The sequence below is a fragment of the Chlorocebus sabaeus genome, chromosome 10 (genome assembly GCF_047675955.1).
Source record: "Chlorocebus sabaeus isolate Y175 chromosome 10, mChlSab1.0.hap1, whole genome shotgun sequence".
Taxonomy (NCBI): domain Eukaryota; kingdom Metazoa; phylum Chordata; class Mammalia; order Primates; family Cercopithecidae; genus Chlorocebus; species Chlorocebus sabaeus.
The window spans coordinates 73,907,770-74,018,791 of NC_132913.1; the positions used below are offsets into that span (position 1 = coordinate 73,907,770).

The 111,022-nt window shown below is 36.2% G+C and overlaps 1 protein-coding gene across 2 annotated transcripts; it reads left to right on the forward strand.

Moving 5' to 3' along the window:
- Positions 1-10,166: 10,166 nt before the first annotated feature.
- Positions 10,167-101,256, forward strand: ITGAV (integrin subunit alpha V). 2 transcript variants are annotated; one of them, XM_007965573.3, is made up of 30 exons: positions 10,167-10,689; positions 22,325-22,455; positions 42,279-42,370; positions 45,490-45,604; positions 50,810-50,871; positions 53,310-53,355; positions 56,390-56,515; positions 57,375-57,419; positions 58,876-58,919; positions 59,009-59,065; positions 61,476-61,528; positions 62,269-62,471; positions 67,241-67,432; positions 70,188-70,233; positions 72,366-72,473; positions 75,372-75,430; positions 76,959-77,113; positions 79,764-79,901; positions 84,485-84,552; positions 85,202-85,349; positions 85,824-85,916; positions 87,388-87,467; positions 87,841-87,921; positions 88,362-88,467; positions 89,437-89,595; positions 90,358-90,471; positions 95,941-96,054; positions 96,157-96,264; positions 97,174-97,296; positions 97,567-101,256. In XM_007965573.3, exons 1-30 carry the CDS (start codon positions 10,505-10,507, stop codon positions 97,660-97,662), a joined length of 3,147 nt encoding a protein of 1,048 aa, XP_007963764.1. In that variant the 5' UTR covers positions 10,167-10,504; the 3' UTR covers positions 97,663-101,256. The 2 variants fall into 2 exon arrangements, with proteins under 2 accessions (XP_007963764.1, XP_007963765.1); XM_007965574.3 differs by having other exon boundaries at positions 10,403-10,689; positions 50,813-50,871.
- The last annotated feature ends 9,766 nt before the right edge of the window (positions 101,257-111,022 follow it).

Consider the following 111,022-nt stretch of genomic DNA (forward strand, 5'->3'; position numbering starts at 1 on the left):
TACTTCATTTCATTCCTTTTTTTTTTTTTTTTTTTTTTTTTTAAAGAGAGAGGGTCTCACTCTGTTGCCCAGGCTGGAGTGCAGTGACATGATCATAGCTCACTGCATCTTCAAACTCTTGGGCTCCTGCTTAAGTCTCCTGAGTAGCTAGGACTACAGGCATGGGGTACCACTCCTGACTAACATTTTCTTATTTTTTGTAGATACTGAGTCTCGTTGTGTTGCTTCAGCTCCTGGCCTCTAGCAGTCCACCTGCCTCAGCCTCTTCATTCTTGAAAGTGCTGTAGGATGTACCACAATATGCTATAGCATCTTGTATGTAGCACTGAGTCAGTAAAGGTTTTATAATTCAATAAGCATTGGTAAATCTATCTTCTGGCATCCTCAAAAGGTATTGTTTGTGATCATGGCATAATTTTGTCAAAATAATTATCATTATCTACTTGCTTCTCTAACTCAATTCCAAGAGGAAAAAATTTTCTCTCTCTTTTTTTTTTTTTTGGTTAAAAGTTCCGTTTCCTATATGTAATACTAGATTTTCAAAGTATTGGCTGAATTCTTAACTAATGTGCCCATGTGAAATACCATTTAAAAATACATATATACATCAAGCTATGTTCAATCACTTTTTTACCTATGCATTTTTCATTTTTATATGATTTATTTTTCAAATGTTTGTTATGCCATTTTTGGTAGTCAAGAAAGATTTCCTATTGGATATAATATGTAAGTAATTATAAGATTCTCAGACATGTTTATAAAATCTTATTTAACTCATATTGTTTATGGTGATAATACAATAGAAAGATAAATTCCTTTCAAGAGACCTGTATTCTAGTCCCAGTAACACCTTTTATTGCTTTTATGACAATGGCCAAGTCCTCTCTGAGGCATCTTTTTCTCGTAACAATATATACTTATATAGCATATATAGTCATATGAGAAAGAAAATTGTATTTCAAACTCGGGAACGAGATCCTTTTTAGAGTAAGAAAATTTTAAATTTAATTTTTCATTCTAAATTTTGAGACTTGCAATGTATATCCCAAACATGGTCTGAAAAAAATAGGGCAAAACAAAGAGAAGTCTTAGTTGCTCAGTATGAAATCTGAGAAAGATTGAGACATGACCTTGGCCCAGAAGGAAGACACAGGGGCCTAGGAATGAGGACAAGGGAAAAAAAAGAAGATCTGGTGGCAAGGAGTGCACACAACACAATGGCAGGCCAGGAGGCTGAGAAGGAGACACAGTCAACGCGATGTTCCCATGGTAGGAATGGCTGAGGGCTGTAAATATATCTACTATTCAACCGTAAGTGATTAGCTGGTCTCCACTGCATTACTCTCAAATACTACCCTCCACCATCACTGTCAGACTTTCTACAGAATTCTGCTACATGCAACCACCATGCATTCAGATTCCTTTGTGGAATAAATGTAAAAGGGGCGATATTCCATTTTTCAGTTTGGATGAAGTATGTGCAAGGTTGAGTAAATAAACCAGATGCAGAAGGTGAGGTACCAGTGAGATTGGGAACTTAATGTTGGCTTAAGCCCCTTTGAGAATTCTTGGAACACTGGCAAGAATCCTGGCAACAGTGGGAATTATGTACAGCCCACATGCAATCTCACATGTGCAAGTAACATCACATTATTTACATTAAAATCAATCTGATCTGACTCAGTGTCCTTATTATTCCTGCATGACCCCATATATTTTTGTGGGTTTGCTCCTTCCAAGCAGAGAAATAGCTGCTGAATCTGGAAGTCCCTGCATTTAGGGTTTGGTGTCCATAGCCTGGTACCTTGCTATCACATTTGACAATGAGACATGTGTCCCAAAGGAGAAGAGATATTGAAGGCAGTGAAAGGGAAAAGCAAGGTCAAAAATGTTGATGCCAGAGCAGCTTTTTTTTTTTTTCCACTGCACTTGGCACACTAATTCTATGATGATTAAATTAATGAATACATGAATTCCTAATATTAAAGACAGAAAAATTTGGTTCAGAGCAGAGCAGTAATGGAGAAAAAGTTTTACCATTTATTTTTGCAGCTATGGCAGTATAAAGTTAGAAGAGACTTTAGAATCTACGAAATCTGATTCTTTAACCTCTGCATCAATACCATCTGTAACTATGCTATCCAGTTTGGGAGCCATTAGATACATGTGGCAATGAAAATGTTTTTTAAGTTGAAATTTAATTTTTCCATCATACTAGTCAATTTTAAGAGCTCAAGAGCCATATATGGGTAATGCAAGTATTCAGACAATATAGATATGGAATATTTTCATCATTTAAGAAAGTTATAGTAGACAACACATATTTATTACATCCTTATCAAATGATCATCTAGCCTTAGTTTTCATATGTCTTAACAAGTGTTCTTTATTATTGCATTTCAGGCCAGTCATATTGTTAGGTTGTCCTTGAAGTTTCTTCCATATATTTATCCTAGATATTTTAGACGTATGAACAAGATTTATTCTGTATAGAGAGTACTTCACTAAAGTACGGTTTAGAAATTTTGTTAACAATAAAGGTAGTCTAAACTGAGATAGAACAACTAGACAGAATAAGAAACTTTCTTAAGGACTCTCTTATAACTAAAGAATAGAATTAATTCATGTAACCATCTCCATACTAGTAATTTAGTCAAAACTTAGAAGAAAAGAAATCCAATTGTAGAACCCTTTATGCTTCACAAAATGCTGAAATGCATAAAACCTTTAATTTTTTTTGTTTCTATGTGCTAAATCTAATGCTATTATGCAATTAAGAGTTCTGTATCTAACATCTTAGTGAATATCTTCGTTTTCTATTAAATCCAAATATATCCATAAAGACTGACAGGTGAAAATCTTTCACTAGTTTTCAAGTTTTAGAGGAAGTAAGGGTGGAGATTTTAGAAAACTTCCCAGAAGGAACAAAATTAGTGATGGCACCAGACCATCTGAAAATTAGAGTATTGCTCATAATGACTTAATTCATACTTGTTTTATTAATGTCAACAATTAGAAGAGCTTCCATGGGGCATATAAACTTTTAAAGACCCTAAACAGTGAGCTGACACATCTTTCTGTACATAATAATAACCTTGTATCATCAAAAAAAACTACCTGACAATGTTTCTCTTTTAGCTACTCTTCTCTTTTAGAGTGGTCAGTATATTTAGAATAATTTTTGTCCAAATAGCTTAAGAATAAAGATTTTTGGCACTCAAAATTTAAATCTCTGTTTGAGGAATTAAGGTGAGTATATCAGTTAAGATTAGGTTAGTCAAGGTATAACTGAAAATCCAAGTCATAACAGCTTAACAAAGATAAAGGTATATTTTTCCATTGCATAATACAGGTTTACAGTTCGAAACCAGTATGATGGGTCCATGGTTACCAGAAACACAAACTTTCTGTTCCATAATTCTTAGGTCATGACCTATATTACCAAGTAGGGCTTCATGTTCACAATGTGGCTGCTGCAGCTCCGACTATCACATCCATGTCTTAGGCAGCACCTACACAGAAATTGAAGCACAAAAAAGGTTCCTTGTGATAGTTAAGATAGCCCCCCTAAAAGAAATTTCCTATAAGCTCCACCTGACAACTTCTACTGGCATATCTTGTTCATCTGTAGGAAGCTGGAAATGGTTTCTTTTTTTCTAGCTAGACCACTGTTGCACACAGTATAGTGATTTTATTACCAAACAAGAAGCAGACAATGAGTATTGGATAGCTAGCTAGCAGTCTCTATCTGAATAAGTGAATTATCCTTTCTTTGTGCTAAACTTACATTGTTGCACAGGCCATACTGTATATACTTACTTACATTGAAAACAGAATTGTGTAGCAATAGAGAGCATAGGAGGTAATTAGGATGATCCTATGTTCCAGTTTGCCCTGGAGAGTTCCAGTGTATAGCTGTTGTATCAATATAATTATTATTAGTGTTTCTATTAGTTTCTAAAGCGCCTCAGTTCAACAATAAATTGCATGGTCACCTTAGCTATTATAAACTGGCTAGATCATCTCTAATATTTCCTGGCTCTGTGACCTTAGCAAATTGCTTTTATAAACTCACTGTATTAGTTATCTATTGCTGAATAACAAATTGTACACCCCAATTATATTGGCTCAGAACAACAAACATTATCTCAGTTTCCATGGCTCAGTAATTAAAGAGCTACTTAGATGGATGGTCCTGGCTCAGGGTCTCACTTGAGATTTATAGGCTGGCAGGAGTTGCTATCATCTAAGGGCCTAATTGGGAAGCAGGATCCAGTCTGAAAATTATTTGTTCACATTGCGGTTGGGAGGAGGCCTCAGGTCCTCACCACGTGGGTTTCTCCATAAGGCAGCTTGTGTGTCCTCACAACATGGCAGCTGGCTTCCCTCCAAGAGAGAACCAAAGGAAGCTTCAGTGCCTTTTATGCCCTAGTCAACAAACTCCCACAGTCACTTTCTCTTTATTCTCTTCACTAAAAGCAGTTCACTAAGTCCAGCTCACACTCCAGGGGGGACTACAGGCACATGGCAACATGTCTGGGTAATTTTTTTTTTTTTGGAGAGATGGGGATTTGTCATATTGACCAGGCCGGTCTCAAACTCCTTGGCTCAAGCGATCTGCACACCTTGGCCTCCCAAAGGGCTGGATTACAGGTGTGAGCCAACACACCTGGTCATGATTTCTATTTTGGTGCTTTGAATCTGTTTTATATATCTTCTATCATAGATTGTACCAACTCTGAAAGATAAGTATGAAAAAGGAGGCTTATGGAAATAGGACCACAAGGAAGCTGCTCAATAAATGTATAACTCCAGGAGGAAATATGACTTGGTATTTACAATGTAAGTTTGACTCTAGTAGAAACAATAAGTTCTAATATATATTTATGACATATATATGTATATGTATACATATATGTATAGAGGGATAGCAAGAGACAGACAGAGTATTGCTCTATTGCCCAGACTAGAGTGCAGTGGTGTGATCACAGTTCACTACAACCTCAAGCTTCTGGGCTCAAGTGATCCTCCTGCCTCAGCCTCCCAAGTTTGTAGAAATCGGGTCTCATTATGTTGCCCTGGTTGGTCTCAAACATCTGACCTCATGCCATCCTCTTGCCATGGCTTCCTAGAGTATTGTGATTACAGGCATGATCTTCCTTGCTTGGCCAATGTATGTTTTCTTAAGCTACTCATTAACTTTCTCTTCATACTTGAGTTTATATAGTAATGTCATTGAGTTCTTGCTATGCTGCCCAGGCTGGTCTCAATCTCCTGGGCTCAGGTGATCCTCCCACTTCAACCTTGCAAAGAACTGGAAATATGTTAGTTATTATTAAGTCTCTGGACAATGGAATTAATTCCTAAGGTCCTGTAAGCTCTGAGAATACAAAGACAATAAGGTGTGGTTCCCAATGAGTCTTCCTAGGAGACATGGGTTCTGATATGCTGCCTAGGTTGGTCCCAATCTCCTGGGCTCAGGTGATTCTCCCACTTCAGCCTTGCAAAACAGTGGGGATATGTTAGTTATTAAGTTCCTGGACAACGGAATTAATTCCTAAGGTCTGTAAGCTCCAAGGATACAAAGACAATCGGGTGTGGTTCCTAAGAGAAGTCTTTCTAGGGGACAGGATGATGCCTAATACAAGCAATGAAAGAAGAGTAAGAAACAGCCACTTTGAGGACATTGTGTATGTTTGTATATAACAGAAGGATGGGAGCTTGTGGAAAATGTTTGCAGGGAGAACTAATGTTGCCCAGGAAGATGGAGCCCTTTGAGCAAAGATGCCACTCTGGAGAAATGTTAAGTAATTTAATATGGCTAAGGCTCCTTTGTGAGGTGGGAGGCGGTAAGAAGTGAGAGTTGAGAGCATGACAATGCATAAGATCACCCTGAGGAGAAATGTAGTGACTCAAGAACTGAGACTTGGGGAATCCTAGCATTGAAGGGGTAGTTTAGGAAACATGGCCCAGAAAGGTGACACGTTTACTCCCTGCCTTCTCTTCTTTCCCATTCACCCAAAGAGCAGAAGTGCTGGCCAGAATCTTTTCTGTTAGAGATCAGATAGGAAAGGGCAGCACTGGGAGTGGAGGTGGTTATGGGGGCGAAAAGAGAACAAGTCAATCTCCCTAATAAACAGCCAAGAAAGGAGAGACAGGAGTGAGTTAGACAAAAACAGCAACAAAAATTCTAGGGCAGGGTTTAGTGGGTTAAAGCCTCCAGGAAATGGAGACTAGAAGAAGCAGATTTCTGAAGTTCCCATGGGTTATGATCTGAATCTCCTTTGAGGTTCTTTGAGAGACATAAAATTTGAAATTCCTCTTAAATTATGGACTAAGTTCCTTTGTTTGCAGAGACAGAGCTGCGTGAAGCCCTGATTTGATTAAGGTTATTGAAGGACCTGTTGGATAGGCACTAGGGGAACTAAGAGAGTGAATTAATAGTCATAAAAATTTACAGCAGGAGAATTGCTTGAACCCAAGAGGCCGAGGTTGCAGTGAGCTGAGATGGCATCACTGCACTCCAGTCTGATGACAGAGTGAGACTCTGCCTCAAAAAAAAAAAAAAAAATTTGCTATTGCTACCATGGTAAACTATTAGTCGTAAAAGTATTAATGGCAACAATAACTTTTGTTGTTGAGATAGACATAGTATTATTTCCCTTTCCCTTTCACAGATAAGAAAACCGAGGCACAGACTGGTTGGATTGATTTGCCCAGGGTCACACAACTGGTAGTTGGCAAAGCCAGGAATGGAACCCAGGCGCTTTATTTTACAGAAACCACTGGAATCAATATTTTTACTAAAGTATAGGGTAGTAGAGGATAAAATTCAAAGTACAAATTCTTTTTACTATCTAATATTTTATTTTCTAAGAAAAGGATTATATTCAATGAATACTTAATGTATACACAGAAGTTCTCCTTTTAAGTTGGAAAACTGTTATAATGTAGTTTAAAGAGTAGTGTCATGGGGTGGGGGAGGGGCATCACCATTCTTTCATAGACGAAAACATTCTTTTCTCTCTCCCATGCACATAGCACCAGGTGGAATGTGGATTTTGAATCAGCATTAGCTGAATTGACATGTTCTACAATACAATTTGCAAGGCACTGTGTGAGTGGCTGCTCAAGTATGGTCACACAAAGACATGCCTGCAATTATAACCCCAAGTTTCTAAAGCCACTGGGTTAGTCTGCTTCATAGTTTCCTAATTGAAATGTATGTTTCCTTTTTTTTGTTGTTAGACAAAGTCTCGCTCTGTCACCCAGGCTGGAGTGCAGTGGCCCACAATACCACAATATCTTAGCTCACTGCAGCCTCCACCTCCTAGGTTCAAGCGATTCTCCTGCCTCAGTCTCCTGAGTAGCTGAGATTACAGGCACACACCAGCATACCTGGCTTTTTTTTTTTTTTTTCCCTGAGACAGAGTCTCATTCTGTCATCCAGGCTAAAGTGCAGTGGCACGATCTTGGCTTACTGCAACCTCCACTCCCCAGGTTCAAGTGACTCTCCTGCCTCAGCCTCCTGAGTAGCTGCGATTACAGGTGTCTGTCACTGCACCCAGCTAATTTTTGTATTTTTAGTAGAGCCAGGGTTTCACCATCTTGGCTAGGCTGGTCTTGAATCCCTGACCTCGTGATTCACCCACTTCGGCCTCCCAAAGTGCTGGGATTACAGGTGTGAGTGAGCCATGGCGCCTGGCTAATTTTTGTATTTTTAGTAGAGATGGGGTTTCACTGTGTTGGCCAGGCTGGTCTTGAACTCCTGACCTCAGGTGATCCACCTACCTTGGCCTCCCAAAATGCTGGGATTACAGGCATGAGCTATAGTCCATGGCCTGTTTGCGTTTTTAAAAAAAACAAATTCCTTGATTTTCAAGACTGCTCATTCAAAATAAAGTCATAAAGAATGGCTCAAGAATAAGTGCTTTCCGTAATTTGTAGACCTATTTGGGGGTGTGTTGTTCACTCAAGTTTTGGTGGGTTTACGTGTGTTGTCATTTCGTTGGCTTCTTCCTTTCCCTGGTCCTCTCACATTTCTTCACTCCACCCTGGTCTGTTGGACCCCTGTCCTGGAATCAGAAGTTGAGGAGTGGGAGACTTACTGGATCTAGCCAGAGTTTAAACTCTTCCGTCTTCCTCACCTGGATGGATTTCCAGGTAGATTGGTTCTCATGTTTTTAAGACATAAAAGACCCTTTGGGTTTATGCATACATATCTGTAGCCTCTTTGGTATATTAGGAAAGAAGGTGAGAAATAAGCTCGCCTTACACATATTTGCATTTATGTGTAAGGATTAGTGTCAGATTTCCTCTCTCAATCAGTAATTTAGGCAGATGCTAGACCATGCCTTGTAAAACATGGCAAAGGTTTTGCTGCGTATCTTTTAGTCAAATTAAAAAATGGAAATATTTAATACTTTTTTTTTTTTTTTTGAGATAGAATCTCACTCTGTGGCCTGGGCTGGAGTGCAGTGGCACCATCTCAGCTCACTGCAGCCTCCCCCTCCTGGGTTCAAGCAATTCTCCTGCCTCAGTCTCCTGAGTAGCTGGGACTGCAGGCACATGCTGCCACCCTTGGCTAATTTTTTGTATTTTAGTAGAGATAGGGTTTCACCGTGTTGCTCAGGCTGGTCTTGAACTCCTGAGCTCAGGCAATTCCTCTGCCTCAGCCTCCCAAAGTGCTAGGACTACAGGCATGAGCCACCACGCCTGGCTTTTTTTTTTTTTTTTTTTTAAACACAGGGTCTTGTTCTGTCACTCAGGCTGGAGTGCAGTGGCAGGCTCATGACTCATTGTAACCCGGAACTCCTGGGCCTAAGCGTTCTATCTACCTGCCTTACCCCCCCCCCCCTCCCCCCCCCCGTCATAGCTAGGACTACAGGCATGCACCACACTCCCAGCTAATTTTTAAATTTTTGTAGAAATGAGGTCTCCCTATGTTCCCCTGGAACTCCTGGTCTCAAACAATCCTCCTGCCTCAGTCTCCCAAAGTGCTGAGATTACCAGCATGAGCACCTGGACCTGGTCCAATAAATATTATAAATTCAAATTAGGCATTTCACTTCCATTTATATTCATATCCTTTTACAGGATTATTTGATAGTTATTAATGTATATTGTGATTGAGTTTTAATAGTTACTTTGGGAAAACAGAAACTACTGTTCCAGTACTTACTTGTAAGTTGTTAAAGTCCACACAATGCACTTAAACTTTATCTTGTTCAACAGATTCTGTAGCACATGAAACACTTGAAATATGTAAGAGTCACTTCTCTGGGCACTTTGCTGATTTCGTCTGCTATTTATTCACTGATTCGACATTTTATTGATCCATTACTATCTGCTTGGCAAGGTGCTGGAAAATAGGAATACTAAGAAAAAGGTTAAGGCTCCTGTCCTCAAGGCCCTCTCTCAGTCCAGTTTGGTCAAGGCTTGATGGAACACAGCAGTGGCAAACAAGCACGAGGGGCCTTATTTCACCGGTGTGCAGTCCTTTTCCAGCTCTGAAATTATGTCTATCCAAACATCCTAAATCAACAAATCAGTTTTTCTAAATCATACAAGGGCAGCTAACAAACTGGGAATAAGGCTTCGATTATTCTGACTTGATTCAAAACGATCACTGCCAATTCTTTGCCCTGCCAATCCTTTCTTTGATTACTAAGTTAAGCTTTACACACCTCACTTGCAAGAGGCTATGCTGGCTTTCTGGAAATCTGTAATTAAGTTCAGTGTTTGTGGGATGGAGTGTAATTAACGACCATTAATTACAAAGTTGCGTTCGTGAGAGCCTGCCAGACTAAGTAGCAGAAACACGAGAAGCTGATAAAAAGCTTTCCTCATTTTTAAACAAAAGTCGCACGGGACAAGGGAACGTGGACTGCCCTTGCTTCTCCCGTGGACGCGGGTGGATTGGGACGCTGGACCGTGTCTCCCCGCCCCCGCCCCCACGCCTCCTCCAGTGCTCAGCCTGAGGCCTTCGTCCAGGAGCGCTGCCGCTGACCCAGGCTCAGGAGCTGAGGACCCCGGCACAGACTCCCGGGTCTCGGGACAGGCGGCGACTGCACTCACGGAAGTGCGCTGAGCTCTCCCTTGTGGAAGGGCGCCTCTCCTCCCCCACTTCCTCCTCCAGCTCCGCGGCACAGCCTCCCGGGCCGGCTCCTCCTCCTCCCAGGTCTCCTCCCAGTGCCGCCGCGGCTCTCAGGCCCGAGGTGCGGCGCTCACCCCGGCAGTCCCCAGCCTCAGAAGCGGCGGAGCCGGAGGGAAGCCAGGGGCCGTCTGCGCTGCTGTCCCCGCCCCGCGCGCTCTGCGCCCCTTGTCCCTGGCGGTCGCTCCGAAGCTCAGCTCTCCTGCCTGCCCCGGAGCTGTCCCGGGCTAGCCGAGAGCGGCCGGCAAGTTTGGGCGCGCGCAGGCGGCGGGCCGCTGGCACTGGGCGCCTCGGTGGGGCGGGGGGAGGTGGCCACCGCTCCCGGCTCGGCGTCCCGCGCGCTCTTCCACGATGGCTTCTCCGCCGCGGCGACGGCTGCGCCTCGGTCCCCGCGGCCTCCCGCTTCTTCTCTCGGGACTCCTGCTACCTCTGTGCCGCGCCTTCAACCTAGACGTGGACAGTCCTGCCGAGTACTCTGGCCCCGAGGGAAGTTACTTCGGCTTCGCCGTGGATTTCTTCGTGCCCAGCGCGTCTTCGTAAGTGGCCGCACTTGGAACCGGAGCCAGCCCCCTCCCCCACCGCGCGCACCCACCCAGCCCGTTTCTCCACTGGGATTGATTTCCGAGAGATCCCGGCGTCTGTCTGTCTCGCCCATCCTACCCCTCAGAGTGGTTTATGTCCTGGGTGGAGGAAATATTTGGGGAAATGAACTGCCCTTGGTACCCATCACCCAGTTACATCCCGCTCCTCACCTCTTAAAATTGGTTAGGGGCAGCGGGAGAGTTTTAAAGCAGACCTGTGCTTAAAAATCGGGGAAAGTGGGAAATCAACAAAGGCTGGTCTTGCCGGACTGCCCACCTCCTGTGCCAACGTCGAGGATTTGGTCAATATCATCCCCGAACTTCTTTTTCTCCTGTACCAGTTAGGCTTCTTGGTAGCCTTTTTCTGCTTTACAGGCTTAACGCCCGTCCTTTTCAGTCTCCCTAAACAAGCCCTCCCCCACTCTTTCCGCCTCTGTCTGATTCTGTTTCTCTTCACTCCTTTTGCAGACATTCTGATGACTTAAAATGACCATACTATCCTATTGAATTCATTGTGTCTTATCTCTGGGACTGTCAGACATTTGCACATTTGAGGTTGAACAGATGAATTGAATGTGTCATCTGTTCTTTTTATAGTGATTCACTATTTAGGTCATTGTTCAGAAGGAACAAGGGTGTTTGCTGAGTTTTCACTCACTGCAGGTCATTTGAATATTGCAGTATTTCATAATTCAGTTATGTTTTCAAGTTGCCAACGTTCCGCGTTGCAAGGGCCGTCAGGATTTGTAACAGTTATTGTCATTATTGTGTTAGAAATTGTCTCCGACTTTACTGAATGCTGACATCATTCTCACCACCCCACCCCCATGGTAGCGTTAGGAGTACTGTTTTAATGAGTGTTGACTGTTTTTTTTTTTTTTTTTTTTTTTTTAATGATGTTTAAATATTGTTTTCAAGAGAGAAACTGCTCTTAGGGTGCCTTCTAAACGCTTAGACAATGTAACAACATATTTTTGTTAGCATATTTTCTGTATAAGATGTCCCTTTGGGGTGAAGTGGAGGATAATTTTGACGGTTAGTACGTGGATAGGACCATCTTCCACTACATACATGCCTAATTTGAGGGTGGTCTTAACGTTTTTCTATGACTGGTTCAGAACATTCAGCAGAATTTAGTCTTAGTGTTTTTCGAATGTTACTGAGTATCATTCATTTTGGTAACAACCTTCGCAGCAATACAGATTGGATGCAGTTAGTGGAAACTTTGTTAGTGGAGACATTATTTTATGTAGCAAGCTTAGTTTTATTTGTTGTTAGCAGTTACAGTGCTTTCTGTGAGACCTGGTGCACAGATTTTCCAACATGATAAAAATAATCATTATTTAGGCAACATTTACCAATTTCACATTCCATTTAGTCATTTTAGTCAGCGTTATCTTTTTGGTTATTATTTTTAACCACAGGGGTGTATACCAAACGTTATCTTTAAACATTTTTGTTTTCAGATACTTTCAAGTGTATGCCTTTATGAGACAGAACATTTTAGTTGCTCCCAAGGGTTCAATTTTAGATTTAATTTGTACAGAAATTCTAATGATTTTGAAAATATATGTCTTCGGTCAAAAATTAGCATTTAAATACTTAATACAAAAATTAACCAGACGTGGTGGTGCACACCTGGAATCCCAGCTCTGCGGGAGGCTGAGATGAGAGGATTGCTTGGAAAGTGGAGGTTACAGTGAATGGAGATTGTACCACTACACTCCGGCCTGGGCGGCAGAAAGAGACTGTCTGAGAAACAAAAACAAACAAAATCAAAAACGAAAACAAAACACAAAACAACAACAAAAAACTTTAAAGTTAATGGCAGTGTTTTACAAATGTACTGTTAATTCTTCAGCAATGCTCTAAGTTTAGTGTAAGATAAATGAGAGGCTGATAAACTTCAAGTGTTGTTGTTTTTTTTTTTTTTTTTTTTTTTTTTTCCCTTTGGAAAATGCAGTAATGTTGAAATATTCATGATATTTGCTACTGCTGATTACAAGCCAGGGTGACTAATCTTTGGCCACTCATTATAATCAGTGACTATGTTATGACCTCACAGGTTTACATGACTTCACTCATAGACCTTTAATGATAAGGAGAAATTGAACTTGGGTTTGGTTTCATATAATATTTTGAAATATTCATCAGCAACTTTGTTACTGATAGACTAGAGAGGCTCTAGGTATAGGTAACTTAAAAAGTGGAAACCAACCTTGAGTTTTTTTTTTTTCTTTTTTTTTTAAACAAAATATGTATGAACGGAGGTTTTTACTCACTGAGCTTTTCAGATTTAACAAAAATTTATGTAAAATTATGCTGAATTTTCTAAAAGGACATTTTAAATTTAACAAGCGTTGGAATCCAAGGTACATGGGATGCCATTTCCAATATTACCAGTTGCATTTACTGTTATTTGGTATTACCATCAACTTTTAAAAGAAGAAAAGCCACATAATGAAAAAGTATTTGTCAATTAAAGAGCGCCTTTCTTCTGAGGGGAGAAGGATTCATGAGGAGCAGTGGTTATGACGTCCACTCCGGTTGCTTTTTCCAGTTTTGGTGTCCACATACCTTGGGGAAGCTGTAGAATTATTTTCTGCCTAATTTTTCTCTTGATAGAAAATTATTATTGAATTATCTACATAGTTTTGTTGTGAAAATTAATGAGTATTTATTAAAGGGAAGGACAAATAAAGTACTAAGCAAAATGTTAAGGCGGCCCCTCAAAAAATCACTCCAGAAATGAGTCGTGTTTGAAGTAAAAATTCCCAAAAATAGTGATTTTCAAAATTATGAAAAATAAAGCATTTGCATTCTGTTTTTTTTTTTTTCCCCTGTAAGCATTTATGCTATGTTTGTAAAACTAAAATTTAAAGACTGTATGCAGGCCAATAATTAAAGTCATACTTTTCTTGTGGAGACTAATTGGAAAAATTAAAAATTACATCCTAGGTTTAATTATAATGATGACATCTTATTTTGGTAAACATGTTTTATAATTTGCTAAGCACTTGTATCTCATTTCATTCTATAGCCCACACCACCAGCGGGGAAGTAAGGGGAAGCAGATATACTCATTCTTACAGATCAGGAGGAAACGGAGGCAGAAGAGTTTGCAGTCTAGTTATTTGAGTAGGTTGGTGTGAGTAGAGGGTAAGAAAGGGAGGGATCCGAAGACGGTGTAAAATTCAAATCTCACTGTTTAAAATTCAGATATTGAATTTTTAAAGAAAATAACTGAACAATTTAAAAATTCTTCAAATATATGTCATACAGTTCTCATTTTATGTATTTCTTTATTTTAAAATAATGCTATGATGAATAACACTGGATTCTTGCCTTTTCCCCCATTAAACACTAATGGAGCCTTATCTTACAGTTGACAATGTGTAGATGTGTGTGTCTTACAAGCAGAAGGTCCTTCAATGGTTCTCAGTCCTAACTTCATGTTTGCAATATCTGAAAGCCTTTTAAGTAAAACTCCTGCCCTGGCTGTATCTTAAATCTAAAAGTAGATCTCTGACTTGATATTCCAGTGGCCTGGCCTGTAAATCATTTTTCATTGACTAGCCTGTCTTAACTCAATTTAACTAAGAAGGAACTCTTCACCAAGAGATGTCAGTTGCACCTCTGTTTCTATTAATGGTGGCATCATTTCCTCTGTAACCTTGGAAATAATTTCATATTCCTCCCTCTCATGTTCTATTTTTCTGTGTCTCTCCTACTTCACTACCTTAGTATCAGTCAGTGATTAGTCAGCAGGCAGAAGCTCCTAGAAATTCTTCCTTTTAAAGGTTTTCTTGATTCCATCTCTGCTTTCTACTCCTTATTTCAGTATAGTTATGACAAGTGTAGTCCATGGCACTCAGGTCCTCCCCAATCCCTCTGCCCATTTGTTTTATCTTTCTGTAACATCCTTTTTCATCCTGATATTCTGTTGCAAAAATTTTCATAATAAAGCTTCCGTTGCCAGCAAGAAAGTCCAAACTGCTTAACGTGGATTAAGGTCACTTGCAATCTGTCCCAACCTGTGTGTATTTTTAAAACTTCATGTACCATATCTACTCTTACCATTTTAACTGTTTTCACAACACTTTACAAAATGATGCCAGCTCATTTTTTATAAACTTCAGAGTAGCTCTGACTATATTGGTTGATTTTTCTCGTCATAAATAATATAAATGTATATTAGGGGACATAAAATTAGACTATAATTTTATTATTTAGAAAGCAATTCCTATATTGATCACTTCTGATTAAGGACATAACAATGTTTTATAGAGCATTATGAAAGACAAGGGAAAATATATGGAAATTGTAGTTACTGCTTCTGTTTTACATCATGTAGTTGTTAACTGGCATTTTTGTTTTTCTTTTGATTCAAAAAAGCATTTTTTAAAAAATGAAAAGTAAATCTGAAACTGGAATTGTGGCTTTGAAATAACATTCAGTACTATTTCATACACATTTATTTCTGTATACATGTATGATAGTTTTTCAGCAGTTCCTTTTGGTGAAGGCTCATTGATCAACTCAGAGTCAGCTAAATATATTAAACATGCTTTATCTTAGAAAGGTCAGTGCTGAAAGCAGACAAACAAGTTAGTTTATTTGGAGGGTTTGAAAAATGAACTTGTCATTGTTTGGCAGGTTGCCCTTTCTTGGTTGTCAAGGTCACATTCCCTGAATCAACTGCCTTTCAAGTACACTTTGGATAGGGAGTACATCCAAAGGCCATCCTCCTGATTGGTTCCTCTGAGCCTCATGTCTGTCTCCCGCTCACTTCCTCCTCTGATACCTCTCCCTCCCTATCTCTCTTTTCTCTTTTTCTATCTCTTGTCCTTCTTTTCTTTTTCTTTTCCTCTATCTCTTTTCCTCCTTTCCATCCATCTTTCTGTCCCCCTCCCAAACTCAATCCTTTATATTTTAGCACTTCTTGGTGTGGATGTAAACCTTAATTTTGAAGTCCCAGAGAGTTATTTAATGGCAATGTTACCAGTCATTAAAAAAAATGTAGAGGATGGGGATGCTGATGGTGTTCTTGGACACACTTTTTGGAGGGAAATGGAGTCTATCAGGAGAGAGTTGCAGGCATAAGAAATTAAGTCACTCAGCTTCAGATTTACACTGCTCATCAGTGAAAACTCTTGTCAACCTTGCCTCACCCTGTGTATTCTCCCCACCTCTCCACTATTGATAAGAAATGTTTAAGCCAATTTTTCTACCCTTCTTTCTCCTTTTCTCCTTCCTTTGAGTTAATCACTTGACCATTAATGGCCCTTTGAAAAAACTGAGAAAAGAAAAGCCCTTTTAAAGACAGAATTTAAGTTTTACATTTTCTACTCTTTTAGGGAATAACTTATTAATGACATCAATTGTTTTCAGGACCAAGATGATAATTAAATACCATCCTCTTGTATTTTCCTGGTATTTCAGATTTTCTAAGTTTGCATTTATTTATTATCACCTTCAGAAAATTTGTTTTTAAAGTAATTATAGTGTTGTCTCTATTCAATAGAAAAGGGAACAGAGATTCAAAGTTACTCCTTCAGTTGATTTGCAGTGTCTATAAATTTTAATTCCAAACTGTTTCCATTAGATAGTGCTGCTTAGATCACAAACTTTTTTTTTTTCTGGTCTGTCAGTTTTCTTACCCTAATTAAGCTGTTGTACACATTCATTAGTCATTCTTAGATGAAATTCAAGTAACAATTATTTTTATAGAGTATTTTATTAACTTTGTTTTTTGTAGTGTGTGTTCCTTTTTTTTTTGAGGTGTTTTGAGGTGGAGTCTCACTCTGTTGCCCAGGCTGGAGTGCAGTGGCACAATCTTGGCTTGCTGCAACCTCTGCCTCCTGGATTCAAGCAATTTCTGGCTAATTTTTGCATTTTTGTTAGAGATGGAGTTTCACCATGTTGGCCAGGCTGGTTTTGAACTCCTGACCTCAAGTGATCCGCCTGACTGGGCCTCCCAAAGTACTAGGATTACAGGTGTGAGCTACCATGCTTGGCCTGTGTTGCTTTTTATTCCTTAGTTTTTTTATATAGCATCTTTTATCACCTTGTATCCAGTTTTCTATGCAAATATTTGTTTTTCACTATGCAACTTCCTCGTAAGACTTTAACATATGTCTAAGATAATTTTGCTTTCTCCATCTCTTCATTGTTCTCTTTAAAAAACTTAAATATCTTAATGATAAGTTTCATATCGAGATGGCATTTTGGATGAAAAACTTCATTCCTTTGCTTTTTTCCCTCACAAATTTAGCATGTAAATATTGACACATTCCTTTTATATTATTCTGCCATTTCTGTGGCATTTCACCAGTGTGCAAGTCTGCACATGAAGGTATGCTTAGGAAAACTTAATGAACATCCATATTTGTACACCTGAGTACCATCATTTCGTGCCTAAAATGTGCAAATAGCCTGATGAAAAGCAACAGGCTTGTTCCTGGTCTTATCCAAGGAACTCAAGCTATGTGCTGCCAGTAGAGTGCTGTTTTCATTCAGAGAACTCTCCTACCGGGCTCTTTTTCTCTGTCTTTGTTGAAGGCCTTCTAATAACTTTCCAGCTCTCTCTGTCTTATAGTGCCAAGTAAAGAAAGTATCTGAAACCCCAAATTAAGTAGAGATGTTACATAAGGAAATTGTTTTAAGGGTAATTTAAATAATTGGATGTTTAATAGAAGATGCTTTCTGCATTTTTGAGGGGTTCAGACATAGTGGAAATGACTTATTTATATATGGCTACTTTAAGATTGAGACATAGCTATTGAATTGACTTTGCTACACCACTGTCCATTTAAACTTTTCTTGAGTTCTTATGTGGCAGGCCCAGAAGATGAATTAGAGTACCCTGCATTCAAAGAGGCAATTTATCATAAGATAGGCAGAATAGTTTTGACCAAAAAATTATAAAAGATATTGTAAGACAGGGATCCCCAGCCCTCGGGCCATGGACGAGTACCGGCCCACAGCCTGTTAGGGACCATGCTGCACAGCAGGAAGCGAGCAGCAGGAAAGTGAGCATTACCACCTGAGCTCTGCCTCCTGTCAGATCAGCGGTGGCATTAGATTCTCATAGGAGCAAACACTATTGTGTGAACCCTGTTGTGAAGTGTGCATGCAAGGGATCTAGGTTACATGCTTCTTATGAGAATCTAATGCCTGATGATCTGAGTTGGACAGTTTTATCCTGAAAGCATCCCCCTCTATGTCTGGGGAAGAAAAAGTTGGGAACCACTGCTGTAAGGTACTATTTGAAGACAATCCAGAAGTGATTTTTGCTTGTAGGTTTCCAGGCAAAGCCTGAGAACCAGTTTTCCTATCCTGACCTAGAACCTGGTATTATCCACAACACTTAAGAACGTGTACATACCTGTGCTTATATTACTCTCCTTAGGACTACTGTGGCAATGACCCAAGCAAGCACTATTCAAGATATTGACCCTGAAAAGCAAACTTATCTGAACTGTTCTTTTGCTCTAGTATGCACTCAAAAATCATTTAATTCTGATGAAAAGGGGTAGTTGTGTGATTTTCGGGTCAAATTTTAAACCTGTTAAAAAATTGTGTATGTAATAAATTTACATATTATAGTTTACACACACACACACACACACACACACACACAAAGTTTCACTGTGTTAACCAGCTCTGCTCTAGATAAAGAACCAATGGGGTTTTGATGACGAGCTGCTTTCTTAGTTATGGGAGGTAGGGACTCTCTTACTTGTAGCCTTTTTTTTTTTTTTGAGACAGAGTTTTCCTCTGTTGCCCAGGCTGCTGGACTGCAGTGGTGCCATCTTGGCTTACTGCAACCTTCACCTCCTGGGTTCAAGCGATTCTCCTGCCTCAGCCTCCTTAGTAGCTGGGATTACAGGCTCATGCCACCATGTCTGGCTAATTTTTCAAAATTTTTAGTAGAGATGGGGTTTTGCCATGTTGGTCTCGAACTCCTGACCTCAAGTGATCCGCCTGCCTCAGCCGCCCAAAGTGTTGGGATTACAGGCGTGAGCCACTGTTCCCAACCTCTTTTTTTCTTATAAAAGATTTTTGCTGAATGAAAACTAAGTTCATTTTCTACCCAGAATCATTTTGCTGTGATAGGAGAGAGCCAACATTGGTCTTTTACTGATGCCAAATATGACTGCATGAAGCTCTATTAAACAGGGCGTGGTTTGGTTGGGAGTTACATCTTTATTTTGAATTTGTGGATTTTTAAGATAAGTGTCAGAAAACGAGATTCTTTGTAACCCTGCAATTCGTACAGCCAGCTTTTGTCTAGTGTAGATGAGATTTGGCAGCTACTACCCAGAATAAGAAATGATTTTAAGAGTTCAAATGAATGCATTCCATATTTAAGATGTACATTCGTTCTAATTTCACAAAAAGGTGAAAAGCAATTGTAAATGTTTCCTTTGCCAGGATAATTTAAGTGACTTAGTATTTAATGAAATAAAATTGTTATGGTGATAGCATTTTAGGATTGTTTTTGTCTACCTGTATCCTGTTTTACCTGGCTGAATTCCCCCATCTGTGTTCTGATACAGCATACTGTCTCTCAGACAGGGTTTCAGACTACTATTGGATAACTCACAGATATCTCAAACAAACATATTGATAATAGAATTCATGGTTTTTCTGTAAATATTTATTTTATTTTATTTCTTGAGACAGGGACTCGCTGTTTCACCGAAGCTGTTTGCTTACTTTCTAGCACTTGTAATCACAGCTCACTTCAGCTTCAATGTCGGGGACTCAAGCCGTCCTCCTGTCTCAGGACCCCAGCTCCACCCCCAAAGTTGGGACCACAGGTGCATGCCACCACACCCAGTGAATTATTTTATTCTTTGTAGAGATGGGGGTCTTACTATGTTGCCTAGGCTAGTCTTGACCTCCTGTAAGTACTTAATCTGCCTTCTGCTTCTCTGCTCTCTAGGCTTTTCTCCCATCAATGCACGCAAGAAGGAAACCTAGGTGGCATTCTTAAATGTCTTTTCTCTCATATTCAGGCCTCCAGCTATTGCTGTTCTACTCCAGATGTTTTTTTCCATCTGTCATCTATCTCTCCACCCACCCTCCTACTGCAGATCATGCTCACCTGCTCCCTGGGTTGTGGTCAGCCCTTTGCTTTCCTTGTTCCATTTTTTTCTCCCTCTCCTTTAACGCTTTCCCCATAAGGCATAAAATTTAGTTTTCTTTAGTAGATGATTTCATTCTTCTCCTTAAAACACTCGGTGTCTTCAAATGAACCTTGGGATAAAACAAAGTTTAACCATGGCCAAAAGGCCCTGTTTGACTTAGCTATTGCCAGGTTCCTTGACCTTATCTTGTGCCACTCCTGGCTTGCCCTCTCCTTCAGCCATACGTTTCTTCGTAGCTCCTGAAGGTTCTTTCTTGCCCGGGTCTTTCTACTTCTGCCTGGGTCTTTCTACTTCTGCCTGGGTCTTTCTACTTCTGCCTGGCGTATTCCCTCCATCTTTTCATTCCACTTCCCTCATCCCCACTCCCCACTCCCCTCCATCCTCAATACACAAATGCTCCTAGGCACCCTCCTTCTGATCCTGTGCATCTTAATGTTGTGGTGAGTTCCTTAGAAATAACTTCTCAGTCTACTTTATCTAAAAGAGGACTTTCTTCCCTATTCTTTAAAGACGATTTCCTTAGAGAGACTTCCCTTTACCTAGAGGAAATCTTTCCCCTCTCATCCTTGGAGATAACTGCTCTGTCTAAAGAAGATCCCCCCTCCCTATTCCCAAAAATCTCTCTCAGCTAATTTTTTGCTTACGTGGTAGGACTTGTAATAGTAATTTGTTTGTTGGCAGTTTCTTGCCGTTGCCTCTAAGAGAATTTAAGATAATTCCTCCATTAAGAGCAGGAACCAGCTGAGCACAGTGGCTCATGCCTGTAATCCCAGCACTTTGGGAGGCCAAGGCAGGCGGAGGTCAGGAGTTCGAGACCAACCTGACCACAATATGGTGAAACCCTGTCTCTACTAAAAATATAAAAATTAGGCAGGCGTGGTGGTGGGTGCCTGTAATTCCAGCTACTCAGGAGACTGAGGCAGGAGAATCACTTGAACCAGGGAGGCGGAGGATACAGTGAGCCAAGATCATGCCATTGCATTCTAGCGTGGGTGACAAGAGCAAGACTGTCTCAAAAAAACAAACAAATGAAAAAAAAATTTAAAAAACAAAACCAGGAACCAAGGTTGTTTTATTCATCTGGTATCTCTAGTGCTCGGGACCTTGCTTTATGTAGAAGAAACACTCAATTCATGTCTTTTATGAAGGAATAGAAAACAACAAAAGAAAAGATCTCTTTAGAATTAAATATTTTACTCCTGATTATTGTGTCTTTGGTTTATTTTACCTTAATGACAAAGAAATTGAATAGTGGTCCTAATCTTTGACCAAGAATTGATTTGATTAATCTTGCGATAAGAAATTTTTTAATTAAATAGTTAGCTATTAAAAAAATTAAGCCTAGGCAATGTAGTGAGACCCCACCCCTACAAAAAATGTTTTAAAAAAATAGCTGAGCATGGTGGCATATGCCTGTAGTTCTACCTACTCAGGAGGCTGAGGAAGGAGGATTGCTTGAACCAGGAGTTGGAGGTTGGAGTTGAGCTGAGTTGTGATTGTGCCATTGCACTCCAGCCTAGGTGACAGAGCAAGACCTTGTCTCTTAAAAAAAAAAAAAGTAGAATAAAATAAAAATTACAGCAATATTTTTAATGCAAGATAATTTTTTCTAAATGGAAAAATAATATTTATAATTATACTTTGGAATAATTTATTTAGAATATATTTATATTTTTTGCTCAACATTCAGGATATAGAAAATGCATAGCAATTCTCACATGCTCACGCGCACACACACACACACGCACACACCAGAACACCAAAACAAAACTTTCCTGCCTGTAGGGAGCATACATTTTTAACAGCTTTACTGAGATATTTGACATACAATAAACTGTACACATTTAAAGTGTATGATTGACCTGCATAAATTCCTAAATGAATGTAACCCTGAACTTGCCTTATAAAGTTATCAGGAAAATAAACGATATCAAATTATGTATGCATGCAAGAGAATACCAAATGAATAATGGAGATTATGCTCTCCGTGAATAGCAAATGGTTTTTTTTTGTTTTTTTGTTTTTTTTTTTTTTTTTGAGACAGAGTCTGGCTCTGTCGCCCAGGCTGGAGTGCAGTGGCGGGATCTCAGCTCACTGCAAGCTCCGCCTCCCGGGTTCACGCCATTCTCCTGCCTCAGCCTCCCGTGTAGCTGGGACTACAGGCGCCGGCCACCTCACCCGGCTAGTTTTTTGTATTTTTTAGTAGAGACGGGGTTTCACCGTGTTAGCCAGGATGGTCTCGATCTCCTGACCTCGTGATCTGCCTGTCTCGGCCTCCCAAAGTGCTGAGATTACAGGCTTGAGCCACCGCGCCCGGCCAGCAAATGGTTTTAAAAAAGATTTGTTAGTAAGAGAATGGTTGCTCCTCATAAATCAGAAGATACTGCTCACGCTTTATTTCATTTAAACTTTTGTCTACCCCTTTTGTATTTTAGCCGGATGTTTCTTCTTGTGGGAGCTCCCAAAGCAAACACGACCCAGCCTGGGATTGTGGAAGGAGGGCAAGTCCTCAAATGTGACTGGTCTTCTACCCGCCGGTGCCAGCCAATTGAATTTGATGCAACAGGTAAATATTGATGCACAATTTTCTTTTCATTGATTTCATTTGATTTTTTTTTAGCAATTGGTTTAAATGTAGCCATTTAATACAATAATATCTATACGCACCTCAGACCCACAGGGAAAATTATGTAAAGACAAACGATTTATTACATGATTTTTTCCTACAATTTTTTTCGTAGATCAAAGTATTAAAATTACATTGTATTTCCTTTGGTTCATATGTCTTCTACCATAAACTGATAGTATCAACCCACAGAAATTTGGGATGAATCTATTAAGATTTTTTTTACTTTTTCTGAGAATCGGGAGCTCATAGGCACAGAAAGACTTTTTTGCTGCTTCTCTGTCTACCAAAGTGAAGCATGATTCACTGATTATTATAGAAGACCAAATCTCAGATCATGAATATATCCAAGCCTTGGGCTGTGCTATAAAAAGCAGTTGAGGAGGCCAGGCGTGGTGGCTCACGCCTGTAATCCCAGCACTTCAGGAGGCTGAGGCGGGGGGATCACAAGGTCAGGAGTTCCAGACCAGCCTCAGCAACATGTTGAGACCCTGTCTCTACTAAAAATACAAAAATTAGCTGGGTGTGGTGCACGTCTGTAATCCCAGCTACTCAGGAGGCTGAGGTAAGAGAATCCCTTGAACCTGGGAGGTGGAAGTTACAGTGAGCTGAGATCACACCACTGTACTCCAGCCTGGACGACAGAGGGAGACTCCATCTCAAGAAAAAAAAAAAAAAGCAATTGAGGAATCTTTTGCATTCAAGTAGACTTAGATGCCGTAAACAACACTTATCAAGGCTTTGTTGGGAAAATTATATGTTATGGTTCTGATAACAGGAGAATTTTATCTTAGGGACAAATTTCAGTGTCAGGATTGTGGGAGCAAGGAGAAAAATAGCATGCAGAAGATGAGAAATAAGTTTTACATTTTTACCAGTGAAATAAAATATGCAGAATTCTGTACACATTTATATTGGTATATTTATTTATATTTGTGAAATCTTAGATAATCATTAAGGAAATAGTGTGACATTCTTCTAGTATAATAGTCTTACAAAATTTTTTATTGATTCTGATTTGCTGGCTTTGACAGAGTGCTTTAAGATAAACCTACACAAAATTAATCCTTTTTTCCATATTGTTATTTCCTGCCAGTACTAAAATATATTGATTCTGGGAAATATGTCAGTGAAACAGGAATCATGATGTGGACTGTTCCATTTGACATTGTGATCAGTGCCAAAATGATTGTTAGTCATTAAGCCAGCTGTTAATGGGAACCAGATCACATGCACATGCTTTTGGGTTTTTTTTTTTTCCATTTAAAATTATCTACATTAAACTCTGTTGTATTTTTCCATATATGGCTAATACTTGGAAAACTCCAAGAGTTTGTAAAAAGGCTCAATTTTACCATAAATGGAGAAATACCTGTGACTCAGAATATGATGGTTTTAGGGCATTTATTGTCTAACAAAATATGAGAACTAGTAAAACGAAACCACAGTTTAGATTTTGATAGGTCGAACTGTTCAAATGTTTCTATACTTAACACCATAGGTTTTTGTGTATTGCAGGATAATTTATTGCTTCAGGTAATTTTTTGTTTATTGAAAATAATATGTGCACATGGTAAAACAAATTTTAAACAGTCTCAAAGCATGTACAATGAAACATTCACTCACATCAGTCTTCTCAGAGACAATCACTTTTTTTTTTTTTTTTTTTTTTTTGAGATAGGGTCTCGCTCTGTCACTTGGGCTGGAGTGCAGTGGTGTGATCATGGCTCATTGCAGCCTCCGCCTCCCAGGCTCAAGTGATCTTCCCACCTCAGCCCCACAAGGAGTTGGGACTACAGAGGTGTGCCACCAGCCTGGCTAGTTTTTATGTATTTTTTTTTAAAAGAGATGGGGTTTTGCCATATTGCCCAGGCTGGTCTCAAAACATCTGGGCTCAAGCAGTCTGCCCCCCTCAGCCTCCCGAAGTGCTGAGACTACAGGTGTGGCCTACTGTGCTCAGCCTGAGGCAATTACTCTTAACAATTTCATTTATCCTTCTAGAATTTTCTTATGTCTATATATGTATGCATCCTTGAAGGAAAGGCAACTCAAAAATCTGATGCCTCCCCGCACTGTTCTAACAGTAGAAATCTCTTGTAGATCTTTCCTTATTGGTATATGAATTTACCTCATATTTTGTAAATCACTGATACTATTCTATTGTATATATGTACCTTATTTGCTTAAATTATATGTTCTACTAGAGGATACTTCGATTATTTCCAGTCTTTTATTGTGAACACTGCTGTAGTGAAAATGTTATACACAAGTATTTGTACAAATATGTGAATATATCTGTACGATAAAGGAGATCTTTGGATATGTATATTTAAAGTTTTGTTAGGTATTATAAACTTTCCCTCACAGAAGTTTACACCCCTCCAGTTATGTTTTGAAACCCATGGCAACCTCATTTATTACCATATTTTTAAATCTTTGTCAGTTTTGTAGGAGGAAATAGTATCTGTTATGGTAATTTGCATTTCTTTAATTACTAGTAAGACTGAGTGTCTTCATATTTGTTGGTAAGCCTTTAGTATCCCTTTTCCTGTGAGCTACTTTTAGTATATTTGTACATATTTTCTATTAATTTGTGATTTCAATAAATGAATCTCAGTTTATGGCACTCCATCCTTTCAGTGTTTAGTCCAGAATCTGGAGCCATGTTTGACATTGCATCTTTCAGTAGGTCAAAATGTAACTGTTTCTCATCAGTCCACTGCTAATATCCTGGTCCAAGCTCCATTGTCTCCCATCTGGACTATTGTCCTAGATTTTTTAATTAAGGCACTGCCAGCAACGAGATGGCACATTTAAATTGGGGTAATTTGACTATTTACAGAGGACTGTGCAGGTACCTGGGGATTGACTATATATCAGCACTAGTTAAAATGTGGCCTCTAGGCCTGAAGGCAGTGGTTACCAGAATCTGAAAACAGAATACTAGGTATAGAGAGCCACGTGACAGGAGCTATGGCTTTTTTCAGAGGGCAAGAGCCAGCCCCAAATGACCAGGGGATTAAAACAATGAGCTCACTCTGCTTCCTCCCTTTGATTCTCTGTGCTGTTCTGTGCCTCATAAACAGTAGACACTTTCCCACCTCACCCTTACCTGGGCTGTGTTTCCTGCCGGGACATTCTTTCCCTAAATGTTCACTGAGTATCTGCTTCACCATCATTTTGAGAATGGCTCAAATATGATCTTCTCAGTGATGCCCTGACCATCTTACTTAAAATTGCAACTCCCCCTTCTCACCTTGTACTTCCATCCTCTTCTCTATGTTTCCCAGTAGTGCTTACATTGTTATACGTTATTTATTTATTTTTAGTGACTGTCTCTTTCCCTCAATTAGAATGTAAGTTCCATGAGGACAGTTTTTTATCTTTGTTCATTGCTGAAACTCCAGGGCCTAGAACATTGTCCAGTGCCCGGCACAAGTTAGTGCCCAATAAATTGAAGAGATGAATGTATGATAAGAAGTTTTTGTATAGTAAGGAAATAAATAAAGTCCTTTAGTTGTCATAGATGTACATACATATATAAAATATATTTATATGTATAATACATATATTCTTATGTATATGTATATCTTTTGTCCCTGTTTATGATATTTCTGTAATCCTTTTGTATAACTTCTGAGACCTCCCCAGTGGAAAAGAAATTAAGACTTAATTTTTTTACGTTAGTATTTTTATTCAAATGGTGTTTATTTGAATGTAAGAGGACAACATAGATTTAAATAACCCAGTCAAGAAAATGTATATCTAAAACAGCCGCATTAAACCATGTTGTATTGAGTTTCAAGGAAGAAGTGCTTATAGCTTATAGCATCCTGCTAAACTTTATGTCTCTCTCCCAAGGAACTCTTCATCCCATCCTAGACCAAACATATAAGCATCTCTACAATACAAATGTCTTTTCTCTTTATTATCTCAAGGGAGACAGAGGCTGAGCAGATATGTGGGGTTTCTGAAGGCAACCTCCCTGGGGCTCAAACTCTGGTTCTGCCAGTTACCAGCTGTTGATGTTATACAGGTTACTATTAGGTTACCCTCTTCTCCCTAGTAGAGTATTCTCATCAACCTGCTCCATAGGTGTGGATTACACCAAATGAGTTAATTACGTATAAGTGAAGACTTTTAAAGTGCTTAGGACAGGGATTGGCATACTGAAATGGCTCAGTAAACATGAGCTGTTTCAAGTTGCTATTCCTCCCTTTTGCCTTCTTAGAGACCCTCCCTATTCCTTCATTTGCTTCTGTATCCCTGCTGCATTCTCCCTTTTCCTTTCTCCCCCAATTTTGAAGTATGTTTAAAGTGTTTTTACCTGAAAAACTAATCAAAAACTGTTTTCCCTTGAAGATGTATCTTTTCTTAGTCATATCTTTCTCTTTTCTTTCGTTTACATCCATGATTTTTGAATACATATTGTGTCTTCATCACTTTCCATGCTTCAACCCAATAGAATCACTGTTGGGTTGTGGCAAGGACCCAACCCAGCAGTGATTCTAGCCGCGATTGTTAGCAGCAGCCTATTTGCTGGCTTCAGTGGATGGTTATGGTCCCTCATCTCTTTGGACTGCTCTTTTACAATCACCCCATTGGTGATTAAACCCTCCTTAAAGTTTCTGCTCTTTGTCTGCTTGACGTGATCACATCCTTTTATCCCTCCTAAACTTCTTGATACTATTGTGGGCTTTCCTCTTTGACTCTTTTTCATCTCTCCATTATTTGTTATACCTCATGGTGTCATGAAAAGGAATAGGCCTTGTAGTTAAACAGACATGGGCTCAAATCTAGCCTCTGTCATTTTTTTCTAACATTACCTTGGGAAAATTACCTGCCATTCTCTGCTGTATAATACATTCCAGGGGTGATCATGAAGAGTATAAATTGGTTAGTTTATTTACTTTCTTGTGTTTCTGAGCCCAGAACAGATTTTAATGCTTAAAAGTGCCCTGTCCTCATGTTTTTAATATTTGGGAAATAATTTACTTTATGAAATAGTCTCAAGAAAATTAGCTGTAATTGTATGATGTGGGAGACATTACAACACTTTGTCGTTATTCACATTTTTTTAAACTTCTGGGAAGAACTTTGGTATGCCCATGTGACTTTTTCTGGCCCATAAAACATGCGCAGAATTGTGTCATTTCTGGGTGGCAGAGTTTAAGAGCTGGGGCATTATTCTGCTGCTTCCCAGATGGCATAGTGAGTAGTGATAGTTTAAATGGTAGAACTTCTGTCAACCTGAGGCCTGTAGTAAGGAAGACACAAAGATTAGACTCTTACTCGTATGTGCGTGTACAAAAAAAAACTATTGTTATTTTTAACTACTTGAGATTTGGGGGATGCTTGTTACCATAACATCATGGAAACTAAACTGAATAACACATATAGGGATATTAAAATGGAATATTATCAATAATCAGCTGCTGGAAAATGGTTATTAAAACCACTTTCTATTCTGCATGCCAGTTTGGTCTTCCTTTAAGTTTCTAGTCTGACTTACTGAGTATCTGAGTGACTAAATGACTAGGTATCATTGCTTATGCTAAAAATGGCCCCAGATGTTGAGTTGCATTTGGATTGGGAGAAAGTATAAATAGACTAAGTACCTGATAGGGGTATCATAGCTTTGGGGTTCCTTGAGTATAGTGATTTAAAACTGGCATGTGTTTTGTGGCGACTCTGGAAGCTATTGCTATAGAGTTGTTGCAAAAGATGTCATTTCTGTGGGGACAGGAGGATTTGAAGCCCAAATGACTCCTGTGTCTACCAGGTTTTGTTTCTTCAAATGTGAGCCGTCACCTGGCAGGGCAAAGAGAAGTACTCTGGACAACTGGGTGGACAGCTGTATAGGAAAGGTCATGTAAGGATTCTCACCAAAGAGGTATGTCTGGTTCTGTCCTGCCGGAAAGCTGTGGTTCTGTCTTATATCCTTGTAAATAGACTGGTGCTGCATATGGCCTTTGGTAGTTTTCTGAGTCTGAAAGTTTAATTGAGACTTAAGAAGCCCCAGATGATTGTTACATCAACATTTGAAGTTTGTAACTATATGAAATATTCTAGGCTAGTTGCTGTATAGTCTGTTTCTCCTTTGAAAAAACAGAATAGTAACTATATTCTTTCCTACAAAAAAGAACAAACCTCAGCTAGCTCTAGAATCACAATAAACAATTTTACAGTAAAGTGCTTGGAGATACTCTAAATGCTCGGCATTAAGTAATATTTTGTAAAATGGTCCTTTCCTCTCCCATTTGCCTTTTAGGTCAGGTTCTGCCATATTGGTAGTCTCAGTGCACTGAGTACAGTTTCCTTTCTTTATTAAGCTGAATTTTTTGTTGATTTTTTTTTTTCTTACTGTTGTTATAGTATATTTGTTTCCCTGAGTAGACTATAAGCTATCTAAAAGCAGGGAACACATTTATTTCCACTCACCATTTATTCCATTTTCCTATGGTGGGTTGCCTGTGTGTGTGTTGCATGCAAGTTTTGGACTCTTCATGAAAAGTAATAGAAATAGACTCTAGCTAAATTTAACAGAACAAGAATTTATTGGAAGGATGTTGATAACTTCACAGTTTTCTGAAAAAATAGGCAGGAACCAAGAAGCTAACAAAAGAACAACCGGTGGATTTTATTGTTGCTGGAACTGCTGTTACTGAATGTGGAATAACACCATGAGAATAATTTCTTAACCATCATGCCACTTTGCATCATTTGCTAGAGTTTTAAAACTTTTATAGTAGTGTCTGTTTGGGTGAGTCCAAGTCTCATATCTGTGAAAGACCTGGAAAGCCTGTCTTACCTTGCACAACTAAGAAGATTAAGAAGATTATGAGCTGTAGAGGGAACTAAAAGGTATAGGATTAAGAGGGTGCCTTTTTCTTCTTTTGACTGGAAAACGGTAATAGGGAAGAAACATCCTTTGCAAATAACCCTGTTTATCTGTTGGGCTAATTAGTAATTCATGAACTAATTTTACTTTGTGTTTACCTGTGAGGTCCCTGGATATTAGATAGTATATAATTATCTATTTATATACTAGATAAAGGTCATTTAACTGTTAAAGGTTGCTTGTCACATGCATTAAGACATGCACTAGTAACTAATTAAGAAAATCTGGATTTTACTTTTAAGGTATTATAACACAACTTTTTTAGCTTTTAAAGAAGACAGATGGACACTTTTGATGTGCTTTCTTTCCTATCCTGTAGCATAATTTTGGTGGTTTGAGTTGGGGATAAGAGAGAGGCTTTCAAAAACATATTTAAGAGACTAGTCTAAAAGTTATTTTATTGTAATTCTGAACAGCAGATGCAAATAGATTCATACCAAAATAAAGGAGGCATAACTGGAAAGTATCTAACTTTGCCTGGGGACTTTGAAGAAGGCTTCCTAGATTAGTTGGTGACATTTGAGCTAGCTAATGAAAAATGAGATGAAATTCCTTAGATGTCGAAGAGGGTTACAGCTTGAGAAAACAGTATGTGTATGCTTAGTAAAAGAAGTTAGTGACTGAAAATCAAGTAATTCCATGTGTCCTACATGTATGTATATGTATGTGGGCATAAGGGTTATACGTGTGTGGTGGTGGGGTTATGGTGTTGAGGGCATGATGAGGAATAAAACTGGAAATAGCTGAGGAAAGATATAAATGAGTTTTAAAAAATATACTCTAAAGATCTAGCCAAATAAATTTACCTTTAAATTTTAATGCATATAGAGTATTATATTAGAGATAGAAGGATCTAGAGCTCCATAGGGACATCTTGAATTTCTGGTTCCTTGTAAATTTCACATGAACACTGCAGATGAACTAATACGTTCAGTACCCATTTTATTAATTTTCCTAGTCACTTTTTTGGTAAAATGATAGAAGTTACATGAAATAATGAATATTATCATATACATATATTCAAAATATTATAGACATGACTTTTAAAAATGTGGAGTTTCATGATACGAAGTTTAATTTAGTAGAAGGTGCAATCCAGGATGGAAAAGTTACTTGCTGCTTTGATTTTTGAGTAATGTTTATGCTTTAGTGAGCCTTCAGGAGTGAAAGGAAACCTTAGTCCAAAATTTAGATTTGCAAAATTTATTTCCAAAATGTGCTACCCTGTTAGTTTTCTTTCAAGATCTTCACTCTGGCTTGTCATCTTTATTTTTTTTTTCCGCCGTATTTGCTTGATAGAATATATAAACAAAGCCACAACTAAGATGTTTTAAAAATTTTCTTATTTTATATGTTTATGCAATGATTGAAATATTACAACTTGCTTTTGAAATAGCAGTTGCCCTCTTGGATTTTTAAACCTTTTCGTCCAGTGACTCTTCATAATTTATAGATTTTTAAATAGGGTCTTCATAATGACGGAATAGGTTTTTCCCCCTAAATTGAAAGAATAATGTGAACTTTGATATGTTATAGAATTAGTGAAAATGAAACAGTTATTTGGGGGTATGATTTCTTTGTTTTAGTCTAAGATGATTGATACGTGGAAAACTCACAAGTGGATGTGGAAAAGTAGAACTGAAGAAAAGATTAATTGCATGATTTAGTTTAGGGATTAATGATCTATGTATTTTCAGTAGTAAAGTTATTCCAAACTATAATAGATTGCTATGCAAAACAATACTGAGACTATTCATGTAGCAAGCCTAGACTGTTCATGTAGTCTGTTATCTGTTTTGCCTTCATGGCCACATTAGTTTCCTGTTGCTATTGTCATAAGTTACCAAAGATAACAAATTTGTTATCTTTAGTTCTGGAGGTCAGATGTCCAAAATGGATTCACCGGGCTAAATCAAAGTGAGAAACTGTTTCCTCTCCGTTTCCAGTTGGTAGAGCCGTTGGTATTCTTTGTCTTGTGGTTCCTTCCCTTATCTTCAAAGCCAGCAATAGCTACTGGGGTCGTTCTCATGCTGTATTACTTGAACATTGACCCTACTGCCCGCCCCCTTGTGATTTTAATGGGTCCACCCAGATAATCCAGACTTACCTCTTATTTCAAGGTCCTTAATTTGATCACTTCTGCAAAGTCCTTTTTGCCTTGTAAGGTCACATATTTATGTGTCAGTTTCTGGGAATTAGAAGTTGAATATCTCAGGGATATTATTCTGCCTACCACAGTGCCCTTTTATGTATTTTCTTTTTTAATTATTTGTTTTCTTTTTTCTTTAAAAAAGAGAGATGGGGTCTTGCTATGTTAGACCAGCCTGGTCTCAAACTCCTGGCCTCAAGCGATCCTCCCATCTCAGCCTCCCAAAGTGCTAGGATTACAGCTGTAAGCCACAATTGATATTGGTTATACTGCAAGCTATGCTAAGACAAGAACCATGCTTATATAAGTAGGCATTGCTGTCTGTCTTGTTCTTTTTCCCTTGGCAGCTTTGGTTATAAAGAATGCAAACTAGATTTAGAAGATGTAGGCTCAGATTCAGACTCTGATGCTTATTAACTGTGACCCTGGGCAAGCACTATCCACAATTTCCCCATTTGTCAAATAAGCATAATACCGACCTCTCAGGGTTGCCATGTAGATCAAATGAGATAATGTTAGTCAAGCATGGTGGCCTGGTGGCTCATGCCTGTAATCCCAGCACTTCGGGAGGCAGAGGCAGGAGGATTGCTTGAGTCCAGGAGTTTGAGACCAGCCTGGGCAACATAATGAGACCCTATATCTGATTTTTTTTTTTTTTTAAACAATGTCTATGAAGGTATTAGGTTGGTGCAAAAGTAATTGCCATTCTTGTCATTACTTTCAATACTTTGTAAACAAGAAAGCATTATACAGGTGAAGAAAGGATTGTTTATGTTGTGCCCATACTAGAACTGTAGGGAACTAAATAAGTATGGAAAAGGAAAGAAATAAAGATAATTGTGGATATTCTTAAATTGATTATAGCTTGGTTTGCATTTTAACTTCTGTTATTGTGACATTTGAGAAAATCCTCTTATAACATGTTTTCCTTTTCTAGGGAAGCAGATGTTACTGATAGACTGATCCTTGGCCATGTTTCTTAGTAATGTGTGTGTGTTTTTTTTTCTCCCAAAAAGATAGACTGCTAATGTGCATTGAGAAAAGAAACCATGTTTCACCACCATATGAAAGTCTTTTTGCTTAGAAATGCAGGCTTACCTACCTATTTGTTAAATATGTTTTTGTTGTTGTTGTTGTTGTTGTTTCTTATTTGTTTGTTTTTTTAAAGGCGAAGCTCCTACCTTTATATTCCAAATACAGCGAATGGATGTCAGCTACCACTAACCATTTCTGTCATACCGAAGGGCACAGGTCAGATTACTATTTTTCCTGCCCAAAACAGCTTGCTGTAATGCTTGCCATTTGTTCCTAGAAGGGCCTGGCCGTAGGTTGAGAGTAAACCTTGGCTATGCCAGTTCTATGGTCAAGAAAAATGCTGTGGAATATTTTCTGGGTATAACTAGGTTTTGTGTTTAATAGAGGATATAAAACATTTAGCTGTTTTCTAGCTTGTGCACTACAATTTCCATCTCGTTGCAATTAAAACACTCAGGCAGACCCTGAACTAACCTCCTTTAAGTTTTACTTCCTCCTATTGGTGAATTTTCTGTCTTCCAGAGTTGTGTCTAGGTATTTCTACAGTTGCAACTGTCCTGCACACTAAAAAGTTAAAAAGAAAAGTAGTTTCCCTTCCCTTGTTAATACAAAACAAATTTATACTAAGGAATTTTTAAAAATAAAAATGTTTCTCCTGATAAAATCTGTTATCCCGTTACAGAATTACACAGAGAGCTGGTAAGCACTTTAGAAATCTTGGAGTCGAATTCATTTATTACTAATTGACTGTCAGTCATACAGTTAGTCAGTATTTTAGTGTTTTCAGCGTTTTACTGAAACCAAACTCACAAGCTCTTTTAAAGTCTCTTCCTTTCCCTGCTCACTTTGACCTGATTCAACCCGTTCTTTAGGACTTAACATGGGATTGGCTTTTTTTTTTTTTAATTCCCAGTAAAGAGTTTTTGTCTTAAAATGTTAGATGCTTTCAGGATCATTTCCTTCTCATGACTAGAAGGAAACAAACCAGCATTGATAAAGCAGTGAGTGTTTTCAAAAGGCCTGTATTCTTTGTGCTGCACTCCAGCAGGACCGTCGGAATTGCTCATGGAAGAAGAGGGAGATTTTGATTCTTTATTGGCTGTGGTAGTAATAACTGACTAACTCAATGAATACCAATCCCAGTGAAATGAGCTTCATTCCTGTTTTCTTCTGGTTCTGCTTTTCTGACTCTTTTTGTTTATGTCTGGGAAACAGCCGTATCTTATTTTATGTAAAAGATGTTTCTGGATGGTTTTATATAAACTAGTAACACTTTGACATGTCCATGGATTATGGCTGCAGAACTCAGTTTTGTGTATATGTAAATGATTTATTTTTCAAACACTTTGGATTTGGGGACCTTGGTCTCTTGGCCATTTTAAGTCAGTACAGGTAAGCTTCAAGAGACATTTGAAGACACTTTGGAAGTTTATAAAGCAAATTGTCCTTTCATTATTAGTACTGTTCTAATATCTTACCACTACCTATTGTCTGTCAGAGTTTCTTAAATAAATTAACAAACTGTATTTCCTTACTAAATCAATGAAATCATTAACCACCATTTTAGTCTTCAGTAGTTATCTAGAATTTTTATTTTTTAATTAGTTATTTTATGCAATATTCTACTCTAATAGTTTGACTCTATAACATAGAATAGAGGTTCCTAGGAAGGTTAATGCTTAAAAAAAGAAGGAAGTGGTTCCTAGGAACGTTAATGCTTAAAGAAGAGCTTGTGTAATTAAATTTTTTTCTTGAATTTTATGAACTAAAACTCCTTTACATGTGTGAGATGAAAATGTAAACATAAAGTTAATTAAGAGGGGATGTGGGAGCGTCAAACTAAGCTTTTGTATATAAGGATTGAAGGATACTTATCCACACTACTTTTTTAAAAAACCTTTAAAACATTTTATAAATAATGCACATCCATTGATGAAAATATGAGAAGACCAGACCTACTTAAATCTCACCACTCAGGAAGCCAGTGGCCATAGGATATACTTTTGTGTGTGTATTTGTGCATGTGCCTTATGGCCTGTGTATATTCTGTGTGTGTGTGTGTCTGTGTGTAAATACGCAAAATACATAAAGTTATTATTTACTGTGTCTCCTGTTGGACATTCTGTTGTTTAAAACAAACCTTTGACATGCTTATTAGTCTTAGTTTGTATTACAAAATTTTTTTTAGTTAATTTTTAAAAAATAAATGTAGAAGTCACAGCAGTGTGTGTTTCAGGATTTCTGATACATCTTTGCCAAATAGGACAATACTGACACAAGCAATATTTGAACCAAATTTGATACTATCTTCCTTTGCCTGACAGGTGAAACATATGTCTTATTTTAATATTCATTTCTGTTATTTCTGGTAAGCTTGAGTCGTTTTTCATAGGCTTATTAGCTCTTTCTGGGTTTTTAAATTTTGTTTTCTATTCATTTTCATTCTTGATCTATTATATTATTCATTTTTATTCTTGGTCTATTACTCTTCTGACACATCTATTTTTAATTAATTTTGAAAAAGTCATTTCATACACACACACACACGCACACACACACACACATTTCTGTTCAATGCCGCAGATACTTTTTCTCCTGACAAATTTGTCATTTTTAAAAACAGCTTTATTGAGATATAATTTACCGTAACATTGACCTGTTTTAAGTGTTTAATTCAATGAATTTTTACTATATTTATAGTTTTATAGCTATTACTACAGCCTAATTCCACAGCATCTCCATTACCTTAAAAAGAAATGTGTCCAACATCAATCTGTCCCCATTTGTACCTCCTGCCCTAAGCAGCTATTAATTTACTTTCTGTGTCTACATATTTTGGTTTTGAATATTTTATATAAACGGAATTATATGATACATAGTCATTCATATTATAGCATGTATCAGTGCTACATTCCGTTTTTATGCCTAACAATATTCAACTGAATGAATAAACATTTTGTTTACACCAGTAGATGCACATTTGAGTGTTTTCTGCTTCTTGGCTATTATGAATAATGCTACTCTGAACATTCATGTGCAAATCTTTGTGTGGACATATGTTTTCCTTTCTCTTGGATAGATGTCTAGGAGTGGAATTGCTGCGTCATATGGTAATCTACAGTTACCTTTTTTAAAAACTGTCAAACTATTTTCAAAAGTGGCTGTACCATTTTACATTTCTATTAGAAATGTATGAGGGTTTCACTGTCTCCATATCCGTATGGACACTCATATTCTGTCTTTTTTATATTATAATAACCATCCTAATGAATGTGAAGCCATATTTTATCGTGGTTTTGATTTGCATTTACCTGATGATGAATAATGTTGAACATCTTTTCTTGTGCTTACTGGCTGTTATTTCTTCTTTGGAGAAACATCTATTCAAATTCTTTGCTTAGTTTTAATTTGGTTGTTTGTCTTACTGAGTTGTAGGAGTTTTTTTTTTTATATTATTTAGGATACAATTTTTTTTAATCCAGTATTTGATAAGCAAGTAATTTCCCCAATTTTGAGGGTTGTCTTTTTACTTTTTAAATGGTGTTTTTGAAGCACAAAATTTTTAAATTTTAATTGGCTGATATATCTACTGTTTTATCACTATGCGCTTGGTTTTCTAAATCATTGCCTAACCCGAGTTCATGAAGATTTATTTCCTTGTTTTATTTTAAGAGTTATATAGTTTTAGCTCTTACATTTAAAAATGCCTGTGATCTGTGTTGAGTTAATTTTCTGGTACAGTTTGAGGTATGGTTGCAAATTAATTTTTTTGTAGATGGGTATCTAGTTGTCCGAGCACCATTTGTTGAAAAGACTATTTCTTTGCCACTGAATTTGCTTGGCATTGGCATCTTTGTCAAAAATCAGCTGACTGTGAATGTAAAGGTGCCTTTGATGTACTATTTATGTACTACTAAAAATACTAAAAGTGTCACCATTATAAATACATCACCATTGACTATTGTACACATTCAGATTTTAGGCAAGCTAGTATCTGAATATTTGCAGCTCTGAATCAATGGAATACATTCTTTCAAAATAGCATTGAGTTACAAATAAATGCATGATAACAGTAGTTGTCTGACCTCCAAATCATTTTCTCTCAAATTTCTCTTATGGTATTTATGGCTCTCTGAAAATATTTTATATAATTATGTATTACTTTTCTCCTTCAAAAGCAAAGACTTATCTGTCTCATTTAATGCTATATTACTAGCATAGAGACATAGGAGGTACCCATGATTTATCATTTATTTAACTAAATAAATGGATAATCAAAGACATTTCTTCCACTAACCTGTCCATTTTTACATAATAAATAAGCATGCTTTATTGGGAGATTTTTTTCCTAGCAAATTTGTTACAGGAAGTACAACTAAGCAAGTGATGTTTGAAGTAAAAAGCTGCTTAAGAAAGTCTGTGAATTGTCTATGAATGCAGGGTGGTATTGTTTTAATAGCCTCTTTTTTCTTTTTACTTTTTTTGTTCATTTGTTTTAGCAAAAAGTAAGTTAAAGACCTGAATTATTTCATTATTCATACAAGTCATAGTAATGAATAGGAGCCAAGTGACTAAAACCACATTTAGCTTCAAAATGGAAGTTTACTCTCTTGCTTTTCTAATGCTTTAGCATTCTTGTTCACTTTGGCCTTTTCACAAAAAGGTGACATAATCTTGTTCCAAGGGATGTTCTTTTGGTATGAAAAGGAGAAACAAAACATTTTGCTTAGGGTAAGAAGGTAATTGTATCTTAAAAATAAGCACTGCCCATAATTGTCCAGCAAGTCGAATGCCGAATGTGTTGACAGTGCCTTTGGAAACACCAGGGAAAAGAGTTGGCTGCTAATAAGGAGTGGAGTCGAAAGCTACGGCAATCTGCTTTTCTCATTTGCTTCTGTCCTCAAGCATGCAGTCATGGGAGTTTGATAAAATGCAAATGACAAGTTTGAAAACCTGGCAATACAGACATGAAATTTTCAAGTCTCTAGTGATTTACTTGCTTATTAATTTCAAGTTTCTCTAGCAAAATTTTCCTCTGTATTTTTGAAAGTGGTAGTACAGAGCTGTATGTTAATTTACATAATACAGAGCAATTTCTTCTCAACTTTATTAGAGAGATTTAAAGATTATTAAATAAATGATATTTAAGATTTAAGTTATTTAAATACTTTTATTTATTTAGATAATTAAATAAAATTATTTTATTGTGTGAGATACTCTTTTTTCTTTTTTATTTATCTGGGTGAACAGAGCTAATCTTCCAATGGCTTTTGTGATTATGGACAGAAATCTTGGTATTCTTGGCTGTTGCCTGCGAAAGCATTTCTTCCAGCCTTTGAGTTTCTGTGGTTGTCTGTGTCCTGTTTCCTTTTCAAGTGTGTCAGCATAGTCCAGGCCATCTGAGGAGGTTCAACATCATTCTAAATGCTGACTTCAGGGCTGTGATTCAGAATATTTACTTCACTCATGTGCCTCAGGATAGCTGCCAGTTTCAGCCAGGTCATGAATGAACTTCTTGTCAGTTTGTCTGGAGAGCAGGCTTTCTTTTGCTTTCTCTTCACCCACTCTGTTTACGCTTCCTCTGGGTGAAGCTTCTATGTAATGTTGAGTCAAGGATTTTAAGACTTGGTCTCCAGAAAAACAATTTTGATTAGTAAAGAAAAACTTCCTAATGAGCAAACTTCTTAAAAAGATGGTAACATGAGGTTGTAACTGTGTTGCAGCTGAAGGCATTGAAAGCAGTGGATGATGTTTTTCTTTTTGAAGACCATTGACTAAGTTTTGGGTGCCAATGTAAGCCAGTGCATTATATCCAGTTATACTGGACTATTTTGGTTTCCAAAAAGATGTATCAAATTCGTACTGATTTTGCATGAATTTTCTAGCTTAAGCTAACCCTGATGTCCTCAAAGACAGATATCCATAACTGTTATGGCAAGGGATGTTTTGGATACTTTTTTAAAGAAATAGGAAACAGAACATGGTAGCTCTGCAGGCCTGTGCTGCTTGACAGTGCCCAGCAGCATCTTGTGCCACCGTATACAAGTTTAAAGAGAAGTAACATTTGTTAAGAAAAACATTCATGGAGGTAAATTTTCAAAGTGGTAGGGAGAGATTGGATAACCATTAATAAAGAATAAGTTTCACTTTTCAGGAATATAATAATTGAGAAAAAATACTTAGCATAGAAGGCAACTCAAAAATCCCATAAAGCCCATTCTTAGCATGGCATAAACGCTCTTGACAAAAGTGGGAATGTAAATTACTACAGCTACTATGGAGTACAGTACGGAGGTTCTTCTAAAACTACAAATGAAATACCATATCATCTGGCAATCCCACTACTAGGTATTTATCCAAAGGAAAGGAAATCAGTATATCAAACAGACATCTGTGTCCTGTGTTTATTGGAACCACTGTACACAATCACCAAGATATGGAATCAGTTCAGGTGTTTAACAACAGATGAATAGATAAAACATGGTGTGTACATATATATGTGTGTGTGTATACATTATTTTATATATATATAATGTATATATATTCCTGTCTGTGTTCAGGAATATGTATATACAGTGGAAAAATGTAGTGTCTGTGTGTGTTTGTGTGTTCAGCCATAAAAAGAATGAAGTCCTGTCATTTATGGCAACGTGCATGAAACGGGAGGGTATTATGTTAAGTGAAATAAGCCAGGAACAGAAAATTAAACACTGTGTGTTTTCACTCATCGGTGGAAGCTAAGAAAAAGTTGATGTCATAGAAGTAAAATGTAGAAGATACTAGAGTCTGGGAAAGGTAGGGAGAATGGTGGCAAAATCACAACTGGATAGGAGGAGTAAGTTCTAGTATTTTCTACCACCGTAGGATTATTATAGTTAAAAATAATGTATTATCTAATTTCAAATAGGTAGAAAGAAGGAATCGAATGTTCCCAACACAAAAAAGTACTAAATATTCAAGATGATGAACATGCTGATTACACTGACCTGATAAGTATAGATTATATGTATTGAAACATCACTATGTACCCCTTGAATATGTAAAATTATTATGTATCGATTAAGAAAAAAAGGCTCTTGGCCAGGCAAGGTGGCTCATGCCTGCAATTCCAGCACTTTGGGAGACTGAGGTGGGCAGATCACCTGAGATCATGAGTTGAAGACCAGCCTGGTCGACATGGTGAAACATTGTCTCTGCTGAGAGTACAAAAAATTAGCTGGGCGTGGTGGCGGGCGCCTGTAATCCCAGCTACTCGGCAGGCTGAGGCAGGAGAATCGCTTGTACCCGGGAGGCGGATGTTGCAGTGAGCTGAGATTGCACCACTATACTCCAGCGTGGGTGATAGAGCAAGACTCTATCTCAAAAAAAAAAGTAAAAGAAGAAAAGGCTCTTGATAACCACTCCCTTCCTGATCATTCTCTGTAGTTACAGTGAACAACTCACAATTCTCTTAAAAAAATTCTCTTCTGTGGATAATCTTGAAAAAAATAGATTTTCTTTCGGCTCAGAAAACATTTCCTCACTTGTACTGTGTGCCCTCGCTTTCCTATAACTCTCTACGGGTTCCTGTACTATTTTCTACCATAATTGCTTGCTCCTATGATTATCTCTTGTGTTAAATAAATGTTTCCATAAGAGGCAGACTACCATTTCATCATGGGTTAGCATAATGAATAGAGAAACACACCTAAATTTTCAGTTAGGATTTGCATCCAGAGTGGAGGGAATAAAGTTTCTAGGCAAGAGGACCTCAGACCTAAATGCCTGCAGGTGGGAATAAGCATGACTTGTTTCAGAGACTGGGGATGAGGGATAAAAGTATTATTTCACATAAAAATAAGTGTATCAGCCAGGCATGGTGGCTCACACCTGTAATCTCAGCAGTTTGGGAGGCTGAGGCAGGTTGACCTTGAGCTCAGGTGGTCAAGACTAGCCTGGACAACATGATGAAACCCTGTTTCTACAGAAAGAACAAAAATTAGCCAGGCATGGCGGCATGCCTCTGTAGACCCAGCTTCTCTAGAGGCTGAAGTGGGAGGGTCATTGAGCGTAGGAGGTTGAGGCTGCAGTGAGCTGTGATCACACTACTGCCCTCCAAAAATAGAAATATTCCTAAATTTGAAATTGAGGGAGATGTAGGGGATTGATTAAATAAAGTATTCTGTGGCTATATAATAGGATACTACACAACAATGAAAATGATATTATAGATCTGCCTTTATAAGTGGCTTATTATGGGTTATAATGATAAGTTTAATGTTATCTTAAATATTGACTTAATATCTAGTTTACATAAAAGAACATGCATATGTTCATGAAACAAGTCTTTAGGATAGATGGTAATGTGTTAACAGAGGTCATTTTTTTATAGTGGGGTTGTGGTATTTAGATTTATCTTTATATATGGCTTTGTTTTATGTTTTTGTTTGTTTTGTAATGAATAAGACTTTTATAGTTAGAGTAAATACAATAAAGTATTAAAAAGGTGAGAAGGTACCATTGGTCTTGTACATATATTTTGTACTTATTGATTACTATGTCTTAAATATTATTTTGAAAATTTTCAAACCTGTAAAAATTTGAATTTCAGTAATACAATGAACAATGAACAATACACTGTTCACCTAGTTTCACCCATTGTTGCAGACATTGTTACACTTAACCCCTAAATACTTCAGCATGTATCGCCTATAAACTAGCACATTTTCTTATGTAACTACAATATAGTCATCACATATTAGAAACGAATCATTATTATGAATAATGTAATATTAATAGTAACAATGTAATTGTTGCTGAATTATACATTATTACTGTTATCTAGTTCACAATTCACATTTCCACATTTATCCCAATAAAGTCCTTGTAACTTTGAAAAAACTTATTTGGACATAAAATTCAATCAGAGATCACATCTTACATTTGGCTGCCATGCCTTAGTGGTCTCTTTTAATCTAGAAGCGTTTCCTACTCATTTTGTCTTCCACGATATTGACGTTTTTGAGTACTATCCCAGGTGTGCTGTAGGCAAGTATACTTGTATTGTTAAGAATATAGTGATGTTTGGTCTATCCCAATGCATCATTTTGTTTTTGACACTGGAGTTTTAGTGTACAGAAATAATTTTCTCAATAGTGAGGACTGAAGTAATGAAAATAAGTGTTTGATTGTATTGTGCCATATTGAACTCTTTTTTCTACCAACCAAATCAAGTTTCCTGGATTCTAATTCTTGCATTGTTATGTCACAGGCACAGGTCTCAGTCTTGTCTTTTATAGCATTTTACACAAAAGTGTTTCATACCATTTAATTTTCATAAATATCTTTATGCCCCACAGAAAGAACTTCTGGGAATAGATGATCATATATATTTGTTTAATAGTTAATTATCTAACAGTTGAGCAACTGGAAAACTATTTACAATTGCTTTTTCAATCGTGTATTATGATAATTAATGGGACTAATAATAATACCGAGGCACTTCTGGGTTATCATGTATTCTATGTTTCTGATTAGTTGAAAGTCTCTAATGTATATAAAGTGTATATGAGAAAAATAACCAGTGGAGTATTTGATTAATCAAAGGTGTACTATTTCTCAACCTGGCTGGATAAAAATAAACTGTTATATTAAGAACAGTATATTTTGGGTCTTACTACTCACAATATTCTTTTTTAGGCAATAGAGATTATGCCAAGGATGATCCATTGGAATTTAAGTCCCACCAGTGGTTTGGAGCATCTGTGAGGTCGAAACAAGATAAAATTTTGGTAAGTCTTCTGGATATTTACTCACAGGTGAGTTTAGTCAGTTTATGTAGAGACACAGGAGGTTTTATATTTTCAGGCTGATAGTAAAATTCAGTATGCTCAAGGGTGCAAGGTATAACAACATAAGACAGCTCTGATCAAAGGCCACTGTGTCCAAAGAGGCCATCTCTCGTGCCCTTCTTCAACAGGCTTTCACTTCTTTTCACCCTCATTCCTACTTTGTTTTACCTGCCCCACTTGATAGTTCCTATCAGTTTATTTCCACCCAGCTAAGTATAGGAATAGTGTGGCTTCGGTTAACAAATGCTTTACTACTTCCTCTCTTTCTCTCTCCTTTCCCCCCGCCCCCCCCCCCCCCCCCCCCCCCCCCCCCCCGGGAGATGGAGTCTTGCTCTGTCGCCCAGGCTGGAGTGCAGTGGTGCTATCTCGGCTCACTGCAACTTTCGCCTCCCAGGGTCAAGCATTTCTCCTGCTGCAGCCTCCCAAGTAGCTGGGATTACAGGCATCTGCCACCACGCCTGACTAATTTTTGTATTTTTAGTAGAGACAACATTTCACCATGTTGACCAGGCTGGTCTCTAACTCCTGACCTCAGGTGATCTGCCCACCTCAGCCTCCCAAAGTGCTGGGATTACAGGCGTGAGCCACCGAGCCCGGCCACTTCCTCTCTTTGAAAATACAACATGATGTTGAAGTGGGATACAGAACAAAGAAAAAGAAGTAACAACCTTCCTTCGCCTCATCTCCCCCTATGCCGCTGTCCATTCCTCTGCTCCTCTTCTCAAACACTTTCTGAAATGTTTTCTATGGTAGCCATCCCAGTTCTTTACTTCACATTCCCTTTCCTATGTCACCATTGACTTTCAGGTCACTGAAATCCACTAGCATTTATACATATGTACATACATACATACCATTATGTTTTGTTTTCTCTGCTGGTATTTATTTTTATCTTTCTTGCACTCTCAGCATTATTCAGAATGGTCAACATCCCTTTTTTTTTAACTAAATTTTTCTTCTCTTGGTTTCTGTGAACTGTATTTTCCTGGTTTTTCTCCTATCTTATTGGCTGCTCTTTTGTAGTCTCCTTTAATGGCTCCTCTTCCATTCAATTTCCAAATATTGGGGTGTCCTTGATCTCTATTTAGCTTCCTTTGCTTCTTCTAACTACAACTTTTACCTAGAGGTTCCTAGTCTCTCCTATGGCTGTAAGTATAATCCCCAAATCTATATCTCTAGCTTTTAATTCTCCCTGGACCCTTTAAGTCATATTTCCAGACTAGCTATTTGGCTTCCAAATGAACGTGGCCAAAATAGGACTCTTGTTTCCTTCCATGAAAGAAGAAAAACAAATAAAAAACTATTTTTTATATATATATATATTTCCCAGTTTATTAGGAGGCCTGGCTTTCCGCCCTATTCACTAGTGAGCACTCACGATGTGTCTCAAAAGTATATCTCACATTTATCAGTAGATCTACATGTCCGCTATTTCTACCCTGCAACAAGCCACCATCATTACCTCCTTGGACCAATGCAATGGCTCTTCTCCTCCTGCTGCTGCTTCTCTTACCCTAACTGCAAGAAGGACCAGAGTGAACCAGAGCATTTTACCTTGATTAAAACAGTCAAGTGGCTTTCTATCACTGTCTGAATAAGTATGAAAAGCTCATACTGTCTTAAAAACATCTCCAAAAATGAGTCACTGGCTATGTCTTTGGTCTCCTCTCACTCCATCTTACATACTAAAGCCAGGCTTGTCTTTATCTCTTCCACATTCCAAATCATTTCAGTTAGTACCTTAGTGTTTGTGTTCCCTCTGCTTGTATTAGTTGTCTTTATGATTTCTACTTGGCTGGCCCTTTGTCATTCAGATTTCAGCTTTCATTTAATTTCCTCAGAGACCGCTCTGCCTATTTTAATTATTTACATAGTATTTATTATTGCCTTTATTTTTTCATCTAATTATGCTGCATAGGGAAGGATTTGCTTAGGAGGTGAAGTTTCAGCAGCCTTTAAAGGATGTGCCACATTTCAGCAATTGGAGGTGAAGCATTGGGTTAAGAGTGGAGATATTCTAGGTAGAAAGAGGTGCAAAGAAGCAGGAGTAAGCAAAAGGAGCAGGCTACCCACTCTGGAACATCAAGTACATGTAGAGAAGTAGCTGCTATGACCTACTTTCACTGTTTTCAGGGTACATATAGAATAAGTCAGTACTGATGTTCTGCAGTGCTTATGTTCGCACTTTGCTTCAAAAAGTGTTGTAGAAAACCAATTAAACCTTTTTCACTAAATAAATTGTTACACATTTGCTAGATTACTATGCTGTTAAAGCATTCATTACTCTGCTACTCTACGTGCTATTTCAATCTAGAATGCTGAAAACAAAAAGGTCAGTTTTTTTAGAAAGTAAATAAAGTACTGCACGTTCTTTTGCTCTCTTAATAAATTATTTGCTGTATAATTTAGGGGATATATTCCATATGCATGAGTGTTACTTAGTTCAAAACCTAATTTGGTCTCTACCTTTAGCATAGCATATTACATCAAGAAATACACTACCTGAAATAATAATTTTTCTAACTACTTTGAAAAAAAATTTGGACCACAAATATGGCCTTCGGAATAATGTGAGACAAAGACTTCTTTTAAAATCTTTATTTACCACTATGATAAGGAATTTAAGGTATAGGATAGGTTTGATTAATTTCTATGAATGCTTTGCAAGTTGGCCAGGTGTGGTGGGTATGTTAGCTTACAACTAGCATGTTGGAAGGCTGAGGCAGGAGGATTGCTTGAGTTCAGTTAGAGACCAGCCTGGGAAACATAGTGAGACCCCGTTTCTACAAAAAATTTTAGAAAATTAGCCAGGCATGGTGGCATTCACATGTGGTCCCATGCCACATTCTATTCAAGAGGGTAAGGCCGATTACTTGAGCTCAGGGGTTCAAGGCTGCACTAAGCCATGATCATGTCACTGTACTCCAGCCTGGGCAACAGACTGAGACCCCATCTCAAAAAAAAGACAAAGTGGTGTTATATTCTGAAGTAGTATAAAGCATCTGAAACACTAAATTTTAAAAAAATCTTTATGTCATGGACTAAACCTTTGATTTTAGGCCTGTGCCCCATTGTACCATTGGAGGACTGAGTTGAAACAGGAGCGAGAGCCTGTTGGAACATGCTTTCTTCAAGATGGAACAAAGACTGTTGAGTATGCTCCATGCAGATCACGTATGTACAGGATATTGTACCAGCCTTTAAGAAGAGGGGTAGGAAGCCTAGTTTGTTAAAAAAATGTGTGCGTGTGTGTGTGTATGTGTGATAAAAACATATAGACATATTATGAGAACAAAATGAAAACAATCCTACTAAGGTAAAGAGATTCAAATGTGAAGTAAACAGGTTTACTTTTTCTAAGAACTCATTTTCATCTTCCTTCATTCGTATATGATGTTAAGAATCTGTATTTTTGATGGCTAATAGTCAAAAGATGCTCAGTTGAGCTTCTCTAACAGAGAAGATGTGGACCCTACAACTAAAGATTCTGATTCAGTAGCTTTAGGTCAGGCCTGGGTACCTGAATTTTCAACAGACTCTGCAAGGCAATTCTGATAGATACCAAAGTTTGAGAACTCCTGCTTTATACTAATAATGATGTTGAAAGTAAAAGATATTATGTCTTAAAGAGCCAAAGTTTATATAGGAAGATGAACATTGAACTCAGGAATCTTGACTCTGAATTTTCCTGCTCTTAATCAGAGTTTCTTTGTTAACCTGCTACCAAGCCCACCCCCTTTTGGTGATCCAGAGAATTTTATGCTCTTTGCTAATATTACTTGAAATTTCGAAAGGAATTAATATCATGACTAAAGATGACTTGAAGCAATTATAATTTTGATTATGCTTTTCCAAAATCTGTACATCTTCTTCTCTTTGGAGATTCCAATCCTTTTGTGCCCCGCTACCCTTTGCTGAATTAGCTACTACTTTAGATCTTCCTTGTACCAGAAGCATAAAAATAGATTACTGAAATGTAGTATAGTGTTTATGCCTAGAGCCCTTAGGCCATTATTTTTTGTGTTCCACTGGTCACCACATAGTTTATTAGAGAAAATTAGTAACAAATGCACAACATGTAAGACTCTTACTCCTATATTTGTTTTGTCCATGTTAGGTGACATGTGATACCAGGTCAAAGGGACTGTTCTGTCCTCCAAATTCTAAGTAGTTAAACCTACAGGAAACTGCAGATTATTTCATTAAACACTTATTTTCTTAGCCCAACACTTTGATCCTACCTATTATAAGTGGGAAGTGAACATTAAAAGAGTGATACCTGCCCAAATCTGTATTGTTTGTTAGGAAAGAGAAAAAATTAGGTTAGAAAGCATACACTGCACAGGATGAGGGAAATTGAGGCTTTATCCTCAGGGCTTGGATGCCATCTGTACTGCCATCTTTATGTTGGTATTTTGGTTATGGTACTGTCATCTTTGATAGTATGTAGAGAATCTGAAGATTAAATTTGTATTTTTAATTTCTTTATTGCAAAATGTTCCTATTTGAGAAGATAATTTAATAGCTATGAAGAATGAGTTAACCATTGTATGCCAGGTTTGTTACTTATTACTTATATGATGTACACACACACACAATATACCCTTATTTTCATCTGATGCATGTGGGAACTGAGATTCACATAGTTGAAGCAATTTTATTTCCATATCTCATAGGGTTGAGAGTAGGGATATTCTGGGCAGAAAGAGGTGCAAAGAAGCAGGAGTAAACAAAAGGAGCAAGCCACCCACTCTGGAGCATCAAGTACGTGTAGAGAAGTAGCTGCTATGACTGACTTTCACTATTTTCAGGGTACATATAGAATAGGTCAGTGTTGAAGTTCTGAATGGTCAAATGAGGATTTAAACCTAAGTTTGTCTATTCCAAAAGAACCTTTCCTCTACATTATTCACAATACAAAATGTTTTCCATTTCAGTTGCTTCTGTATTAAGCACAGCTTTTCTATAAAGAATACCTCCTGCTTTCATGACCTAGGTTTGAATAATTCCTGATATGTAAGAATACATGGAAATCTCCTGAAAACATGCATTCTAACGATGATTCCCTTGTTCACAGAATGCTCTTATTTGGTTTAGGCACAGAAAGTATAAAGTCATTTAAAGCAATATTTTCTAAGGTATCCAAATCGGGTCAATGAACTGTGGCTTGTGGGCCTCTTTTTGTGAATAAAGTTTTACTGGAATACAGCCACACCCATTTGTTGATGTGTTATCTATAATGATCTAGTAGAGTTCTGAGAGTTGAGTTGCTACACTATGAGCCTAAAATATTTACTGTTCGGCTTTGTACAGGAAAAGTTTGCTGAACCCTGATCTAAATAATAAAACTTGAAATCTTAGGGGAAGCTTAAAGAACAATCTCAAAAAACAAAAAAGCAAAGTGCATGCCTTTGTTTCTAATAGGCCTGGCGCTTTCAGTAACCCTTGATTATTGTACATGCTTTTTGATTCAACCTTTGAAATATTAAACCACCTATAATAGGCCTAAATTATGAAGGGCATCTTGTTCAGAGAAGAAGACTTAGGAGTGGAAGTCTGAGAACCTGGGTTATATTCTGATTTTCTGCTGACAATCCACCTATAGCTATGGGTAATTCACCTAACCACTCTGGGCCTTTGTTTCATCATTGGTAAAACACCAATTCACACAAAAAACTTCAGAGATATAAATTTAGTGGTTTTTTTTATCTGTTTCATACTTCAGTAAATTATGCAAACCAATAATTGGTTTTATGAGGTGGTGTCAGTTTTGTGGGACTACATTGCTAACTTCTTAGTAACTTTGCTTGTCTTGGTGGCAGATTGTGGGTTGTTTTGTTTGTTTGTTTGCTTTTGGTTTTTTTCTTTTTGTTTGTTTGTTTTGGTGGTTTGGGTAGTTGGTTTGTTCTGTTTTTAACCTGACTTATGTGGACATCCTGGATAAGGAATTTCACTGTCTGTTACTAACTTACCTTATTACTGATTACATTTGCTTTCAGCTTTTTCATAACTGCATGATAAAACCTCAACTCTTAGGAAAAGCATAAAAAACAACCTCAAAAAACAAAAAGCCAAGTTACTTAGGGAAATTAAGTAACTCCACCATGGCCAACCAGCTAGTAAATAAGAGTATAGACCTGACCCCACGCATGTCTACACCACTACACTGCACTGTCTGAAATCAACAATATGCTTATCATTTCCTGAGCAATGACAAAGGACATTATGCAGTAGATCAGATGTTCTTCTGTTCTAAATTGCCTAGCCACGAATCATATGATGCGAATACCCTTTCAACTCCATGATCAGACTGAATCTTCTGTTCCTTCTGTCTGCCTTCTGATGCTAATATTATTTGAACATAGATTTTTCTCAGTAATGATTTCTAGTTGGCTTTTCCTTTCCCTTTGTCATTACTCAGGGATTGATAAAGATATTATTAAGACAGTGCAGTGTAGTGGTATAGGCACCTCTGGGTTCAAGACTCACTCTCTTATTTACTAGCTGGTTGGCCATGGTCAAGTTACCTAATTTCCCTAAGCATCAGTTCCATTATCTGTACAAATTATTGAGTAATAATAGTATCTCTCACAGGATTGGTATAAAGACTTAAAAAAGATAATATCATGTAAAATGCTTTAGCATAATACCTGACTCAGAGTAAAGGCTTAATAAACCCTAGCTGATCTTACTATCAGAATCAATAATATTACTATTTGTAATGTCATTACCAGACCTAACAAGTGGGAGAAGTGTTAACCATCTGCAGGAATAAGTACCAGAGCCTGCACCAAAATAGTTTATATTCAACATGAAGTCTTTAAATTGGCAAAAGCACTCAGTTTAATATATACCTGTTAAGAAAATTTTAAGGGACAGTCATGCTTTTTAACTGGATATTCTGGGAAACCAAATAAAGCAGATAATTGTACAGTATGGTAATCAAAAAAAGGATGTCTTTATAAATAGCTTGAAATAGTTCCCCAGATGCAACTTGAATAAAGGAAATAAATAGCTGACTTGCTGTAACTTGAGGTTAGAGCAGAATTCCTTAGTCTGATTCACTGGACGCTGGAAACCCCAGCCCCACATTTTCCCACTCCCTTTTGGTTAGAAAAATTTATGTTGGTTTAGCATTATACTCTTGAGGCTATTTTCTTTAAAAAAAAAAAAAAAAACTTTTAAAAAATTTAGATGTTAAATATGTAATCTTTGGGCAGTTTCCAGGTTTTAAAAATGGGTTCAAAATTTCTGATGGGATTATTTGGCAGAAGTCCTTAGAAGTTTGTCCTTATGACTGAAAACAGATATTTTTGGTTCCTGTATTTGGGTGGCAAATAAAGTAACAGTACAACTTTTTAATGTATTTGTAACATTGGCCACAGTAAATCTTTGATAACTGAAGGATAGTGTTTTCCATTGTTCTCTGTTATCCTCAAAGTAAAATAAGGGGGAAGTGTTCAGATTCATCCTTACATGTGTTCTAGGTACTGTGTTGCTCATGATTAAAATTAATTTAAATTAATTGGCTAATTGCTCAGAATTAGTCCCTTTCTGTGAGAACTACTAAAAAGGGAACAACTACACAAGAGCAAAACTATTGAGCCTACTATGGTTGGAAAATACCCGAAAGTGTCATGAAAAGATGGTTACTTTAATTAGATCTCCATACTAAACGTGTGAGGAGAGCTTTATATTTTACTTTTTGAAGAGCATTAAGTTCTGGTCTGTCCATTTCCTGAAATTCTGAGCTATGTTATTCATCTTTGTTGTTGGCTATAATGTATAGGAATGTATGTATCTCTTTGCTGCTATTAATAATAACAAAGGTCTTAGGGTAATAGGAAGAAAGGAATTTCAGATCAGAACTTTTAACTTGCAGATCACAACTTGTTAGTGTTTTATGGAATCAGTGGAGTAGGTCACAACCGCAATAGTTTTTCTAAAAAAATAGAATGAAATAAAATAGAAAATGTTAGAGTGTATTCTATGCAATAATACGAATATTGTTTCGTAAGATTTTAAGTTGTCTCTATATGTTTTATACACACAATGTGTGTTGGGTTGTGATATAAATTATAATCTTTTTGTGGATTGTGGATATAAAAAGGGTTTGAAATTTATCATTTTAGTTGGTTTCTTTGTTCTCTGGTGACTGGTTCAGGTATTTAATCTTTGTTTCCATATCTGAGTAAATGGTGCTGATAAACATGCATACTCACTCTCTTGGAATGTGGTAATAACTAAGTGCCCGAGTGAATGACCACTCTCAGAAAATAGTACATTATCTTATGATTCTAGTGATACCAGGTTTTCTCATGTTTTGTTTTGTGTTCTTTGTTTTTGGGTTTGTGTATATTTCCAATCTTTTTATTTTAGAAGATATTGATGCTGATGGACAGGGATTTTGTCAAGGAGGATTCAGCATTGATTTTACTAAAGTAAGTTCTCATTTAAGACTGAAAGAGATTCAGACCTACCTTACTGACTAAACTGTGGTTAAAAATAAACTGGTCACTCAGCTCCTTTACAGCTGTTACCTCTTTAATGAAAACAGTTAATAAAACGATCCATTCATTTTGACATTCTTTGTCTTATATTATTCCCTCCCTAGTAAACATTGCTTATTTGAAATAGGGAGACATCCCCCATCACTCTGGGAATGGAGGAAAGTAGACAATCTCCTCAGTAAATGATAGGTAACTATTATGACTTAATATTAACATTTCCAGTTATATGAATTTATAGCATATTAAAGTTCTGTATTTTTAATTAAAATTGTTTTTCTTACAAAAGCTGTTAATGAGAGCTTTATTACAAAATTAGAGTTACATAAAAGCTGGGAAACATGCATGTTTGCCATCTATTATGTGCCCATAGGCACTAAGTGAAGCTGACTTCACTTATGTAATGTGTAATAATTGTAAGAAATCTCATAGGCAGGGCTCTGTGTATTTTTAACTAAATTAATATTCTCTTCAGAATTGATATTTTTAATCTATTTTCTGAAAATAAGAATTCCATTTAAATGTTCAAAGGTAAATTTTCTGAAGTACTTTTCTTTATTTACTTTTCTTTTGTGTATTTGTTTATTTTGGTGATGGGGAAGTATGCACATTTTGAATATCAAATTGAGAGTATTCTTTCTAGAGAAATCTAAAAAATATGTTGATTGATTGTGTGTAGCCCTTCCTTAGAAAGCTTATATGTAGGCTTTCTTAGAAATGTGAGCAAAGAGAAGTGCCTTAAATGTATGAAAACAACTGAAATTGAAATAATATGATGCATAAGAACTAATAAAGCATTTTTCTTATTTTAAAAATTTGTAGGCTGGGTGCGGTGGCTCATGCCAGTAGTCCCAGCACTTTGGGAGGCTGAGGTAGGAGGATCACTTGAGCCCAGGAGACCAGCCTGAGCAACATAGTGGGACACCATCTCCACAAAGAATTAAAAATTAGCCAGGCATGGTGACATGTGCTTGTGGTCCCAGCTCTTTGGGAGGCTAAGGCATGAAGATTGCTTGAACTGCAGTGAGTGAGGCTGCATTGAGCCATGTTCATGCCACTGCATTCCAGCCTGAGCAACAGAGCAAGACCCCATCTCAATTTTTAAAAACAAATTATATTTTATCTGTATTTGTATTTTATTAATTTTTTTCTAGACTAGGTACTGATAATTATAGTTAACTCTCCTTACTAGGTAATTTGTTTTTAATACTCTAAATTTCATACTATATTACTCAAAGTTCAGAATGTAAGTAAGCCAGAGATAAAGTATATTAATAAATATTAGGTTTAAACTTGTATGATACATTTCCAAATAGGTATTATATATTTTTAAAATATATAATGTCCATCTTTTCTGTATTTATGCCTATACAACCATAACCCCCAAAGTACTCTCATACTGTGAAAGTCATTGCTAAATTAGGTGTTCACTTTCTTAAACACATTTCTGAGAAAAGTGTGTCTTTTTAGGGCAGATGACTTAGAAGTGTCTTTTACATAGCCAAGGCAAAAGATTGTCTGTTGAAAACTTGGAAGGCCTATATGTACATTTGGAGGGGAAAAAAATGTGTCTTACCTCCAGCAAGAAGAGATTTCTAAAATATTGTGCTCAAACACAATATACCTAGAATTAGACACTTTTAGTTAGTTAAATGTAAGAAATGCTAGGCAAGCATAATTTGTATATGTGTAATACACCCTGAAAATTTTATTCTCAGCTTCACTCCTGTTTAGATCTGAGACACTAAAAGTATTTCCTTTAGCAGAAAATTCTTCAGTGATTATAGAAAGAAAATTTGCTAAATATAGTCACAAATTTAATATACAAAATTAAGAAGTGACTTTAAAAAATTGTAACCTGATAATACATTGCATTAGTACCTCATTTCAAATATGTGAAGCAGCCAAGATCCACAAGAAGTTGTATATTTTCATATATTAAATGAATACATTATAACTTTTCTTTTAAATTTTGTTTTAGAAAAGATACAGTGCAAACCACTGAAACTGAGTTAGATGAATTTGAGATTTATGATTTTGTTTGCCTTAATATAGATTAGATAGATAGATAGACAGATAGACAGACAGACAGACAGGTACATATAAGACTCAACACTTTAAGAGGCTGAGCTGGGAAGATTGCTTAAAGCCAGGAGTTTGAGAACAGCCTGGGTGAGGGAAGACCTTGTTTATATGGGGGGGGGAAAAAAAAAAAGGCATCTTAATTAACCTGGTAGTGATATAAAGATACATTACTGTATTGGTCAGTCATATATACAAATACATATATATCTTATGTTTTTCATTGATTTCCATTTTGAGAGTTACTTGTTCTTTAAATATATACCTTTTTCTTGTGTGATTTCATCTAGGCTGACAGAGTACTTCTTGGTGGTCCTGGTAGCTTTTATTGGCAAGGTAGGTTAATATTTTTTAAATTACAATTATTGACTATGTGTCACTGATTCACCTGGCTTATTGTATGCCTATGACATTTTACAAATTATTTTAAAGAAAGAAATGGAAATACAATTAAAGTATATAAACACTCCATTTTACACAGTGTTTTTTAAAAGAATATAACATACATAATATATATTAAATGTGTATATATTCCTAGAAAATAAACTAAATATTTAAAGAGTAAATACATACTTTTATGTTAAATATATTTTAAAAGTAAATATATATAGTAATTTTAAGTAATTTATTTTTATTGTGTGTGATATATACTTCTTCATATCTATACTCTAGGGACCATGAAACAATCATTAGGCAGTGTGCAAAACCAATCTGTATAGGCCAACTGTAGCATTCTAAAAGTTGCAGGTTTTGAAAGTATTTTGAAGTTGCTCGTTAGGATATTTAAGTGATTATTTTCTTATTACTGATATTGAGAATGATCTCTAGGTGTTTGGGGACTTCCTAAAAATTGAAGATCTTTTCTGGGTGCCCTGGCTCATGCCTGTAATGCCAGCACTTTGGGAAGCTGAGGCGGGAGGCTCGCTTGAAGCCAGGAGTTCACAACCAGCCTGGGCAGCAAAGTGAGACCCTGTCTCTGCCAAAAAAATAAAAAATAAAAAAATAAAGCCAGGTGTGGTGGCCCACGCCTGTAATCCCCGCACTTTGGGAGATCAAGGTAGGCGATCACCTGAGGTCAGGAGTTAGAGACCAACCTGGCCAACATGGTGAAACCTCGTCTCTACTAAAAATACACATATTAGCTGGGCATGGTGGTGTGGGCCTGTAATCCCAGCTACTCAGGAGGCTGAGGCAAGAGAATCACTTGAACCCAGGAGGAGGAAGTTGTAGTGAGCCAAGATCATACCACTGTACTCCAGTCTGGGCAACAGAGAGACACTCTGTCTCAAAAAATATATATAAAATAAAATAAAATTAGAGAATCTTATTAGGTTTTTAAAAAATGTTAAACTGGCATTGATATAAAGATACATTATTATATTATTCTTCAGTCATTCTGGGAGGCCTAATTAAATTGTCATTCGAACATATGTACAACAGATTATTGCTGACAGTTTGAAAATAGATAACTAAATATTTGCTTTCTTTGTGTATCATTAGAGATATACAGTTATTTATCTCATTAATATATTGACATGTTTAGTTTCTGCTAAAAAGTACTATTTAGAAGTTGAACTATTTTGTATTAGCATTCTGATATTCAAGCATTGTCAGTGTTTGGAAGAATTAGAAATCCTTTGACTATATTGATTTGAAAGTTTCAAATTTTACTCTGGTATTCTACACTATGCTTTCCTGAATTGCTTCTTTGTAGAAAAACTCATGCTTGCTTTTGTCTTGTGGAGAGGGAAGCTAAAGAAGGAGATTTGCTGGAGGATGACAGGATGGAAGGAGAATAAGAAGGAATGAAAAATAGGAATAAGTAAAATGTTGAAAGAGAAGGCAAAGGAGGGAATAAAAAAAGAGAAAATTCAGGCATCACAGACAGGGATCAGAATGTGATCCCTGTCTCTTTCTAAAACATAGCAAAACTGAAAAATTGGAATTTCTATGGATTATACATCTATTGGGAAATAAAATGATTTAAAAAAATTATAATTGAGTTTTACTGTTTTACAACAAAAATAGCAGTTCTAAAGTACATATGAGAAAATAGGGGATATTAATACTTTCTAGTTAGGTATAGAAATGCAGATTTATTTTTCTTCTTTATTGCTGACTATGTCATTCAGTGGAGGGGAAGGAAGTATCTGATGCGGATGCCTGGGAACCAAAGCTGTCAAGGAAACTAAATTTTGTGATTCTCAGTTAGGACTACTTGTTAACTCTGTCTTTTTAAGAGATATAGCTGTGAACATGTATGAATTTTTTTTTAATGTCATAGGTATTGCATAAATAAGAATAATATAAATAGGAATGTGCAATAATTAGGGCACAGTAATAAATTAGGACAGAGAGGTACTATTAATATATTTATTAAAATTTTATTACAAGTTTTATGTAATATATAGCTAGCAGACTCAGTGAATTGGCAGATAGTATTTTGTTTTAATAACATTAAAATCAGCCGATGTCACCCTGGATAAGTACGTTAGAATGAATTTTTGCACAGATCTCAGAATTGTAGTTGTTAGAATGGGGAAAATAATAATGTTTTATTCAGAAGAAATAATGAATTTTCCTCTGTTCTTCGATTCAGGAAATGTTTATTGAATTTCATATGTTCTTGGTACTGCTTAAGCCCAGATGATGAAGTAATGATAAAGACAGAGAAAGTGTTTCTGTCCTGTAGATTCAATCTCTGTGACTGAACAGATGGGAACAGGACTGAAAATGTTAGCTGTTACACATTTCTTTCTAAAACAGCAGGAATGATAAGAGATTATTGTATCCATATTGTGGAGATAACATTTAATAAACCAGCTATCCTTTCTTGGCATGGAGGGCAAGTTGATTTTTGTGTAGTCACCTAGATTTCTTGTCTGCTTAATAACAAGGTTGTGAACAAAGGTGAACTCATCCATTCAGGTTGTTTCCTAAAGATGTTTAAATTACTAGTTAAAAAGATATCAATTGAAGCAGTCATTCTGATTATAAAGGTAACAGTATTGTGTCAGTAAATTTTTCATGTTTTAATGGATTAGTTGGGTGATAGCCTTTGATTTCATTATTCCATATATTTAACATTGCTTTCTAGTGGTTTAAGACAAATCCTGTTTTCTTAAATTTTTATTAACGGAGACTGATTTTAAGTACTGGCTTAAACAGAAATAATTTTAAGTTAAGAATATCCATTTTCAAATTGAGTGTGATCAAGGAGAATTATGTAAGGCTAATAATTAGAAGCACTAATATCTAATATTGTTTTCTTTCATGCAGGTACATTATCTGCATCATAAAATCATAAAGATCCCATTCGAAGGTTATTTATTTTATATATATATATATACATCTATATACTTCTTTTTAGGTCAGCTTATTTCGGATCAAGTGGCAGAAATCGTATCTAAATATGACCCCAATGTTTACAGCATCAAGTATAATAACCAATTAGCAACTCGGACTGCACAAGCTATTTTTGATGACAGTTATTTGGGTAGGTAAAACCAAAATTTACTCATTTTTGGAATTGTGATATATTTGCTTTTATCTGCTTATGGTCTTCTAAGCAAAAAAATATTTTATGTGAAATAGATTAGGATTTTTTAAAACATACAGAATATACAATTTCAAATTGTTAATGAGTACTTTGGTTATGTTACATTTCAGTAATTGAAATTGAAGAGAGCGATTATTTGTGCAGTGATAATAATAATAGCTAGCTTTTAAGATATGCTTACTGTGTTCTGGGCATTCCTCAAGGTGACTTGATTTGTATTCGCTCATTTAATCCTCACAAGTCAAGCATATTGTATTATTCTCATTTTGTAGGTGAAAACACCAAGGCACTGAGATGCAAAATAACTTGCCCAAAGTCATTCGCTTGTAACTTGCTGTTCAGAGATTCAAATGGAGGCATTCTAACTCCTGAAGTTTCATTCATGATGTTAAATAAAAGTTTTGGTCTTTAGGACTTATTAACATGTGTTCTCTCTTTAAATTTCTTTCTGATATATTAAAACAAGTCATATATGACAGAAATAGTACTTGCCGAGAGAATTTATTTGTTGCTTCTTTTTGATGAATTGTAAATTTGCCATTTTTAACAGACTCTTTTATAAAGTTAATAGGACAATTGTAGTTTTATAATAAAAATAGCCTATTTGAGTATTTAACTGAGTTGTTTCATTTAAAATTTATGTGTCATATACATATGAATCTGTTATGACTAGGGGACAAAATATTACATAATTAAAGGAGTTTCCTGAAAATATTTTCAAGGAATGCTTACTCAGCAAGCCTGCTGAAGATAACTTCCTTGTTCTGACGCTTCTCCGCTTTGGTTTCCTGTTTAGGTTACTCTGTGGCTGTCGGAGATTTCAATGGTGATGGCATAGATGGTATGAAGTTCTCGAACTATAATCTTTAAAAAAATTAGATTAAGCATTTGAAACGTGGCATTGAAATTTTTGAACAGTTTGAGCGGCTGGGTGCTGTGGCTCAAGCCTGTAATCTCAGCACTTTGGGAGGCCAAGGCGAGTGGATCCCTTGAGCCCTGGAGCTCGAGAATAGTCTGGACAACATGGCAAAATCCAGCCTCTAGAAAAAATACAAAAATTAGCTGGGCACGGTGACGCACACCGGTGTCCAGATATTCAGGAGGCTGAGGTGGGAGGATCGCCAGAGCCCCGGGACGTTGAAGCTGCCATGAGCTGTGATTGCACCTGCCACTGCACTCCAGCCTGGGTGACAGAGCCGAGACCCTGTCTCAAAAAAAAAACCAAGAAAATTTTAAGCAGTTTGAGCGGCTGAGTGCTGTGGCTCAAGCCTGTAATCTCAGCACTTAGGGAGGCCAAGGCGAGTGAATCCCTTGAGCCCTGGAATTCGAGAACAGTCTGGACAACATGGCAAAATCCAGCCTCTAGAAAAAATACAAAAATTAGCTGGGCGCGGTGACGCACACCAGTGTCCAGATATTCAGGAGGCTGAGGTGGGAGGATCGCCAGAGCCCAAGGAGGTTGAAGCTGCCATGAGCTGTGATTGCACCTGCCACTACACTCCAGCCTGGGTGACAGAGCCGAGACCCTGTCTCAAAAAAAAGAAAAAAAGAAAATTTTAAGCAATTTTAAACCATTGTTATGGAATATAACAGAAGAAATGAGAGAGATGTTGGCACACTGGCGAGAGTCCAGGCTAGGTCTGTGCTAAACTTCTTCTAGTGGCTGCTGAAATTGAGATGGCGACACTTGGCTTCTGTGCCTTTCCTTTCTGCTTCTTTTTAGCCCCCAACACTGTTAGTGATTTCTTTAGCGTTTTCCTCCTTGCCTTCAGCAAATTCATTCCTCTGGGAGAGGCTTAGTTTCTTCTTTCGTTAGGCAACCTTTGTTACCTTCTGGGCCATCTCTGTACTGTTATTATCCCATCCTCTCATTGTCCATCCATCTTCCTTCAGAGCTCCATTTAGGAATCACAGACTTTACCAGATTTTGATCACATTTCTGTGCCACAGCCATATCTACCCTACTTCAGTTGCTTTGTATTATTTTTCATTACTGTACATTTAGTTTTTCTTCATTCTTAGGTTACTTTATCTTGTCTATTCTTGTTTAACAGTATTACAAATGACTTGAAGGCTTATTTGCATATGTTTGAGAGCCTTCAAGAATTTGTATTTGGTAAATTTTGATTTTATAGTTTAAATATGCTGGGCTATTTATTATAGAGTACCAATTTTTCTAAATCGATTGTTTGTTTTGAACTGAAGTAGTAAAACTTAAAGCTTGCTGACATAGTCACTTCTTGTCTGCAACTTCCAGTGTTGTCTTAAAAAATGAATAATTTGTTTTTTTGTTTCAGACTTTGTTTCAGGAGTTCCAAGAGCAGCAAGGACTTTGGGAATGGTAGGACAGTTAAAAGGTATTTTTTAAAAAAATCTCTAAGTTATCTTCTATTTTACTAGATTTCATATACTTCTGTTTTTCCTTCACAGGTTTATATTTATGATGGGAAGAACATGTCCTCCATATACAATTTTACTGGCGATCAGGTATGCTTCCAGAATATGATCGCCCTCTCCCACTATAAAGGCCGTATGTACTCATTGGAGTAGACTTGTGAAATACAAAAGTGTAAAAGTGAACTATAATCTCATCAAATAGATAATTCATCCAACTCTTATCATTTTGGTCAAACTATTATCATTTCTCTTTTGAGTGTGTGCATGTGTGTGTATAAACAAAAATTGGTTTACTCTGTATTTTTCATTTTGTCTTGCCTTTTTCACTCAATATTTTATTATCAGAGTTTCCTAATGTCTTAAAACTTTCCTTGGCAGTATCAGAATGATTTAATGATTCCATAACATTCAATATTCTACATATAAGACGGGCTTTACATATTTCATCTTTGCTTTAGCCAAAGTAATTTGAATATTTTGGCTTGTTTTTGTCTGCCTTTTTGTTTTTTTAGGAAATACAAAATCACATACACACAAAACCACAAAGACTTTCTTTTTCTTTACTGGTAACATTAAATTCTTTTCTAAGGATGATCTATGCCTTATAATTTTATTAGATGCAACAGAAAGCATGGCACAGGTGTGTATTATAGATATTACAAGTGAACTTCATTTGTACCACATGAAATAAGATATTTCTCAGCTAAAAAATGCTAGTGCTTTTTAAGTATTAGACATTCTCTGCGAGTTCAGGCATTTTATAATATTCTCTGTTGTATGTCTCAGATAATTATACCATAAGTTGGTAATGATGAAGAAAAATTTAAACAGTAGGTAGAGAAAAATCTTTCTCAAAGCTTGCAGATCTGGGATCCAAGCCTTTTTGTTCAGTTGAGATTGTTGGGCTTTGGGATAGGATTGATAGGATGACTGACTAGACTTATGGTCCCCAGAAACCTCTTCCCATTTCTGTGGCAGTCAGGATTGAGGCACAACCTGGGGAGCCCTGTAGTTGACAGGCAGTTAGGGTTGTTGCAGGGGTGTTCCCTTGGGAACACTTCTCCCTAGGGAGAAGTCAGTTGTGACTTCTCCAGCTCAAGCAGCTTCTCCTGTCTGGTGACCATGTATGAGTCTGGATCCTACTGCATGCAGTCAGTGATACTTGCTTTATTCTTCTTCTACTATTGGGAAGTGGGGGTGACTAGAGAGGAGTGGGAAACTTGGCTTTTATATGGGTACAAACCTGGGTTTTCCATGCTCAGTCTGTTATTACATTGGATAAGGTATTTGCTGCTGAAAATTTGGTTCCTTATTTATAAAAATAGGGATGCTGGCAACTTCCTCATGGGACAGTTGTGAGAATCAAAAGAAAACCTTTGAATCATAGTGCCCGGGACAAAATGTGTCTCAGTAAATGCCATCCTTTCTTTACACTTCCAAGCCAAACACTGTAGGTCACTAAGGCCCATGAATATTATTCTGTTACACTCTAGTCAGCACATCAACCTTGTACCCCAAACACAGTATGTTTTATTTCACCAGCTTTGATCTTGTCATTTAAAACAGAACACACCTTTCATTTTCCCAATTACACTGTATCAACCCAAAATAGATAATGTAGGAATCTCCCTTATCATTCTCTCTTGATAGCTGAGCCAATCAAATTTGAGAAGCATTGCTAACTTTCCTTGTTTGGTTTGTTGACTCATTTTTCACCTTACTTTGTATTTAATCTGTCATCTCTTTTAGTTTTGTTTTGCACTTTGAGCTCTCTTTAGAGCTTTCCTTTTTTACGTTTATTTACAGCTAAGCTGCACACCCTATGAAAGCCAGTGGTGTCCTGTGGTAGGGAAAAGGACATTTCTGCTCCCTGTGCATTATAAGCTCATAATAAACCCAAACACATTTGTACTGTGTGTAATTCAAAAGCAAAACCATGTGGCAAGTAATCGATAGAGGTATGACACAAAAATGAGCTCCTTTCAATATCTTTCCAAATAGTAATTTTTAAACAGTAGTAGTAGTTTCACATAGGGGAGCCAATTATTATCTATTATGAATAATTATTTATTAACCTCATGGCATAGGCATCCATATAAAACTTGTTGGGTTCAATCACAACATTTGTCTTTGACTGTATATCTTTGTTAGTGTGCTTGTGTCTGATATGTTTTGGGAAATGGAGAGAAAGGGAGATAATAGGGTAGGCCCAAGGAGAATTAATAGTCCTTAGACTTAAATGTCATATGTCAACAACACTGGAATGATATACATGTAATATATTGTGTCCTAGGAATATATTGTGTCTAGGAAAACAACAAGCCTCATTACCTGATTGTCATTGTGTTGGTAGAATAAACAAAAGACAAGACATTTAGATTGAAGCACTATATGCAGAGAAAAAAAATAACCCTTTCTATTTGGTACATATCTTACAAATGTTAATTGTCTAAACTAATTGAATGAAATATAAACATTTCATTTTCATCTTTTCATCCAGATGGCTGCATATTTCGGGTTTTCTGTAGCTGCCACTGACATTAATGGAGATGAGTAAGTTTAAAAAAATGTTTCCAGAAAGTTATCTTCTCATGTTTATGAGTACTTTACTCAAACTAAACATTTTTTTCTGCTGTTTTTGTATTCCTTTTCTGCTAATCTTTCTGTTTAAGGAAACAATTTGAAACAACCTTAATCATGAATTCTAGAAAACCTCTATGTTTGTGGCCGGGTGTGGTGGCTCATGCCTGTAATCCCAGCACTTTGGGAGGCCAGGGTGGGCGGATCACAAGGTCAGGAGATTGAGACCATCCTGGCTAACACAGTGAAACCCTGTCTGTACTAGGAATACAAAAATTTAGCCGGGCGTGGTGGTGGGCGCCTGTAGTCCCAGCTACTCTGGAGGCTGAGGCAGGAGAATGGCATGAACCCAAGAGGCGGAGCTTGCAGTGAGCCGAGATCACGCCACTGCACTCCAGCCTGGGAGACAGAATGAGATCTGTCTCAAAAATAAAATAAAATAAAATAGAAAAAAAAAAAAAGAAAACCTCTATGTATGTTCTGTTTTTTTCAGTAGCTTTTATAACATGAACAAATAATTGTATGAATTACTTATAGTTTCTTAAAAGAATTAAAGGAAGGTTTGAATTTGAAATGGGTGCTCTGGTAATTTTGTGTTTCACTGTGGGTGTGAGAGATGCAGAAAGAGGAAAAGTGAGTTGTAATAAGAAAGAAAATGCCTACTAAGATATGAAATTTGATCTTGCTTTGGTGAGAAGATTCTGTTCTTTTAGTTATGCAGATGTGTTTATTGGAGCACCTCTCTTCATGGATCGTGGCTCTGATGGCAAACTCCAGGAGGTGGGGCAGGTCTCAGTGTCTCTACAGAGAGCTTCAGGAGACTTCCAGACAACAAAGCTGAATGGGTTTGAGGTCTTTGCACGGTTTGGCAGTGCCATAGCTCCTTTGGGAGATCTGGACCAGGATGGTTTCAATGGTAAGATCAAAGTTTAGCAGCTGCAAGTCCCTGATTATCTGTGTCCACTTGGAAAAGTCCTGTAACTCCATCTTTAGGAGTCTACACAAGCAAATCTCCTTCCTGGAAAGGTGGATTGTGTGTCAGTGAGTAACACACCAAATTTAAAGACAGATTGCTATTTTTCTTTAAAAATCAGAGCAAAGATTTCAAAAATTGACTCTCATGAGTTATTATTCACTCAGCCTCAAATTAGAAGGTCAGAATGATTACTTTCTGAAATGAATCTTCATTCCCCTGGCACCTCCTGCTAGCTGGTGGCTTCATGTGTTTCTGCATCCTGCTTAGCAGCAGTGCCCTCTTCTGTTCCTTTGGCTACAAGTGTAAAAAAAAATGCTTCTAGGCACATTGTCAAGGCAATGTTGACTAATGCATACCTCAAAGATATGATTTCCCGTTAATAATTTTAAAGCCATAACTTTGTTGTAGCTGTCCAAAATGTTCTGAGGGATGTTATATCTCCCTTCATGGTGGCATATTGAAAGTATAAGCCTATTCTTTTATAATAGTACCATTTTAATAGTTGTTGATATCTTTAAAAAGGAAAGTTTGCTTTTACTTTAGAATTCATTTCAGAAACATGAAATATTAGTTACAAATACCAAGAATTTTTTTAAAAAAATCTTTTAAAAACCTTTCTAGAGATCACAGAATGGATAGTTGAACTAGTTTGTGTAATCAACAGTATAGTAAGCATATGCCTCCTTAAAACTTAAAGGAAAGGTATACATTAAGAAGAAAACTTTAAAAATACAGATGACTTGTTGTATGTCTCAAATAATAGTGGAAAGGTAAATGTTGTTTGCCCTCAAGATTTCACACCTGTCTTGTGGGTAGGTGATATCATTTACTAGAAGTGTCATCTGGAAGATTAACCCTAGATGTTTCTTTTATTTATTTATTTATTTATTTATTTATTTATTTTTGAGGCAGCATCTCACTGTCACCCAGGCTAGAATGCAGTGGTGCAATCATGGCTCACTGCAGCTTCGACCTCCCAGGATCAAGAGATCCTCCCACTTTGGCCTCCTGAGTAGCTGGGACTACAGGCTCCTACCACCATGCCCTGCTAATTTTTTTGATTTTTAGTAGAGCTGAGGTCTTGCCATATTACCCAGGCTGGTCTCTAACTCCTGAGCTCAAGTGATCCTCCTGCCTCAGCTGCATGAAGTGCTGGAATTACAGATGTGAGCCACTGTGCCTGGCCAACCATAGAAGTTTCAGTGGTATGGAACATCTCCTCAGAGGTACATTTGCTACCTAAAGTAGAGGCTTGAAGATTTTTACCGCCAAGAGAACTTAGCATAAATCAAATGGAGCTATGGTATGAAGTTCATAATAAAATGTGAAAAGAACACTATAGAACAGACCAAATCATTACTTAATCATAACAAAAACTACATAGGAAACACAGGGCTAAGTTTGAGGTTCCACCATGAATAAAGTTAATGAATTCTTTGCTATGTAGCTGAGCCTCTGTCTCCCAGGTTTTCTGGGAAGCCTGGTCATGTTTGCTGTCACCTTGTCTTGATGTTATTCCAGTTACTTTAAAGAAAGTTTTCTCATTATTATGATCTAGCGAACATCTCTTCCAGCTTTCTAAGCTTTTGTTATAATGTATTGTCTGTCAGTACAACAAATATAGACAACAGCTTAAAAAATGTGAAGTTTTACAATGATTTTACAAAGGGGTAAAATATAGATAGATACCATAGAGGATGATTATGGTCTCCCAGGGTTTCTCCTTGGGTCTTACTGTACCAAATAGTAGATTGTGAATGATAATGTCTTTAGTGAAAAATTATCTGAGCTGTATTTATGTATAGTATTTAATACATATGTGTAAATGTAGTTACATTATGCATATATATGTTCTATTAGTTATACGTTAGATCTTTTGTTGTTGTTCATACATGAAGTCATTAAGTGTCATTGCTCCTGTATTCCTATATTCCTCTCTTTCTACCTGCCCGCACCCTACACATCATCAAGAGGGATATTGAAAACAAAACAATAAAGTTATGTTCCAAAATTTTATATAGCCCAAAGGTAATTATGTGCAGTTTTGATCAGTACTCTTCCAGGAAAAGCAGAGGAAATAAAGAAAAACAGGAAAGAGCAACTAAAATGATCAAAGGAAGAAACTGATTGTGTGAAGGTGTAGGATCTTCCAGACTCGACAGATGATAGCAAAGAGAGAAGATGATTACATGTATAAAATAATGAAGGGTTTAGAAAGTTACAGATAATTTTTATTAAACAGTCACTCAACATTGGAGCCATCTTTTGTTGGAAAATTATATTTTAATGAATACTTTATATTTTTTATTATTTATTGAGACAGGGTCTTCCTCTGTCACCCAAGCTGGAGTGCAGTGGTACGATCACAGCTCACTGCAGACTCGACCTCCCAGGCTCAAGCAGTTCTCCTACCTCACCCTCCCAAGTAGCTGGGACTACTAGTGTGCACCTCCATGCATGGCTAATTTATGTATTTTTTGTAGAGATGGGGCTTTGCCATGTTGCCAAAGCTGGTCTCAAACTCCTGGGCTTAAGCAATCTGCCTGCCTCGGCCTCCAAATGTGATAGGATTAAAGCATGAGCTACCGTGGCCAGCCTATTTTAATAAATACTTTATTAATGTATATGTCAGTATAGAAGTTATGCTTATCTTTGTTTTTGTTTGTTTGTTTTGTTTTTTTAGACAGAGTCTTACTCTGTCACTAGGCTGGAGTGCAGTGGCACCATCTCGGCTCACTGCAACCTCCACCTCCCGGGTTCAAGCAATTCCCTTGCCTAAGCCTCCTGAGTAGCTGGGACTACAGGCACCAACCACCACGCTTGGCTAATTTTTGTATTTTTAGTAGACATGGAGTTTCACCATGTTGGCCAGGATGGTCTTGATCTCTTGACCTCGTGACCCACCTGCCTTGGCCTCCCAAAGTGCTAGGATTACAGGCGTGAGCCACTGCACCCAGCCAACTTACCTTTTAAGGGTTAAAAAAGGATAAAAATAATACTTTTACGTAACTGAGGTACTCATTTTTAAGGATAACAAATTCTTAGTTGGTATTTACTGCAGGCCAGCCACTCTTCTAGGTGGTAAAAATGAGTGTAAATCAGTCTACTCATGTCTTTAAGAAACTCAGCATCCAATGGGGACAGCATATATGTGTTAAAAAAAAAAAAAAAAAAAAGGCACCTCAATGTGATCATCAGTGTTTGAGATCCCAGACTTAATGGTCTCATAAAGGATGAGTTATCAAGGTATTATCGATGTTTCAGGGGAGCCATGAGACAGTGAGGCATGGCTTATTAAGGAGCTGTGAGACAGCTCGTGTACATTAAGGAAATTGAGGCAATTTGTTATGACTGGTACTTAGAGTCTGTGATAGGCAAGATACGACATGTCCTTGGTCTCATGAAGCTTATGTTCTATAGCTTACTTATTTTGTGTGGTCATTGAATAAGTAAACAATGGGGAAATCCAGATAGTGATAAAGATGGTGGATTTTTTTAGAAGGCAAGGTAATATAATAAGAGTTTTGGGATAGAGAGGGTGATAGAGAAAGTAGGGGGTTGAGGGGGTGGTGCACTGCTACATAGGGTAGCTAGGGAATAGCTTGCTGACAGAATGACATCTGATCTAATGTCAATGACATTGATCTATCATTGGGACAAATAGAAGGAATAGAGTTGTAAAAGCTCTGGAGCAAAAGCTGTTAAGGCAGAGAGAACAGCAAATATAAGTCCATAGTTGGCAACTAGCTTGCGATGTTTAAGAAACAGAAAAAAAGGCCAGGATTGCTGGGAAGAGTAAATAAGGGTAAAAAACTGGATGGTGTGGGGGTGGGGATGGGGAGAAGAATGAGATTTGCATACTAAATAATGGGAATACCAGGTAGGGTTTAGAACTTACTCTAAATGCTTTGGGAACTAATTGAAGGATTTTAAGAAGGGGATGGGTGTGACATGATATGGTGAATGTTTGGCCCTTTAGAAGAGAAAGTTATAGAGGCAAGGGTAGAAGTGGGAGGCCTCTTAAAAGGCTGTTTAAAAGCAAAATACAGCAATGACTTGTCTAGGGTGGCAGCAGCAGCAGAGAGAAGTGGGCAGATTGGTAATATATTTTAGAGGTAGAAAAGATCATTTGGTGTTTGGGGTTTTTTAAAGATTTAAAATGTTATTCATTTATCTTCTTTCAGTGTAAGTTGAGCAAGATCAAGATGAAGTCACAACTTTCAAATTTCTGAGCAGATTGGCTTCTGTTCAGAAAAAACAATACCATCCGTAAATAAATTAACTAGAATTTTGAGAGTGAAAATAAACTTTAGATGAATCTTTTGATGTGTCCTTCTCCCATCCCCTAACTCCTAGTTTTAACGAGGAAGCATTTGTGGTCCAGAAAGTTTAAGTGATTTGTTTAAGGTCAGAGCCAGATCATCTGGCTCTAAATTAATGTCTTTTCTGTACAGTTTTGCTTGAGTTTCCTTGAATTAGATTATTGCTTGTGGATAAGGAATACCCTACTGAACTTCGAATTAATATTTATCATGATAAATGGGTTCTATAAATATTAAGATCTGTACAAATAATTACAAGTACTGAAACATTTTTCTCTTCATCCTTGCCCTCTTCCCCCTCTTCTCTCGTTCCTTCCTCATTCTTCCCTTTCTTTTCCTCCTGCTTACTTCTGTCATGCTCCTTCCCCCTCCTCTTTTTCCCCACAGATATTGCAATTGCTGCTCCATATGGGGGTGAAGATAAAAAAGGAATTGTTTATATCTTCAATGGAAGATCAACAGGCTTGAACGCAGTCCCATCTCAAATCCTTGAAGGGCAGTGGGCTGCTCGAAGCATGCCACCAAGCTTTGGCTATTCAATGAAAGGAGCCACAGATATAGACAAAAATGGATATCCAGGTGCTTTCTTATCAGCACATAGAGCCCTTAGATTTTTCAGTCCTAATAGCAAATAGTATTAGTTACTGTTCTTGATTTATATTATAAATTATTGCAATTCATTATTTCATGTATTGATCAAACCTCTAAAATATTCAGGGCATCATTCCCATCACCTAAGAGGATATGAAGAAAAGTCAGCTGTCTTTCCGGGGAGTGTATACAGTACACTCTGAGTTTCTCCTGTAGTCTTTAATGAAATGTCAGAGAAGAGTATTACAGAAGCTATAAACAAAAGCTAAATGCTCATTCTAAGCTGTTTTAATGTTGCCAGCTTTTTTATTTTTTTAATTATGTAGAATTTATGTACTTGACTAATAGTTGTGGTTTTTCTGTTTTTGTTTTTGTTTTTTTTTAAGACAAGGTATGGCTCTGTTGCCCAGGCTGGAGTACAGTGGCACAATCTTGGCTCATTGCAGCCTCCACCTTCTGGGCTGAAGCCATCCTCCCACCTCAGCCTTCTGAGTAGCTGGGACTACAGGCACGCACCACCATGCCTGGCTACTTTTTGTATGGTTTGCAAAGAGTGGTTTTTGCCATGTTGCCCAGGCTGGTCTCAAACTCATGAGCTCAAGCGATCCACCTGCCGTGGCCTCCCCAAGTGCTGGGAATTAATACATGAGTTAATTTAAGCTCATTTTTGTAGCTCATTATTATACCATTTCTGAATGTAAAAAGAGACTGAGAAAGGCAGTTTGCCCAAGTTGCCCCCTGCATGGGTCCAATAGAGCAAGCAAGACCTTTTTCTGGTTCTTATACACTTTGAAGCATTATAAATGTATCTAGGATCAAAATAGATCTTTTCTTTAAATGAAATACAGTGTAGAAAATTTAGATGACCTTTGTGTTGAAACACTTAATATGAGCTCAATATACAAGTATGTTGGTCTGTTTCCAGAAATAAGACATGAAGTTGATTCTCATAAATTAATATTATTTTAGAGTTTTTTTGTTATAAATGCAATATATTTATTATAGAACTTTTAGAAAATACATCAAAGCATATCTTTTCATTTTTTTTCCTATGCAGTCACACATATTTTTTTAAAAAGGAAATCATGGTTTTATATGCTGTTTATAGTGTGTTTTATTCAACGTTTCAGGAACATTTCTTTATTATTCTTCTAAAACTTGAATTTTGTTTCCCTTTGTAACAGATAACTGTATCATATCTTATTTACCTTATTTTGTGGCATTTTTATCTTTCTTTATAATTCTTCTGCATATCTCTGATTATGTCATTAGGACAAAATTCAAGAATTACTGTGTCAAGTGTGTGCACTTCTTTTTTTAAGGTTGTTGATACACATGGTCAAGTTACTATCCCACTCCCTCCACAAAAACAGGAAGATTTTTGTCAACTTTTTAAAGCACTCACCAGCAGTCAATGAGTCGTTATTTTCCCACACTTGTGCCTCTTTTAAAATAATTTTTAACTGTATGACAGGTGGACTGGGTATTTTAACTAACAGTTTGTGATTCTAGAAATAAGGCATGCGTTTGATTCTTTTTTTTTTCTTTGAAACTAAGTCTCACTCTGTCACCCAGGCTGGAGTGCAGTGGTGTGATCTCTGCTCACTGTAAACTTCACCGCCCGGGTTCAAGCGATTCTTCTGCCTCAGCCTCCTGAGTAGCTGGGATTACAGGCAGGCACCACCACACCTGGCTAATTTTTGTATTTTTAGTAGTGATGGAGTTTCACCTTGTTGGTCAGGCTGGTCTTAGTCAGGCTGGTCTCAAACTCCTGACCTCGTGATCCGCCTGCCTCAGTCTCCCAAAGTGCTGAGATTACAGGCATGAGTCACCATGCCTGGCCATGAGGTTGGTTCTTCACTATACACAAATAAAAATGATTATTTTTACTAATAATCTAATGTATAGTTAAGAATCAAGCTCATGTTGTTATTTGTGTATATGCATATTTACTTCTGTGAATTTCCTTTTTGTGTCTTTTTTTCTTCTTTGCTACTGGGATGGTATTTTGTTTTTCTTTCATTCATTCATTTTTTAAAAAATTTTCACGGTAACTTAAATGTTACGAATATTAACTCCTTAACGCTTGTATGTATTTTCTAGTTTGTCACATTTGCATTTTGAGCTTAAAGTTTTAAACTTTTGTGTAATCAAATCTCTCTGTTTTTATGGTTTTTTTCATGTGCTTTTCTGTTTAGAAAAGACTTCCTCGAATTTAGCTTGGGTATACTGTGAGATAGAGCTCTCATTTTTCTTTTCCTGAACTGTGAACCAGTTGAACCAGTGGCATTTGAAAACTAATGCGTTTCATTCTTGCTGATTTGAGTGCTGCTATCATATTTTATATTTATATGTATATACACATATATTATATATAGGAAATAGAAAAGAAATTTTATAAGAAGATTGTAAAATCCACAGGCATCTATAAAGCTTTTTCCTTTGGCAGTATGTATGTTTGGCAGGTGTATGCTTATCATTGCTACTTTTTACTAAATATTCATTTAAAAGATTTATCTCCACCTAGATGAAAGTCTACTTTATAATAAGCATTTTCCACTGATGGTAGTTTATTTACAGTTTTCATATATTTTAGCCTTTTATATGATATCTTACAACCTCTTAATGAATAGTTTTGAGAATATGTTCAAGCCTTTTTATGTTCATTGAAAATTTTATAGAATGGTATATACATTTTAAAAACTATTATCATTATTAACATGTTTTTCCACTCTTTCTTAAGACTTAATTGTAGGAGCTTTTGGTGTAGATCGAGCTATCTTATACAGGTGAGCATGTTCTGTATCCTGTAATATAGGAATATTCTGAATTATTTGAACATTTTTTAACTGTCAGTGTTTGAATTTTAGTTTAATTTTCTTGAAATAATGATAAAATTTGTTATTTCTATTCATGATTTGCTGCAGGCAAATAGTATTATTTTATTGATATGTAATAATTGCACATATTTATGGGGTATATGTGATATTTTGATACATTCATACAATGTAATGATCAAATCAGAGTAATTAGGATATTCATCATCTCAAACATTTATCATTTATTTGTGTTGGGAACATTCAGAATCCTCTCTTCTAGCCTCTCTTGTAGCTATTTTGATTTTTTCTTTTCTTTGGAGACAGAGTTTCATTGCAATGGGACCATCTCGGCTCCCTGGAACCTCTGCGCCCTGGGTTCAAGCCATTCTCATGCCTCGACCTCCCAAGTAGCTGGGGTTACAGGCACATGCCACCACACCGGCTAATTTTTGTAATTTTAGTAGAGACAGGGTTTTGCCATGTTGGCCAAACTGGTCCTGAACTCCTAGCCTGAAGTGATCCACCCACCTCAGCCTCCCAAAGTGCTGTGATTACTGTCATGAGCCACTATGCCCAGCCAGCTATTTTGAAATGTACAATAAATTGCTGTTAACTATAGCCAATCTGTGGTGCTATTGAACACTAGAACGTCTGTCTTTTTTTTTTTTTTTTTGCCCAGTCTGGAGTACAGTGGTGCAATCTTGGCTCAATGCAACCTTCACCTCCCAGGTCCTAGTGATTCTCGTGCCTCAGCTTCCCGAGGAGCTGGGACTACAGGCATGCGCCACAACACCTGGCTAATTTTATGTATTTTTGGTAGAGACAGGGTCTTGCCGTGTTGCCTGGGCTGGTCTTGAGCTCCTAGCCTCAAGTGATCCACCCGCCTCAGCCTCCCAAAATGCTGGGATTACAGGTGTGAGCCACTATGCTCGCCCGTTCTTTGTCTTTGAAATTATGTTCAAAGGTATTCTCCTGTAGTTTTAATCTCTCTAAAAATTGTCTGGGTTTACATTTTCCTATAAGAAGCAGGAAATTAACCTCATGCTTATGTCTTGGTATTCTCTGACCACAAGGTTAGTATCTAATGAAACCCGAAATGAATATTTTTATTAGAGCAATATGTATGAATTTATACATTTCTATTTCCCAATTTCTTATATATCCCCAGTTATTCTCTGTATTTCATCAGTTCCTCATGACTTAGAATATCAGTTGGCATCCCAGGTGGTTAAGATGTTTACATATCTATGATCTGAGTTTATACATGGCAGGAATACTAACATTAGTGCTGTGTAGAGTTTGTGATGGGTCAATTTAATTGTATACTATACAATAACTATATACTATAGTAATTGTAACTATACAATACTTAACAGATTTCAGAGATTTATCATTTTGAGACAGGCACATTGATTGACTTGAGCCAGCTGTATCTTTGTATAGGATTTCAACCTGTGTATCTGAACTCAGGAAAACTGTATTTATTTTAATTTATTGCTTTTAGTTTTTTAAATTGCTGTTAATTATATAATGTATGTGGTAAAAATGCAAACAGTACAAGAAGGGTATATAAAAAATGTTTTCCCTCACACCAGCTAATAATTTATTTGTTTCTTCTATTAGAAATATTCTATGCATTAAAAAATCATATTATGTATGTGTGTATGTTTATCAGTAGACATCCTTTGTACATTTTGGGTTTTTTTTTTTCTCTCTCACTAAAACTATATGTTGGTTATGTCTTAGAGGTCATTACACTCATTTTCTCCATGGTAGTGCAGTGAATTTGGTAGATGTCTCACAACTTATTTAGCCATCCTGCTTTAGTGACTGAATTCATATAGGTCAGCCATTGTCCCACTTTGCCTGGAACTGAGCGATTTCTCAGGATGCAGGAGTTTCTGTGCTAAAATTAGGACAGTTCTGGGCAACTGAGACATTTGATCACCTACAGTTATGTTGTTCCTGTTCCTTTTACTATTACAGACAATACTTTTAGTAGATATTGTACTATATATGTAGTGAATATGAACCAAAAATATTTCGATCAACCTAACTTTTTAAATAACTTTTTTCTTCATCTTCTTTTTTTCCCCCACTAGGGCCAGACCAGTTATCACTGTAAATGCTGGTCTTGAAGTGTACCCTAGCATTTTAAATCAAGACAATAAAACCTGCTCACTGCCTGGAACAGCTCTCAAAGTTTCCTGGTAAGGGTATTTGTTTAATAATAGTTATTATTGTGATTATTGTACAAGCATTGTAAGAACAATTGAAAAGTGAAGGTGGTAGGGCTGAAATATTGCTAAAACAGTTTCTGTGAGTATACTGTTTTTTCTATTCTTTTTTATTTGAAGCAAGGTCTGCCTCTGTTGCCCCGACTGGAGTGCAGTGGCACAACCACAGCTCACTGTAGCCTCGACCTCCCGGGCTTAAGTGATCCTTCCACCTTGGCTTCTCTAGTAGCTGGTACTACAGGCGTGTGGCACCATACCTGGCTAATTTTTAAAATTTTTTGTAGAGATGGGGTCTCCCTATATTGCTCAGATTGGTCTCGAAGACTGCTGTGCTCAAGCGGTCATCCTGCCTTAGTCTCCTAAAGTGCTAGGATTATAGGCATGAACCATTGCACCTGGCCTTATACTCTATTTTCATGTTATAAATTGGATTATAGAAATAGTGCTCCAAAAAAGAGCTGTAAAGATACTCTGTAAATTAGTATGAAATTAGTTTTTAAAGAATTATGCATTGTCAATGAATATTTTCAAAAAGAAAGAAAAGCTAATAAGATCTCAGTTCATTTATATGTAATTCCAAACAGGCCCATGAACACTTAAATTTTTAAAAGATATCTTGTTTTTCAGATTTAATATCTGTGAACAGCAGCTATTTGAAAAAAATTATTTTGCTCTAGTATATTTTCTGCTTATTCCTTTACTAATTTCCAAAGAAAAATATAATATTTTTTCATAAGTTAAATGTCTGAATTCTTCTCTACTCCATTCTTTCTCTCATCTTTGTCATTTGTATGCTACTTCAGTAATTTTTGCTCTATTTTCATTATATATATATGTATTTTTTTTTTTTTTTTTTTTTTTTTTTTTGAGACGGAGTCTCGCTCTGTCACCCAGGCTGGAGTGCAGTGGCCGGATCTCAGCTCACTGCAAGTTCCGCCTCCCGGGTTCACACCATTCTCCTGCCTCAGCCTCCGGAGTAGCTGGGGCTACAGGTGCCCGCCACCTCGCCCGGCTATTTTTTTGTATTTTTTTAGTATAGACGGGGTTTCACCGTGTTAGCCATGATGGTCTCGATCTCCTGACCTCATGATCTGCCCGTCTCGGCCTCCCAAAGTGCTGGGATTACAGGCTTGAGCCACCGTGCCCGGCCCATTATAGATATTTTTTAAGTTGTCTCATGCTTTACCTCACAGTACTTAAAAGCAAAATGTAGAAACGAGTATCTTTCTTATACATATCAATATAAATATAAAACTAATGAAAAATCTTGACCCATATACTACCAAAATCACCATGAGTAGTCACTCATGAGTTCCCACTTTGGGAAACACTATTTATGTTCCTTCCTTACACAGAAAAGTTGCAGAGAACTTATGATCAAGGAGGAAATGATTGGTACCTAGAAAAATTTTACATCCAAAGAGCCAATTAAAGATATTTTTCCTGAATGTTTTTTAATATTTTTGAATTATTGTTATAGTTATTACAGTTTTGAATTTTCATTTCTTTAATTGGATTACATTAAAAATTCAGTAATATTTGCCCTTCATTTTTATTGATTGGCAGTGAAGTTGTTTTCAAGATTTTGCTGTAAGTTTTTCTGCTTTTCTACCCTGCATACCTCTGTGAAGTTGCCAATAATCTGCTTCTAATTATGTTAGTAATTCAAAGGCTTCAAATGCACTAACTAGAGCAGTAACATCATATGATTTTTGAGTATGGCACATAGTAAGAAATACATTTTGCATTATAAACACATAAAAGTTATTAAATCAAGCATTTCAGAAAATCATACTTACCTTCGATACCTAAATCAGTTTTATTTATTAAAAAAATTTTCTTGCCGGGCGCAATGGCTCATGCCTGTAATCGCAGCACTTTGGGAGGCCGAGACGGGCGGATCACGAGGTCAGGAGATCGAGACCATCCTGGCTAACACTGTGAAACCCCACCTCTGCTAAAAATACAAAAAATTAGCTGGGTGCCATGGTGGGCGCCTGTACTCCCAGCTACATGGGAGACTGAGGCAGGAGAATGGCGTGAACCCAGGAGGCGGAGCTTGCAGTGAGTCGAGATCGCGCCACTGCGTCTCAAAAAAAAAAAAAAAAAATTTTCTTAAGATGCTGAACACAACTCATTCAACCGATTTAAAAACCTGCTAATAAATTGTGAAGAACACTGCTGTAAAGGAGATTGCTAATTAAAGAAAGCTTTGGTGGGTCCTTTTATCAACGGGACAATTTTTAAAATCTAAACTGTCGGCTAGGCACTGTAGCTCACGCCTGTAATCCCAGTACTTTGGGAGACCCAGGCTGGCAAATCACCTGAGGTCAGGAGTTTGAGACCAGCCTGGCTAATGTGAAACCCCATCTCTACTAAAAATACAAAAATTAGCCGGGTGTGGTGGTGCATGCCTGTAATCCTAGCTACTCGCGAGGTTAAGGCAGCAGAATTGCTTGAACTCAGGAGGCAGAGGTTGCAGTGAACTGAGATCGTGCCACTGCACTCCAGCCTGGGCAACAGAGTGAGACTCTGACTCAAAATAAATAAATAAATAAATAAATAAATAAAAATCTGAACTGTCATTTCCCGCCTTTAGATTTATCAACAGGTTCTATAAGCTTGAGAGGAAGTTAGGACATTCTTTCTCTTTTTCTCATCAAGGTACCATGAAAGGAAGTGTGCTTAAATTACTGAAGGATGAGTTAGGTTAGTGTATAGAGTTTCATGTTTTTAGAATAATACTAAGACATGAAGAAAGATGTAAGGCTTCACAATACAAACTATGTATTAGAAATATTAGATGTGGATGATAAAAAATTTGTCTAAACTGGATTATAGGATTTATGTATGTTTTTTATTTTTCCACAGCTTTAATGTTAGGTTCTGCTTAAAGGCAGATGGCAAAGGAGTGCTTCCCAGAAAACTTAGTAAGTGTTCTATGAAAAATAATACTATTTTAATGATACTGCATACACAGCACTTAAAAAATATTTTAGGATATTCAAATAGTTACTTGAATTGTTATAATTTTTTATTTGAATGTTTATGTTTAAAGGCATTTAAGATTTCAACATAATTATTATATTCTTTGGTAACTCTTAAGCTAATTCAAAACTAATACACTTATTTATGGACATTATGAGCTAAATAGCCCACAAAATGGGAAGCATTACCTTTAGAAGGTTAAGCAGTTACGAATGTGAGGTAATGAACTCTGGGGAGGCAGGCATGAATGTTATGTTTGTAAGAAGATGATCTGCTGAGAAGTCTGTGTTTTATGTCTTGGGGCAGCCCCCAGCAATCTCAGGAGTAGAGGTGGTTTAGAAATAGTCAGAAGGAGGAGAAAAAGTTTTGGTCATGCAGTTTAATTCACACAGCAAACTCTACTCTTCTTTTCCTAAAATGGTTGATGTGGTCCTGAGAGCAAGATAGTAGTGTTAAATAATTATTGCAAAGGTTTGTCAATATGTTAATGGGAAGTGGTAAAGAATAATAATAAAGCAGAGAAGAAACTGAAACCGTTGGGTGTGTGTTTGTGTGTAAAAGTTTACACAGGGCAGCCAAGCAAGGTCTCCCTAGGAGACAACTTTTCAGTGGAGACCTGACTGAAATGAGGGAGCTTTGGGATGTGTGGAGGAGTGTTTGACACAGAGGAACTAGCAGTTTCAGCAGGCCTGAAGCAGGAGATGTGCTCAGTGGTTGAGAAACAGCATGGAGGACAATGTGGCCAAGTAGAGCAGAACATGAAGCAAAATAACCCCAGGTGTTCGCTCAAATTTGAAATGGTCAACTTTTAGAGAAACTAGCAATGTGACTTCTGGTTTTAAAGATTTGCACTCTTTTAAGAAACTACTTAAAGAACTGAATCTTACAAGGCAGTAATCCTAATTGCTACATACTTGTTTTACAATGATTCTTGATAACTCTGTTTGATCACTTGCTTCCTGAAGGCATATTCATCTGACAATTTGATATGATAGCTTCACTGGAAGCAGGAGTTTCAAGTGGGGCAAACTGTTCATTCATCATAGTGTTTAATATGATGGTATGAGTACCTATGAGCAAATTCTTCTTAATCAAAATCAGCAAGACTCTTGCTACTTGAATTTATGGTGGAAGTCTTAATTCACATGTTTCATCCTCTGGATTTCCTCCTCTCAGCTTAAATTAAACGATAGCATTTCTCCTGTCTGATAATTGGCTTACTACTATCATTTTTGGGGGAATTATTTATGACATTACTTTAGGGAAAGTTTAGTTAATTATTTAATTATTATTAAATTTTTTTCAGAATTAATATGTTCTAGTCTCATTATAATGTAATGACATTTTAAATTAATTAGAAACAATTTACTTCTTAAGGAATAAAGATCTCTGTTTACATGAAAACTCTAGAGTAGAATAGATAGGTGTCCATAAAGAATATGTTGGTTATAAATCCTTTGGTTTACGTAGATTTCCAGGTGGAACTTCTTTTGGATAAACTCAAGCAAAAGGGTGCAATTCGACGAGCACTGTTTCTCTACAGCAGGTCCCCAAGTCACTCCAAGAACATGACTATTTCAAGAGGGGGACTGATGCAGTGTGAGGAATTGATAGCGTATCTGCGGGTAAGAGATAACTTTTCTGCTAGCTTGTTTTTCCTTTTCAGTCATTAGTTTTTCTTTTTTATCTAAATGATTTTCACTTTCTATAAATTAGTGTTAGATCAAAAGGAAAAACAGAAAAATACACAAAGGAAATTTAGCTTTGTAAAGTGTCAAACCTGAATGATGAACTTCTACTTCTGGCAGATTGGATATTCCAAATGGCCTTTCCACAACAATACTACTGAACAAATTATGAAAAACATATTTGTTAAATGCAACTGGACTTTCAAGACAGTAAAAGAAATCATCAGGGTCCAAAAAAATAATCAATCAACTAAAAAACTCCAGTTGCAAAAATCTGAATTGTGGATTATAAGCAAATATATGAGCCAGAGTTGCTGGCAAAGGATGAAGCCGAAGGAGAGGGCAGGTGGTAATTGCAGACACCAGCACAAGAATTCCGACATATGTATAAGGCTGAGTGTTCTTTCGACAGAGGTGCGTCCTGATTCCAGCAAAAGCCAAATGTAAAACCTTGCTGAAGGGGAGCTATCCAGTATGGGCCCCAGGATTTCCACAGGTTAAGTTTGATGAAATATGAATTCATTAAACACACACACACACACACACACACATACACACACACACACACACAAAGAAGCCACTAGAAGAAGCATCAGATTTTAGACCCACAAAGGCCAGTTACAGAGTACAAATTTGTATAAAATGTTTAAAGAAATAAAGGGGCTGGGCACAGTGGCTCAAGCTTATAATCCTGGCACTTTGGGAGGCCAAAGCAGGAAGATCCCTTGAGGCCAAGAGTTTGAGACCAGCCTGGGTGAGACTCTATTTTATTTAAAGGAAAAAACAAAACAAGACAAAAACATCAGTAAATATTTAGACAATAACATAATTAATGAACTTGATTTAACAGACTTATATAGAATCTACACCTAACAATTAAAGAATATAAAAACTGACCATGCATAGGCCATAAAGGAAGTCTAAACAAATTTGAAAAAGTAGTTTTATAGAATACATGCCATTACAGTGCAGTGGTTAGAAATCCATAACAAAAAGATCAACTGGGAATTGGGAAGTATGATTTTTAAATAACTTATGGGTCAAAAACAAGATCATAATGGAAATTTACTTGCAACTATATTACAATGAAAATATAACATATCAAAATGTATAGGCTATCACAACAGTAGAATACAAAGATAAATATATAGCCTTAAATGCTATTTAATTTAAATGAAAGTTAAGAAAAAATGAAAGAAAGAACAAAACACCACAAAATTAAGAATTGAAGTGGGGCATTACAGATAAGGGAAGAATTAACAGAATATTATGAATAACCTTGGGCTAGTACATAGGAACACTTTTAGACAAAACATGAAAATTCTTAGTAAAACAATGCAACTCTCATAAGAAGAAGCAGAAAACCTGAATAATCCTCTGAACACTTAACAAATAGAATTGGCGGTTAATCTTTACAAAACAACAAAGCCCAGATAGTTTTATAGGCAATATCTACCAAACATTCAAGAACAAGATTTCTCAATTTTATATAGCTCTTTGAAAGAATAAAAAAACAAAATATTTCAAAGTCAATCTGTGAAACTAGTGTAATTGGTTCCTGGACTGGTCAAAAATAGTACCAGAAGGGAGAATTGCATTCTAATGTTAAAATAGATGTAAGATTACTAAGACATTATAAGCAAATAAGTCTTAGCAGTTTGTAAAAAAAGATACATAAACCAAGTTGGGCTTATCGTTTATCCTAGAGTGGGTTAATATTAAGTCTAAAAATGTAATTTGCCACATGAATAGATTAAAGAAGAAACGTAACTGTCTTAAGTACAAAAAAGGTTTGAGATTAAATTTTAAAAACTTCATGATTTAAGAAGCAAGACAAATATCCCAAGTTATGGCTATGAATAAATAGAATCTTACATTTAAACAAAGTCCACGAATACCTATTAATTGGTCAAGATGTGAATTAAGAATTCTTATACATTGCTGACGGCAGTGTGAATTGTTTTGAAGACTTTGGAAAATGATGTGTTACTATAGAGCTGACAAATATACTTGTCACTATGTGTAAGAATAATCACAGCAATTTCTGTAATAGCAAAAACATAACCCATAAACAATAAAAATAGCCTTCGACAGAATGGATAAATGAATTGTGGTATATTTACATGGTGAAATAGTACTCAACAGTACAAAATTAACGTAGGCTACATGCAATAGAATGGATGGATCTTAATGAGAGTGTAAGACAGAAAGCAAGTCACAGAAGCCTACATGTGATCCTATTGAGAAGGAATGCAGAGGGAGGAAGAGAAAGAAGTATTTGGGTAGCTTAAGCAGTATCAATAATGTTCTTATTATGTTGGGTGTGTGTGAGTGCTCATGTTAACATGTCTTGTACTTTCGTGTGAATCAAATAGTACATTGTAAAACAAAAATTGACTAAACGTTCTTACTTGATAAGGATAATCTTTTGGATATTCTATTTCTACATAAGTATAATTTTCCAGAGAATTTTGTTAGAATTGAAGGCTCAGGGATGAATACAGCTGGCTTTGTAATGTGCACTTACGGATTTCTCCAGATAATTTAGGTTGATGTTATCATTAATTCAAAGCCTTTCCATTTCTAGGATGAATCTGAATTTAGAGACAAACTCACTCCAATTACCATTTTTATGGAATATTGGTTGGATTATAGAACAGCTGCTGATACAACAGGCTTGCAACCCATTCTTAACCAGTTCACGCCTGCTAACATTAGTCGACAGGTACTGTACTCAATTTACCACTAATGTGATATTTTGTGATTTTTCTTTACAATTCATGTTATTAAATATTAGAGGAAATTTCCTTTATTATGTTGATAGATGTTTAGTCAAAGTCAGAAGGTTAGGAATCTGAATTTTCTATTTTTTTTCTTTTTTCTTTTTATTTTTTTAGGAATCTGAATTTTCAAGTCAGAGATATTTAAAGCCACTTAACATAGATATACAGAGAAAGACAGGATCACATTTCATATACGTGAAATAGGAAAATAATTCAAGGAGAACAGCAATGTGCCAGTTTGTTTACATATTTTAGTATTTCGCTAAAGATATTTGATGTCTATATTATCTTTGATATTTTAATTTTAAAAAGTGCATATATAGTAAATAAATAATTCTTTTCAGAAAACCAAAGAAAGCAACAAAATTTGATAGGTGGTATTCTAGTTTTAGAAAATCTTATGTATAATGTATTTAAATATTGTTAATTCTAATTACTATTTCTCCTTTTTAAATTACATGTTCATGTTTTTACATTAATATTTCTTCTTTCATCGAACTCTTTGCCCTAAATTTAGGTTGTCATTTTTTTTTTTTTTTTTTTTTTTGTCTTTCTAAGATCCCATAAGCTTTTTTTTTGGTTTGTTTTCTGTTTTTGTAATTTGACATTACTATATGTGATGGTAACAAAAGGCAAATTAAAATATTTTTAAAAGTCTTTTCTAATTTTTATATTTTAACAATTTCATTCTGTACATTAATAATCATAGTATATGTGCCATTTTCTAGTATTCATTAACACAGAACTTATAACCATACTTCTGTGTTTATATTCTTTACATTTTTTATTTTTATTGAATGTACAATATTATGTTGATTAATAGTTTAATAATGACCACCTGAGCCTCTTAATGTCTGTCATTCAGTATTACACTTTCTTTAAAAGTTAATTGTTACTTGTCCCTTTATATAATGTGCTTTCATATATGGGTTATGGTTATTTTCTGTTTATAGTTTTATAATTTTTTAGAAATCTTTTATTATCATTGTTATCACTACTTCTGATTAGTTTTCCAAACTCCGCATCCAATCTCTTTAATGCCAACACCGTGTTAAAACCGGCTAATCAAGTAGGCTAACTTTTGAAACCTCTTGGAGGGCAAAAATAACTGCAGTAATATTTGACTTCCTTTTTTTCCTACCTATTCTCATTCTTCATTGTTTGAAAAAAAATTTTTTTGATCTTCTCTGTGTCCTACATTTGTTCCATCAGTGACATACTAATTTTTAGGTATGTTTCTTTCTACATGCTTAGCTTTGTTATTCACTCTTGTTTTTCTGTTAACTAATTACTCCACCATTTTTATCATTTCCTTTTCTCTAAAACGGATCCTTCATTTCTCTGGTTACATTACAAACTCATCTCTGCACTCTCTTTTTGCTGTCAAATAGAAATATAAAGTTTTAATTGTAATTTTAAATTTGTAATTTTTAATTTGCTGGTTAGCAACTTTTTTTAAAAGGTAAAAAATATATAGGTGAAATTTATTTTAAAAATATATCTGTATTAGTTTACTAGGGTTATCATAACAAAGTACCACAGAATGGGTGGCTTAAACAACAGAAATTTATTCTCTCCTAATTTTGGAGCCTAGAAGTCTGAGATCAAGAGTCAGCAGGGCTAATTTCTTCTGAGGCCTCTCTTCTTGGCCTGTAGATGGTCACCAGTCACCTTCTTGTGTCTTCACATGGTCTTCTTTTCATGTGTGTGTCTGTGTCCTAATCTCTTTTTAAGCATCAGTCATTGGATTAGGGCCCAACCTAAAGACATTTTAACTTAATAATCTCTTGAAAGACTATATCGCCAAATACAGTTCCATTCTGAGATACTGGGGATTAAGGCTTCAACGTATATATTTTGGGGGGACACAGTTCAGCCCTTAACAATATTTAAAATATTGTCATTTTTACATGGAATCGCTTAAAAATTATCAGTGGAATATTTTGCATTCTATTTCTTACTGTCTTCAAAATCCAGTGTGTGTTATATACTTTTAACACATCTAAATTCAAATACTTAGGTTTTATTAGAAATTTTTTTTGTATTTAGAATTCATATAATTAACAGTTGAAAAAGTAGATTCAAATACTCAAGTTGTTCTAAACATACTAAAAGTTTTGCAGTAAGAGAATTAAGCATCAGCTTTTAACATTAAATTAATTAAAATTAAATAAAATTTAAAAATCAGTTGCTCAGTGACATCAAGCTCATTTCAAGTGCTCAGAAGCCACATGAGGCTTGCAAGTAGCTACTATATTGGACAGTGCAGTTCTAGTGTTTCCCTTTCTGCTCCCTAATCCTTTGGTGTTAGAGATTTAGTGTTTTCTGCAGAAAGAGTTGGGTTTTTTCCTCTCATTTTTTTGATTCAAATACACATTAAGTCCTTTTTTTTTTTTTTGAGACGGAGTCTTGCTGTGTTGCCAGGCTGGAGTGCAGTGGCGCAATTTTGGCCCACTGCAACCTCCGCCTCCTGTGTTCAGGTGATTCCCCTGCCTCAGCCTCCTGAGTAGCTGGGACTACAGGCACCCACCACCACACCCAGCTAATTTTTTGTATTTTAGTAGAGATGGGATTTCACCATGTTGACCAGGATAGTCTTGATCTCCTGACCTCATGATCCACCTGGCTTGGCCTCCCAAAGTGCTGAGATTACAGACATGAGCCACCGTGCCTGGCCTCAAATACATATTAATTTCTTACTTTGTGCAAGATATAATATATATAACTGTAGAGATTTGGTTGTCTGAGCATGGAAGACATTGCTTTTCCATTTCTGAAACTATCTTTCCTGACAGCATATTTTAATACTATGGCTGCTTCAATGCCAGCTAAATCCTTTTCTTCCCCTATAGAGTGATGTTAGCCAAGTATCTCTATATTACAGTTTCATTAATATTTTATACATATGTCTCATTGCAAACTTAAGATACTCATCTAACATTCTAACTGGGAATGTTATACATACATACCTTATCACTAGTTAATTTGTTATCTGCGAAGTCCACACTTTCTTCCTGATATAATCTAATCAAGCCTTGATTTATATTTGGCATGATGTAAAGAATCACCATATAGTTCTTCTAATGGTCCTTTTTGAAAAAGGCTTATAGCAACTGCATATATCTAGGTAAAGGAATTAATTCACATATATTTTTTTGTTTCCTTCAAATTAAAACGACAGGTAAGAATCTCTATCCAATACACAGCCATTTGCAAGCCTCATGTGGCTTCTGAGCACTTGAAATGGGCTTGGTGTCACTGAGGAACTGATTTTTAAATTTTAATTAATTTAATGTTAAAAGCTGATGCTTAATTCTCTTACTGCAAAATTTTTGTATGTTTAGAACAACTTGAGTATTTGAATCTACTTTTTCAACTGTGAATTATATGAATTCTAAATACAAAAAAATTTCTAATAAAACTTAAGTATTTGAATTCAGATGTGCTGAAAGTATATAATACATTCTGGATTTTGAAGACAGTAAGAAATAGAATGCAAAATATTCCACTGATAATTTTTAAGCGATTCCATGTAAAAATGACAATATTTTAAATATTGTTAAGGGCTGAACTGTGTTCCCCCAAAATGTGTATGTTGAAGCCTTAATTCCAGACATTCCTTGTTACTTGGAAGTGTACAATCATCATCAATCATCATCCTTTTTTTGAGGGACTCTGTTTTTCTCTTCCTTTAAATCTTTTTCTCTCTTCTTTTTGTCTACTTCTGTGCTTGAAGCAAAAATGGCCTCATCTTTATTTTCCATTCTTCTCTTAATTTTTATGTGTCTTCTTTCACATCCTACCCAGCTCCTCTGCTTTTTTCCCAGTGTTTCTCTCTTTTGGGTTTTTCCATTTTGCTCTAGCTGGAACATTCTTCTGGCCAGATCTAGAGGGGAAAAAAGTTCAGGTCTTTGCTTTTTTCACCTACCTTGATTGGCTAGCTATAATGCTTCAAGCTCCTTTTCCTTGATCTTTTTCCAAATGACCATGCAATGCTGGACTCATTTTATCTAGTTTCTTTTTCCCCTTGGTCTCTGCCTGTCTGCTGAATACGTACAGCTCCTTATTCTTTTATCCGCTGCAGCCCTATTTCCATGATATTGGTGGAGGCACAGTCCATAATGAGAAATTCTAGAAGGGAGTCTATTTTGCCCGACATCTCACAACTTAGCTAGCAGCAGAGTAAAAATGAGTAAAAATTTCTTGATTATTACTTTCTCTTTTACACAAGTCCTCATTCAAAGATGATAACAGCTTAATTTGAGATAGAACTGAAAGGTTCCAAGGAACTGTATTATATCCTATGAATCTTTTTCTTCTTTCTCATTCTTGACTGGCTACGCTGACCTGTTTAAAAATAAGTGGCGGTGGTCCCTTTTGCATTAAGGTATACAAACAAGCTGATGAGTACATGAAAATATGTACATGTGTACATACGTGTATAACCACATAGATATTGATAAACACTGCTTATGCCGCCTGCATTGGTATTTTTCATGTAGAAAAATAAAATGTTTTTTTCTAGGCTCACATTCTACTTGACTGTGGTGAAGATAATGTCTGTAAACCCAAACTGGAAGTTTTTGTAGATAGGTAAGTTTTGCTTGAAATAATAAATAATGTAGTAAGAAATTTAAATGGAAGGGTACATTTTTCTATTCAAAGGACTAACATATTTTAACGAGAGTTATACTGGAGGGTAATGCATGAGTTTCTATAATACTAAAGCTATCAATATTGAGCTTCTAAAGAAAATATCTACTATGTTTTCACTAGTTGCCTAGGTTGACAGGCATTCAACTTTGGGTAATATCACAAAGTAATATTGTATCATTTTAAAGATACATTTCATTGCAAATATACTTTGAACTCAAGGAATATCCTTACCATTTTGTATGGTATATGAATTATAGATAATATTGTGAGAATTATGACACATGATTAATTTAGCTTTTAGAAAAATATTGGAGAATTACAAAGTACATATAATTCACTTCAGTCATAGATATGAATGATAGTGATATATTAGTGGCATCAATGTTTATTTTTACTGAGAGAACATTGGATTTGCACCCAGTGTGCTATTTTCTGTTTTCTATCAAGCTGTGAAGTAGTCTTAAAATATCTTGAGACACTGTTGAACATGTTGGTGCTGTGTATTTAACTCTTGTTTCTTTGAACAGTCATACTTTCCCCATCTAGTCTTTTTTTCTCAGTCTGGATTTGTATTGTTAACTTGTAGTGATCAAAAGAAGATCTATATTGGGGATGACAACCCTCTGACATTGATTGTTAAGGCTCAGAATCAAGGAGAAGGTGCCTATGAAGCTGAGCTCATCGTTTCCATTCCACTGCAGGCTGATTTCATTGGGGTTGTCCGAAACAGTGAAGTAAGCAGACTGCCTCTTTAAAAATCGAAATGCACTCACAGATCTTATTAACATTAATGAGCTGCTCCCCTATTTAGTGAAGCACAAGCTTAGCTATTCTACCTAAGGCTAAATTGCTAGACAATGGAGTGCCTCTCTTACATAATTCCTTTTAAGCCTAATACTTTGCATAATGCATTGATATGACATTTTTAGAATTGCAAGCTAAGTGCCTGGAAACGAGGTTAGATAGATAAAGTGTCTAAGCCTGTCCATCAAATTATTTATCAGAGGCTTTATGGTTATGTATGGTAGCCCTCTAGGGATCTTTTAGAAACACTTCTGCATTTCCATGTGGCAATTGTACCCAATTCTGGCTTTTTCCTTACCTCCTGGTTTGCTCAACTACATTTATTTGCTTAGGACAAGAAACTGAAATATCCAACTGCATGATACTTTATTTCCTTTCATATCCTTTTTCTTTGTCTATCAAAGGCCTTAGCAAGACTTTCCTGTGCATTTAAGACAGAAAACCAAACTCGCCAGGTGGTGTGTGACCTTGGAAACCCAATGAAGGCTGGAACTCAAGTAAGACAATTTAATTAAACAGATTTTTTCTCCCCAGCAAATAGAAAAGCATATTGTTCTCTGGGCTCATAGTAACTTTAGAAAATAAGCACTTTAAAACAATGTCCTTAAATTGGTTTCGATATAACAGTTAAATGATTAGTAGAGTTTTGCTTAGTTTTAACTAAGATACGAAACAATTGGTTGTACTCTTACATGGTTTGCAATCAGCTGCTCTGTACGCCTCCTTCACTTTAGTAAATGGATGAGAACATGGTTTAAACTAAGGACTGAAATAATAATTTTGCTCTTTTCACTGATGCCTTAATGGATCCTGAAAAGCTACTCTGGCAGCTACTAAGACTGTCAATCCTAGGTGAGCTAGATTCCATCACAGGCCCCACACAGAGGATCAAAGCAAAGGTTAGTTGAATAAGGCTCCCCTTCAGATGTTAGAGCAGGGTGCCCAGGAGCTTGAAAAGCAGCAGCCAATGGCTCACTTTCCAAATCCTCTAAAAAGTAAACAAAATATACCTTGTAGAATTCCTAGTAGCAAGGACAAAATGGCAGTATATGCTGTGTGACTTTTTCAATAGAATTTAATTAATGATATATTGATATGAGTACTTTGAAGATATGTAGTGATATAGTTCTAAGTATTCCATGTTTCTTTAGTATGTCTTCTATTACAAGTCATTATTATTTCTAGATGTACGGTATCTTAGGGAAGAGAACTTGAAAAAATTACCCTAAGTTCAATTTTTCACATGTATTACATGTTTTATTAACAATGAGCATGCCTTTTATTTTCTCATATTCTCATTCTCTCTAGCTTTCTGGTTATTATATAGTTTCTGCTTATTCCAAGTAGCCAACTCCAGACTTTGTGGAGTGGGAGGCAGTATCCAGGAAGTACTGTTTTTATGTGTCATTGATCCCTAAGAAGCCTTTTTTGTACCCGGTGGTTCAGTTGTTTTATTTAAAATCTACCAATTTTCTGCCTGCAGGAGTTAGGATATTTGGTGTTGGGAGTGTTATGAGAAGTGTATGGAGAAATTCTGGTTGTGGCCCTACTCATGCCTTCTTTAGCCAGGTTCTCTTACTCTAGTAAATCATCCATTTCTTCTTTTCTGGGCTATGAACACAGCACATACTTTGGTTGTTAGCTTCCTGTTATCAAATCATTGCACCTAGTTGCTAGACTTTCACTGGATCAACAAACATTTACTTTTGCATTTTTTAGAAAGATAGTATTATAAGGAGGTATAATTATGATTAATAATTGTTGTTAAATAGGCTGTCTTATGGATTGGCCCAGGTATATTAAGTAAAACAGATTTGATAGAAAATAAGATTTAATTATCTTTGTTCAGTTTTATTGTAAGCTCAGAAAAAACCCATTTTAGAACATTATTTTTTATTTAGGCATTGGATTTGAAATTTTGCTAATTAGACATTGACTAACATTACTATCTTTTCCTCTCTCCTTCAGCTCTTAGCTGGTCTTCGCTTCAGTGTGCACCAGCAGTCAGAGATGGATACTTCTGTGAAATTTGACTTACAAATCCAAAGGTATGAAAACAACTTATATTCACTTATGACTATCAAATAAATATTATGTGTTGTAAATATACTATGTAATATACTTTAAATATAGAATAGCACAGATTAAATTTTATTGCTTGATTATAGCATTTTAAAATCAATATTTACGTTATAAGAATAACTTTATTGTCAGGTTTGAGTTTGTAAAACGCAATTTAAAATCCGGAAATAAAACGTTCATCTTCTTGGAATTAAATGTTAATGAAAATAACAATTTTGAGGTATAAGCTTTACACTTGTTTCTTTTGTTAATTTTTAGTTTCACTGGATTTGCCTCTGTATGTTTTTGGTGGTTATGCCTAATTCAGTTTTAAGTTTTTTTTTTTTTTTTCTTTTTCAGCTCAAATCTATTTGACAAAGTAAGCCCAGTTGTATCTCACAAAGTTGACCTTGCTGTTTTAGCTGCAGTTGAGATAAGAGGGTCAGTATGAATACTTAGTTGAGTATCTCATTCTCACGATTGCTTATTAAAGGTAACTATCAGGCCTTAGCCTCTTCTGGACAGTAGACACTACATGTTTAGTGGTGGTTTTACTAGGGCATTAGCTCCTGTAGAAATAAAATCCTAGGCATGTTCCAAATCCCCAATACTGGGTGATCCTCAAAAGGAACAAAACATGGCAACAACATGCACAAAATAAGTTTATTGAACTTTTACACAAATTATCAATTCACCTGTTACATGTACATTTCATAAGAGCAGTTTTTGTGCATGTGTGTGTTCATTAGTTTTCTCTTGAAGTATTTTTAAAAATTAGATCTAATTTTATTCACTTGAGTAATGAATACAGGGCACTTTTGAAAATGGACTGACTATATCATTTTGATATTCATGGTAGGTTTTCTTTGGTCATTGTTTAGAGTCTCGAGTCCTGATCATATCTTTCTTCCGATTCCAAACTGGGAGCACAAGGAGAACCCTGAGACTGAAGAAGACGTTGGGCCAGTTGTTCAGCACATCTATGAGGTTTGCAGTTGTTGGATTTTACCCAAACCTAGTGAACGAGCCAACGAAGAGAGGAACAACTAAGCTACTTAAAAAAAAAAAATTCTATGTAATTTTTATGTAAACTCTACATTGGTTAATTATGTGTCAGATATTTGTTTGAATGTTTTCCTTTTTCATAAATTCATTTTTATTTGAGAAATAGCTTTGTTTAAATAAAGCAGTTTATATAATTTGTTGTTTAAAATCAATTGTTCTACTTGAATAAAAGAAATAAGTCACTGGTACTTTCTCATGGGCATTTTGTAGTTCTGGCTAAAAATGAAAATACCTGTGGCAAATAATCAAAACTATTTCTATAGAAGAAAATTTTCTTTGTCATCCTTCATTAATAATTTTTAATATTTCACATTTTGTTTATACATATATATATATATATATATATATTTATTTTATTTTATTTTTTTTTGAGGTGGAGTCTTGCTCTGTTGCCCAGGCTAGAGTGCAGTGGCCCAATCTCAGTTCACTGCAAGCTCTGCCTCCTGGGTTCAGACAGTTCTCCTGCCTCAGCTTCCCGAGTTGCTGGGATTACATGTGTGCACCACCACACCTGGCTAATTTTTGTATTTTTAGTGGAGACAGGGTTTCACCGACAGGGTTTCACCATGTTGGCCAGGCTGGGCGTGAACTCCTGACCTCAAGGGATCTGCCCACCTCGGCCTCCCAAAGTGCTGGGATTACAGGTGTGAGCCACTGTGCCCAACCTTGTTTATATTTTTATCCTGACATATATTACTCTGTGTTAGAGACAAATGTTGAGTTTGATAATTTTTGCATAAAAATAGCCACATTGTAATTAGAGGTTAACTGTGGAAACTGTGCTGTTGTTTAAAACCTATTGCTAACATGATTTCTAAAGTTGATGTAGGGGAAGGATTATGGAATAGATTTTTGCCCAAGGTGTAGATACATTTTCTTTTTTCTCGTTAGCTGAGAAACAATGGTCCAAGTTCATTCAGCAAGGCAATGCTCCATCTTCAGTGGCCTTATAAATACAACAATAACACTCTGTTGTATATCCTTCATTATGATATTGATGGACCAATGAACTGCACTTCAGATATGGAGATCAACCCTTTGAGCATTAAGGTAATGTGCTTAATAACAGCTCTTCATTATAATGATATTTCATTGCCTTCTTTCTAAACCTATAAAAGAAATTCATAAAATAAAACAACTATTTTAATATAAAACCCACTCTGCAAAAAATTGTTTAGTTCGTAAGCAGTATACTCAGGATAAGTTCATTTGTATAATGGGTAAGAATTAATTCTGTGACATCCTAGTGAACCGTATCTTCATGGAGTGCTTACTGAGCCTCATGAGATGTCCTTCAGGGACTCAGTTTGACCTTGGCTCCATCACATTGTTGTTTGTTCAAGGCGTAATATCACATCAAGGGTGTTTTGTTGTTAAAATTGCTACTTTGGGATAAGCTTTACCGTTTTACTCATGATTCTTTTGACTTTTGGATTTAGTCATCTCCATAGATTTTTACTAGAAACAATTATACAGTATGGTCTAAGGAAAGGTAAAGAAACAAAATAAAAAATACACCCACGATTGACATCACAAACGTACTGTGGAATTTCAGGCCATTTCTGTGTGTTACCTCGAGGTAAGCAAGGGCTGAAAATAATGGTTAGGGAGAGCTAACCTTTTTGGTACATATTAAAGACTAATCTTTATTTTCTGTCCTTACTGCTCACCATATACAGAATGGTAAATATTCTATCATACTAAATTTTCATTCACTATTTTTTATTCGTATCTAAGAGTTTATATCAAAATGCTGATATAAAATGTTTTTTGTTATCATTTACCACCATTTTGTTAATGTGATTGCATTAGATTTCATCTTTGCAAACAACTGAAAAGAATGACACAGTTGCTGGGCAAGGTGAGCGGGACCATCTCATCACTAAGCGGGATCTTGCCCTCAGTGAAGGAGATATTCACACTTTGGTAAGTGCCATTTCAAGTACGTGCACTATAGACATTTAAAAATATGTGACTATAGAACTGACGCCAAAGAACATTTCAAAAATAACAACAGCTGTGCTTGAACAACTACATTTATTTTTATACCATGCATTCCTCGTACTTTCCTTTTTCCTAGTCAGATTAATGCCGTATTTTCTTCAAATGATCTATTTTTGTAGATGGCTAATAGAACTAGTTTATGTCCCAACTTAATTTTCCTACTATAGTTCTTTAACTGTCCTTTTTCTTGGCCTCCTCCTAATCTCTGAGGCTTTAGTACGATACTAAAAAATCCAGAAGGTCCCAACAAAAATACATTGGAATAATAATTAGCATTTGATTAACCTTTGTTGAGTTAGCCTATATAATGGCTATAATGTTTTTAAAGGCGATTGCTTTTTTTTTCTTTTAATCAACAAATCTCCAAATCTCTAGTAGAGAACCTGGTATAGTGTTTTTTGTTTGTTTGTTTGTTTTTTGAGACAGAGCCTCCACTTTATCACCCAGGCTGGAGTGCAATGACACAAACACAGCTCACTGAGGCCTTGACCTCCCAGGCTCAAGCAATCCTTCCCTCTCAGTCCCCCAAATAGCTGGGACTACAGGCGCTCACCACCATGCCCAGCTAATTTTAGTATTTTTTGTTGAGATGAGGTTTCACCATATTGCCCAGGCTGGTCTCGAATTCCTGAGCTCAAGCAATCTGCCCACCTCAGCCTTCTAAAGTGCTGGGATGACAGGCATGAACCACCAGGCCCAGCACTGCTTATGTTTAATAGTGATCACTGGTTACTTTTACAACACCAAATTCTGTGGTTCTTGTTAGTTCTCATCCAGTTCAACTGCCTAGTGACTTTTGTTCACTTAATCACTTCCTTCTATTGACTCTCATGGCTGTAAATACCATCTGGTATAGATGCCTTTGATTTATATTTCCAGTGTGATCTTCTGCATTGAACTTCAGATTCCAATATCCAACTGCTTGCTAGAAACTGCTTTTAAATATCTAATAGGAATCTCATACTTAATTCTCAATATATACCCTTGGGTTTTCCCAAGTCTGCTCTTTCCATAAAGTTCTTAGTTAATTTTAGTAAATATCAGCTTCATTCTCTTAACACCTGGACCTCATGCTTGACTCCTCTCTTTATCTCAAATCTCACGTCTTGTATTTCAACAAATTGTATCAATATTTACTTTCAAAACGCCTAGAATCTGGCGCCTTCTCACTAGTTTCATCACTAACACAACCTAACCCAGGCTACTTTCCCTTCTCAATTGTACTATTGCCAAACTCCTGGTTGGCCTCTGTATTTCTGCCTTTCTCCCCACTATACTTTGTATGCCATAGAAGCCACAGTGATCACTTTAAATACAGGTTAGGTTGTGTCACTCCAGTGCCTTCCCGTCTTACTCAATGAGAAAGCAAGAGGCTACAATGACCTTTAAGCCCAACGTTAACAGGCCCTTCCTGCCTCTCTGCTTGCATCTCCTCTCCTTACTATTCTGTTTCTCAAATTTTCCACCTTGCTCTTCATTGAGCAGATAGCCCCAAGCATGTTTATTCCTCAATGCTTTGAAATTGCTCTTCCATCTGCCTGAAATTCTTTGTCCAGATATCCTTGTAGCTTATTTTCCCATATCCTTCTCATGTCCTTAAAAGTAAACTTATGTCAGAGGAATTCCCTTACCAACCCATGGGAAATAGAAACTGCCTTCTACCTCCCAACCCCACTTTTGATCTTGCACTTTCTGTCCTCTTTCAGAATCTGCTTTTTTTTGAGACAAAGCTTACATAAAATTAACCGTTTTAATGATTTTAAAGTGTATAATTTGGTGTTTTTTAGTATAATTACAACATTGAACCACCATTACCACTATAATTGTAAACATTTTTGTCACCCCAAAAAGAAATGCTGTACCCATTAAGCAGTTTATCCATTCTCCCCTATCATCAGCCCCTGGTGACCACTAACCTGCATTCCTACTGATTTGCCTATTCTGGACATTTCATAAATGTAGTATCATACAACATGTGGCCTTTTGTGTCTAGCCTTCTTTCACATAGCATGTTTTCAAGATCTACATTGTGGCATGCCTTAGTACTTCATTTTTATGCCTGAATAATACTCCATTGTGTGGACATACCACCTTTTGTTTATCCATTCATCAGTTGATCAACATTTCGATTATTTCTACTTTTTGTGTATTTTGAATAGTGTTGCTATGAACATTTGTGCATAAATTTCCATGTAAACATGTTTTTCACTGTTATTGAGAATAAACATAAGAGTGTAATTGCTAGGTCATATGGAAACTCTATGCGTAACTTTTTGAGGAACTGCCAAACTATTTTCCAAAGTTGCTGCAGCATTTTACATTCCCAGCCAGCAATATATGAGGGTCCTATTTTCTCCACATCTTTGTCAACATTTATTATTTTCTGGTTTTGTTTGTTTTAAAATTTTTATAATCAGGATATCCTGGTTGGTGTGAAGAGGTAACTCATTGTGGTTTTGATATGCATTTCCCTATTGACTGATGATATTCAGCATCCTTTCATTTGTATTTCTTTTTTAGACAAATACCTATTCAAATTTTTTGCCCATTTTTAAATTGAGTTGTTTGCCTTTTATTGTTGAGTTGCAAAGAGTTCTGTATATATTCTGGATACTACCTTCATTAGATTTATGATTACACAGGTTTTGTTTCATTCTGTGTGAATTGTCTTTTTAATTTCTTGATGGTGTCCTTTAATGCACAAAAATTTTTAAATCTGAAGTTCAATTTATCTATGTCTTCTTTTGTTGCTTATATTTTTGTTGTCATATTTTTGAAACCATTGCCCAATACAAGCCATGAAGATTTATACCTAGGCTTTTTTGGTTTTATAAGTTTTACACTTACAGCTCTTACATTTACATCCCTGATTCATTTGGAGTTAATTTTTGTGTATGGTGTGAGGTAGGGGTCCAGATTTATTCTTTTGTATGTGGCTATCCGTTTGTCTCAGCATCATTTGTTGAAGAAATTATTCTTTCCCCTTAAATGGTCTTGGCAGTCTTGTTGGAGATGAATTGATTATAAATATATGGGTTTATTTCTAGATGTTCAATTCTGTTGAGTTGATCTATATGTATATCCTTAATACAAGTATTGTTTTGATTACTGTAGCTCTGGAGTTCAGGTTTTGAAATAGGGAAATATGAATACATTTTCTTCCTTTTAAGATTATTTTGGTTATTTAGAGTCCCTTGTGATTCCTTATGGATTTTAGGATCAGCTTGTCCATTTCTGAAAACAAGGTAGTTGGAATTTTGGTAGCAATTTTCTTGAGCCTGTCTCAATTTGGGGAGTATCTTAACATTACATATTTCAGTTCATGAACATAGTATGTCTTTCTTTTTATTTATTCTACAATTTTTTCAACAATATTTTATCATTTTTAGTGTACTTGTCTTGCACATCCTTGGTTACATGATTTCTGTGTATTCTTTTCAATGCTCTTTTATTTTATTATTATTTATTATTATTTTTGAGAAGGAGTTTTTGCTCTTGTTGTCCAGGCTGGAGTCCAATGGCATGATCTTGACTCGCTGCAACCTCCGCCTTCCAGGCTCAAGCAGTTCTTCTGCCTCAGCCTACCGAGTAGCTGGGATTACAGGCGCTCACCACCAGGCCTGGCTAATTTTTTGTATTTTTTAGTAGAGATGGGTTTCACCATGTTGGTCAGTCTGGTCTCGAACTCCTGACCTCAGGTGATCCACTCACCTTGGCGTCCCAAAGTTCTGGAATTACAGGTATGAGCCACCGCATCCAGCCTATTTTTATTTTTATTTTTTAGAGACAGGGTCTTATTCTGTCACCTATGCTGGAGGACAGTGGCGTAGTTATAGCTTACTGCAACCTCGAACTCTTGGGCTCAAGCAATCCTCCTGCCTCAGCCTCCTGAGTAGCTAGGACTATAAGTGCACCCACCACCCCTGGCTAATTTTTAAATTTCATTTTTGTAGAGATAGGATCTCACTGTGTTGCTTAGGCTGGTCTTGAACTACTGGCCTCAAGTGACCTTCCTACCTTGGTTTCCGAAAGTGTTGGAGTTACAGGTGTGAGCCACTGCTCTTGACCTCAATGCTGTTTTCTTAATTTCTTTTTTGGAGTTCTTATTGATAGTATACTGAAATATGACTCATATTTGCATATTGATCTTGTGTTCTGTACCTTTTCTGTACTTGTTTTTTTAGCTTAAATTGTTTTAATATGGATTATTTAGTGTTTTCTGTATGTAAGATCCCGTCATCTACAAAGAGATAGCTTTACTTTGTCATTTCTAATCTGGATACCTTTTACTTTTATTTTTATTTTTATTTTTTTGATAAAGAGTCTAGCTCTGTCACCCAGGCTGGAGTGCAGTGGCATGATCTCAGCTTACTGCAACTTCTGCCTCCCAGGTTCAAGTGATTCTCCTGCCTCAGCCTCCCAAGTAGCTGGGATTACAGGTGTCCACCGTCACACCTGGCTAATTTTTGTATTTTGAGTAGAGGTGGGGTTTCACCATATTGGCCAGGCTGGTCTCGAACTCCTGACCTGCAGCGATATGCCTGCTTCATCCTCTCAAAGTGCTTGGATTACAGGAGTGAGCCACCGTACCTGGCCTTAATTTTTCTTAATTGCACTAGCTAGAACATTCTGCACAATATTGAGTAGAAATGGCTTGATTTCTATTTTCTTATTTGTGACCTTAGGGAGAAAGAAGTATGAAGTATGATGTTAGCTGTGGGCTTTTTATGAATGCCCTTTATCAGGTCAAGGAAATTCTTTTCTATTCCTGATCATCAGCAAATGGTATCACTACTGGGCGGCATTGTCGTGGGATGTGTACGTGTGATATGTCTAATACAGTGTATAGAAGCATATAGAAGGTGTTGAATATTTATTTCTTTTGCCTGCCAACCTTGAAGTTACTGATTAAAACATTAAATGCGTCAGAAGCCATCAGCATGTGATTTGATTTTTGTAGGCCCTCCATGGAATACCCATTAAAAATTCTGTTTTCTTTTCCACGGGGATGTTGAGATCTGGTTTTTATATCTTACAAATATCACCATGTTCTGAGTTTGCCTAAAGAATATTGAGTTCTAGTCATAGAATGAATCTTTTAATATTATGGATCTTATCCTTCTATAACAAATCACATTAAAACCAACCCTTTCATTTACAAGGAACTACATGTGTGGCAAAAGAAGAGAAAAGAAAAGAAACATACCAACCCCTTCACAATAAAAAGCATTCATAGGCTCAACTATTAGCCTATCTATTTACAAGACAAAAGAATCTGGATAATCTCTTTGACCATCACACAAAAAGAAAAAAAAAAAAATGGTGAATTTTCAAATATTGAAGAGATGATAGAATGACCTTTGCTTATAAATGAAGGATTTGTTTTGGCAGGGTTGTGGAGTCGCTCAGTGCTTGAAGATTGTCTGCCAAGTTGGAAGATTAGACAGAGGAAAGAGTGCAATCTTGTACGTAAAGTCATTACTGTGGACTGAGACCTTTATGAATGTAAGTAGACAGGTGCAGCATTTAGCAAACATACCCAGTGTTTTCAAAGAAATATAAAAGGCCTGACATCTGGAAAATCATCTAATTGTTATTTCCAAACAGAAAGAAAATCAGAATCATTCCTATTCTCTGAAGTCATCTGCTTCATTTAATGTCATAGAGTTTCCTTATAAAAATCTTCCAATTGAGGATATCACCAACTCCACATTGGTAAGTCATTGGTTTAGGTGAATACAATAAATGTACTCAATTCAAATGCTGTACATGTTTTTATTTTGTTTTTTAAAAAAGGACAGCTTAACTCTTTTGATAATTTAAACTGATGAAATTACATGATAGCATTATAACCTAGTTTAATATTATCATTTTACTCCCCTACCTCGGAATGATTAAAGCTAGACCTTTCAGTTTAGCATCTTGTCCAGTGTAAGAAATTTCTTAGTATATACTACATTATATTGGGGAAATTTTAGGAATTTTCCTTTACAAAGTTAGAAAGTTGGAAATTAACTGCAACAAGTGAGGCATTTTGGAGATATTTAAGGAGTAAAAATGGGATCAGCACGTGATAAACTGGATTGGATTATTTAAAAATCATTTCAAGCTGGGTGTGGTGCCTCACACCTGTAATCTCAGCACTTTGGGAGGCTGAGACAAGTGGTTCATTTGAGGCCAGGAGTTCAAGACCAGCCTGGCCAACATGGTGAAACCCCTTCTCTACGAAAAATACAGAAAAATTAGCTGGGTATGGTGGTGCATGCCTGTAATTCCAGCTACTGGGGAGGCTGAAGCATGAGAATCACTTGAACTCGGAAGGTGGAGGTTGCAGTGAGCCGAGTTCATGCCCCTGCATTCCAGGTTGGGCTACATACAAGGCAAGACTGTCTAAAAAAAAAAAAAAAGATTGCATTTCAGATGCAATCAGAAGTCAACCTGTCATTGGGAGTTTCATGTGTGTATGTGCATGCTCCTGATACCAAATGTGAAACCACTAAATTATCATGTGCAGGAAAAGAATATACTGTGAATTCCATTAAAATAAAATATAATATTTTCTCAGATATTTGTTGATTAAGTCAATGCACTGTTTTTAAAACTAAAATCTTTATTCCTCGATAGGTTACCACTAATGTCACCTGGGGCATTCAGCCAGCACCCATGCCTGTGCCTGTGTGGGTGATCATTTTAGCAGTTCTTGCAGGATTGTTGCTACTGGCTGTTTTGGTATTTGTAATGTACAGGGTAAGTAACAAACTTAGAAAGAGACAAAGAAGGAGAGAGGGAAAACAGAAGAAAAGGGAAAGGGCAGAAGGAAAAGAAGAATGAAACGTAAGGGAAGGAAGAAAGGGACCTGTAATGATGATGCTTGATGAGTGTTACTTATTATTTGAGGGAAGATAAATTCTATGAAATACAATTTAAATTTTCTTAGTGGTAATATAGTCACTCAGAAAATACTTTTCGTATTCTACACTGATGTGACAGTAATAACGGTTTTTCTTCAACTGACAGATGGGCTTTTTTAAACGGGTCCGGCCACCTCAAGAGGAACAAGAAAGGGAACAACTTCAACCTCATGAAAATGGTGAAGGAAACTCAGAAACTTAACTGCAGTTTTTAAGTTATGCTACATCTTGACCCACTAGAATTAGCAACTTTATTATAGATTTAAACTGTCTTCATGAGGAGTAAAAATCCAAGGCTTTACTGCTGATAGTGCTAATTGGCCTTCACCACGAAATGAGAATTATATTTCTCAACCTTCTCCTGATAAATAAGGTCAGACATACATTTAATAACACAGAGTGACTTGTGTTTTTAGGTATTTAAATAATAAAATTTCAAGGGATAGTTTTTATTCAATGTATATAAGACAGATAGTGCCTGATTTACTACTTTATATAAAATAGTACCTCCTTCAGTTACTGTTTCTGATTTAATGTATTGAATTTCATTTGTTGTTGTTGTTGTTGTTTTAAAGCAGTCCAAATTTGGACCTTAGCAATCATGTCTATGTCTTTTGTATAGGTACTTAATGTTAATACATATTACACTACAGTTTACTTTTCAAGATACTAAAGACTTTATAACTGCATGAACTTAGATTTTTTTAATCCCTTATATCGTGGAACTTTATAAACACATACATGATACCATCAAAATTCTTGCTTTTAATAACAAAGGTACAATATTTTGTTTTAATATGAAAATTGGGTAGATCCTATTACACTTTTGTTTATATTAAATCCACAATATTTTATTACATTTTAACTTGTATAAATTTTATGTCAAATCCTTCAACCTATACTAAAAATTAGTTCCATAATCACAAATGCCTCTTTTGTGTAATTGTTTAATTTCAACTGAATATCATAATGCTTAAAGCCATATGGAGTTGGAAATTATTTTCAAGGCATATTTATTCCATTGTTTTAGTCTGGCTATTTACAGTATAAAAAAAGGATTTTTATTAAAATACTGTGTCGTTCTTTGAGATAGTTGCTTATGCTTATAGTAAGTAATACATTCTTAGAGTAGAGCAGAGTTTTTAGTTAGTATTAATTTATTTCCCCCTATTCATGTATTTTTCCTTATATTTCCAAAACTGTTACTGAGAATGGGTCAATATCAATGAAGAATCCTTACAGTTGACAGGAACCTGGACCCCTTACCTCAACTTTATGAGTAATGCTTGGAATAAAAACTCTTAAGGTGACTCACTGATTTACTTCTAGCAATAGCATAATGTTACAGGAATATTACCCCTGTTTAAGCAAGTTAATGTGTAAAATCAGTCTTAGCTATCAGAATAACTTCTAAAAGATATTTTTATAAGCAGTTCAAGTTATTGAAAACCTTTTAAAGCTTTCTGAAGTTTATTAGTATAAATTTCTTTTCTAGGATTTTTAATAAAAGCCACATAGGTAGAAAGTTGTAGTTTTATATGGCTCTGTAGAGTGGTGAACCTTCTAGAGGAATATATGATTTATTCACAGTTCCTCAAGGCCTGGGGATGATGATCAGTCATACCTATTTTTGTGTAATTACCTCATGTTGTGCATTAGAAATGGAGAGTTTAATAGCTCTTTAACTGCTGTCCTTATTAGGTAATGATAAATATTTCCCTTAAATAATTGACTATTTTGCTGTGTTTTAAAAATAATTGAAATTTATCTTGCCATATCTCATAACTTCCTGCAGAAGTGACTGAGCTAATCTTAAGAAAATATTCATAAAACAGGAGCACATTTAGTTGAGGTATACAAGGCAGGACTGTAGACAAGACTCTCTATTTAGCTTTAGTGAATTTCAAAAGTAATGGGTCTTGGAGTATAGATTTTTATTAGTAGCTTGAAAAAGCTTAATCATATGCAGTAAATATTTTTATTACCAATAAATTTAAATTTTTTTAAGAAAAATATTTTTATCCTAGGGCCAAGTGTTGCCTGCCACCAATCAGTAAGTTAGTCTATAACAAATTTTACCTTAACAGTTTTACCACCTAGTAACAGTCATTTTTGAAAATATGTTGGCTAGAAAGTCACTCTTTGACAAAAGTGTTAGGATTTGCTTTTGTGCTATCTATTCATTTTATGGCTTCTATCTTGAAAATAATCTTGTATTGGAGATTGAAAGATGCTGTAATTTGGAAATTAACATGATTTCTTAAATTACCTTTATGAAATATAGTTTTGTATAATAGCATAGATTTTCCTTCAAAAAATGAACATGTATATATCTACAAAAATATGGAGAAGTGTAATTTGAAAGCCTACTTTCTGAAGAAAATGTTGGGATTCTTTTTATCATGATTAAATATCAAAAACTTGCCCCATGAAAACTTTAAATTTCTAAAACATTTGAAATACTACTGTATTTGTGATTTATTGAGAATAAAAATCCATTTTGAAGTATAAAATTCTTACGATCTGATTCAGTTTTAAGAAAGCATATAAATGAACTAGAAGATATTGAAAACATTTGACATTGTTAAGAAATATACTGATTTTGATTTTTATATAGATATTTATTTCAAAAATGATATTTTGAGAAAAATACATGTGAGTCATTTTTTCTCTTTCTTTCTCTTTTCCCTTAATGATCATCACTGTAATTCTGAATCTGAAAGGTAAAACAATTAGTCAAAATATTATTGCCATCATTCTACCTGTGTTATGAAACTACTATTCACAGTTAATTCTCATTAACACTTACATTTCCTTAAAGAAAACTCAAGTGTTAGTAAAAGAGACTTTACTGGCTTAAGAGGGCTGTGAAAGATTTTTGATAGTGAATCATGACCCTAAGGGAGAGATTTATGTGATAAAAGCATTGTATATAACAGATCAGTGATTTTTGTAAGGCAAACAGAATTTGTAAGTTGGTAGAACTTCCTAAGTTGCAAAATGTAATGATGAGCTTGGTGGAGAAGAATGAGTCGTTCTTGGAATACCTGTGTGCAGCCACTACCCATCTCAGTATCACCTTGTTTGTATTCCTGGATAGCTAGTATATGTAGTAGTGTGATGACTAATTTAAAGAAAAACACCTAAAATTTGAAACATGATTGTAGGATCAAAAAAGGTAGATGAAATTACTTATACTCAGTGTTTTGAAGATTATTCCTTTTAGTTTATTGGTTTACTGGTTTGAGCAATAGAAATATGCAGCTTGCAATATATGCTTATATTTCATTGTAATTTCTGATATATAATGAACTTTTTGGGAGAGGTACTGAATCTTTGATGTTTTTTGTCATTTTTCTCAAGTGCAATATAACAATGTAACCAAATCTAGATAATCTCAAAATTGTCATTAATTTAGTAAGCCTAATATAAACGAGTATTTGTATTATTTTTGTTAGCAGAAAAGAGTGATTAAGTGAGGTTATTTACCCCTAAATGGTCCATTCTGCATTGTATTTCAGGCTGGAAATGAATTATTCTTTACTAGTTTTGAAACACTTTGAAATATCCTAAGGTAACTTGGAAGCTGTGTAGTGTATCAAATTAATTTGCTACCTAATAACATAGAAAGTAAATATGTTTGTGGTCACCCACATTGGGTGAGACATAAAATGAATCTGTTCTAAAATTTGTAATTTGCTAACTTGATTTGAGTTAGTGAAAACTGGTACAGTGTTCTGCTTGATTTCCAACATGTAACTTGTGACTGTACAATAAACATAAGCATATGGTGCCACTTTTGTGTATGGGGTTTATCCTTTCTATGATGTGTTTTTGTTTTTTAATTACATGAGCTAGCAATAATGAGCTAAAAGGATGACCTCAGAGAGGTAACTTTCTCTAAAACTTCAAATCTTGAATGTCAATTATTTGAAGAAAAGAGACACAAAAACAGCAAAATGTACCACATTAAAATCCATCCTTAGAAAGGCAAATATGTATCTGCCTGAAATACAAGAATTATTTTATTTCTAAACAAACATTTCTAAATTCATTATGCTAACCTTTATTATTTTTACATTATCAGATTGCTTTTAAAATGCACATTTACATCTTTTATAATTTTTAATTACAGTGTATATATGCCATTGCATATATGCCATTGCAATATACATATGCAATTCTAGTATGAAAATACCTATTTTCATAAATGAAAAGTACCAAGAAGAAAATTAAGTTTTGAGATGCTTGAGAAATTACACTGAAGTAGCATAATACACCACCATAAATTCCTATGGAAATAAAATAGAGTATTGCCAGCATCCAGAAGCCCCCTTCTGTCTCTTTCTAATCATATCTCACCCCTGCCTTGCAAAAGTAACCACTGTTCTTTACTTCCAACATTAGATGCTTAGTTAGATGTGATATTTCCCCTGGACCAGCAAGTCATAACAACCCCTATCCTGACCACCATACTTGATATTTTGGCTGTAATTAAGATGTAAAATGTACAGCACCTACACATGGAAGTATTCTGAGTGTGAGAATTAGAAAATGGGTAGAGCCTTTCCGTCCTGCCTGACTTACTAGTTGCTCTTAAGGATCAAATGAGATAACACAAATGAAATGATTTTATTTTTTTGAGACGGGTTTTTGCCATGTTGTCCAGGCTGGTCTCAAACTCCTGAGCTCAAGTGATCCACCTGCCTTGGCCTCCCAAAGTTTTGGGATTACAGGCGTGAGCCACCACATCCTGCCTGAAATCATTTTGAAAACTTCAAACCACTTGAGTTCAAAGCTCTTCCCAGTCACTTGCAAGTTTACCCTCTGTGGGAGTATCTTGGTCCACAGAGGGTCAATTTGTGAGGATTTTGTGAAAATGCAAGAAAAGGGGTTATCAAAGGCATATGTTAAGTGCTTATCCAGTAAGTCTCGTCCATCATTCACTTGATTGGTCCAAGAAGAAAATTTTGAACCTTGGAATTCTCTTTTCCCAGATTAATTTTAAACATTCTTTGCACCTTATCATGGTGATAAATCATTAATGAAGAAAGCCATTATAGAGAGTTGTGTTAGTCTGTTTCACACTCCTATAAAGAACTGCCTGAAACTGGGTAATTTATAAAGGAGAGAGATTTAATTGACTCACAGTTCAGCATGACTGGGGAGCCTCAGGAAACATAATCATGGCTAAAGGCAAAGGGGAAACAAGGCACCTTCTTCACAAGGCAGCATGAAGGAGAATGAATGCAGGAGGAACTACCAAACACTTATAAACCATTGGATCTCGTGAGAACTCACTATTAAGAGAACAGCATGGGGGAAACTGCCCCCATGATTCAATTACCTCCGTCTGGTCTCTTCCTTGACATGTGGGGATTATGAGAATTACAATTTGAGACGAGATTTTGGGTGGGGACACAGCCAAACCATATGAAGAAACATTTTTGAACAGGCCTGAAATACGATAAAATTCAACCACCAGCAGCCATGTTGGCAAAAAGTGACAGAACTGTATGCATTTTAGAAAGAGAAATTATACCACTTATTTCTAGGAAGTAGCTTGCTTTGTTTTTTTGCTTTGGTGATATGTCTATTTATTATGAATAATTTATATCATAACAGCTAATATTATAGATACTATATTGATACCCATTTTACTGATTTGAAAATCAGCTCAGAGAGTGATTAAGCTCTCACACTAGCATGTGGTAGAGATTTATGCCCCCGGGTTGTTCTCTCTTAATGTGTTCTACAGTAGTGTCTTTCCTTGCACAAACCACCTAGATCCTCCATACCTTTTTATTATACCCTTTATAATAGACATCATGATATCTACCTCATTATGTAGTGTTATCTTTGGAAATATTAAATATATGCAAAGTACTTACATATATTAGTATATTAACATATTAGAAGATAGAATGATGGCTGGCAATATTTTCATACTACTGCCAAAAAGAGGTGATAAGGGCTTAAATAAACTAGGCTAGTAACAATTGGGAATAGAAAGGAGACATTTAGGATAATGTATGATGTAGAATCCATAGGTTTCTGGGTTAGGTGATTGGCTGGACTAAGAATTGAGACAGGAAATAGGAGCAAAGGGGCAGAGATTTAGGGAAGAGCAGAGAGTTTAGGAGGGGAAAAGGTACATTACATTTGAGGTACTTATGGCATATCTAGATGGAAATTTCCAGCAGGTTCTTGTAAACATAAGCCTTGGTATTCAGGAGAAAGATCAAAGCCAGAGAAATAATATAGGTATTAGTAGAAGTTAATGGATGAGATTGGATGAGACGGTTCAGGAGAAATGTGTAAAGTAAGGAGACAGGAAGAAGGCAGTGCACTGAATTTTTACATTTAAAAGGAGGATAGGATGGCCAGGAGCCACGAGGATTGGCTATAGAAGTAAAAAGAAAGTCAAGAAAGACTGTGACACAAGACCATAGGGAAATGAAGTAAGATGAATGAAGAAGAGTAGGTTATTGGTGACCTTACAGAGAGCCATTTCAGTGGTGTGGTCAAGCACTAAACCCAGATTCCAGTGGGTCAAGCAATGGATAGGCATTAGGCTTGGCTTGGCTTAGAAAGGAAGAGAAAGGGCTGTAGTTTGAGGTGAAAGCAAAAGTAGGAAAGTTCATTTTACAGATGGAAAATACTTGAACAGTTTTATACATTAAGGGACAAAATACATTTTAAATGAAATGATGTGGATAAGGAAAGAAGGAAAGCAGATCTAGAACATATTGGGAGAAGGAGGGTCAGAATTAGCATCAAGAGATGAGGTAGAACAATCCCAGGGAGTATCTTGGATCAGGAGCAAAATCACAAGTTGAAAACAGTGGCCTGATGTTTTGTTTGGCCTCAAAGTATTTTAAAAATAAGTGAACTAGTTGGCACCATTAATGTATTATGAATACCCCAAAGACAGATATTCTGAATTCTAAGAGCTGCAGTATTCTTGAGGATAGGAGCCTGTGTTCTTGCTTGGATACAGCATTGGAACCGAGCAAGGTCTGCACTAAGATAGTTAAGCAATTTTGGGGTTACCATAAATCCTAGAGAGACTTCTGTTTATTTCATGAGACTAAGTTCTCATTACTCATTTGCCTAGCCATTGTAGGAATTTGAGTTTGTAACTCCTGATGAAGAGCCTGCTGAAATCATGAATGGGTCAGAATTACCTGCTGAGTTTACCATACCAAACACTCTTTGGCTAGGTTATACCCCAAATACCCTTTGCATTTGTTCAGTCTGTTACTTGTACATAAGCTAGATCTAAAAACAAGGCAACCAGCTGGGCACAGCGGCTCATGTCTGTAATCTTGACATTTTGGGAGGCCAAGGTAGGAGGTTTGCTTGAGGCCAGGAGTTCTAGACCAGTCTGGGCAAGATAGACCCCCCATCTCTACAAAAAAATTTTTTTTTAATTAAAAACTTTCTTGTAAACAAAGCAACTTGATGACAGGTATCATAATACTTTGATATACTTGATTAGAAAAAAAGATTATAAATAATTTTAGTGACCAAGAACAGAACCATAGGCATTTAAAGTTTAATAGGGGTTTCTAATTTCAATAATGGCAGGATAACTTTGTCAGGTAACAATGATAAATTCTGAACAAAATACAGTGGAAAACAATCCTTTGAAGACATTGAAGTTACTGAAAGCAGGCAGAAATTGAAGGGGATTTAACTGTTAAAGAAGGCAGCTACACTTTCCCCTGAAGTTACTCCCTATGGTGCAGATAGAATACAACAGAAAGCTGTCTTTCTTTCCTGGAATGATGAGACTGCCACTATGGCTAGAAATTGAGGAGAAAATTCCACGAAAGGAAGCAGCCACAGCGTGGGAGGTGGGAAATATTTCCCTCAAATCCTTGGCTGAACCCAGCACTGAGTGAGGCTATAAGGGGCCCAGAGGAAAACAACAGAGGGGAGAGCTGAAAGAACAGAGCAGTTATTCCAGCTACTACTGTCCACTGCACGAGAAACAAGAGATGGAAGTTCAAGTCTTACTCGGTTACAGGGCTTGGAAAAACCTATCTTTCCATTGAAACCCCATTGGATCTATGCCTTAGGAATAAGTAGTACATCCAAAGATTAATTAATTCACCCTAGGATGAAGGGCAAAGCCAAAACAGGCCCACCCTACCAAACCATAAAACCAAGCTTCCCCAAGTTTATAATACACTTGTAATTTAACTGACTGCTGGTAAAGACTTACTTTCAGGGGAAGATGATACAACTTAGAGACTCTGCAATGTATCATTCACAATGTTGTGGAGGGGAGGAGGGTGGGGAAGAATGGGAAGAAATGGGAAAATGTGAGAAAATATAACCCAGAGTTTTGAGAAAAATCAGTCAATAGAAACAGACCCACAAACAATTTAGCAGACATGACTTTAATTTTGTTATTTTTATATTTAAAAACATTTTATCTTTCAGTTTGTTTTTATTTCAATAGCTTTTGGTGTACAAGTGGTTTTTGGTTACATGGATGAATTGTATAGTGGTGAAGTCTGAGATATGAGTGTACACTTCACCCGAGCAGTGTACATCATACCCAATGTGTAGTTTGCTATCCCTCACTCCCTCTCACCCTCCCCACTTCTGAATCTCCAGGGTCCATTCTGTATGCCTTTGTGTACCCATAGCTACATGACTTTAAATAACTATGATGAAAATCCTCAAAAGTCTATAGGAAAACATGAATATTACGGATGAAGAGATGGGCATTTCAGGAAAGATTGGGAAACCAATTAAATACACTTGAATGAATATTTTAGGATTAAAAGTAATATCTGAAATCAGAAATCCATTGGAGGGGGGATCAAAATAGAGTGGGGTAGCATAGAATAAAAGATCAATGAATTTAGATCAACAGAATTTATCCAAACTGAAGCACAGAGCGGAAAAAAAAAGAAAAAATAATTAATAGCCTCAATGACTCGTGGGACAACCTAACTAGGTGGAAAAACAGTCTCAGAGAAAGAATGGGGCAGACAAATTATTTGAAGTCAAAAATTCCAAATTTGATTTAAAAAATAGCAACCTACAATTCTGGAAGCTCAGTGACCCTAAACAGGACAACTTTTAGGCACATCAAGGTTAAACTCCTAAAAGTCATAAGTTAGAAGAAGTTTGACTCCACCCCTTCTTAATGTTAACAATGCCCAGAGAATTCATTACTTGGCCAAGGCAGTTACTAGCAGGATTGGGACTAATGCTTACACATTCAAATTCCTGGTCCAGGATGCTTTCTGCTGTGCAACATCACCTAGATTACTAAACATAGCTCATAAAATAGAATTGCTGTTATCTAGTGAATACATTGCAATGCCCGAATATCAATTGGTGCAACAACAATATTTTTCCAAGTAATGTTTTATTCACTCTCTAAAGTGTTCTGACTTTCCTAGAAAGTTATTTGGCTATGGTCCCTTTCATACCATTTCCTTGTCAACCCCATTTTCCTGAAGCATGACAAATATATAATCGGTTTTAATGAAAGTAGTATTTAGGTTTTGACTTTGGTCATTACATAGTAATTTACCTTCACATTATTTAAAAATGCCTACTTTGTTTCAAAGTAATTAATCTCAAAGTTATTTTACTTCCTTTCTCAGATATTAGGTGTTAAAATGGAGTCTTTAGGGGTTACTTTTTAGTTAATCCTGTATTCAGAATATTAATTAGTTACCACTAAGTTATTCAAAAAGTGTCAACTGATCTACATTATTATTAGTAGTTTTCAATTTGGAGAATTATGCTCTTCACCAGAGTAATAGAAATTATTTTCGATCTTGTGTATGATACATGGTAAATTTTTCATAGAAAATTCTGGTGGCTTATACTTTTTTTCATCTTTGAACAATGCAGATAAAGTTGTTTTTGAGATTATAAGTGACATAAACATCTTTAAAATTCAGGGATATTATCACCTCTTCTGGAGACAAATCAGTAATTTTGAATTTTTCAGTATACTTTAGTGAGGAAACAAAAAGGAAAAAAAATTATTAAATAAGTAAATTTCCTATTTTGTAATACCAATTTTGACTTTCTGACTTGCACCTTGACTATTAAACCAGAACCAACCACTTCACCACCATGTGGTGCTAAATTACCAGCACAAACTGAACCAGAAAGGTCTTCTCTCAATCATTCCACAGGTATTTAATGATTCCCAACAAATAGAGATGACATACTAGTAATTAATTTTACTTTATTTCCAATGGATAGCCCTAGCCTTTCAAGGGAACCCTAAAGCAGCTGCAGTATAGCAGTGATTCAATGACAGAACTGAGAATCTGGTTTATTTACCATACAGAAATAATTCCATCTTCTCACTTTTAATTCTCCAAATCCAGCTCTTCTCCCTACCGATTCTCTATCCTCTCCTAGTTGCATGCAGTCTTGTCACTGGATAAACTTCATTACTTTATCATGTATTGAATGATAAATTAGTTTTACATTGCTGACAAATCCTTTTAAGGCACTTTGGATTTTAAAGTCCAACTATGTGTAAGGTAACATATTCACAGCTTCTATGAATTACCTCATGTACATCTTTGGGGGATATTTTTATGTCTACTGAAACGAGGTCAATTGTCCCATAGAACTGATATTTATGGTTTATTTTTAATAAACATAGAAATTGACCCTACCAGTCTTAAAACTTGAAAAATTTACATTTGTGTTATCTGAGTTCCTTTCTCAGGAAAGCACCAGCAGGCCTCCCAGAGAGTATCAAGGAACTGAAACTTAACAGATCATGGCATCTGGACAATGAGATCTCAGACCTCTTACTTGTCATGATTGCCTAACCAACCACCTGCTTCCTGTTGACCAACTTCTCTTCCTTATTCTTCCCTAATCCCCATTTTCCAACACATAGTTCCATTTCTTCCCTGCTATATAACCCTTAATTTTAGTCTAGTTTTTGAGAAACTGCCAAATTGTTTTCCACAGCAGCTGCACCAGTTTATATTTCCACCAGCAATGTGTGAGTGTTCCAATTTCTCCACATCCTTGCCAACACTTGTTTTCCATTAAAAAAAAATTATAGCCATCCTAATGAGTGTAAAGTTGTATCTCATTGTGATTGATTTGCATTTTCCTAATGACTGTTGATGTTCAGCATTTTTTCATGTGCTTATTGGCCATTTTTATATCTTCTTTGAAAAGAATGACTATTCAAGTCCTTGGCCCATTTTAAATATTGTTCTGTTGTTTGTTATTTTGTTTTAAGTTGTAAGAGTTCCTTTTATATTCTGTAGGTTGTCTTTTCACTTTCGTGATAGTTTCCTTTGATGCATAAATGTTTTAATTTTGATACAATTCAATATATATATTTTTCTTTCTTTTGCTGCTTGTCCTTTGGTGTCATATCTAAGAAATTATTGCTGAATCCAACATCACAAAAATGTAACCCTATACTTCTTTTAGGAGTTCTATAATGTTAGTTCTTATATTTATGTCCTTGATCCAATTTTAGTTAATTTTTGTAAATGATGTGAAGTAAGGCTCCAACTACATTCTGTTGCATGCAGCTATGGAGTCGCCCAACATGAACATTCCCAGCTGAGGTCAAACAAGATGCTCTTCCTTCTTGTTCAGCTCTTAAAGTGGAAATGTGTCCTTTCTGTGGTCTATTTAGCACCATATTTTTCACAGTTGTGTGCTTTTTCCTTGTGATTTTGTTGTTTAAAATGGCTCTCCAGTATAATACTGGAGTGCTGTCTAGCGCTCCTAAGTACCAGAAGGCTGTGATGTGCCTTATAGGCAAAATACAAGTGTTAGGTAAGCTTTGTTTAGACATGAGTTACAGTGCTATTGTCTATAAGTTCAATGTTATTGAACCAACAATATATATAATAAACATGGTGTCTTTAAACAGAAACAATAAACAAGGTTATATATTGATCTGTTGACAAAAATCTTGTGATGAGAGATTCACGGAAACATAATTTGGTATTTCCCCTAGGAAGAATGGTTCAGTATTTGCTAATTCAATGTTTATGGTGACTTAATAGAACATTGACTACCGAGAAAAATGAGAAATGATTGCATATAACATGCATTTTGTTTTGTTTTTAATTTTTTTCTTTTTATCTTCAGGTGAACATCATGATCTAGAAATTGTATATATGTATAAGATACATATAAACAAAACAGAACAATCATATACAAGTTTAACAAAAGAAATAACAGTTAACATTTACTGAAGACTTCCTCTGGGCAGAAATTCTAAGTATTTCACATGTTATTTTATTTTGTTAGCTTCTTTAGGTTCTATTATTTCTTCCCCTATCAGTTGAGGAAATTGAGGCCTAGAAACTCATGTAAATTACATTACTTGTGAGTGGTTGATACCAGAGCAGTCTGATGCCATGATCCTCCACCCTTAACCAACAGTTCTGCCTCTTGAAATTATTTTATTGATTTATTCAGCCAAGTAATCAATCAAACAAGCAATGTCAGGTATCACGGTAGGAGCTGTTGACACAGCTGTGAGCATAATGGTCCTGGCTCTTGTGGGGCTAGTGGTGAGGATACAGACAAGTAAATGCCCATTTTAAATAATAAGATTAAAACAGGAAATACGGGTTGCCATGCAAGCTCATAGCAGCAGCACCTAATCAAACTAAGGGTGTCAGGGAATGAATCCTGGAGGAAGTAATATCTAACCTGAACCCTTCTGGCTCTAGGGGAACTTGCCAGTTAAACAGGTAAAGGAGTAGACTTCTAGGCAGGGAAAATCACGTATTTAAGGTCTAGGGGCAACTCAAATCTAGTTCAAAGGAACAGAAGAATCTCCCGTGTGTGTGTGTGTATATGTGTGTGTGTGTGTGTGCAGGAAAATTTTTAAAATGAACCTGAACCTAGGTAGTCAGGGGACATATTGCAAAGGGCTTTGTAAATAATGTTAGGAATTCTGAATTTGTGCTAAGAGTAATGAGGAGGTACCAGCAGGTTTTAAGTGGGGCAGAATTACATGTGTATAGTATTGTGCTTTGCTTTCTGATGGTTCTTGGGGCATTTTTCTAAAAATGATGAGTTTCTAACCTTAGTGATTACATTGTGTTTAGCATAAACTTTATCATGGACTATGTACCTGAAAATAACTTGCTGGATTAACTGGCATTTTTCATTCCTTTGTAAAACACACAGACTAACATTTAGGGCAAAGTAGTTATCAGCTTACATCTTCCTGAATGTCTGCCTATGTTTACTCCTATCACTGGGTTGTGCCTATGCCAAAAGTCAGTTATATTTTTCACAAACTTTTTCTTTTTTTTGCCAGTTATATGTGTGATAACGAATATATACAATATGGATTTGAAAGAAGTAAATTTTTCCTATTAAAACTAAGTGTAGGCCAGGTGTGGTGGCTCACACATCTAATTCCAGCGTTTTGGGAGGCCAAGGAGGGCAGATTACCTGAGGTCAGGAGTTCAAGACCAGTCTGGCCAACATGGCAAAACCCCATCTCTACTAAAAATACAAAAAGTAGCCAGGTGTGGTGGCATGCACCTGTAATCCCAGCTACTCAGGAG

What these genes read in the sequence shown, in the direction of transcription:
- ITGAV (XM_007965573.3), top strand. Translation starts at nt 10,505, where the DNA reads ATGGCTTCTCCGCCGCGGCGACGGCTGCGCCTCGGTCCCCGCGGCCTC. An exon ending in CGAAACAAGATAAAATTTTG is followed by an intron (nt 42,371 to 45,489) that starts GTAAGTCTTCTG and finishes CTTTGATTTTAG; the next exon opens with GCCTGTGCCCCATTGTACCA. An exon ending in TCAACCCTTTGAGCATTAAG is followed by an intron (nt 89,596 to 90,357) that starts GTAATGTGCTTA and finishes TGATTGCATTAG; the next exon opens with ATTTCATCTTTGCAAACAAC.